The sequence below is a fragment of the Panthera leo genome, chromosome A2 (genome assembly GCF_018350215.1).
Source record: "Panthera leo isolate Ple1 chromosome A2, P.leo_Ple1_pat1.1, whole genome shotgun sequence".
Lineage (NCBI taxonomy): Eukaryota > Metazoa > Chordata > Mammalia > Carnivora > Felidae > Panthera > Panthera leo.
Window position 1 is genome coordinate 55,811,695 of NC_056680.1, and position 140,677 is coordinate 55,952,371.

Consider the following 140,677-nt stretch of genomic DNA (forward strand, 5'->3'; position numbering starts at 1 on the left):
CGGCTGGGCAGTGTGGAGGCTGAAGTGGGAGGAAGCACCCAGACAGCTCTCAGTGCTTCAGCAGGTCGCTGCCCCTTGTGGAACCCGGGTCCCTCTTCTGGAAAGCACAGACCGGGGTGAAGTGCACCTCGGCACTCCGCTTCCCCAGATTTCCGGGGTGCCTGACCCTTTGCGTGTCGACGGTCAGCCTCCCCGACCGAGTTCACGGTTACGGCCTCGTTTGAGCCGCGTCCAGGCCCGGCTCAATTGCCAGAGGCGAACAGAGCTGAATGAGTGGCTGCGGGCAAGGCCGCAAGGCTCCACACTGGCGCCCAGTACAGCTGGAGAGTTTGAAACCTCGGGGTTTGAGCGCGGAGACCAGAAAACCGGGCAGCGGATCCCGCGTGGTAGAGGGGTGGCCCGCAGGCGCACGCGTTCAGGCTGACCCCACGTGGGCGCGCGCCCTAGCCTCTCATTCCCCGCCTTACGGTGGCTCGGGCACGGGCCCCAACCCCCACCGTGTCCCGGGGCGCGTGTCCCACATTACCCACCCTCTCCCCGCCCGCACTGCGCGGCCAAGGGCGCGCGCGCTCTAGATGCTCCCTCCGCCCCGCGTGGTCGGGGGCGCGCGGGCCGGGGCCGGGGGTGGGGTCGCCACGGGCTCGGCCCCTTCAGTTCCCGCGCTCGGGCCCCGCCGAGGCCCAGGAAGTGGCCCTAGGCCGCGGCCCTCGCCCCGCCTCCTCCCGCCCGCGCTTATCACCTGCTGGCCCGGCGCACGCGGGCGGGGAAGGAGGGCGACAGGGGGAGCGCGCGGGCGGCCAGGAGCCGGGTCGCCGGAGGTGAAGCGCGGCGAGGATGGCGGCGCGGGGCCCGGGGCTACCGCCGCTGCTGCTCGCGCTCTCGGTGCTGCTGGCGCTGGGTCCCACCGCCGCGGCGGCCAAGCTCAACATCCCCAAAGTGCTGCTGCCCTTCACGCGGGCCACGCGCGTGAACTTCACGCTGGAGGCCTCGGAGGGCTGCTACCGCTGGTGAGGCGCGCGGCCCACGGCCGGAGGAGGGAGGGCCCCGGGGCCGGGCGGGCCGGCAGGCGGGCGCGCGCTGCAGGTGCGCCGGCGCGGGGAGAGCGCGGCCGCGGCTCGCCGGGCCGGGCCGCGCGGGGCCGGCGGGAGCGCGCGGCTTCCGGGGCCGGGGCGGGCGCCCGGGGGCCGGCGGGGCGGCCGGGCGCGCCCCCAGCGGGCCCGCGCGCAGCAGGTGCGCCGGCGCGCGCTTTCTGGGCACCCGGGCCGCTGCCAGGCCGCCCAGGCACGCCGGAGAGGCCGGCCGCGCGGAGCTCGGCGGCTTGCGCGCGGGTCGCCGTCACTGCGCATGGCGCCGCCTGGGCCTCCGCGCGCCTCCGGCTGGAAGGGAGCGGGGCCCGGGCCGCAGCTAGCTGTTTGTGCGGGAGGAGGGAGCCCGAGAGTCGGCCTGACTTGAGGAAGGGCTCCGGGAAGGCCCTACCAGGGAAAGGGGTCTTCAGGACTTCCCCTGTGGGGAGAGGAGTGCCCTGGAGCTCCTGGGCCGGGGATGGGGGTCCGCGTGGTCTTACTCTTCCCCTTCATGTCCAGGACTCTGGGGAGGGGATGCTCAAGGCCCTACAAAGCCCTAGCCCGGAGACGCAGGTTTCTTGGTTTTGGCCGGTGATGGGGGACTCATCCCTGGCGCCGGACTGGTGTGGGAGTTGGGTTTGTGGGGAAGTATGAAAGGCGTGCGTGGGAAGAATCATACCCGTTCGGCATCGTTGGGAGGAACATAAACCTTTGATGAAAGGTCTTGCGAAGGAAACCCTAGGGACCCATTTTACAGATGAGAAATGAAACGCAAGGACTGGTTGGTGATTCACCTCCGGTTGTCCAGAGTGGGGTTAAGCCTTTATGCTCAAAACTCAGGCTTTTTTTTTTCTGTCCCCTCCGCGCTTCCTGGGGCATCAGGAATTCTACATTCATTGTGGAGGGGTGGGATCTCGGAAACCCCAGAAAAGAATGAAACTAGAGGCCTCCGTTTGTTCCCTCTTACCCCCTAGACCGAGAGGCCTGGCTGGGCAGGGTAATGTGGCTCAGACCGTCCATCTAACCCGCCAGAGAATTCAGCTTCTGCCAGGGTGTGACTGAGGCCCCACCTTGCTAGAGATGAAAAAAGGCGGTTCTCTGCCCGCTGGCTTCCATGAGGCGCTTTTGCCTGTCCCTTCCTTTTCCTGTTTGATGCCTGGGCCGGTGCTGAGGCTCAACAAGGTGTGATCACGTTTCAGAGAACAGGTGTGCGTATGTATATTTTGAGTCTGTCTGGATATCAGTGTGTGCCTATCAGGCAGACATGCTTGACCCCCCACCCTGGCCCAGAGCAGCGGTCTTCCTCCTCAAGGATGCTGTTTGCAGCTATGTGTTTTCTGAAAGCGGCCTTGTGAAATAAAGCCATGCTGAGTCAGCCAATTGCATTTGGGGCTTAGTGCCTTATGCCCCGGGAGGGTCTTGTTTCTGGCTTGGTACCAGAGGCTGGCCTTTGGCTCAAAAGTTTTCTATATACCTGACTAGGGCCTTGTCTTGTGTGGGAAGATGAACTGCTAGTCCATGCTTTCCAGGAGATACATGCTTTTTCTCTGGTGGAGGTTGTCTGTTCTCTTGATATATGCGCAAGAAAGAGGAAGCTGATTGTTAAAAACAGCTGGCTTCAAATGAATCCCTTTGGATGTATTTGTGTGCTGCTTCCTTTGAGATTCTATAGCTACACTTTTTTCCCCCCTAAGTACATTTTCTTTTCTGAGAGGGGCTGGTGATTTTTAATTTACTTGTAAAGCTTCTTAGGAGGAAGGGGGAAAAAAAACCACATTCCTAATCTCCTATGCATCAGAGAAGTGCTAAGTACCTTATGACTTGTTTTGCATCTGATCCATCATTTTCATCGCAAATGTGTGACTGCTTAGCTTATGTGTCTCTTCAGAGGTATTTGGTGGTGGTGATTTTCCCCTTAATTTCACAGGAAAATCTTCCATCAATCAAGCATTGAAAATATTTATTTTTAGTAGTGCTGTTTTAGTAGTGTTTAGTTCTCTGTTGCTTTAGTTTTTGAAGAATTTCCTCTGGAGGTTTTAAGAGTTGGCATGCAGATGAGCTGTACGTCCGCAGGTATCTAAACCTGGGAGGAAACTATCCCCTTCATCCAGGAAGTTAAGTCTGCTATTGAAGAACAAAAGAATTAAAACTCTCCTGGACCTTGGGGGAACTTTTGCTCAATCGTTTGAATTTGGAGCCAGGTTCCACGTTTACCCTGAAACCACTGCATGCCTCAGCCAGTGCCTTAAAGTTGACACTTTTCCTCTTTCTTGATTTTATAGCATCAGATAGTCGGACAGTGTTTGGCCCGGGGAGCCCTAGAGATCGTAATGCAAATTGTCCTCGGGGCCTCAGAGAAGGAAGGGCTCTGTGATGTGGCATAAACACAGGTGGTCCCCGACCAGCGATGGTTCTACTTAGATTGTTCAGCTTTATGATGGTGCAAAAGCGATAGGCATTCAGCAGAAACTGTACTTGGGACTTTGAGACTGTACTTGGGACTTTAGATCACTTCCTGGGCTAGCGGCATGCAGTCTGACGCTCCCTCCGCGAAGCTGGGCAGCAGGCAGCAGCTACAGGTCAGTCATGCGATCACGTGGGTCAACACTCAATACCCTTACAAGCATTGTTATTCACTTCCAGGTACAGTATTCAACAGTTATAGGACACACTCAACATTTCATTATCAGATGGGTCTCTGTTAGAGGATTTTGCCCAACCGGAGGCTAATATAAGTGTTCCCAGCACGGTTAAGGTAGGCCAGGCCAAACTATGATGTTTGGTACATTTGGTGTATTAAATGCACTTTCAACTTGTAATACATATGTTTTTGAAGTTTATTTTGGAGGGAGGGAGAGAGAGAGAGGGAGAGAGAGAGAGAGAGAGAGAGAGAGAATACAAGTGGGGGAGGGGCAGAGAGAGAGAGGGAGAGAGAGAATCCCAAGCAGGCTCCCCTCTGATAGCCTGATGTGGGCCTTGAACTCACACACCATGAGATCATGACCTGAGCCAAAATCAAGAGTCAGACGCTTCACCGACTGAGTCACCCAGGCGCCCCGATAGTTTCAATTTGAGATGCGTTTATCGGGGCCTGACCCCATCGTAAGTCGAGGGAGATCTGTGGCAATAGTCTCTGAGTTGAGTGGGAGCTCACGGGATGCCACCATTCCCACCTCCTTCCGGGACTTGCGGCCTCCGGCTAATTGGCCAGCCACTGATTGACTCACAACCCTGAGATTAAGAGTTGCACAGTCCACCGACTGAGCCAGCCAGGAGCCTCAGGTCTTTTTTTTTTTTTTTTTTAAGGTATCCTTTTATATACAAAATGGCATTACATAGACAATTGGGAAAATATAGAAAAAGAGAAATAGGCCCTAATCCTTCAGCGTAACACGGCCAGTCACTATTTGAGCTTCCTTTTAGTCACTAATTCCCCCCCTGGAGCTCCTTTCTAACATTGCCTCATGCTTGGTACTTGGGTCATTTGGTATCTTTTTCTCTGCTAACCACCAGCTCACATTAAGGCTCAAGTATTTTTCTTTTCTTTTTATTTTTTTTAAGTTTATTTATTTATTTTGAGACAGAGAGAGAGAGGGAGAGAGAGAGAATGTGAGCGACAGAGGGGCAGGGAGAGAAAGAGTCCCAAGCAGGCTCTGCAATCTCAGCATGGAACCTGACACGGGGCTTGATCTCATGAATCAAACGGTGAGATCATGACCTGAGCCAAAATTAAGAGTCAGACACTTAACTGACTGGGCCACCCGGGTGCCCCAGGTCTCAAGTATTTCTTTAGGGTGTTTCATTATCTTCCAAAATTCTGAGTGTCTGAGCACCATTCTGGTGTTCCATCGTCTGCTCACACTTTCCCCTGTGATTGAAGTCCCAGGTTCTGCTTTCTCCCCTGGGCTTGTCTTGGAGAAAGTGAGTTTCTTAGGTCAGCTTCCCAGTGCAGCCTGAGACGAGGACTTGGTTGCCTGTGGTTTATTGGAGAGTGTGCTCTCCTGGGAGGCAGGATAGGGAAGAGGAAGGACATGAGCAAGGATGTGGTCCCAGAGAAAGTTTGTGTGACTCTTGTGACCTTGTGTAGTTGAAACGCACTTCACGGCCATCTCCCTTGAGGTATAGGTGAAGCCGAGCTTTTGAGCTCGCACCCGCAGTCAGCCAGTGGCTGCCGCTGGGGAAGGGGGTGTTGTGCAACCTTCTGGGGCTCTGGGTAAAGCAGCCCTATTGGCCAGGGGTGTTTGAGTGGGTAAGGTTATGCGTGCACACCATGAGAGGCAGCCTGCCCCCCGCTGAGAGGGGGGGGTCGGCCTGGTAAAGGGCATCTAGGCAGGGCATCCTAGAGCCCCCACTAAGCTGCTGTACCCAGACTTCTCCTCCTTCCCTGTGCCCGAAGAAGCCTTCCCAGGGCACCCCGAAGCTGCCTGGCGTGTTGGCCAGGCTGGGTCCTGAACCAGCGTGCACTTCTCGGCCATGGGTGTTAGGGTTCTTGGGAGGCAGATGGGAGCCCTTCCTGCTGTGGCGGTCCCCACACAGTGGCCCTTGTCCTTGGCGTGTGTTGCATCTCATGCACCTCAGATGACCCTTGGCGAATCGGGGCACGTAAGAGCCGACAGTCCCTCTGCCCTTGCTGACCCGCGGCTGTGTGAAGTCCAAGGCCAGCAGCGCACCTCCCAGGGCCTCTCGGCCAGTCCCGCTGCAGCCTGGGGAAAGTGGAAGAGAAAGAGGAGGGGCGGGGTTTCCTCTGGCTCTTCCGGGGCCCCTTCTGCACACCGAGCCAAGGAGGAAAGTCAGCCAGCCAGCTGCCTTCTGCCGAGCTCACGGACTCGGCCTGAAGGACGGAGGCTGTTCACGTGCTTGAAGCTGGACAGGTGAGGCAGTAGAACCCAGGGGAAACTGGAGAATCAGGCCCTGAAATCGAAATAAAAAATTGACAATGTGGAAGCTTAACCACAAAAGTGGGCTTGATTCAGCGGGAGGCCCATCAGTGCTCACTGTGAAGGGCCATCCTGCCCAAGTGCACTGGTCAGCAACACACATTTCACAGATGAGGCCTAGGGGTCTACTTAGCAGGGGATGAATGTCTGTGACTTCTACCCGAGCCAGGCGCCACTCCTGGGCCTGGGGCCTGGGATCGTGAACAGGCAGATGTGTTGGTGCCCTGCTGTCCTGGAGCTTGTAGCTGGCTGGGAGAGTTAAATGATGAACCGAGATGAAATGAATGGCTGCATTTCCTATGGTAAGAAGTCTGTGAAGGACATAAAACAACACGTTGTGACAAGGGCCGCAGAAGACGGTATGCGATGTTGGGCAGGGTGGTCAGGAGAAGCCTTCTTGAAGCTGACCTGGGACCTGAACGGGTACCAGCCAGAGGGAGAAGCAAGTGCAAAGGCCCTGGGGGAGGGGCCGAGCTTGCCGGAGGAGCACAGACAAGGCATGTTTGGTGAGGGGAAGGGCGACGTTAGAGAGGGTGACAGGGCCCGGGCCATGTGGGACCTTGTGGGCTGTGGTTAGGAGACAGGAAGCGGGTTGCCAGGGTCAGGACTTGGGGCGTGTTAGCCTGGGACCAGTTCATTCTTAGGGCCTTGCTCTCTGCTCTGCACCCGCCTCGAGGTCGGCCTGCAGCTCGGGGCTGCCGGGGCCTCGTGCAGTTCCCTTCGACGACTCACAGAGGGAGGTGCCGGGAAATGTGTGTTGACTTGAGTTGACCTGGTGCTGGGTTGTTTTCTTCCTGCCTCCTTTGCGGTCTGCTCTGCCCTGCTCTGCCCTGCTCTGCCCCCACAGTTGGGTGGCTTCCTCCCTGCAGGCCCTGCCTCTGCCCCAGAGGGGCCGGAGCCTGCAGGTGGAGGGGAGGCGGGCTGTGCTTCCCTCCACTCCCACCCACCCCCTGCTCGTGTGCATCTCTCACTTCTCGTTTTTGGACTCTCTTTCTGGCCTGGCCTTGGGTTCCCCTGCCCAGCTCCTGTTCCTGTGTTCTGAGGAGTCGTGAGTGGTTCCCCCAAGGCCGTGGGGCCCCAGAGCGCCTGACGCAGTGTGTGTGAGCTGGCCTTCTGTCCCGCGGAATGGGAAAGACTGACTGACCCTTCCAGAAGCCACTGTCAGCCCGTTAGGTTTCCTCAAAATAAAAGTGGATTTCTGGTGCCAATATGCACCATTTTTGTTTGTTTGTTTCTTAAATTGTGGAAAGATACGCATCTTGCAAAATTTACCATCTTAATCCTGTTTAGGTGCACAGTTCAGTGGCTTGAATCACATTCATACTGTTGTGCAGCCATCCCCACCGTCCATGTGCAGAACTTTTTGATAATCCTCAACTGAAACTCTGCCCCATCAGACAGAAACTCCCCCCCTCCTCCCCCCACAGCCCCTGGAAACCACCATTCTGCTTTCCTTAACACCTTTAAATAGTTGCGTGTCTCCTGAGAGCAGACATGCCCCCCCCCCCCCCCCAGAGTCTGGTAACATTGTTTTGATACATTTGTTTTTATGGTTACCAGAGATGTAGGGCAAACGGTATGGGCTTTTCGGTTTCACTAGTGATACAAGGTTTCCTTTAAGAAAATTATTTTTGGGGGTGCCTGGGTGACTTAGTTGGTTAAGTGTCCCAACTTTGGCTCAAGTCATGATCTTGCGGTTTGTGGGTTCGAGCCCCGCATTGGGCTCTGTGCTGACAGCTCGGAGCCTGGAGCCTGCTTCGGATTCTTTGTCTCCCTCTCTCTCTGCCCCTCCTCTGCTTGCTCTCTGTCTCTCTCTCTCTAAATAAATAAAACATTAAAAAAATTTTTTTAAATTATTATTTTTTAACATGTTTTATTTACATATTTTGAGAGAGAGGAGGGGCAGAGAGAGGGAGAGAGAGAATCCCAAGCAGGCTCCACGCTGTCAGCAGAGAGCCTGATGTGGGGCTTAAACCCACGAACGGTGAGATCACAACCTGAGCCCAAGAGTCGGACGCTTAACCGACAGAGCCACCCCACAGGGTTTCCTTTTAAAGTGCTTTTTCTTTAAAGAAGAATCCATCTAGAAGAAAAAAATAAGAAAACGATGCAAGGGTTACCTGGACGTGACTGGACCCCTGGAGGGCAGCATACAGAGAGGGGGCCTGGAGGTGGGGAAGGGGCTGGCAGACCGCAGCTGTGCAGGCAGCTGCCCGGGAAGCCGGACATGCACATCCAGAGGCTTCAGATATCGAAGGGTGTGTGTGGCAGAGGGAGCCAAGATAGCAGAACCAGTTTTTTGTTTTTTTTTTTCTGCGAATCCCTTTATATTATTCCCCACTTAATCCTAAAAAAAAAAAAAAAAAAAAAAACAACAAAAACAAAAAACCCTTTTTGGTAAGAAGGGCTACTCCCTGTGCAAATTGGTAGCCGGAGATGAGCTGGTTACTGGAAGAACCAGGTCGCCGTCCCCAGAGCCAGCTCGCTCCCGGGACCACACGGGATGGTGCCAGCGCTTCTCAGCCAGTGGGTGGTTCACCCGGGTCCCTTCAATAGGCCTTAATAAGATCAAGGACACTTTTCAGAAGCAGGATAAAGGATACACGTGGGGTTGTGATTCAGGAGGGGGCTGAGGCCTCTTCTGCTAGAGTCTGGAAGCCCGGGCCCTCCCCTCGGGCAGCCCCAGGGCGGGTGGGAGGCCTTTGGCCCTGTTTTGAATAACAGCGCCTCCAGCAGGAGGGAGTAGGGCCCTGTCTGGACTGGGACCGGACCGGACCGGGTCCAGAGCCAGGCTGGGCTGAGCCTTTTTTTTTTCCTAGGAATGTGACCTTGGGCTGGTGACTTAACATCTCTGTGGAGATCTCAGGTGTCAAAAGGGGCTCTTACCAGGATGCTGGGAGCAAATGAAACAGTTGTGTTGTGTTTCACTCTGTGCCTGGCAGAGTAAACACATAATGAATACAAGGGTTTTTTTTGGGTTTTGCTTAAAAAGAGAAAAAAATACCAGTACTTTGAATGAAATAAAGCAATAAGCCTTGAAGAATTCAGTCAGGGGTGTTTCTTTCGTCCAGATTCTTCTGCCTATAGGCAACAGGAAGCTCAAGCCAGAATAGTTTAAATAAAACCAAGGAATGTTGTTTTGGCTTCTGGAACTGAACTGAACGCCCTCGCTTCTGTGCTGCAGGGGTTCGTGTGACGTCAGCAGGACCTGGCTTCTCGGTCCTTGGGTCTTGGCTTTGGCCAGGTACCCTCCTGGGGTGTCAAGGTCACAGTTCCAGCCGTACAGCCCCCAGAGTCCAGCCTAGGGGGGCACAGGCCACAGCACCCATTCGGGCTGACTCACCTGGGCACGTGCCTGGGTCTGAACCCCTCTCCAGGCAGGTGAACACAGAGAGCCGATTGGCCAGGCCCCAGCTACTTGTCTCCTAGAGTCTGGAGCAGGGTGAACTCTCTGCAGCCTTATGGTCTGAGAGTGTGAGGAGAGGCAGCACCCACAGAAAAGCTGGGTACTGTTACTGAGAGAGGTGGATGGGGGCTGGCCAGCCAAAATCCAACATGGGCCACCAATGGGAATGACATCCTCCTTGCCTTCCATTCAGTTAGGACATTTGGTGAAATTAGGTTTCTAATTAAAAACCTTCTCACAGGGGCGCCTGGGTGGCTCAGTCGGTTAAGCGTCCGACTTCGGTTCGGGTCGTGATCTCACAGTCCGTGAGTTCAAGCCCCGTGTCGGGCTCTGTGCTGACAGCTCAGAGCCTGGAGCCTGTTTCAGATTCTGTGTCTCCCTCTCTCTGACCCTTTCCTGTTCATGCTCTGTCTCTCTCTGTCTCAAAAATAAATAAAGGTTAAAAAAAAAATTAAAAAAAGAAAAAAACCTTCTCACAAAGAAAAGTCCAAGCCCAGGGGTACCTGGGTGACTCAGTCGGTTGAGTGTCCGACTTCGGCTTAGGTCACAATCTCGCAGGTTGTGTGTTTGAGCCCCACGTCGGGCTCTGTGCTGATAAGCATGGAGCCTGGAGCCTGCTTGGGATTCTGTCTCTCTCTCTCTCTCTCTCTCTGTCCCTCCCCACTCATGCTCTGTCTTTCTCTCTCAAAAATAAATAAACATTAAAGAAAGAAAGAAAGAAAGAAAGAAAGAAAGAAAGAAAGAAAGAAAGAAAAAGAAAGAAAGAAAAAGAAAGAAAGAAAGAAAATTCCAAGCCCAGATGGCCTGTGTGTAAATCCCACAAAACACTTAAGGGATGGATAGTACATGTTTTGTATAAAGTCAAGAAAGAAAAAGGAGTGATGATACCCTAGGTCATTTTTATGAGGTCAACACTCCACTTATTGCCAACCAGACAAAAACATTACAAGAATAAGAAATCCACAGGAGAAAAGCACAAATTCTTTAACGAAATAGTAGCAAGTCAGATCCAGAAAACTATAAAAAGGATGATGAGTCACCATGACCCACTGGGATAAATCCCAGAAATGCAAGGTTGGTTTAACATTCACAATCACGGTAAGTCACCGTATCAATGGAATGAAGAAGAAAAGCCATATAATTGTCTCCATAGGTGCAGTGCATTCAACACCCATTCACGGTTCAACATTTGTAGTAAACTAGGCATAGAAGAGAATGTATAACCTGATACAGGGCACCTGCCAAACCTTGTACCAGAGTCTTGTGCTAAAGGTATTGGGGGCAAGAAGTCCCCAAGGAGTCCACAAGCCGCGGACTCGGTCTTCACATTGTCTCTGAGGGAAGTTGGACAGGAAAAGGTCATTGCCAAGCCGCTGCCTGGAGATATCTGTGCTTGCTGAGCTGTTTGCCTTGAATGCTCTTCCCTCAGATATTCAAAGGGCCAACGTCTGCCTCTCCTTCAGAGACATTTCAGTCTGTGCTCGTGTCACCCTCTCTGTTAAGGCTTCCTCTGACCATCCTCCCAAAAATCGCAACCTTTCCCGTCCCTGCTTTATGTTTGTCCACAGCCCTATTGTGTAAGATCCTGCATTCACTTACTTGTTTTTATTCTTCGCACTGAAATGTAAGCTCCATGAAGATGGGGATTAATGCATATCTTGTCCCTTGGTGTATCCCCAGCACTTAGAGCAGCAGATAACCTGGAGTACAGCATATAACGCAGCAAATGTGGATTCGGTGCATGAATGCATGAGGACCAGTGGGGCTGTGGGGGCTGAGAGGAGGGGGTGAGGAGGCTTGGGGATGGGGCCGTGCAAGAGCTGCCATTTACCGCGAGCCACGAAGCCATGAAGGCCGGTAGCCTGAGAGCTGGGAGAAGGAAGGGCATGTGAGGTGGCAGGAACGGCAGAAGCAAAGGAATGGAGGTATGAAAGCTGGGGGGGAGGGTGGGAGGGAATTCCGGGCAGAGGCTAGACTTGAAGTCTGATGGGTCGGGATCTTGCTGGCGGTGTGGTTTTGGGCCAGTTACCCTGCCTTGGCTCCACCGTTGACGGTGGGGGTCCCTGATGAAGCTGCTATGGGGGCCTGACAACAGGGACCAGGGTCCGGCTTCGCTCAGGGAAAGGGATGGACACGGTGAGGCATAAATGGTCATGATCTAGAAGGACCTGCATTGTCTTCCTTCCCTTAAAAAGCTAAGTTCTCGTGGTCAGCACTGCACGAAAGGCCTCTCATTTGAGAACCTTGTGTTTCCTGAACTTGAGAGCTTGCTATGTTCAAGGCCCATAATGAGAGCTTTATATCTTCTAGCCCATCTAATCCACCCCGATCCTTTGCGGCAGGAACTATTTTTATTCCACTGTGCAAATGAAGAGACAGAGGCCTGGAGAGATTAGATTGTTTGGTTAAGGCCACACAGCAGGTGAGTGGCAGCACCCTGCTGTCTTAGGACGACACCTTGTAGCAGAGACCAACAGAGAACAGAGGGAGGCCTGTCACCATCACCAAGTGCTGCTTACCACGCTGCGCCAGGGGCCCGGGGGAGCCCTGGGAGCCTGTCCTGTGGGCCCTGGGGCGTGCCGGTCAGTGGGAAGACGGGGCCCACCAACCACCGGCTGAGATGTATGGAAGGACCGTGCACGTGCGAGCTGGGGCATCATGAATCCTGTCAGTGGACTGACAGTTAATTTAAACTGGGGTCAGAGGAAGGCTCTTCAGCAGAAAAGCCGTAGGAGCCAGGACTTGTCTCTTTGGTGGAACACGGTGTTATGTGCAAATGAATTGGGCTGTGCAAATTCATTCATTCATTCATTCATATGTGCAAATGAATTGGGCTGTGGCCGCAGAGAGCTGGCTTCCGTGGGTGGCAGGTTGCCTAGAGGGCGTCTCAGCTGTCTGGGCTGCACGCGGACCTGCCTCCTAGGCTGTTAGTGCTTGTCTGTCTCTGAGCCCCGTCCCCCGGGGTCTGTCCCGAGGATCCCGTGCACTGTTGCCTGGGATGTGTGCGGCCGCCACGTTCGGTCTTGTGGCATGGGACACATCTTTCATCGCCTCCTCCGCTCCTCGCCGTGGGACCTGCCCAACCAGAGAGGGGACTTGCTGGTCTCCAGAGCCCCTGACGTCAGTGTGTGAGGCTGCTCTGTCCTTGTTTTTCTGGAAGCATGGGGAAATGGCAGCTGATAGAGTAGTGCCAGAGAGAAGGTGTAGCTGGCGTGGTGGGACCAGGTCGCTCTCCCTCTGCCCCTTGTCTCCCACGCCGTGAAGCTGCAGATGCTTCGGGCCACTGTCAGAGTTTGGCTTTGTCTTACTCATGACCTGCATTGGAATTTGCTTACTGTTTCCTACAAAATGACTCACTTTTTTGGGAAATTGATACTGTCTTTAGTATAAACATTTATGAACTCATGAGTTTGATACATTTGTTTTTCGTAACACACTTTACCATGAAAGAATAACAATTGAGGGGCACCTAGGTGGCTCAGTCGGTTAAGCATCCAACCTCCACTCAGGTCATGATCTCGTGCTTCGCGAGTTCAAGCCCTGCATCAGGCTCCGTGCTGGCATTGTGGGGCCTGCCTGGGATTCTCTCTCTCTCTCTCTCTCTCTCTCTCAAAACAAATAAACCTTTTAAAAATTTTTAAAAAATAAAGTGAAAGAATAAGAATTGAAATACATAAAGAGTTCATTTAAAAAATAGTTCGTCTGTAAATGACTCCTCTTTGCTGTTGTGTGTATCATACCCCGGTGAAAATACTTATGAAGAGGGAGAAGTATCTGACCTGGAGTTGCACAGACCTTGCTGTGATCCCTGGCCCTGCCACTGACAGCTGTGGGGCTTGGGGAAAATTACTTGACCTCTCTGAGCCTCAGTTTTGTTTTCCCAGAAGGCCAGCTGGAGGATAAGTAATCTGATGGATGTAAGTATTCAACCCTGGTTTAACATGTGGTGCACAATCCCCTTTCTTATCTTCTAGCCCCTCCCTGTGTTAGTAAGGATTCTCTAGAGAAACAGGACCAATAGCATATAATTTTATTATATACGAAGGGATTTATTACAAGGAATTGGCCCATATGATTATGGAGGTTCACAGGTCCCAAGATCTGCAGGGTGAGTTGGCGAGCTGGAGACCCAGGGAAGCCAATGATGTAATTCCCATCCAAAGGCTGGCAGACTGGAGACCCAAGAAAAGCTGATGTTTCAGTTTGAGTCTGAAGGCAAGAATAAGCCAATGTCCCAATTCAGAGGCAGTCAGCAAGAGAAATTCTTTTTTTCTTGGAGGAGGATCAGCCCTTTTGGGCTCTCCAAGCCTTCAACTGATTGGGTAAGGCCCACCGACATTAGGGCAATCTGCTTTACTCGGTCTACTGGTGTAAATGTTAATCTCATCCAAAAATACCCTTGCAGAAACACCCAGAATAATGTTTGCCCAGTTAACCTCGTGGCCCAGTCAAGCTGACCCCTAAGATTAATTACCATATTCCCCCAGCACGCGCGCGCACACACACATACACACACACACACACATACACATTTAAAAAAAATTTTTTTTTAAGTTTATTTTTTGACAGAGACAGAGTGTGAGCATGAGCTGGGGAGGGGCAGAGAGAGAGACAGAGGGAGACACAGAATCCGAAGCAGGCTCCAGGCTCCGAGCTGACAGCACAGAGCCCAACGTGGGGCTCGAACTCATGAACTGTGAAATCATGACCTGGGCCGAAGTTGGACGCTTAACCGACTGAGCCACCCAGGCGTCCCCCCCCCCTTTTTTTTTAAGTTTTATGTAAGTAATCTCTATACCCAACATGGGACTCGAACTCACGACCCTGAGATCAAGAGTCATATGCTCTTCCAACTAAGCCAACCAGGTGCCCACCGCTTTTATACTTTAATCGAAACATGGTCCCTGGATGTCTCAGCACTAGCCAGATGTGAGGTACACCTGCCCATCATCACCTCTGTTATCTCCTCTGGCACTCCCTGTCTCTGCCTGCCTCGGCGTGATTAGCCACTGTGTCTCCAGAATTGCCCGTCCTCCCCCTTTGGAAAAGCGAGTCTTCTCTTGCTGGATCCTAGACGCAGAAACATTCCAGAATTGCATATGTGTGGCCAACTCTTCCATTCCCAGCCCTGGGAGGAGCCAGCCTGAGTCTCCAGGGCATCTGTGGGGTTTTATGAGCCCACCCTAGAGAGCTGTGAGATGCAGACACAGCCCTTCTGTGTAGTTGGGAGGGGACTCGAGTAGCAAAACACACCCAGACCCAGCCTTGATCACGTGTATCCTGGCCCTGGCATGACCTTTAACTAGGTCCCCTTGTCTTTCTGAGCCTCAGTGTGCTTCCCTGTACAAAGAGGGCACAGCAGTAGTTTTCTAAGTTGCGTCCAGTGTTAGGGGGAAGTATGCATTTCAAAGCTGAAATAGTTCTGGGGCACATTGGTGGCTCGGTTGGCTGAGTGTCTGACTCTTGATTTCGGCTCAGGTCGTGATCTCATGTTTGTGGGTTTGAGCCCCGCGTCAGGCTCTGTGCTGACGGTGCGGATCTTGCTTGGGATTCTCTCTGTTTCCCTCTCTGCCCCTCCCTCTTGCATGTGCGCTCGCTCTCTGTCTCTCTCCCTCAAAATAAAGGAAGAAAGAACAAAGTTGAAATAGTATAGAAAATAACGAAGAATAACATAATGCATACCCACAATGTTACCATTGGAATTAGCCATGGGTTACAATTTATGTATTTGTTTCCAGTCTGTTTCTTTTGGGTGAGAAATCCAACACTGCCAGTAACGCTCAAGTTCCCTTTGCCGCCACCCCATGTTTCACCCCTTACCCCTGGCAGTCTCTGTTCGGAGCTCGAGTCCTGAGGGTACCTTTCCCTTTGTAATTCCCAACACTTTGAGTGTGCTGTTTCATCCAGAATCCACTTGGACTTCACCATGACAGGGGCACATAATTCCTTTGTGCCTCATAAAAGTATAGCTGAGGGGCACCTGGGTGGTGGCTCAGTGGGTTAAGCATCTGACTTCGGCTCAGGTCACGATCTCACAGTTCGTGAGTTCGAGCCCCGCATCAGGCTCTACACTGACAGTGCAGAGCCTACTTGCGATTCTCTCTGCCCCTACCCCACTTGTGCTCTCTCTCCGTCTCTCTCAAAATAAATAAACTTAAAAAAAAAAGAAAAGTATGGCTGAAGCAGTCAGGCCTCAGGACGCCCCAGAAAGACTCAGATAACTGAAAAGAACCCTTTTGCTGGTAACAGAAACACCACTGGAATGACTGTCTTAAGCCCTCCTGTAGGGGGGTGGCGTGAGCCCTACCAGCTTCACATGCAGCCCCCTGGTGCTGAGAGAAGATTCGCGGGTGAAACGGGCGGGCAGGGGAACGTGGTGCGGTCTGTCCCAATCCTGGCTGTCTGCCACATCTGTTGATGTTCTTTGTCACTTTATGAGGTGCCTTCTGGCCCTCCCAGCTGCTCCGTGAGGAGGGAGCCTGGCTCCCATTGTCCCAGCTTAGCCGAGGCGAGCAGGTGCAGGGCTCACATCCCACCACATGCCCACGCTGGAGGCTGCCCTCCCCTGCCTGCGCGGATCGCGCTGTCTTCTGGCTGGGACCCTGGACAGCCCGCTCACTGCAGGCCCGAGGGTGGGTGGGGTGGGCACCTCCTTCCAGGCAGCGGAGGCCAGGCACGCTGCTTTTCCTATCTGGAGGCTGCACTTCGTGCCCTTGTATCAGCCCTAAGTGTGAAGACGGGGAACTTTCTCAAGAGGGTCAAGAGCTCTCAGCACCCACCAACTCCAGAGCTGGTCCTCGGTGGGGGATTAGAGGATATCCCCAGGACAAGTGGTGAGCTGGGAGTAGTGTTTGCCTGCCTGGCTCTCAGTCCTCTGAGCTGGCCGTCGCATGCCTTCACCACTCACCTCGTGTGACAGTGGCAGCTTGGGATGCAGCTGGTCTGCATGTTGGAATGATGAGGCCTGGGGTATGTTGGGTTACATCATAGGTATAATTAAGGTTAATTCAGCCGTTGCTTGAATAGGGCTTTTTAATAGGAACTTCAAAACATAGGCATGAATCGGCCGAGCACAGCATTTTTAGGGCAGTCGACTGCTCCGTGTGATGTTACAGATGGTGGATACGTGTCCTCATACACAGACTGTACAACCCCAGGAGTGAACCCCCCGCAAACGATGGGCTCTGGGTAATGATGCTGTGTCCGTGTAGGCGCCCCAGTTGTCACAAGTGTGCCTTCTGTCCAGGGGTGTTGACAGCGGGGGAGGCAGTGCGTGTGCGGGGGTAGAGAGTATGGAACTTTCCACACTTAGCACTCAGTTGTGTGCAAACTTAAAACTGCTCTAAACAGTCTATTAGGGCGCCCGGGTGGCTCAGTCGGTTAAGCGTCTGACTCTTGGTTTTGGCTCAGGTCACGATCTCACGGTTCGTGGGTTCGAGCCCCGCATCAGGCTCTTTGCTGACAGCTCAGAGCCTGGAGCCTGCTTCGGATTCTGTGTCCTCGGGGGCTTGGATTCCCTCCCTTGACGGTAGGTGAGGTTTGTGTTCTGAGTACTTCCGGTGGCGGTGTTGGTCCATCTCCAGGCATCCTGCCAGCAGCTCAGCGTGGGCTTGTGATGTCTGTGCCACACAAGCATCCCTAGGTGTGTGTGGAGGTGCCACTGTGCCTGCCTGGCCCCGGGAGAGGCACTTGGTGACAAGTGGAGATAGATGTCTTTTGGGCTGTGGTTTCACACCATTGCTTTTTAGCCCCAGGCATTTTTGGTTTCTTACAAGTTTCTTTCTGAATACCCCAGATCAATGGAGTTCCAGTGAGTTTAAGCCAAGGGCTGGGAGGGGAGCTAAGACTGGTAGAACCTGCTCTGTGCAGAGTGCAGCTCCTAGGACAGTGCTGGGTGGGCACCCCTCCCCTGGGTCCTGCACGCTCCCTGAGCGCAACACCTTGTTCTCTGCTCTGCAGAGTGAATCAGAGGAGATCGTGCACCTGCTGACGATCCCCTGCTGGCTTGTCATGGCTCCCAGAATAAATCTGAGCTCTTTACTTGTGGCCCCCCGAGCCTCCCTGACCTCAGTTCCTGCCATCTCTTTGACCTCAACCCCCACCATCTCCTTCAAAGATTTTTTTTCCGGTTTTATTGAGCTATATTTGACACAGAACATTGCATTAGTTTAAGGTGGACAACAGAATGAGTTGATACAGGTGTATGTTGCCAAATGATCACCGCAGTACATCTAGCGAACATCCATCACCATACATAGTTACAATTTCCTTCTTGTGTTGACAACTTTTGAGATCTATTCCCTTAGCAACTTTCAAACGTGCAATACAGGATTGTTAACTGTAGTACCCATGCTGTACCTTACATCACCAGGATTTATTTATTTTATAGCCAGAAGTTTGTGCCTCTTGATTCCCTTCACCCATTTCCTTCATCCCCCTGCCTCTGGCAACCACCAGTGTATTCTCTGTTTCTGTGAGTTTGGTTGCTTTTAGAATCCACGTGTAAGTGAAATCATACAGTATTTGTCTTTCTCTTTCTGACTTACTCCACTTAGCATAACACCCTGAAGGTCCATCCATGTTGTCACCCAACGGCAGGGTTTCCTTCTCTTTTATGGCTCAGTAATATTCGTGTGTGTGGGGGGGGGGGTGGTGGGAGGGTGTGTGTGTGGGTGTGTGTGTGTTCCACATGTTCTTTATCCACTTGACCACTGATGGTCACTGAGGTTGTTCCAGTGTGTTGGCTGCTGTGAATAGTGCTGCAGTACTCACGGGGGTGCAGATAGCTTCTCAAGTCAGTGATTTCATTTCCTCTGGTTATATTCCCAGAAGTAGAATTGATGAATCTTATGAGACTTGTATTTTTAGTTTTTTTGAGGAACCTCCATACGTTTTTCCACGGTGGCTGCCCCAATTTGTATTCCCACCGATGGTGCACGAAGGCTCCCTTTTCCCCACATCCTCGCCTTGTCTTTTTGATAATAGCCATTCTAGCGGGCGTGAGGTGATAAGATAATCTCGTTGTGGCTCTGATTTACGTTTTCCTGATGATGCGACTCCAGATTTTGAAAACTGCTCAAGAAAGGCCATTAGCGGCTTGGGGTGGTGGTTAGGAGCACAGGCTTTGGCCAACGCCTCTGGTCTCCTGGAATGGCGTCCCAGGCCTCAGATCACACTAGTCTTTCTGTTCCTGGAGCCCTCCTGGCTGCTGCCCACCTCTGGGCCTTGCCTGAACCCCCCGATCTTTGTGTGGTCTTCACCGAGACGCCTTCCCCGGAAGCTTCCATGAGCACCCTGTCTGCAGAGAGCTGTAATGGCACATGCTCACCCAGCACTTTCTGTGGAGTCTCCTCTCTGCTCACCCCCACTACTTCTCATCCCACCTTGGCCCAGAAACTGTCGTCAGCCTGTCATAGGTGGGGAGCCGTGGCACCGGCCTTGGGTCACTCCCCCAATCACGCTGTCCCTTCATCCTGTCGTGGGGCCCCGTCTCTCCATGGGAAGCCATCTCCTAGATTTTGCTGGTTTATTTGAGCTTATCTGCCTTTCTTCTCGTGTTTCCCCTAATGGCACCTCTGTGTGCACTGGGACTTTACGATTGTGGTTGTCTTCACAGCTGGTGGTCTCCAGGTTTCGTAGGACCTGTTGGGGGTGGCTAATGCTTGGCTGCTCTGTGCCAGGCCAGGCCCAGAGGTCAGCACAGATCCACGGTGTTTCCTCCTCACCTGACAGCAAAGGCAGTTTTCCCACTGATAGAGGATTATTTCCTTTTTCCCCCCAATGCTTATTTATTTTAATTTTTTAATGTTTATTTATTTTTGAGAGAGAGAGAGAAAGACAGAGCGTGAGCGGGGGAGGGACACAGAGAGAAAGACACAGAATCCGAAGCACGTTCCAGGCTCCGAGCTGTCAGCACAGAGCCTGATGCGGGGCTCGAACTCACGAACTGTGAGATCATGACCTGAGTTGAACTCGGACACTTAACCGACTGAGCCACCTAGGTGGCCCTCTTAGTGTTTATTTTTGAGAGGGAGGGAGAGAGAGAGAAAGAGAATGAGAGGGCAAAGAGAGAGGGGGACAGAGGATCTGAAGTGAGCTCTGAGCTGTCAGCACAGACCCCGACGTGGGGCTCAAACTCATGAACCGCAAGATCATGACTTGAGCTGAAGTCAGATGCTTAACCAACTGAGCCACCCAGGCGCCCTGAGAATTATTTCTTGTTCCATAGAGAAGTCTTATAAGGCTTGTAAGGTGTTCCCATGTGTTTGGTCCCCTGTTTGATTTGCTCAGTGTGTGTGTGTTCGGGAGGGGAGGTCCCATGTCCTTTGGTGGTCATGCTTGCATTAGAGGGGCCTCAGCCGGGCCCCCTTTCTCCCCTGGGTGTGAAACCCCCTGGACACTGCCCACCTCTACTCTGTGTTGGCGTCTGGGACGGGGCCCCGGATAGGGACCTGCAGCTCTGGCTTCTGGTCCCAGCTGTGCCTCTCGGGGTAGCCCCACCCCAGAGAGTGAAGTCTCATCTTCCTGCTGTAGGTCATCAACCCGGCCGGAGGTGGCCAGTATAGAGCCGCTGGGCGTGGACGAAGCGCAGTGCTCCCAGAAGGCAGTGGTGCAGGCCCGCCTATCCCAGCCCGCCCGCCTGACCAGCATCATCTTCGCCGAGGACATCAGTAAGAGCTCAGTGCCCTGGGACCCGTGGCGGGGCAAGAGGCGGGAAGCACCCCACTGAGACCTTGGCCACACAGCCTGCCCAGGCCTGTGGCAGCGCTTCCTCTCTCTTTTGTTGGGTCAGAGGATGCTCAGGCAGGAGGAGAGGCCATGCAGGCAACACCCCCCCCCCCACCCCCCGTCCCTCCCCCTGGTGCTGTGTCCTGTTTTCCCCCTCACGGAGGGAGGCTGGCTTTCCTTTCTTTTAAAAAAATTTTTTTTAATGTTTTTATTTATTTTTGAGACAGAGAGAGACAGAGCATGAGCCAGGGATGGGCAGAGAGAGAGGGAGACAGAATCCGAAGCAGGCTCCAGGCTCTGAGCTGTCAGCACAGAGCCTGACGTGGGGCTCAAACTCACGGACTGTGAGATCATGACCTGAGCCGAAGTCAGATGCTTGACCAACTGAGCCATCCAGGCGCCCCTGGCTTTCCTTTCTAAATTATTATTTGTTACCCAAATAACTCTTCAGTGGGGGTTGAATCAAAACGAAGAAAATTGTTGTGATTCTTTTTGTGATTCTCTTACTGCCCCATACTTAATTGACCACATCATAGTTGTAAAATGCTTAGAAGACAATGCTATTTTCTGTCATGCTTTCTTCCATTTAACGTGATATGAAAAGTTTTCATTTTGATAGTCATTTTTAACAGCTGAATAACACTTCCCACGGGGGGTTGTCCTGTAAGGATCCCCTTATATTGGACATTTAGATTGTTTTCAGCTGCTTGTTTCAGTGTTATATTTATACAGAGAACAATTAAGAAAAAAATTTGTTTTAAATAGGCCCCATGCCCAGCATGGAGCCCAATGCAGGGCTTGAACTTAAGACTCTGAGATCAAGACCTGAGTTGAGATCAAGAGTCAGATGCTTAACCAACTGAGCTGCCCAGGTGCCCCACTTTTGGGTTGTTTTAAGTTATTTACTACCAAGGATAGAGTCCCAGTTTTACATATGAATTATCTGTAAGGATTTTGATGACTGCTTTCTAACAAGGTACCATTAACAGCACACAAAGGGTTTTATATGGTGCCTGGAGAATGGTCAGAATGATTTTGTGTCACATGCTGTGATTTTTACACTGGAGAATTCTCCAGGCAATGCCATTTGTGTATCTTCTTTATGGGGCACGTAAAAAAGTCTGTGTGCTTGCTCACATAACCCATGTATTCGATAGTGCAGTTGATAGTCTGTGTAAAAGCACCCGTGTAAACGCACAGACAGACTCAGGGCGCAGTTCCTGATTTCAGCGTGGGGACGAGCATTCAGAACAGCCTCAGCTTTCTGGATGCTAACTCCTCATAAAGTACCCTGGTCATTTAACTTAGTGGTCACACCCTAAATAAAACTAGATTTTCTCGGAGGAGTTTTCTCGCACACCGCTTTAAATGCTGGTGCTCACGTTGGAGGAGTACGAGATGGGCACCCGAAATATCTCTGAGCCCTTTCTGTGCACAGGTCCGTGCTGCCTTTTAGGAGGCCCGTGTGCTGGTCAGCGGCTTGGCTTCTGAGGGTTAGTGTGGTTCTCCCGGCCCCATTTCGGGGTGCTGGTTTTGTTGATTGCTCTCATCTTTGCCAAAATGCAAGAGCACCTGACCGGCGAGACCCTGGCGGTCAGGGCGCCGCCTTCTGTGCTGACCGGTCCGTTCCCGTCCCTCCAGCCACGGGCCAGGTCCTGCGCTGCGATGCCATCGTCGACCTCATCCACGGCATTCAGATCGTCTCCACCACCCGCGAGCTATACCTGGAGGACTCGCCCCTGGAACTGAAGATCCAGGCCCTGGACTCTGAAGGTGAGGAGGTGCCCCTGCTTCTCTGTCCCCTCTCGTCTGACCCTGCTGTCCCCCAGGGAGGGCTGCCCCAGCCAGGATGGTGAAGCTGGCGCTGGGAAGACACCGAAGAGGTCGGGATCGCTCTGAGTGGCCCCCAGGCGCTCGGGGGCAGCAGGGCCATGGCCGTGCCTGGCACACCCCGGCCTCTGCAGCAGTGCCTGTGAGATGAGAGCTTTGGCGTTTCCTGGAGGGGGACTCTGCGCCTGTGCACAGGGTCATGCTGGGTAGAACGCGTCTTTGGGAAGCTGACGTCCGGCGTCGTGGAGCTGTGGGACGGTGGGAGAGGGTCACGGGGTCAGTACGCTCTAAACAGTGGCAGTGTTCTCCCTGCCTGGCTTTGAGGGCCGGAGTTGGCTTCCTGGTCCAGACTGTGGGGCGCACGTGTGTGTGTGTGCGTGCGTGCGTGTGTGCACGCCAGGAAACGTCCCTGTGCCGGCGTCTGCACCATCCTTCACTTTGTGTCACTGGAGTCTGATACTGGATTGTCCTGGGATTCTTAGAAGATCTGTTCTTGGTACCAGGTGGGCTGTGTTGGCTGCAGCCCGACCTCGTGGCCGAGGAGCAGAGGGAAACCTGCCAGTTGAGATTCCTGTTGGAGAAACTAAGTCAGGCAATAGATGTCTTTCAGGCCGAGGGATCTCCCAAAAAACCTCAGCCCAGACCTTGGCACACCTTGCCTTTGAAATCTTCCCTGACCATCTCAGCTGCCTCTGCTTTAAAACAAAACAAAACAAAACAAAACAAAGAATTCTCTAGATTGGAATTTCCCAGCCCGGGTACTATCCATACTTGGGGCTAGATAATGATTTGTGGTCGGGGCTCCAGTACGTCGTAGGAAGTTCAGGAGCATCCCTGGTCTCCACCCACCAGAGGGAAGGAGAACTCCCCAAAGCTTCATAACCAAAAGTATCTCCAGCCATTGCCAAATGCCCCCTGGGGGTGAAATCACTGCTCTAGAGCATCTGACAGTTCCCTTGTTCCTATTTATTTATCGGGTAAGCCGCCTCACTTCTCCGAGCTGTTGTCTGGTCTGTGAAACTGAGATAGTGGTGTTTATCGGGGGGGTTGCAAGGATTTGGTGGGAAGTGTGTGTGGGGCTTAGTGCCGGGCGGCAGGTAGTGGTTCTCAGTGAGCCGGCGGCTGAGCGTTTCCATCTGCTGGGCGTCCTGCCAGGTGCTTCTGCCCCCGCAGCTCAGGCTGTGGGGGAGGGGGGAGGGGCACATGCATCTCAGCAGGTGCTGCTTCTCATCACCTTGGATGCAGGTGTGAAAGCGCTGCACAGCTGGGGGAACCGACCCTAGGGAAGGTTGGAGGCTGGTGCGTGGGGGACAGAAGTCAGGACAGTTTCTTAGGGACGTGATGTTTGACCGAGCCGTCGTTCTGAAGCAGTCATAGAGGATGCTTCGCGGGCTGTGTTCTAATAAAGCTTTATTTACAAAAACTGACAGTGTGCCATAGTTTGCCAAGCCCTGCTCTAGCCCATTCCGTTTTATTTCCTGTCTTATGTTGCTTAAAACAAAAAAAAGATTTATTTATTTTTGAGATTCCAATACCATGAAATTCATCCATTTAAATTTAAATTCATCCAGTTCATTTTATATGCTTTTAATATATTCACAGAGTTGTGCAACCGTCCCCACTCGCTAATTTTAGAACATTTTCGTCACTACAGAAATGAAACCCAGGACCCAAGAACGGTTGCTTCCCATTCTTTCCTCTCTCCAGCCCCTGGCAACCGCTGCTTTCCGTGTATAGATTTCTCTGTTGTGAACGTTTCGTATAAATAGAATCGTACGATGTATGGCCTTTTGTGTCTGACTTCTTAGCATAATGTTTATCTATGTAGTTGCATGGATTTCCTTCCTTTTTATGGGTGAATAATATCCTGCTGTATGAATGGACCACGTTTGTTTATCCATTCATTTGTTGATGGACATTCAGGTTGTTTCCACTTTTTGGCTGTTGTGAATAATACTGCTGGGGCGATTCGTGTGCAAGTCTTCATGTGGACATAGTTTCTCGTTTCCCCTGAGTGTGTATACCCAGGGGTGGAATTGCTGGGTCACAGAGTACTTCTGTGTTGCCCTAAAAGTGATGGCAAAGGCGGCCCCGTTTTCTGGAGCTTTTGCTGAGCACTGTTTCATCTGGCTTCTAAAATCACATGGGTGGGGAGGGGCGGGACCCCTCTGACTCTAAATGCCTTACCCTTTGCTCTGTAGAAAGAGCTTTCCTAGACCTCCGATGTTCTATTTGGGAGCTGGCAAGACAGGGAATGTAGATGAGGACTACAGAGTGGGGGTGGGACAACAGAGCATGGTGGGGAGTGTGGCAAACCGGAGACTGTGATCCCTTCTAGTGAGGCTGGGCCAGCCACTGGTTGGTCACCAGAGGGACGAGGGCCCAGGAGGCTGGATCTGCAGACTCTTCAAGAGAACACGGAAGTTGGTTTTATAGGTTGCATTTCTTAACTTGAAACGGTGGGAAATACCTCAAAAATGCAAAAGAAGCATTGACTGGGTAACAGCAAAGCCACAGCTCCTAGGAGATCAGGCCTCAGAGTGACCAGTTTCCACCCTCTGCCCTGTTGCAGGGTTTCCAGGCGGGACCAGATCTTGTACTTAGACTAAGAAGGTCTTTATGGCGTGTTAGGACCCACACTGGGTCCTGTCTCCAAAAACCATTGCCTGGTCGCTCTGGCTGGGCTCCAATCGTCCTGACGTCCTATCAGAAGGCTCACAGGCAGCAAGCTGGCACTTCAGAGCTCGGGCCAGCTGGGTGGCTTGCCACCTCCTCCATGCTGGGACCCTGGGAGTCTCAGCGCCTAGGTGGAGAGACCAGACGCTGCCCCTCATCCCCAGCTTCTTTCCCCGCAGAGGGAGGGTGAGGAGAAACCAATGGCTCAGGTCTCAGAGGCTGCGTCTAAACTGTAAAGTGCTTCCAGACGTGAGGGGTGATGGTGTCACGCACTTCACCGCACCTGTCGTGAGCAGTCAGAGGCTGGAGGTACAGTGGGAAGAACACAGATGCTCACCTGAGACAGATTTGGTTCACATCCCAGCTTAGTCCCTCACAGTCACACGACCCTGGCCCTTTATGCCTCAGTTTCCCTTTCCTGAAATGGAGGTGTGACGCCTGCTTTGCAGAAGGGTGGTGCTGAGTGCCTTTGCCCCTTCCCCTGGCAGCAGGGAGTTAGGTCTGATGCATTTTTTGCTCCCCCACCACCTGCTCTTACAGGGAACACGTTCAGCACCCTCGCTGGGCTCGTCTTTGACTGGACAATCGTGAAGGACACGGAGGCCAATGGGTTCTCAGACTCCCACAACGCCCTGCGGTAAGAGGCGCCCCACCTTTGCAGGGAAGCAGGAGGGGGGCCGTCGGTTGGCTGCATGCAGCTGGGGGCTTTATCGTCGCCGTCACCATCCCACCTTCAGCAAGGAGCCCAGGAAAGTTCCCGGGATGCTGGCCAGCATTCCCCATGACTGACTGAGGCAGGGCGTTTTGGCTCACACAGCCGTGCCAGAAGCTTACAGCCTCTGCAGCCTGCTGGGGCGCTCTCCGTGGGAAGTGGTCGAGGGGGCTGGGGTGCCCGGCTGTGAAACAGAAAACTTGTCCCAGGTAATGGAAGGCTGTCACGGGGCGCAGGGAACAGTGGCACATGGCCTCAGAGGGCAGCCCTCCCATGGGGATACGTTAAAGGGGAGACAGTTTTCGGCCAGGAGGACATTCCGGCAGTGACAGCCAGCCCTTCACAGGCGCAAGAGGCTGCGTCCCTCAGCGCTGGGGGATGCAGACGGGCTCCTTATGCGATGGGCTCGTTCAGGATCCCGCCTCACTCAGTCCCCCCACCAGCCACGTGGGCTCACATCCCACTGTTTTTTTGCGATTCTTCAGACCTAGAAACAAAGGTGTAAGCCACTTGTCTGGTTGATAAGTGGCTGGACCTAGAATTTGCACTCGGATCTACGCACATCTGCACTATCCAATATGGTAGCCGCTAACCCAAGCCAACCCTGGCTCTTTAAATTTAGATTCATAAAATGAAAACTCTCGCTCCTCAGCTGTACTAGCTGTGTTTCAAGCGCTTGTTAGCTATGTGGCTAGTGGCTCCTACCCATTGGACAGAGCAGGTGTGGACCAGGAAGTCCTGTTGGCCAGAGAGGTGGTGGTGCAGACCCAGGGTCGGGGTTCATATCCCCTACTATATACTGCTTTGCCTCATGCCTTATTAAGTAAAATTTCAAAGTCCCTCTTGGAGGGGGAAGACTTAATTTTTTATTGTGACTAGCCAGTTATAACCTTTATTTTTTTTTTACTTTGTTTTATTTTGATTCCGGCACAGTTAACGTACAACGTTGTGTTAGTGTCGGGTGCACATGTAGCGATTCAGCGCTTCCGTGCCTCGCCAGGTTCTCCTCATGACAAGTGGCTTCCTGAATCCCCATCACCTGTTTCACCCGTCCCCCCGCACCCACCTCCCCTCTGGTAACCATCGGTTTGTTCTGTGTAGTCAGGAGTCTGTTTCCTGCTTTGCCTCTGTCTCCCTCTTCTTTTTCCCTTCCTTGGTTGTTTCTTAAATTCCACATATGAGTGAAGTCATACGGTATTTGTATTTCTCTGGCTGACGTGTGTCACTTAGCGTCATGCTCTCGAGCTCTGAGGAAGACTTAATTAAAAAAGAAAACAAAAACTTGCCGTTATTTTCAGCCTACGGAAAAGTTGCAAGTACGGTACACAGAGTGGTGGCCCTGAGCCATTTGAGAGCAAGTTGTCGACCTCATGTCCCTAATTATGGACCGTGCACTGACAACCGCTAAGGACATTTTCCTGCGCATCTACAGGATGGTCATCAAAGTGAGGAGATTGACACCGTCTGCAGGCATCGGATGCCGGTCAAACCTTGGCGGTCTATCCCGATTCTATCCTTCGTGTGAAGCAAAGACCCCAGCCAGAGCCACCTGCTGTATACTGTCCGGTCTCTTAGTTTCTATCAGCCCAGGACAGTTTCTTGGTCTTTGTTTGGCTTTTGGGACCTTGGTGCTTGTGAAGATTATAGTCCAGTTATTTTGCAGAATGTCCCTCATTTCGGGATTATCTGATATTCCCTCCTGGTTAGACTCAGAGCTTTGCGTCTTGGGCGGGAATGTCACCGAGGCGAGATTCTGTATTCTCCCGAGTGCATCTTGTCATGACTTTGTGGGTCTGTCACCAACGATGTTCCCTGTCGTCACTTGGGCGAGATGGTGTCTGCCTGGCTGCCCCACTGTGAAGTCACTTTCTTACCACTTTGCAGTTAGTATTTTGTGGGGAGTTAAGGGTCTGGTCTTTGCTTTATACTTTTAGAAGTGCAGCTCTGGGCTTTAGGGAACATCTTGGCTTTGCTCACGCTTGTCCCCATGGCACACATCCTCCTGCCCTGACGCTGTGCAAGCTGGGCTTCCCTCTTGGGTCTGAGGTCTTTTGGGAAATGGGGCCCTCAGGCTCTGTCTTCTGAATGAGCTCTGGAATTTCTGGTGTCTCATAAAGCCGGGCACATGGGCTGTGCATCAAAGAGACCTGGATTCCAGTCCTGGCCCGAATCCTGGCCCGGTCACTTCCTGCCTGTGGCCTTAGTCAAGGAACGCAACCCATCTGGGCCGCGGCAGCTCTGTGGGTTAGCATGCTGACTGGTATTCAGAGCCCCTCTCTGGGCCTGACGCCCCAGATGCTCAGAGAACACTGGTTCCCTGCCCCGTTCTGTGCCGCCAGGTGCATTTCCCGTCAAGCCCCCCGAACTTCCAGGCACGTTGTGACCAGAGTGTCCTGGGTTTTCATTACATTCAGGATGTGGGGTGCCTGGGTGACTCAGTCGGTTGAGCGTCCGACTTCAGCTCAGGTCACGATCTCACAGTCCGTGAGTTCGAGCCCCGCGTCAGGCTTTGTGCTGACCGCTCAGAGCCTGGAGCCCGCGTCGAGGTCTGTGTCTCCCTCTCTCTCTGCCCCTCCCTCGCTCATGCTCTGTCTCTCTCTCTCTCTCTCTCTCTCTCAAAAATAAATAAACATTAAAAAAAAATTTTTTTTTTAAATTCAGGATGTGACACCTAGTGAAACCAGGCAAGGAAATACATCACAGTGTAGTGCAGCGCCCGGTGGGTCTTGGGAGAATGAAAGCATTTCCAGGGGATGCTCTTGTTCAAGTGGAAAGGCAGGCTGACTTGTAGATCGCAGGCTGCAAGAGAGAGACTGTATGGAAAGGGTCCCTCAAGCCCTGCTTCCAGCCTACACTGCAGGGAGGGTCACCGCATCCTGACTTCTCTCCCGACCTGGGGCTTCTCCCCACAGCCCAACCCCCAGAACAATAAGATGGGTGTGATCCCCTCGTCCTGACACCTGAGGGAGGGGTCATTGAGAATCATTTCCCAGCGATAGGAGCTGGACCAGAGGGGTGGATAGAATGGAGCAGGGAGCCCTGGGAGGCTGGTGGCTTGGCTGGCACCACCCCGGCTGGCTCTGTGGTTGTGGGCCCGCTTGTCAGTTTCCATGGACCTCACCTGCCACATCTGTGAGAGAAGCATTTCGACTAAGCAGGCGGTCCTCCTAATTTGGTGTTTCCCATAACCACATGCACATTTTGACACAAGGCAGATCGCCAGGCTTCGTGTAGACAAAGACCTGGGCCAGGGACCAAGAGTCTGCATTTTTTTCCAAGGAGGTTGGCAGTTCCGATGTAGGAGGTTCAGGGACACATTTGTAAGCAACGCCACTCCCTGTTAGCTCCTGGCCCTCCTAGAGGCGCCGATAGATGGTGAATATGTTAGGGTCTTTGGTTCCACGTACCGGGTCTGATGACACATATTCCCTTTCCAGAATCCTCACATTCCTGGAGTCCACATACATCCCTCCTTCCTACATCTCCGAGATGGAGAAAGTGGCCAAGCAGGGGGACACCATCCTGGTGTCCGGGATGAAGACTGGAAGCTCCAAGCTCAAGGCGTGCATCCAGGAGGCCGTCTACAAGGTGGGGCCCTGGGGCTGGGGAGGTGCCGGGCTTCCTGGGGGGACACCAGGCCGGCCATGCCGCTCACACCCATGCACACATTTAGGAGTGGGAATGAGTTGCTCTACTGTGAAGGCTTCATCGTTGGTGCCATGGGAACTTCAGGCTGTAGTTCTATATTTCTGTTTCTTTGGTCTGGTTTTTTGGGGGCCACAGCTTTTGAGAGAGGTAGTTGGGGGAACTGGAGTACACCGTCCCCAGAGTCACAAAGTAGTCGGGCCGTTGTCATTTTTTTTTTTAAGTTTATTTATTTATTTTGAGAGAGACAGAGACAGCACGAGTGGGGGAGGGGAACAGAAAGAAGGCAGAGAATCCCAAGCAGGCTCTGCACTGTCAGCACAGAGCCTGACGTGGGACTCGAACCCGTGAACTGTGAGATCGTGACCTGAGCCAAAACCAAGAGTCGGACGCTTAACCGACTGAGCCACCAGGCGCCCTGGTCCATTGTCAGTTTTGAGGGAGACCAGGAGCGGCAGGATTTTCATTAACTAGCAGATTTTCAACAAATACCCACCTGTCCCAGTAGAGGGATGCGTCCAAGCATTTGGGGCTCTGAAAAGACTGGGGGCTTCCTGGTGTCCCGCATGCTGTTTCTTCTTGGGTCCCACTTTGAGCCCCGGGACTGGTGGTCCCATCTGTGGAGGGCTCCCCACCCCACCCCACCCCACCCCACCCCATGTCTCTCTTTACTTTCTAAAGTGGCAGGTGAGAGAACTCCTCCTGATTCACTCTTTTTCATGGTTTAGCCAGTAGGCTGGGGGTCCTGGGGGGGTTTAGAAGCACGGGACATGCCATATCCCAGGCGTTATCCTGTAGCACCCTGCAATTAGTATTTGGAGACAGTTTGCCTCCGTTTCTCGGAGCCCCGGCCCAGCCCACCCCACTGCTGAGCTGGAAAGGCACCCTTGTCCTGCCTGCTGTCTGTAAGTGACTTCTCTGCCTGTCGTGCTAGAAAGTACCGCCACCAAGCCCAGCCCAAGGCCTGTTTTTTTTTTCTTTTTTGATGAGTCAAAGATACTATTTCAGCTAGCATTAAGTGACGAAACCTTTAAGATGTTACAAATGGGTCAAAGGAGAATCCCAAGAATTTAGAAATGGAAGCAGAACTTGTCAATATCCACGATATCCACGGGACGATGGGGCGCCTGGGTGGCTCAGTCGGTTAAGTGTCCGACTTGGGCTCAGGTCATGATCTCGCGGTTTGTGGGTTCGAGCCTCGCGTCAGGCTCTGTGCTGACAGCTCGGAGCCTGGAGCCTGCTTGGGATTCTGTGTCTCCCTCTCTCTCTGCCCCTCCCTGGCTCACGCTCTGTCTCTGTCTCTCTCTCAAAATCAATAAATAAACATAAAAAAAATATCCACGGGATGAAAATCAGCCACATCTCCACCTGAGACAATGTATTTGCATTTCTGTGGATGAGAATTGTTTCCTTTGCCAAGTTTTCTCCGACTGGAAGAGTTGCCAGCAGATCAAAGGCAGTGGAAGGTGCAGGCCCCCGCAGACTGGTAACCGGAGGGGTGCGCTGGACTCGAGATGGGGTCTTTCTCCCGTTTCAAGTCTCTCGTGCCTTTTCCTGGTGAGGAGGTCGCAGCGTGGGGTGAGAGGTGGGCAGGATGGGCCGAGCACTCATCAGAGACATGCATCTCTGCCCCTTTTCAGGTTTGCCAGTGGCCTCCCAAACTCCCTGGCCTTTGGGTTTTTGCGGGGGGAGCCCCCGAGCTCCTGTTGGCCACAGTGTCCGTGGATCTCACTCCTCACTTTTCTTTCCATTTAATTAAGATTGTACCCAGAGCTGCAGCGTGCGTAATGTGAGGCGACTTGCTCGGTCCATGTGGCAATGGCCACTGAATACGTGCCTGCTGTTCACACCGGTTCCCCTGGGGTTTCGGGGGACTGAAGGTGTGGGGCTGGGAGCATTGCCTTGTTTCTGTCTCCCTAACTTCTCAGTCCGCACACGAGCATCCTGAAAAGTTCTAGATTCTCTTTCTCTTGCCCACACTGCTCTCCGTTCCCCAACCTCACCTCACCTTCCCTGCCCTCCTCCGTCTTCCAAGCACGTGCACCCTGCGGAGGTCAGGCTGCTGATTTTGGAGAACATCCTCCTGAACCCAGCGTACGACGTCTACCTGATGGTGGGGACCTCCATTGGCTATAAGGTGCAGAAAATCAGACAAGGAAAGATTACAGGTGGGTCGCTGACTCTGCGGGGGAATCACGGCAGAGGCTCCCTTTTTTATTATTGTGGTAAAATACACATGGCATAAAATTTCCCATTTTGATGCTTTTTAAGCGTTCAGTGGCATGGAGTACACACGTGTTGTCATGCAACCATCACGACTATCCGGCTCTGGAACTTTTTTCATCTTCCCAAGTTGAGACTCTGTTTTCATTCAACACCAACTCCCCATCCCTCCCGCCTCCCTCAGTCCCTGGCACCCACTGTCCTCCTTTCTGTCTCTGTGGATCTGACTTCTCTAGAGACTTCCAGGAAGTGGAATCCTACCATATTTGTCCCTTTGTGACCGGCTTATTTCACTTAGCCATGACGTCCTCAAGGCTCGTCCTTGTTGTAGCCAGTGTCCGAATTTCCTTCCTTTTTTAAGGCTGAAGGGTAGTCCACTGCATGGGTGTTCACGTCTGTTGAATGTTTATCTCCATTCACCTACTGATGGGCACTTACTGCTTCCTTGCCTTGGCTACTGTTAGTAAAGTTGCTATGAGCACAGGAGTGCAAATATCTTTGCGAGATGCTGCTTTCAGTCCTCTTGGGTGTGTGTCCGTCCCTTTGTTTTCAGAACGTCAGAAGCTGTGAACCTCACATGGGAGTGAGTCTTGCCCTCGGCCTGCCACTGAGTGCCGGGCAGCCTTGGCAGACCACTGTCCCCCCTTGGGGCTCAGTTTCTCCATCAGAGCCCTTGAGGCCTTTCTGTCTGTGCTGTGAGGGCAAAACTACTTAACGGATGTGCATTTGTTCTGGAAGTTCTAGACGGCCGTGGACCTGGGATGCATTTTATGTGATGAGCATTCTTCATGCAGCACCAGTCCTCCTAAGAATTATTACTGTTATTATCCTTTTTTAAAAACATTTACCCATGTTTCATGGTCAGAGCACAGGATGTTAAGATCTTGGGCACAGGAGTGTCACCTGTCCATCCGAGGGCTTTGATGTGTGTCTGGGTAGGTGCCTCCCCTAGATTGGAGGGTCACTCTGTGATGCGGGGTGCATAGATGCTTCAGTATCCAAGAAATTTGGGTTTTTGTGGCATAGATGGGGTCCTCAAAGAGACTGCCTCACCTCAGAGCAGTGGATCCAATCAGAAGCCACTGTGTGGCTCTCTGCCCTCAGACCACAGAAGCTGAGAAACCAACCCCTTCTGCATAGGACGCAGGGTGGGGCCTGAGGGCTGAGCCCCAACCAGGGAGGGCAGTGAGCATGGTTAAGGGTGGATTATTTTTTAAAAAAATTTTTTTATGTTTATCTAATTTTGAGAGAGAGAGGGACAGAGACAGAGCATGAGCAGGAGAGGGCAGAGAGAGAAGGAGGCACAGAATCCGAAGCAGGCTCCAGGCTCTGAGCTGTCAGCACAGGGCCCGACGTGGGGCTCGAACCTACAGACCGCGAGATCATGACCTGAGCCGAAGTCGGACACTTAACCGACTGAGCCACCCAGGCACTCCAATATTTACTCATTTTTTGAGAGAGAGACAGAGTGTGAGCAGGGGAGGGAAGAGACAGAGGGAGACACAGAATCCAAAGCAGGCTCCAGGCTCCCAGCTGTCAGCACAGAGCCTGATGCGGGGCTCGAACCCACGGACCGCGAGATCATGACCTGAGACGAAGTCGGACGCTTAACTGACTGAGCCACCCAGGCTCCCCAAGGGTGGGTGATTTAATTAAGACGTCTGAAGAGCTCACCCTGAATGAGTTCAGGGGCCATAGTTCAGGGGAACGGCACATCCCAAGTACCCAGGAAGCTTGTGGGTTTAGTGACTACTATAGACATCAGAGAATTGGAACACACAAGAGATACCCCAGGACTGGAAATAGTCATGTTGCCTCCCTTTCATCAGTGAGGTAATGAGATGGAAAATTCCTCCAAAGATAAACACACCTGTGTGATTGAGGGTTGTGGTTGGCACAGCTCTGGAGAGGATTCCAGACAGATGCCTTGAGAACTGAGCCAGCAAAGGCCTACCGTGAACGAGTCATATAAACGGAAACTCTGTCCATTCATTTTAGATGAATTTGTTGTTTTTTTTTTTAATTGAGATATAATTCACATCACTGTCATCCGAAACAAGTTGACTAGACAGGAAAGCCAGGACTGATGGTGTTACAGGGGACATGAATTTCAGCCACTGTCTGTCTTGCATGACATCCTGCTTTGGCTCGGAGAATTATAGGTTAGAGGACAGTCATGTGGATTTATTAGCATGTAGATCATTGTAACCCCAAGTTTATTCTTTCTGGGTTTTTTTTTTTTTTTGCGGTTTTCCTTCCTTAAAAATATAATTATTTTTTCTTCCATGTTTCCCTATGTCCCGCCTCTCTTTATTTGGGGACTTGCTGTCTTGCAAGCCCATTTATTGAGCACCTACTGTGTGCCGCAGCCTGCTGGGTGCTGTGTATGCGGCCCAGGTCCCTGCCCTCCTGGAGCGCACAGCCCAGCAGTCAATCCAATGATTACCCTGCAAACATGTTACAAGCGGGGGCCGGTGAGGGAGGAGAGGGGCTCTTGGAGCTCATGACAGGAGCCTCGGTGTTGCCTGCAGACCAGTGGGGGCCACAGGCCTCTCCCCTCGGTTCTCCACCCTGTTGGTGTTTGTGTTGCTTGCAGACCTGGCTGGCACAGTAACCACACCATCAGACAGAAGAAACCCTAGAAAGGACAATGCTGACTGAGGGCAGTGGAATAGTGGAAATGACTGAGCTAAAATGCACTGAAGCTGGGAAAACCAACCGCATAGATGGGTGTCTGTGTCCCAGGTGGCGAAGGACTTGGAACCCAGCACACCCTTGAGCTGTGCTTCCCAGCACTGAGTCACACGGGCTATGTGAGCAGGTGCTGGAGTTGGAGGCAGGGGAGTGAGCCCCCCACGGTCATGGGCTCAGGCCCACTTCCCCAGGAGCTCCGTGAGCCTACACGGGGTGGGTGGATTAGGAGCATGTCTGGAGCATTAGACGGGGTCCGGAGGGGTCACAGAGCCTGTCTCCTAGAAGCATGTGGGCCTCTTGGCTTACAGAGGGGCAGCCTTTGGGGATGGCCCTTTCCCCTCTGCAGACGGTAGACGGGCTGGTCTCGTGTCCCAAGAACAACCTTCCTATGTTTCCAGACAGATAGTGACCCTTAGTATTCAGTGCCTCTTAGAAGCAGCTGGTTCTGCGTTTGTAAGAGGTGTTTAAGGAGTCAGACAAGCCCCTTATTTTCGTTGTCTTAGGCTTTTGTAAATACGTCGTCGTGCAAGATCTTGTGAGAATCAGTATATTCCCTTCCCAAAATGGCCTATTCGTTTGGAGAACTTTAAATAAAGGAGGGAGCTAGTGCTTCATAAAACAACATAAAGTAATACTGCTCTATTGAGCAGCGGCATTATTTTATCATGGCATGGATCCTTGACGTGCTGCTGCTATTTTCTGAACATACGGTCTGCAAGCATCACAGCCCAGCTTGGCTGGGCTTCCCCCAGTTAGAGACAAGAAATGGGCTGTGTGTTCGCTAAGGGATTCTCAGTTCTAGTGTGCACTGGAATCCCCTGGAGAGCCTGTTCAAACTCTGAGCACTGGGCCCCCAGAGTTTGATCCAGAAGCTCTGGGCTGGGGCCAGTCATTTGTAGTTGGCAGGTGACGCAGATGGTCCAGGGACCACGCTTTGAGAGTCTCTGCTTGAGAGCAAGTTCTTGGGGGCTTACTAGAACACACAGAAGATACCCTAAGACCGGAAATAGACCAGTTGCCTCCCTTTTAGAGTTCCCATTGGAATCCTTGGGAATTCTGAAGGATGCTCGAGCTGCAATTCCTCCTGGTCCTTGTCCTGGACGCCTCCCGGGGCAAGGCCCTGAGCCGGGGCCCAGAGATGAACAACAAGCAGGGATGCTGTCAGCGGTTCTCCGCTTTCTTTTCTCTCTTGCCGGAGGGCGGGGACGTGGCAGCACCTACAGGCTCCACGAGTGGGTTGCTGGGTAGGAAATTTGATGGGCCAGGAAGAAGTCATGGGAAAGTGCTTGTGGTCTCTTTGGTTTGAATCCCAGCTCTGCCGCTGCCTGCTGTGGGACCTCCGGCGGGCTTCTTGTCCTGACTTCTGCAGCACCACCACCTTGAGGGTGTGGGCATCAGTAGTGCCTGTTTCAAGGGTTGTTGTGGGATAAAATGGGGTAATGTGCACATCAAACACCAGGCGCAGTCCTGCCACATCTCAATTTCGTGGTCAGTGGCAGCCACTTGTATCAAAAGTGCTCGTGGTCACTACCGTAGTGTGGAAAATGGATGCAGGGGTGGTGGATTTTGTGGAACCCCTTATGTCCTTGGGGAAATTGGTTTTCATCCTGGTCCAGAATGAGCGAGTTCTCTTCTACAACATGACACAGAGAGGGGAAGCATTGATGGATGGGCAGGATGGCAACAGAGAGAATTCTAGACTGAGCTCCCAAAACCCGGTGGGAAACCACGGATTGGTGCCTTTTTGGAAACTCCCAGAGGACGCACAGATCCAGTGAGCCCCATGCTGGACCCTTAGTGCAGTAATAGAGTTCATTTAACTCCTGTATGCTGTAAGCAGTCTGCAATTGGAGTCGGAAGCCGTGCTTAATTTAAAAAAAAAAAAAAAGACAGTTTACAGCAGTCACTGAAAAACTGATTGTCTCTGAAAATTCATGGAGAGTGTCAGCTTTCTCCACAGGCATTGAGCATAATGTTAAAATTAAAAGGGTTGATAAGATATAACACTGTATGTTAACTATACTGGAATTAAAAAAAAAGTATTGAGAAAGCTAAGCAAAAGAAAGAAATAGGAAGGAAGGAAAGAAGGAGGGAGGGAAGGAAGAAAGGGAGGGAGAGGGAAGGGAGGGAATGGAGGGAGGGAAGGAAGGGGGGGCAGAGAGGGAAGGAGGGAGGGCAGGAAGGAAGGAAAGAAGAAAGGAAGGAAGAAACAAGGAAAGTCCGTCCGTTAAGCAGCAGCCCTGGGAGACGCTTCCAGGGATTTGGGGCGGGACTGCTACATTGGCTACTAACGTTTCCTGTCTTTGCTCTTGTCTCCCCTTTTTGACTCCGGGTGGTCAGAGCTCTCAATGCCTTCCGAGCAGTATGAGCTGCAGCTTCAGAACAGCATCCCGAGCCCCGAGGGAGACCCGAGCAGGCCCGTGGCTGTCTTGGACCAGGACACGTCGATGGTCACTGCAGTGCAGCTGGGACAGAGCAACCTGGTTCTCAGCCACAGGAGTACCCTTTTCCCTGGCCAGTCTGCAAGTGCATATGTGTGCCTCACGCGGGATATCTGCTGTTGGGAAGCCCTTTTTCTCCCTGAAAGCTTGGCTAGGCTAAAAATAACCCTGTTTTCCCTCAAGGTCTGACAATCAGAAGGAACCGAAATAGCAACACGGCCGTGTAGAATTGCTCACCTCGGTGGGTGACTCACCGGAGAGGCTCCCCGGATGGGAGGTGGTGGCAGGAGCTGAGCCGTGCTCCTCGCCTCCGGAACCGTCTTGGGCGTGGGTAGCCTCATCCGAGGGGCCTGGCCGCGGCTGTTTCCACACTGGCACATGGGTTGTCCCTGTCCTAGACCTGCTCCCGTGGTCTCCAGTGTCTCTTGCAGAGATCTACCTTTGCTCATATAGGAAGTGTGGGCCCTTGGGTTCTGGAAAACGGCCTTGTTCTATTTGGCCTCAGGCGAGCAAGCTTTCATCCCCTCTCCTTTGCCTGTGATGTCTAGATGGTAATCAAGTCATCCAAGCCAGCTGAATCCTGCCAGCCAGTCTGTTTTCCTTCCTATGTTTTGTTCCTTAATTAAGAATTCAGGTATCCGCATGCAGGGTGCTTCTAGGTTACCCAACAGCACCATCTACGTGGTTGAACCTGGATACCTGGGTGAGTTGGGTCATCGTGGGTCCCCCTGGATGTTGTTTATTTATAGGAGTTAAAAAATACAAGTAAAGGGAACGGCTCCCTAGAAAGTGCTTCAGTCTGGCCAGCTCTGCCAGTCCTTGTCCGGCTGCTCCCTAGTCCTTCCCCCACTGATGCACAGACAAGCAGAGGGTAGGCCAAGGTCAGGGTAGGCGACCGGCTCAACAGAGACAGAAATATTTCGGTCGAGTCAGTAGGGCTTTGTCCCTTCCTGGGTTTTATTCCAGCCTCTGTCCAGACCTGACCGTGGCTGTGGCCATTTGGAGGTTGGGGGCCCCAGTGGGCAGCACAGTTGCAAAGGAGCCCCTAAAGCAGTGTGGCACTTGGTAAAAGTCTCAGTGGGGAGGAAGGGGAGGTGTTTGACTGAGGGAGGAAGGGAGGAATCTGCACTTATGGAGGACCTATAGGGGCAGAGCCGGGGCCCAGGGGCTGCCATAACTGACTGCGGCTTGGCAGATGTCCGCGACACGTGTCACCCCTGGTCACAGTGACGGTGCTTCCTTTGTGTTTCCTCGGAGTTGACTCCTTGTTGAGCGTACCGAACTGGTTCAGGCCAGACAGCACTTGACTGACACGCGGCAACCCCTTAGGTCCTCTTGTTAGCTACCACATGAGCTTGCTGCTTGGTGCGGACCCCAGCTGACCGTGCAGTGACACCTGGCAGGGGAGCCCTGTGTGTCTCAGGGACTTCATTTATTCAGAAAGGTTTTCTTGGTACCTTCCCTCAGTCTGGCCTCTGCTGGGCATCGGGGCTCTGGAGGGAGGAAGCTTAGGTCCTCGCGCAGGAGAGACCAGTGTGAACGGATGGTGACAGGACAGGGGTCCAGAGCCAGTGGATGTGAGTGCAGAGGAAAGGCCTCTGGGAGATGATGTTCGAGGCAGGCGTTTCAGAGGGGCTCCTTCCGAGGCAGGTCAGCCCGGCCGAAGTAACAGCTCGGGCGCAGGTGTGGTGAGAAAGCGCGTGGCCTCTTGGGGGTCAGCCAGCAGCTGCTGTGGCCCCGAGTGGGAACACAGCCGGAGGCCTGGGAGGGAGGGCCGCTCACCCGGGTAGAATGCTCAGTGCCAGGCCTCAGAGGGAAACCCTGTGGATTCAGAGCATTACTCACTGGGGATACAGTGGGTAGAAGTCCTGCGGATTAACAGCATAGACTCACAGTGGATTCAGAGGTAGACTCACTTTGGATTTGGATCATAGACTCACTGCGGGTTCAGACTGTAGACCTCCTGTGGATTCAGTGTAGACTCCCTGCGGATTCACAGTGTAGACCTCCTGTGGGTTCAGTATAGACTCACTGCAGGTTCAGAGTGTAGACCTCCTGTGGATTCAGATGTAGACTCCCTGCGGATTCACAGTGTAGACCTCCTGTGGATTCAGTGTAGACTCGCTGCGGGTTCAGAGTGTAGACCTCCTGTGGATTCAGTGTAGACTCCCTGCGGATTCACAGTGTAGACCTCCTGTGGGTTCAGTATAGACTCACTGCGGGTTCAGAGTGTAGACCTACTGTGGATTCAGTGTAGACTCGTGGAGTCACAGTGTAGACCTACTGTGGATTCAGTGTAGACTTGCTGTGGGTTCAGAGTGTAGACCTACTGTGGATTCAGATGTGGATTCAGATTCAGATTCAGACCTACTCAGATTCACAGTGTAGACCTCCTGTGGATTCAGTGTAGACTCGTGGAGTCACAGTGTAGACCTCCTGTGGATTCAGATGTAGACTCCCTGCGGGTTCAGAGTATAGACCTACTGTGGATTCAGTGTAGACTCACTGCGGGTTCAGAGTGTAGACCTACTGTGGATTCAGATGTGGATTCAGATTCAGATTCAGACCTACTCAGATTCACAGTGTAGACCTACTGTGGATTCAGTGTAGAGCATCCGTGGACTGTCCGATCAAGTGTGAGTGAGCCCTTGAGCAGCCAGTGAGGGATGTGCTCAGGTTGGTCCTGGGCATCTGAGAGATCACCTCAGGTTCTGAGGGCTCAGGTTGGTGGTGGGCGTCAGATCTCACCATGATCAGCAGCTCTTCTTTCTCCTCGGAGGGGAGCAGGTTGTGAGCGGCTGCGGGGCCCTGGGGCTGATGGTGCCTGGTACCATCCCCTTCCTCAGCTGCACGCCCCTGTGGTCCGGGTGGTCAGGCTTTGTTGCTTGCCTGCTTTGTAGGGTTCGCCGTCCAGCCTGGTGACAGGTGGGTGCTGGAGACGGGCCGCCTGTATGAAATTACCATTGAAGTGCTTGACAAGTCCGGCAACAAGGTCTACCTGTCCGACGTGAGTGCCTGCCTCGGGGCCCGGCGGGGTGTGGGACGCGTCTCCCAGAGCAGCGCCTGAAGCAGCAGGGCCCCCACGCGGGCAAGCTGAGTCCGGTGATTCCTGGTGGTGCTGCCGGGTCCACGGGAGACAGCACCGTGGGATCCCGGGGGCCTCTCAGGACGTTGTGAGCCTGGGAGTCTGCACCCCTGGCCCTCTCCCTGTAGGGCTGGAGCGGGGAGAGGAAGCCACAGGCAGCACAGTCCAAGGAGGCGGTGACGGGAAGCAAGCGTTGTCTGCCAGCTGCCTTCCTGCTCCCTTGTCATTAGCCTGAGACTTTACCTCACTCTGCTGAGGATGCATCTTTTCCTGCAGGGCCAGGAATACCTATAACTCTGTCTGGAAGTCCCAGGTGACCAAGGCCAACATCCCTTAGCTTTCTGGCTCTAGAAAGGAACGGCAGACATAGGTGGGGGGAGAGGAGTCTCGGCACGTTTTGTTCCTTCAGGAGAGGTTTCCAGGATCCTCAGTTGGACCATCTGGGACCTTCCTGGCGGCTTCTGAGGTTTGAGAAGAAGGAGGCAAGGTTCCCCCTTAGGCAGCTTTGCAGGTTATTGCTTTCTTTGTGTTATTGAGCAAGGACCCTGACGATCATCCTTTTTTAGGGGTGAGGGGGGGTCAGGCTCTCGTGGATATTCACGACCTTTTTTGTGGTTTGGTGTTTAGTGGTTTCTTTGCTGGGACCTCAGGGTCTGAGAAAACTGACATGGGCTTGAGCACCACTGGGTGATCACAGCAGGAGCGCTGGGTCCCGGGCCCTGCGGGGAGGGTGGCCTGGGAGGGCTCCAAGGCCAGAGTGGTCAGAGCTCAGTTCTGGGGCCTCGCCCAGCTCCTCTGCTGGTTTTGAGGCCCCTGGGCCTCAGGCGGCCCTGTGGCCTGACCTCGCTCCTTTCCTGCATTCTGACTTCCGGACTCGTCCCAGAAGCGCCTCTCTCACCCATCCTGCCCCCCTTCCAGAATCTCCGCATCGACACCGTGTTACCTCCTGAGTTCTTTGAGGTGCTCGCTTCTTCCCAGAATGGCTCGTACCATCACGTCAGGGCGACAAAGAAGGGCCAGACGGCTATCGAGGCAGCCCTCACCTCCGTGGTGGACCAGGTGAGTTGGCACCTCCCTCTGTGTTCACCCCCCGCGCCCTCCCAGGCCGGACATGAGCTCTGGGAGGCCGGGGACCCCCGGATCAGCCTGGTGTGCTGCTCTCATGGGTACCGTGAGGGTCGCCTCCGTCTGGGCTCTCGAGGGCTGTCTGGTGGTGGGGCTTGGGGCTTTCCCTGTCCCCCGTCCCCATACTGGGTGCCCCTCTTCCCCTGCCCTTTGCCAGCCCCTGTGAAGGTGAGTCTGCCCTTCTGGGATTGGGGCAGAAACCCTGTTGGGGAAACCACACTGGGCCCGTGTGTCTAGCTGTGGTACAGCCAGGAGCCAGGAGCATCCCTTTGGCCGTTTGGCTGCTTGGGTCCTTCCAAGTCCTTTCATTTAAAAGGCCGGTCAGTTTTAGGTGTGAGCAGGTTTTTACTGATTGGGAAATTGGCATGGGTGACGGGTGATCTCTTCCTACCCTGCACAAACCTGCCCCGGACCTGGAGGAGGCAGCTAGAGGCAGCAGAGAGAACGGCCTGGGGGTTAGACAGCGATTCCTACCAGTCTCACTTCAGCTCTGGGGGTTTTGGGCAAGTTGCTTTCGTGCCCCATGTCTCAGTTTTTCTGCCTGTAAAGTGGGATAACCACATCGTCCCACCTGGGGTGCCGTGAAGATGAAGTCAGGCAGCATTTACTTGAGTGGCTGTTACAGAGCCGTGGAAAGCTGTCTCCATGGAGACAGAGGAGGGTGGAGGGTATCCGGCATCATCCTTCCTGCTCCCCGACAATCACAAAATCTCCTTGTGACCTGATCTCCGGGGAGGGGTGGGGGTCTGCTTGGGTGCAAAAACTTCTGATGACCTGGTTGTCATGGTGACGTGCAGCTCCCTCACCCCCTTGTAGGATGGAGGGGTCCACACGTTGCGGGTACCTGTGTGGAACCAGCAGGAGGTAGAAATTCACGTCCCCATCACCCTCTATCCGAGCATCTTGACGTTTCCGTGGCAACCAAAGACGGGCGCCTATCAGTACACAATAAAGGTAACTGACACCCCACATCTGGGTTCGCTCCTTTGGGGGTTTCCATGGGATTAGGGCTTTTTGTCTATTCTGTGTCTTTTACTGTTACCTTCTAGTGGTTGGAGAGAATTTAAAATCGGGGAGTTTTTATGCTTTTTCTACTTTCTGGGGTGTCCGTCACAGCGTCATATTTTGGCAATCAGAAAAAAAAAAACAAACGCAGATCAACAGACAAGGAAGCATAATAAAGAAAGCCTCGAGGGCACATTCAACTTCAGCATTAGTTTTTGTTAAAAAATAAAATAATAATGATAAAAAAAGGTTGTTTTCCAAAAGCAGTGTAAATATCCTTGGAGAAGAATTTGAAATTCAAGGCGAGAACATCTCTAACTGTCACCTATCAAGTGTTCTCGGTCTTTGATATGCACGCGCCCACCTGGCCTCAGTCAGCGGGCACTGACCGACTCCCATGGGGGCTCGAGCCCCGGTGGCCAGCACTGTCCCTGCTGTCTCCCTGGCCGTGACGACTGTCACCGGCACCTGCTGCCTGTTCACTCAGGTGTGTCCCCGTCCAGGGCTTGGGGTGCTGGCCTCCGATGTGGGGAGCCACTGGACTGCCTGTACTTCAGGGGAGACGGCTAGCAGCAGGAGGGGTGTGTGCCGGGAGGGAGCCTGTGCCTGGTCGGGGAAGCAGCTTCCTGGACCTTGCCGTGTGGCCCAGGGTCCTCCCACTCGGGTCTGCGGGTGCCGCCAGGTCTGGGGCCAGTGTCACGGGCGTGTGCGTATGTGTGTGTCGGCCACAAGGCCCCCACAGCATGAGGACCGGAAATGAGACCCGGTAGAGAGAGCGAGGTGGGGAGGCGGCCTCCAGCCGGGGGTCGGCTGATGCTGCAGGTGGTGAGAGGCTGCTGACCGTGAGAGTCAGAGAGCGAGCGTGAGTGTGCGGCAGGAAGAGACAGACAGAGGGAGAGAGAGAGAGCGCGGGCAGGCAGGCGGGCCGATGCACTGGTTTTCCTCCCCAGGCCCACGGCGGGAGTGGGAACTTCAGCTGGTCTTCGTCAAGCCACATGGTGGCCATGGTCACCGTCAAGGGCGTCATGACCACAGGCAGTAACACTGGACTCAGTGTGATCCAGGCGCATGACGTGCAGAACCCGCTCCACTTTGGGGAGATGAAGGTGAGACCTCGGGGCCCCGGACAGCTTGGGGGCGGGGTTGGGGGTGGGGAGAGGCGCAGGACTGAGGTCTCCAGCCCGCCTCCTGACATGCAGCCTTCAGGCTTATTCAGAAGCACTTCGGCCCTCAGTCTTGGACTGGGTTTTGGTGGCCGGCAGGGGGATGGGGGTCAGGCCCCAGCCCCGCCCTTGAGGAGCTCAGGTCACAGCAGGGGGATGGGTGTGACATCCCCCACCAGGCAGGGGATGAGACCAGAAGGGGCAGGGTCAGCATAGTGAGAGTTTCTGGAAGGGGGACCAGGGAACACAGAAGACATGAGGTAACCAAGGGGCCATTCTAGAAAAGTCCTCAAACCTGAAAGGAATGAAACCTCCAAGTCAGAAGTGATGCTGAGCGTTGGCAAATTCATGGTCAAAGGGAGGCCCCAGACTCCGTGAGATCTGGCTCTGACTCATTTCCTTCTCTGTACTGGAGCCCTGCACCTGGCTGTTGACCCCAGGTGGTGCAGGACCAGCTCACGTGGCGAAGGCCGTGGGTGGTGGGTGTGAGTCACTGCCACCCACCTTGGCCTCCTGACTTCCTGACCCTGACCCCGACCTCCACCTACCTCTATGACTTCACTTAGGCAGAAGTCAAAGCTCCTTACACAGCGTGTCCAGTCTCAACCTGCTCGTATATTATTTGGGACGTGGATGGACAGGTTGTCCTGGTCTTTATATCTGGATCCACATAGATACACACACACACACACACACACACACACACACACACACACACTCCTGTCTAAGGATCGATCTCATTCTCATGTAAAAAGGGTCGTAGCCAAGACCCTTTAGCTACAGCATGATTGTCAAATTATGGATTAACTGTGACCACTGTCCTCCTCCCCCTGAGTTTCTTTAATCTCAGTACACGTGCTACCTTTCATCCAGTTGCTCAGCAGCCTGGGGACAGTTCCTCGAGAGACTGTGTAATGGCCCCAGAGGCCAGGCTGCCCGGCCCAGACCCACCGTCCAGGTTTTCTCAAGTAGAGGTGGCTAATAAAATCTTAACAAAGAGCCTGAGAGCACTGAATGAATTAGCAGTGTTTTTAGAACAGAACCTGGAGCATGACAAGTTTTGTTTTATAGAAGTGTCATCTGTGGGTGATGATGCCTCTCTCACCCTGTATTGTGGCCTTCTTTATATTCCTCCAGCAAGCTGAGCTGGTACGTGGCTCAGGACCTTTGCACCGACTGTCTCTGCTTCCCGGAATGTTTTCCCCCTACACTTCTGTCTGGCTGCGTCTGACATGGCTCTCAGGTCTGAGCTCCTGGGTCACCTTATCAGAGCGGCCTTCCCTGACAGCTCTGTCCCCCAATTCACTGCACACACCTGTCCTCCCAGCTCAGTCTCTTCACTGACGTGTCCTCAGTGCCCAGTGCACGGCAGCTCTTAGGAAACACTAGCACATGCCCTTCCTCTCCCGCGGAACCCGATGACCTCAGTCCACACCACTGTCCCACAGGTGTACGTGATCGAGCCCAGCAGCATGGAGTTCGCACCATGCCAGGTGGAGGCACGCGTGGGCCAGACCTTGGAGCTGCCGCTGAGGATCAACGGCCTCATTCCTGGTGGGGCCGACGAGGTGGTCACCCTGAGCGACTGCTCCCATTTCGACTTGGCGATCGAGGTGGAGAACCAGGGCGTGTTCCAGCCACTCCCAGGTGAGCCAGCACTGATGAGGGGGCACCAGACAGAATGCCTAAGTTCTCAACAGGGGCTGTCCCCGATTGCCCACTGGAGGGCTTGAGACATCGGGGCGGGGGGGGGGGGGCGGGTCATAGCACGAGGAATGACATGTGTCCCCTTGTCCACCATCAGCAGTGGTCTGGTCCGGCTCCTGCCCATCGTGTGACCCACCCTGTCATTGGGCTTTGGGAGCCCTCAGTTGCCACATCTCTAAAATGGGTGTCATCTTAAATAGAATCACATGTCCTCGTGACCATTGCAGTGCCTGGATTTGCAGTAGGTACTCGGGATACCTGTCGGTAGGGATTTTGGCTGGTGACAGAATCCTGACACCTTGGTGGCATGAAGCGTGTCCACCCCTCAATGCACATTGACCTTTCCTCTTTGGCTTGCCCCGCGGGGCTTCGGTTGTGATGTCGGTGGTAATGGTGGCGGTGGCAGTCAGTTTAAAGAACGTCAACCCCACCAGGTGCAGAGTAAGCACTCAGTATGTGTGTGTGACTCATCAGACTTCGTGGGAGGGCGGGCTATGGTTGGCCCACGTGTCAGATGAAGAGACAGGGAACTGCTCTTCACTAGCTAGCTGCTCAGGGTCACACAAGGGCACAGGTGAGGGTGGGATACAGACCTGGGTGTGTCTGACACTGACCGTGGAGCCATCATCCCCTGAGAGGTGGAGACGGGGCAGTGAGGGGATTCCTGTGGATGAAGAAAGCCAAGGACTGACAATCCAGTGAGGGAGGAAGGTTTGGGGAGGGGTTGGAAGTAACAGGTGGGCAGGGCCTCGGTGGTCAGCCGCCCGGGGTAAAGACCTCTGCGTGAGGGAGAGAGAGGCCCGCTGAGGCAGGAGAGGAGCTGCCCCCCTGCGCTGCCCCTGACGTGTGTCTACCCGCTCCTCACTAGCTGTGAGGGTTATGAACGAATGTCCCTCAGCCCAGCGCAAGAAGCATGTTTCAAGGAGATTGGTTCTGAAGGTAGCAGCCGAGACCAACACCCATGGTGTCAAAATTTCCCTCAGAAAGCTCCTGGAATGTCCCTTGGTGTAGAGTACACATGTGGCTTGGTGAAGCCTCGCTTATAGGGTCCAGGCTATATGAGAAATACATACCTTCTAACCTGGAGCCTAGCCTGGCCACAGAGATGCAGGCGTCCAGAGGATCTGTGGGGCCAGTGACCAGGTGGGGCCAGCGGGTTGAGTGACATCTGTCTGGGGCCCAGGAGGCTCATGGGACAGGTGCTTGGGGCAGATGTATCCCCACGCTAGGCTTCCTTCTCTGTCTGTCTGTCTCAGGTGAGATTGCCTGGTTGAGAGGACACGTGATGGGTCCCTCAGTGGCTGCAGCCCCAGGCCCCAAGACTCCCTCTCGGTGAGTTTGGGGCTCCACTTTCTTCCTGCTGGAGTTGGCAGCTGGGGTCCCATTTCCTCCTTGTCCTCATCGCTGAAGCCCCCTTGGAAGCTGTTTGGCCGTGGGCACCATTGCAAGCCTTTGATGGAGCCCCAGGGCTCTGGGCTTGGCGGGGTGCTGTGACACCTGGGCTCCTGCTCTGCCCTGGCCCTTGCTCTGCTCCCAGCCTCGGCTGGTTTTCAGCAGCCTGTTCGCTGAGCACCTAGTAAGTGCTGTGCTCTGGGGGTTCCTGGTGAACACGAGACGTGTGGTGTCTCCTTCATGGCCCACTAAGAACCAAGACAGGTGGCTCCACAGGCATTTACGGTGCCTGGGACGGAGTGGGCCGGTGGGCGAGCACAGGGACCGTGAGTTCTGTCCCACCCCTGGGCGTGCACTCGGCAGGAAAACCTGAACATATTCCTCGGCAGAAGTTGGGTGCCTGAGCCAGTTTGGGGATGTCTGGGAAGGCTGCTTAAATGAAGTGAGAGCTGAACCTGAAGGATGGGAGGGGGAAAATTGGGAGAAGAGTGTTCTGAGAAGCAGGAAGAGTAGGTCAGGAGCCAGAGACCGCAGAGGGAGTGACACGTTCCAAGTTCGGCCCCAGGTCAGGGCGGAGGTCGTGGGACGGGAGAGCCTGGCACTCGGGGAGTGCTGAGTCTCTACACCAGGCAGGCTGGGGCAGGGGGCAGAGGGCATCACGCTCAGGCCGCCCCGCCCCCACTCCCCAGCACCCACTTCCCAGCTCTGCAGAGGACCCGGCGTCCTGTCTCACATTCAGGGCCGAGTCCAGGAGAGCATTCGCCCAGCCTCTCTGAACCCGACCGGAAGCCAGCAGGGTCCACACTCAGACCTAGCATTGCCCTATTCGCTGTGTGTGATTGTGGACACAGGCCCACTGGGCAGAGCTGCAGTTTTCCGGGGCTCGTGGGCTCTGCCCGTGGACTCTATAGCCCACCCTTCCTGGCGGTGCGGGGACTTCTGCCCTGGCCACAGTGGTGGCCACTGACACAACAGCGTGCTCTGTCCCAACCTGGAAACATCGCCAGTGCTCCTCAGCTGGTGAATGGATGAGCAGACTGACTGTGGGGCACCCTCGCAGCACAGTATTCCGCAATAAAAAGGAACCGGCTTACTGATCATGGGACAGCATAGATGAATTTCAAAAACATGCTGCGTGACAGCCGCCAGACCCAAAGAATGCGCTTCATTGGCGTGCAGTGGGGGGCACACCGATCTCCATGGAGAGAGAGACGGAAAGTACAGCAGTGGCTGCCGGGGACTGGAGAGGGGAGGGCGCCACTGGCCATGGGTGCAGGTTTCGTTTTGGGAGATGAGATGTTCTAGAATTAGTGGTGGTAGTTGCCCAACTCTGTGAATGTGTTAAAAAACCACTGAATTGTGTGTGCACTCGAAATGGGTGATTCTGGGGGGCCTGGGTAGCTCAGTCGGTTAAGCGTCAGACTTCGGCCTGGGTCATGATCTCGTGGTTCATCAGTTCGAGCCCCGCACCGGGCTCTGTGCTGACAGCTCGGAGCCTGGAGCCTGCTGCGGATTCTGTGTCTCCCTCTCTCTCTCTGCCCCACTCCTGCTCATGCTCTCTCTCTCTCTCTCTCAAAAATAAACAAACATTAAAAAAAAAAGCTAAAAAAAAAATAAATGGGTGATTCTGTGACATGTGAGTTATAGTTCAATAAAATTATTATTTAATAAAACCCCAAAACCCTTAAACCATGATGTAAAACGAATGCCATAGTGCTTGCTTCCAGGGAAAGGGGTGAGCAGGGATTGCCTGAGAAGGAGCAGGAGGGAACCATGGGGATAGGTCGTGTCCCGCATCTTGGTAGAGGTTAGGGCTTCACAGGTAGACGCGTCTGTCAGAACTCATGGCATGGTCCACTTAAGATCTGTACTATTTCACTATGTGTAAATTTGACCTTCGGGAAAGAGAACCATGAAGAAATATCGGACTGTGGATAATTATATGTATGCTAAAGCATTTGGAATGAAGTGTACTGATGCCTACAACTTACTTTTAAATGCATAAAAAAAATAAGATCAGTGGGTAGATGGGTAGGGGGATGGATGGATATGCGGTAGGAGAAATATAGCGAAATATTCATTGTAGAATCTAGGGGATGGGTATGTGGGGTTTCACAGATTTTTTTTCTAAATGTTTGGAAACAAAACAATAAAATACCGTTACACTCCCACTAGAATGCCTTTTTTAAAAATTGTGGAAAATACCAAGTATTGGCAGGGATGCTGTGCAGCAACTAAGAACAGTATAGCTTGATGTAACCATTTTAGGGAACATATTTGGCAGTGATGGTGATATACAAACATACCCGTGCTCCTGGGGAATAAGGACTAGGGGTGAAGATACCGGACTCTTAGGGATACGCCCAGCAGAAATGCCGAAATGCGTCCACCCCAGAAAACACGCATACGTGTTCACAGCAGCACCCTGCTTCAAAGCCCCACTCTGCAAACAACCCAGATGTTTGCAGTAGCATGGGGAAATCGGTCGCTACATATTCATACAGTGAAGTCATATTTACAAATGCGGATAAAAGATGTACATTGTGCAAAGTGTAAGGAGAGCTCTCACCACCAGTGTTGAGCTTAAGAGGATAGACGCACAGGAGCTTATGCTCAGTGACTCCCTTCATGTAAAATATAGAAGTCAGCAAAATTAAGCTGTTAGAAGTCAGGTGGCAGTGGTTTTCCTCTGGGGAGGGCTAGTGACCAGAAAGATCTATGGGAGATTCAGGGATACAGGTCGTAGTGTTTCTCTAGATACAGGGTGTGTTCAGTTGGTGGGGGAAAAAATCATTATGAATGGTATGCTCATGATAAGTGTATTTTGGTATGGGAATTATACTTCAGATTTTTAAAAACATTTTTTTTAATGTTTATTATTTTTGAGACAGAGAGACAGAGCGCGAGTGGGGGAGGGACAGAGAGAGAGGGAGACACAGGATCCAAAGCAGGCTCCAGGCTCTGAGCTGTCAGCACGGAGCCCGATGCGGGGCTCGAACCCACGAACCGCGAGATCATGACCTGAGCCGAAGTCGGACGCTTAACCGACTGAGCCACCCAGGCGCCCCACTTCAGATTTTTTAGTTAAAAAAGTTAGATTGTGTATCAAGCCCAGGATGAAGGAGGGGCTGTCAGCCCGTCATGTTTTTCTTGGCAAAGGCAAGTTCACAGGGATCGTTTGGTTCTCTTCTTACAGGGAGGCTGCAGCCAGGGTCTGAGCACTGCAGCGGGGTCAAGGTGAGAGCGGAGGCCCAGGGCTACACCACACTCCTCGTGAGCTACAAACATGGCCACATCCACCTGAGTGCCCGGATCACCATCGCTGCCTACCTGCCCCTCAAGGTAAGCCCACCTCTTCCCCTTGATGCGAATAATTCAGTTGCTCTGGCAAATTTTTATTAAAACCCGATTGGTGGGGCGCCTGGGTGGCTCAGTCGGTTGAGCGTCTGACTCCAGCTCAGGTCATGATCTCACTGTTCGTGAGTTTGAGTCCCGCGTCGGGCTCTGTGCTGACAGCTCGGAGCCTGGAGCCTGCTTCCGATTCTGTCTCTCTCTGCCCCTTCCCTGCTCACACTCTGTTTCTTTCTCTCTGAAGTATACAATGGAACATAAAAAAAATTTTTTTTTAAACCCTGATTGGTCAGAATAGCTTTTGGAATAGCTCCTGCTCCCTCTCGTCATCAAGCTGAAATCAGGAAGTGTGTAGAAAGAGCAGGGCCTCCCTGATGGCGGAAGGTGATCGTTGACATCTGTGGGGATGAAATGCTGTCTGCAGAGGATTCTGGTGCCTGCCTGACATCAGGTACCCAGCTGGTGTGTGAGTCCCCCTTCATCTCTCTGTGGCGAGAGGCCTTCAGAGCTCAGAACTCACTGCCTCGGCTTTGACACTGACTGCCGAGTTTGAATCCAGGTCTGACACCAACTCGGTGGCATTGACTAGTTTAATTTTCTGGGCCTCTGTTTCCCTGCCTGTAAAATGGGGCTAATACAGCACCTAAATCATAGGGTTATGGTGTGGATTAGCGGGGCTAGTGAATGAGAGAGGCTTAGAACAGTGCCTGGGAGGTAGTGAGTGCTCCGTAAGGGTTGGTTTAAAATACAGATGAAAGAGAACCAGACCTTCCTCCAAGGGTGGATGGGAAGGCTTCACGCAGGCCCCGCCGCAGGAAGTGGACCTAATGCAAAGCCTGCCTCTCACACAGGAGGTCCAGAGAGGGTGTGTCAGCTCCCCCTTCAGGGGGCAAAAGGGTTGTCCCGGGGCGCCTCCCAGGGGCCTCCCGGGCTGGGACAGTCAGGGCTTACATTTCCCTGACCCCCAGCTCCAGCCTGCAGGACAGTTCTGGTCCCCTTGGTTTTTGGCAACATGTTTTCTTCCCCCATGTTTCTCTCACCCATTAGAAGCAGGGTCCGTGAGATTAGAGCCTTTCACCTCTGAAACCCTAGCCTGGAGCATGGTGTTTGATACAGAGCAGATAACCACCAACAGGTTTTTTTTTTCCTTTTTTTTTTTTTCAATTGAGGTATAATTGACATATAACATTATATTAGTTTCAGGTGTATGACATAATGATTCAATATTTGTGTATATTGTGAAATGATCGCCACAGTAAGTCTGGTTAATATCCAGCACCAAAGGTACACATCTTTTTCTTGTGGTGACAACTTTTGAGATCTACTCTTAGCAACTTTCAAATATACAATACGGTATTGTTAACTGCAGGCTTCATGCTGTGCATTACATCGCCGTGAGTTATTTATTTTATAACTGGAAGTTTCTACCTTTTGACTCCCTTCACCCATTTCTTGCCCCACACCCCTCCGCAGCAACCACCAATCTGTTCTCTATATCTATGACTTTTCTTTTTTTTTTTTTTTTTAGATTACACACATCAGTGAGATCATACAGTGCTTGTCTTACTCTGTCTGACTTAATTCACTTAGCATAATGCCCTCAAGGTCCATCCACGGTGTTGCAAATAGATTTCCTTCTTTTTTATGGTTAAATAATATTCCTCTCTGTGTATGTGTGTCATCTTTATTCATCCATCAATGAACACTTAAGTTATTTCCATATCTTGGCTATTGTAAATAATGCTATAATGAACACGGGAGTGCAAATATCTTTTTGAGTTAGTGTTTTCCTTTCCTGCGGTTAAATACCCAGAAGTGGGTATTATCTGAGAAGGGTTGTTTTGTTTAGAATGAATGAGTGGGCAAATGTGTCCAGGCTTACCAGCCAGGACTGGAGCCAGGTCTCCTGACCCCCCCACACCAAAATTTATATGAATACCTACTACACCAGTCCCGGCTCTACACCTTAGGAATACAACAGAGCAAAAAACACACAGAAATCCCTGCCCTCAGGAACTGGCATTCTAGCAGAGACAGCGGTGGAGACAGTAATAAGCCAATGCATACCATGGAAAAAGTAAGGAAGGAGAGGGTGATAGGGAGGGTAGTAGAAGGGAGGGTGGCAATGTAAAATTAGGAAGTCAGGGTCCCCTCACTGATCAGGAAGCACTGAGGGCTCAGAGAACAGGTTTCAAGAGGATCGACCTCCCTAAGATGGATGGCGTCAGTCACTCTTGAGGAACCCCTGCCGGAGCCTTCCATGAGGTGCGGTTTCCCTAGGACCCTGAGGAGAGATTCTTCAGGGCTCTTCCTGGGTGCTTGCTTCATGACCAGACATCCCAATTATCTGGGGTGTGTGGCTGAAGCATCAGAGGGCACCGAATGAGCTCACTGTTCTGAGGTGGGATTAAGGGTGAAGATAATGTAGACGTGTCCCCAGTCAAGGCTTCCTGACTAGATAAGCTGTAGGAGAAAGATATGACTTTCTTTTTTTATCTTTCTTCTGTCTTGATAACAGTTAAGATCAGGTTTATTTACATGTAACAAAATCTAAAACAGTGTCTTAGCCAAAAGAGAGTTTATTTCTCTTTCATGTGAGAGGTCTTGCCTGGGGCTAGTGTGGCAGTTCCATAGTATCAGGGACCTAGGTTTCTGTCTTTCCTCATTCTAGTATGTGGCTTTCATCCTCACGTTTGCCTCGCAGTCTAAAATAGCTGCTGGAGCTCCAGCTATCACATCTGTATCCCACATAGCTAAAAGAGGAAAGAGCTTTCCTTTCAGCTAAGTTAGCTTCTTGTAGTAGCCTTGTCAGGAGTTTAAAAGAACAGTTTCTACCTGCATCTCACTGGCCAGAACTAAATCCATTGGCCATACCTAGCTTCAACAGAGACCAGGAAATATTTTAGCTAGATACTTTTCTACCCTGACAAAATGAGGGTTCTTTTCTTTAAGGAAGAGGGGAGCATAGAAACTAGGAAAGCAACTATCAGTGACTGTTTGCTTGTCCATCCGTCAATTTACCCTGCAGATTGTCCCTGGGCACTTTGTTGGTACAGTCCAGGCTGGGGAGACAGAGATCCCAGGTGAAGTCCCATACTGTGCCCTGGGTGGCCACTGGTCTGTGGGGGAGGCAGCTGCTCAGACAACTGCAATGAGCATGACAGAGATAAGGAAGAGTCCCGAGGGGGACAGGTCACCAGCGAACACAGAAGGAGAAGGAGGGCATGGAGGCAGGAAGCTTGGCTGCTGAGGGCACTAGAAATAGTATATCTCGGGTGAGATAAGAGGCTGGGAAGTCTCCCTGGGTCAGATCAAGGAGGGTTTTGAATGCTGGGCTAGGGGCTAGATATTTATTCTGTTCTCACCCAGCAGTGGGCAGCTGGTGAAGGTCAGAGGAGGACAAAATCAGGTCCACACATAAGATGGGCACCGCTCAGCTCTGGCCCCCACCCCCGACTTACATGTACCTTCCTCCGTCTGTTTGGACTATGGAGGCCTTGTTCTTGCTGGCTACCTAATTCCCTCCGCGGTCCGCACCCCAGGTACTCTTCAGCTTTTGTCTGCTGCATGGATCTGGAGACCCTTGACCCCCATGCAGGTTACTCTCTGGGAGCCCCCAGTGCCCGGGTGTGAGGACCCCCCCTGGCTCCCCGTTCCCACAATGGAGCTGTTCAGTACGGCTGAACACGATGACCCCAGAGCCGCTGGGATAGCCAGGGGAAGTGGGGCCTTCACTTCCAACCACCCCACCCCTCTCCTGCTGTCTTTTGGTCCTAGACCAAGCGTGAGTATCCTGTGAAGGGGTGCGTGCATTCCATCTGCTAGAAATGTAAACCGTCTGCGCTAAGGGCCTCTGGATGTTTAGACTCACCCTCTTGGTTCTGCAAATCAGGAGACCGAGGCCCAGAGTAGACGTCTGGTCTGACGTGCACAGACCCTCTCCTCTCTGGTTTGCCCCTTCAAGTATCTGTGCTCTGACATCCACTGAGGAGCCCTTATGATTTATGAGCGTCCTTCGTTAGCAGTGGTGATTATTAACCTTTCTCCCTGGCACAGAATTCTCTGGCCCGTTTATGCCTGAATGGGAGGAGAATTACACACGAAGGTGGTAATTCATAGTTTGGCAGCTGTTAATTATAGGACGTGTGGTGCCTTTACACAGTCTTTCCCTTTGGGCTGGTGGTGGAAAAAAAAATCCTTTGGCAGGGTTTACAGTGACCTGTTTTGCCCGCAGTGAAGTTTTGCTGGTTGTAGCATTGACACACGGGGAAGAACAGGGGATCTGCAGTCGAAACAGACTGGATACACTTGGACACGTTGCTTCACTTTGCTGGGATTCATGTTTTCCATCTGTAAAATGGGGATGATAAGGATAGTTGATAATAGCACGGGCCATTTTTTTTTTTTAATGTTCACTTATGTTTGACAGGATGCGAGTGGGAGAGGGGCAGAGACCGGACAGAGGATCCGAAGCAGGCTCTGAGCTGTCAGTGCAGAGCCGGATGCAGGGCTCAAACTCATGAACCGAGAGAGCACAACCTGAGGTGAAGTCTGACACTCAAATGACTGAGCCACCCGGGTGCCCTAGCTCAGGTCCTTTACTGAGCCTGTGTTGCTGGACATGTATTTGGGGCTTTCATTCACATTCCCTTGAATCTCTTTTTTAAAAAATTTATTTACTTATTTTGAGACAGAGAGGGAAAGAGAGAATCCCAAGCAGGCTCTGCACTGTCAGCACAGAGCACGATGTGGGTCTCCAACTCACATACCATGAGATCATGACCTGAGCCAAAGTCAAGATCAGAGGCTTAACCGACTGAGCCACCCAGGCACCCCCTGCCCCCAACTCCTTGAATCTCTGTGGTAAAATCCCACGAGGTGCAAGTTCTTGTTATACCCATTTTACAGAATGCAGAGACTGAGCCTCCTAGAGGTTAACCTGCTTGCGGTCACACAGCTAGCCAGTAACAGCTTCATTCTAGTTGTGGCGACAGAAACAAATGACTACATACAAAGTGATGGCAGGTAGTAATAAGGGCAGTTGAGCGGGAAAGGAGGTAGCAGGTGACAAGAGGTTCTGCCTTACAGGATCAGAGAAGGCCTCTTGGAGGAGGTGATGTTTGAGCAAAGAGGCCTGAGTGGAGTAGGAGGGCCAGGGAGGAAAAGTCAAAGGCCCTGGTCATGCTTGGCCATTCACATGCAGAAAAAGGGCTATCTTGATGGTTTCAAAATCTGGGCATGCAACAAGGCAGAGTCTGCGGGTGGGGGCGCCCCAGGTTTTTTGAAATTGCCTGCGTCTACACATGTGCATATGTGTGCAGGGAGGGATTCCTGGAGAGTTGATAACCAATAGCAAATTCAGAAAAATATTGGGAAAAAAAAGTTAAAAGGACAGAATTCTCATTGACAAGTGATTCCCTTTCTTTGCTAAGGGTTTAATGTAAGTCCACAGCCAAGAGAAGCTGTGCCCCGTAGGCCTCAGCAGATCGTCACCCTGTGCCCCTCGAGGGCGTGTGCATCTTAAAGCTGTCACTCCGGTGACTCCCCTCCATAGCGAGGTGGCAACTGGCTGGGGCACTGCTCTGGGTCCAGGACTATGGGTGACAGCCAGGTGGTTGTCTGAATCTGTGAGGACGTCAGGTTCTTGGCAGTTGAGGAATTACACAGCCGCCGTGGGGGTGAGGGCATGGAGGGAGCTAGGTGAAGGGTCAGGGGGCCCTGAGGGGTGGGTCCGTCACCCCAGTCCTGGCAGGTGACTACAGAAATAGACTAACACCCTACAGTGAGTGGAGTTCACACATGCGGGTCCAAAATGGAAGGGGCTGGCACTGTCTGAGCGCTGGGATGCTTTGGTTCAGCCCAGGCTTTATGACATCCCAGCAATACATTCTGGTCTCTACCCGCAGAGGGGTGGGAGACTGGATGTTCTGCCTCAAGCAGCACCAACACTCAGGGCTCCAAGGATTCTTGGAGAGGAGAGCTTGGGAGAACCGGACCTGGACATAGCTGTCAAGTACACTACGTTATAGGCATTAAACTAAGGACTCCCTCGATCTGTGTTAGCGGTAGCCTCCATACTCCCAGCATGCTGGCCATTCTGAACCAGAAGCGGCCCCTGCCCAGGTGGACTCCGGGCTAATGCAGGCACGGCACCTGTGTGCATCTGTGCTGTGCCCACAGCAGACATAGCTGATGGATCCTGGCGCCCTTTACTGCCTGGTGCTGATTCCACCTTGGGAACCGGCTCCGTGGACCCCCACCCTCGCCAGCTGTTGAAAGGCAGTCAGAGGAACAGGTGTTTGTAACTCTTGTTCTAAAAGACATTGGGAATCATGAGAGGTTAAGGTATCGTTTAGGCCAAGAGTAGGGGACAGGCACACACTTAGTCACTGCAGCTTTGTAATGACCCATCTGTCAGACACATTGGTCTGTTTCCAGGTGTCAGTTTTAGGGTTTGGTTTTTGTTTTTACTATTATGTATATGTAAGTTATATAGTTCCAGAGTTAAAGCTATATCAGAAAGATACTTAGGGGTGCCTGGTGGCCCAGTTAAGCATCCAATTCTTGGTTTCAGCTTGGGTCGTGGTCTCATGGTTCCTGAATTTGAGCCCCGCATCGAGCTCTGAGCTGACAGTGCAGAGGTTGCTTCAGATTCTCTCTCCCCCTCTCTCTCTGCCCTTCTCTCTCAAAATAAATAAATAAAACTTAAAAAAAAAGATAGATACTTAGAAATCTCACCTCCATTCCTTTTTGGGGGAGTCAAGAGTCACATGTAGACTTTTGACGTGCTGGGTGGGTCAGCACCCCTAACCCCTGGTAGTTCAAAGGTCAACTCTCTATACAAATATCAAATTGTTATGCTATACATCTGAAGCCAATGCTATGTTATATGTCAATTATATCTCAATAAAAAGTTAAGTAAAAAGGTAACTAAATTCTTTAAAAAGAGTGCACATTTCCCTGCATACTCACCAGCAGAGTGTGTGCTCAAACTTTTAGATTCTTGCTAATCATATGGCTACGAAATAGTATCACGGGGTCACCTAGGTGGCTCAGTTGGTTGAGCATCAGACTTTGGCTCAGGTCATGATCTCATGGTTCATGGGTTCAAGCCCCACATTGGGCTGTGTGCTGACAGCTCAGAGCCTGGAGCCTGCTTCGGATTCTTTATCTCCCTCTCTCTCTGACCCATCCTCTGCTCATGTTCTGTCTCTCTCTCTCTCTCTCTCTCTCTCTCTCAAAAAATATATACGCATTAAAAAAAATTAAAAAAAAAAAAAGAATCTAGGGGCAGTGTGCCTGGGTGGCTCAGTTGGTTAAGCATCAGACTTCAGCTCAGGTCATGATCTCACAGTTTGTGAGTTTGAGTCCCACATCGGGCTCTGTGCTAACAGCTCAGAGCCTGGAGCCTGCTTCGGATTCTGTGTCTCCCTCTCTCTCTGCCCCTCCCTGCTCACGTTCTGTCTGTCTCTCTCAAAAATAAATAAACATTAAAAAAAAAAAAAAGAAATAGTACCACAGAGTCATTGTAATTTCCCGTCTTTTTTTAAAAAAATATTCTTGTTTTCTCTACATTTTTTATTTCTCATACAGTTTGATTGCTGTGGTTATAGAAGAAAGCAGGCCTTACCTTTAATGAACCCTTAGGCTGATCAGGGAGGTAGGTCCCCAGACCAATCATTTCCTTGCAGTATGCTGACACGAGGCAAAGCAGGGACCAGAGAATGAGCTGTCTGCCCTGGCAGGCTGGACGTCATCGGGTGAGGGAGGAAGTGGGGGCTTCTTGGAGAAAGGAGTAGGTAAGGGGACAGGGTCAGTGGGGTGGCTTCTGTGAGGGCTAGTCTAAAGGTGGGACTAGGAGAGATGAGGCAAGGGCTACCCTGGAAGAGCCCGAATCCTGGGCTAAGGCTTTCTTCCGAGGACAGCAGGTGCTACAGAATGGTTTAGTGCAGGAGTGACGGGGTCAGATCTGTGCTTTCAGAAGGGACATCTGGAAGTTCTTAGAGGGTAGAGTGGGGTCCAACAGGGAAGCCCGCTGGTAAGTAAGTAGTTGGGGCAACCTCAGCGAGACCCTCTGGAGCAGAGCAGGTAAGCCCCAGCAGGGAGCCAGGGAGCAAGGCTGCAGGACCCCTCAAAGAGACCCCAGCTGTGTCTGTGGAGGGAGGTGTCCTTGGGCAGAGCAAACCACGTCTTCCTGGCGGAGCTGGCCCTCTCCCTGATGTTGGATGGGAATGGCACCCTTTCTTATAGACTCTAAGCTCTGCCCTTGTCTGTGCAGGGAGGCCCTGGGACCCTCAGCACAAAGACTGTGAAAGCAGATGAGGGCTTTTATAAAAAAAAATTTTTATTTTGTTTTATTTTAAAGCTTATTTATTTTTGAGAGAGAGAGAAAGCACGTGCTCAAGTGAGTGAGGAAGGGGCAGATAGAGAGGGAGACATAGAATCCCAAGCAGGCTCCAGGATCTGAGCTGTCAGCACACAGCCTGATGTGGGGCTCAAACCCACGAACCGCGAGTTCATGACCTGAGCTGAATTCGGACGCTTAACCGACTAAGCCACCCAGGCGCTCCTAAAAAATTATTTTACTTTGTCCTTATTTGTTGAGTACTTGTAGGACTTAACGTTCACTCTTTCCTTCAGCAAATAATGATTGAGCACTGACTATGGGCCAGGCACTGTTCTAAGTGCTGGGGACAAAGCAGGCAAAAAAGTCTTGCCCCCTCTGCTTCCCCCCAAAGCTTATCCGTACGTTGTAGAAAGTGTGGGAGAGTCTGCGGAGGAAAAAGGAAACAAACCGCCAGCAAGGACAGGCTGCCTGTGTTTCCCTCCGTCTTCTGGTGTGTTTCTTTGTAGGATGGCTTTATGCTTTTTAAAGCCACGCGGCTGTGATCAAACTGGAGTCAGTTTTGTATCCGGCTCTTTGTACATGCTGCCTCGGGGACCCGTGGAACCTCCCATTGTGTGGATGTACCACGTTTATTTACCCAGCCCCGCACTGTGGATTTCAGATTGTTGCCTATGATTTGCTATTATAGGTAATAGTGTGACGAACGTCTCTTTGTGGGTGAATCTGTTTCTGTCCTTCCTGTTCTGTTTAGGTTAGGTTCCAGGTGAGGAGTTCCTGGGTTCCAGGGCAAGTGCTGTGGGTATTTTCAAGGCTTTTATTGATTATTTCACAGAAAAAGCAAGTCTGTTTAGCCCTCCCCTCAGCGGCATATCAGAGAGTGAGGACACAGTTCTTCCCAGAGCCTTCCTATGCCTTTGGATCTTGACAACAGTCCTGGTAGTGTTGCTGATGAGCAGACTGAGTTCCAGAGAGGACTTGGGGCTTGCCTGACCTCTGCAGGGGCGAGTCGGCAGCAGGGTGAGCCCTGCACAGGCCTCCCAGAGGAATGCTGCCTCTCCTTTCCCCCTCACCCCCCCCCCCCCCCACAGGCTGTTGACCCCTCCTCCGTCGCCTTGGTGACCCTTGGCTCCTCAAAGGAGATGCTGTTCGAAGGAGGTCCCAGACCCTGGGTCCTCGAGCCTTCCAAATTCTTCCGGAACATCACTTCTGAAGACACAGACAGCATCAGTCTGGCTCTCTTTGGGCCCTCTACCTCTCGGAATTACCAGCAACACTGGATCCTCGTGACCTGCCAGGCCTTGGGCGAGCAGGTAAGAACATGGCTGTCCCTAGACCCACCTTGCCCAGAGGGAGGGGTGCAAAGTCGTGTTGCCTGAGTACCCTGCTGTGCTCACAGCACCATTTCACAGACAGGCAAACTGAGGATCAGTGAGGTGGAATGACTGAGTAGACACAGGCAGGTTGGTCTGGGGGCAGCAGCTGGGACCCTCCTGACACATGGCGGCTTTGCTAGAGCCAGTCAGTCTCAGCTCCCTCTCCACTAGTGGGGGGACCTGTTGTCTCTCTGGACTGCGTTTCCTGCCACCAGATCAGAGGATGGGACGAGATCGGGGGTCACAGTCAGAGGCCTCCGGGGTTCAGGCGGATATCATAAACGAGTGAGGCTTCAGCCCAGATTTGGGAGATTGTTTTTGGTGTTTCAGGATAAGCCAGGAATCCCCGTAGTTTTTCTTTCTTTTTTTTTTTTCTGTGAAATCTCTTGATTTTTGTTTTCCACAATGCTGAATGAAAACCAAAAAAATTAGGAGACTGGGTAGACCAAACACAACACGTCTGTGGCCGAACTCTCATGGGGCTAGAGCCACACCAGAGCCCCTGTGTGAAGGACTGGGCTGGACGGGGTGGCAGCTTGCCCATCCGGTCCCTGTGCCTGGTCCTCCGGAGGCTCAGGGCCGCCCACTAATTTGCTTCTAGCAGGGATGTAGCCCTGCTATCCATTGCTATCTAGGATGTAGCCCTGTGTATCCATTCACAGGGTGCCCCGGAGCCGGGAAACAGAAAGAGGGTGGGAGGCCAGCGTGACCCAAGAAAGAAGGAGAGGGGTGCCTGGGTGGCTCAGTCGGTTGAGCATCCAACTCTTGATTTCGGCTCAGGTCATGATCCCAGGTTTGTGGGTCGAGCCCCGTGTCAGGCTCTGCACAGATCATGGAGCCTGCTTAGATTCTCTTTCTCCCTCTGCCCCTCTCCCCCACTCTGTGTCCTCTCTCTCTAAAATAAAATTTAAAAAACATTAAAAAAAAAAAAAAAAAAGAAAGAGAACACGTCTTCAGGGAAGTGGAGAATCCCTTTGCATGTCTAATAGTGCCAGCTGGTGTTAAAACACACATGCACACCCCCCCCCCCCAAGGTACCCTTATGAAGCTTGCCACACTGAGACTCCCTTGGTGTGAGCAGAAAAGATGCACAGTGAAAGACCCTGATTCCCGCTGGCTTTGTCTTTTTTAACTAATAAGTAAAAGAAATGTAAGTAATACCATGAGGATAAACCCAGTCCAGAACTAAGCTAGAGAACTTTCTTCTCCCTGACTCGGCTTGCTCATCCGCATCCCCCACTGGGCTATAGGGGTTGGGCCTCTGAACAGAGGCGCCTCCGGGACCCTTCCACTCCCGTGCCGTGTGCCTCAGTTCCTTGGGACGTCGGGGTGGAGGCCGAGAGCCTGCAGGGCAGCATGGAAACCGCCCTCCGTCCTGTCTTGGGATCAGGAAGTCTGAGGGACTCTGGGCCGGACCACGTGTCCTAAAGAAAGTGCGTGTCATTTCAGGGGCCTGGGGCACTCTCTGGGGATGGACCGTTAGCTGCGGTCATAAAACTCGGGCCTGGGCTTGATTTCTGATGCCCCAGCTCTCAAAGCAGACTCAAGCTTCCCTCTTTTCTGGCACCTTTAATTTTGGCCTCTGCAGCGGCCAGCCGAGCTTCTCTCAAGAAGGAAGGTGTGCAGGCCGAGGCCCCCCACGGCCCTTCTCCCTTCCGGCTGCCATGCGGGCCTCTGTCCGTCGGCACACGCCCTCCCACACCTGCGCCTTACTGTGATGAATCCTCCAAAGTCAGTGTGGGCTCCTCCTTTAGAAAATCCACAGGCTTGTGAATTTGCTCAGTCAACTATGAGGTGTTCGCAGGGTCCTGCGCAGCCGCGAGGCATCACCAATCCTCCTCCTCCCTGGCTCACGGAGCAGGAGGCGTTCGGCCGGCATTCGTAGAGGGCATCAGAGCCCCTGCGGAAGGCCTCTCGCATGTTGAAAGAGCACGCTGCCACACGTATGTCACTGGACCTTTGTAACCCCCTGGTGGGGTAGCTCTCACCTTCCCATTCTACGGAGCAGCAAACCGAGTCCAAGGTTGCTGGGTGAGGAGGCCAGGCTCACGGTGGAGCAGGCACTCGGACCCTGAGTGCTCCTGTGCCCCGCCAGGTCATCGCCCTCTCGGTGGGGAACAAGCCCAGTGTCACCAACCCCTTCCCCGCACTGGAGCCCGCCGTGGTGAAGTTCGTCTGCGCCCCGCCCTCCAGGCTCACCCTGACGCCCGTCTACTCCAGCCCCCAGCTGGACCTATCGTGCCCGCTGCTGCAGCAGAACAAGCAGGTGGTGAGTGGGCAGTTCTCGCGGGGGGCGGCGGGGGTGTGGTGATGAGGACGGGTCAGCACTGTGCCACCTCCCCTCCGTGCACGGGGCCTGCTTTTGTCCGGCTTTTACGTATCGGGGGGCTGTGTTTCAAACGTAAATGTGGGAGGGGGAAGAAAGTCACTCGGGGGTTCTTCTGACGAGTGGGGCTGGAAGGTGAACCCACGGGCCTGGAGCACCTGGGCTTCTGGCCAGTCTAGCCCTCCACGCCAGGACACCCAGAGATCGGGCGATAGATGTGGAGGACTTAGAAGCCCTGCTGTTCAGGTCAGGGGTACGGACACCCTCCCGGCCAGCCCCAGCCCCCAGCCCCTTCACAGAGGCGGAGACTAGGCAGGTTTCTTTCCCTTCATTCCTTCACTGTGTATTTGTTGAGCACCTTCTCAGTGTGAGGCACAGAACTCGGGGTTCTAGAATACAGGAGTACTCCGGTTGGTGAGACATCTGCCCCACGGAAGTGACAGCAAGAGCAGGAGGCCCGCAAACAGTAGGCAAGATGGACAGAAGGTGGGAAGCGCCGTGGAGCAAGTGAGGCAGGGTGCGGGACGGCTGCCATGGGAGGCCGCTTCAGATGGAGCCAGGAAAGGCCTCCGTGAGGAGGGCACATACCGTGTCAGGAGATGCCAGCCGAGAAGAGCAGAAGGAAGGGTGTTCCGGGCAGGTAGAACAGCAAGTGCAAAGGCCCTGAGGTTAGCCTGGGGTCTCTGCATCCCTGCTGCCCACGCAGCAGTCAGAACCATTGTGTGTTCTCTCACACAGCTCTCACCTGTGTGCCTTATTCCCCATCGTCGGACCATCTGTGAGGCCAGGCTCATTGCATCCCCTTCACGAGTTTGTCCACGAGGCCCGGAGGTGGGCAGGGTCCCAGAGGCCCTACATCCGCCCGGCTCCCAAGTTCAGTGCCCCCTCTTTGGTCCTCGCAGCTGCTTCTCTTCTCCCGGCCCCAGCCCTGTGATCAGCTCCCCCCGCTCCAAGGCATGTCCAGCTGCCCCCTGCCTTGGTGGCTCCTGAGGGCCCCGTTCTGGGGATGGGAGCCCCTCACCTCTTTGCCGCTTGCCCTGAGAGCGCTCAGTGCATCTCCTCTGTGCACCTGATGGAAGCTTTCTGAGGCTGTTTCTGTGGGCAGCCTCTCCCACCACCCGCAGAGAGATTTGGGATTTGGCTCCCCGTGGGTGAAGCAGGAGGATGGCTTTGTGTTTTGTTGAAGTGCATTTCTTTGATGCTCTGCGGGAGGTCCCAGACTCCAGTGTCTAAGACTTGGGACCACTCCTGCCTGTCTGGCATGTGACTCTTGGCCTCCATGTCCCCTGTGAGTTTAGTTGGCTTTTCTTCCTGCTGTTCTGGTGGGCTTCTGTCTTCTCTCAGGCTTTCCTGATTGCTCAGCTCGGAGACACATGGGTGTGTGAGCCCCTCTGCTGCCCCCAATGCCGGTCCCTTACGGGTCAGTGCCTCAACAGCATCAGTTACAAATGAGGACACTTTGCGCCCAGCATCGGGGCATTCTCCCACCTACCCCGTGGGGGCCGGGCACCCATGTTCCCTCGTGACAGGTGAGGAGAACTGGCCCCGAGCCTAGAGCCCCTCTGGAGGCTTGTCACCATGACGCCTCATTTACCCCTAGCTCAGGCCTGGGTGTTACTGGAAGGGAGCAGGTGGCTGTCATTCCCAAGCTGAAAATCTGTGTGTTCAGGACTTTTCTGCCTCCTGACTTTGGGGGCTGTTGAGGCGAATGTCCTGAAAGGGTCACATTTTAAAACACTTTTATGTATTTAAAAAAAAATTTTTTTTTAAATGTTTATTTATTTTTGAGAGAGAGAGAGAGACAGAGCATGAGCAGGGGAGGGGCAGAGAGAGAGGGAGACACAGAATCCAAAGCAGGCTCCAGGCTCTGAGCCGTCAGCACAGAGCCCGATGCCGGGCTTGAACCCACAAGCTGCGAGATCATGACCTGAGCTGAAGTCGGACACTTAACCGACTGAGCCACCCAGGCACCCCAACACTTTTGTGTATTAACAAATTACCTCTTTATAAAGAGTATAGTCCTGCTAAGTCTGGACTCTTCTGGAAAAGCCGCTCTGCTGGTCCACCGAGTGTGAGGTCACAAGCCAGACAGCAGCTGACATCAGTAGGCACTGACAGCTGGGCCTGAATTCCTCCTTGAATGACAATGGGTGACAGTGGTCCCCTGGGGTTGTAGGGGAGAAGCGTGAGTGGTAAATGTTACACTTTAACCTTATCCTCTGCTTAGACCCAGCCAACAGCTTCCCGCTCCCCCAGAGCAAAAGCCAAGCCCCTTCTGTAACCCGCAGTCTCTGAGCTCCGGTCCCCATTAATCCACCACCCTGCTCTTCCTGTCCTTGGACACCCTGTCATATCCTGAGCATACCAGAACGTGCCCTGCATGCATCCCGAACTTACTGTCCCTCTGGCTTCTCTCTACTCCTGTGTCCCCAAGCCTCCCTCCCTGCCTCCTTCAGTTTTTTATTCAAATGTTACCCCTTGCAGGTAGAGAGTCCTCAGCCTTTAGACCTTACCTAAAGTTTCTCCCTTCCCTCAACATTTCATATTCCAGTTCCCTGTTCCCCTGCCCCCAAGCTCTGCACATCATCTAATGCTGTAGAATTTACATATTTATCTTATTCTCTGCGAGTCTCTAGAAAAGACCTCAGCTCATGGTAGGAGCTCAGTAAATGTGATGGATGAATGAACACAGAAACATGCACACCATGCCAGTGTCCCTGTGTCTTCTGGCCCTGACTCTTGCAGGCTCAAACGTCTGGAGAAGCCAAGCGGGGCACTGCTGAAGAAAGGGGGCTGGGGGTAGGGGGGTGGGTGGTGCAGACCTGGAGAGCAGGTGCCCCTCCATAGTGACGGTCTGCCCAGCTCGACTCTAGCCCATTCAACCCCAGGCTGGTCAAACCTTCTTATTTTCAAAGAAAAAACCAGGCAGATCTATATGTATCTTCCCTGTCTTTGCACGTCGGGCATTTGCCAAGTGAGCCGTGTCTGGCCATCTGTTGGCTGTGACCTCTGGGTCAGCGCGGGGTTGTCTCTCTTGACGGAAAGACGACAGTCAAGGCAGCAGAGCACGGATCTGAATTGGCTTGCGTGTGTCGTAGATCCCGCTTGCCAGGAAATAATGGACTTCAAACACAGAATTGCCGTGTGATCCATCAGCCCTAGAGTTCCAGAGCTGTGAGCCGATCGGGCACGGCCCCTGCGATTTATGATCTCACTAGGGGACCTTGAGAAAGCTGTATCCCTGCCATGCATCCTGGGTACAGTATCAATTTAATTTTATACCTCTCCAAAGCCAGAGGCCACCCGAGACGTGTTTGCTGAGTAAATTATTGGCGAGGCCACATACCAGAATGGAGCTGACCAGTCAGAGTGACAAAGTGGAACCAGACTCTGGCCTGACCCCAGCCCTCTGCACGGGTCGTCCTGTGTTCAGCTCACTATGGCTGAGCACCCGTCGTGTGCCAGGAGACTGATTAGTGGGAGCTCGGATGGAGCCTGACTGGTGTACCGGGGAGAGGCCTCACGGTCAGGGGAGGCTGCACAGTCACAGGGGAGGCCTGTGCGCTTTAAAACCAGACCAACAGTGTTCCACCCCTAACCCTGTGTGACCTCGGGCAACTTGCTTAATGTCTCTGAGCCTCCGCCTTCCCATTTGTAGAATGGGGATGATGCTGTTCCCTCAGATGCCCATTGGAAGGATCCAAGCATGCTTGGAGCAGACTGTTAACATCCTTCCCTGGGAGCACAGGGGGAGGGAAGGGCATCGGCTTCCCACCCAGGACGCATCTCGGGGAAAGAGTGGGGCCACTCCCATCCCTGTCTGTGGTTGTAGCTCCTGACCGAAGCCAGCATCCCCAATTGATTGGGCTGTGACCTGCAGTGAAAATCTGCAGCGTGCTTGGGCTCAGTGTTCTCTGGGGGCAAGAGAGCTAGAAGGACTTGTGGCGGAGCCCTCACGGTGCCAGTCGGTAGTTCGGTGACAGCATCGGTCTGGACAGGCGAGGCGAGGCTGCGGGAACAGACAAGCACAGATCGCGGTGGGTTCACACAGCACGGTTCACTTCTTGCTCGTCCTGCGTGTGCACCGTGGTGGCGGGGGGACCCTGCTTCATGTCGCTGTTCCCATCCTTCCAGGGCGTGTTGAATGTGGTTGGGTGCCACTGCAGAGAGAAGGAGGCGGCACTCCCTGGCGGGTTGTGTTCTGGCCGTTAAGGCTTCCCCCCGGAATTGTTGTCAAGTCCCGTTTCACCTTTCACGGGTCAAAGCAAGTGATACGGTCACTCCTAACTTGCAAAGGCCAAAACAGTGTGGTCCTCGCTCCTGGCCCCGTGCGTGCATCAGTGGGTACGCCTGGGGACACTGCGCACGACCGCCCGTGTCCCTGCCTGCACGTTTGTTACAGTGAGCCGACCTCTTGCAAATGGTCTCATACGACCCTTGGTTAAAACAGAGTCCTGGGAGGTGGGCCCTGTTGTGACTTCCACTGGCTTGCCTGGGGTGGTGACAGGCCGAGCTTCCAGGCCAGGCAGGGGGACGCAGATGCCTATGTACCTAGGGTCCCTGCTTCACTACCTGCCCCACCTGCCCCCTTGCCAGGAGGCGGGGAAGGTGGGGGATGAAGCAGCATCTGGGAGGAAGGAGGGCGACTTGGCTTGGGTTGCCCAGGGCGGGTTTGCCTGGGGAACAAGAGGTAATGGTAGAGTGGTTAGTAATTCAGGGTTTGGAGCCGAACCCCGAAGGGTGTGCCACTCATTCTCGGAGTTGCCTTTTATTTGTTCCTTTTCTTCCCTGGGACTCTGCTTCCTCACCCTTTATATAGGGACGACAGCTCCCATCTCATTGGGATATTTAAGGATCAGGTGAGAACTTGGCTCTGCAAGGAGCCTTGCAAGCCGAATGGCTCTGGAACATTTTGGAGGTTGTAACTGGCGTTCCTATGAAACCCAGGTGGGGGCAGCCTTCCTCTTGGAGGGGCTCGGTGGGGCAGGGAGGAGGTAGCAAGGATTTGGAAAGGTGAGGCCAAGAGAGGAAGGAGAGAGCAGCCTGGCTGGGGGAGGGCTCTAGGGCGGGGTGTCTTGACCTTGGCACTCCTGACCTTTGGGGCCAGATCCTTACTTCTTGAGGGCTGTCCTGTGCATTAGAGGGTGTTAGGCAGCATCCCTGACCTCTACCCACTAGATGCTTGTTGCACCCCCACCCAGCTATAAAAATCAAAAATGCTTTCAGATATCGCCAAGGCCTCCTTGAAAGGGCAAACCGGTCCCCCCTAAAGGACCACGGGGTGGACTAAGACACCAGGTTGGACGAGCCTATGAAGCATCTTGACCGCTGCACAGCAGTAGTTAGTGACTTGCCCCCCTCCATCGCCAGGATGCCGGGAGCCCTTCCGAAGGCAGTCAGCCAGGTTCAGGGTGCACCGCATGGTCAAGAGTGGCTGTGTCCAGGCCTGGGCTTGGCCACGACGTCTGACTTTTGCTTCTCGCAGGTTCCAGTCTCCAGCCACCGCAACCCCCTGCTGGACCTGGCCGCCTACGACCAGCAGGGCCGCAGATTCGACAACTTCAGCTCTCTGAACATCCAGTGGGAGTCTACCAGGCCGTCGCTGGCCAGCATCAACCTTGACCTGCCCATGCAGCTGGTGGCCCGGGATGATGGGAGCGGCCAGAAGAAGTTGCACGGTGAGCTGGGTGGTGAGCCCGACGACCCAGGTCAGAAGGACAGGGTGTTGTGAAACCCCAGACAGACGAGAGGGGTGCTGAGGAGGGCTGGCGGCTGCTGGGGGCTTTCATCGGGGACTCCCCTTTATCCAGAACGGAAAGGAAGCAAGTTCACTCCTCTGCTTTGATCCTGCACAGACGTTCCGTGAGGCAGGAACTGGAATCTCTATTTCAGGGATGGGGACACGGGCTCAGGGTGCACAGCAGGTGTGTCTCCCATCCCCGGTTGTACGGATCAGCCAGCCTCTGGGACCCGTGCTGCTCTGAGTCATGCTGCCTTCACAGACCCCTCGGCAGCCACACATGGAGTCCCGTGCAGCTCCCCGAAGCTGCACCATGGGCCTTTTGCTCAGGGCCCGCTAACTCTTATGGTGCATGCAGTTTAAACAGACTCAGTGATGTATGTTTAGGACTATGGAGATTTAAGACTGCAAATCACAGGGAGGCAGGGGGCAAAACCCGACACCCGTTTTCCTCTCCCTGGACTCAGGTTTGCAGGCCATCTCGGTGCACGAGGCGTCGGGAACCACAGCCATCTCCGCCACCGCGACTGGCTACCAGCAGTCCCACCTCAGCACGGCCAGAGTGGTGCAGCCGGTACGTCCCCAGGCCCGCCGGTGGCAGGGAGGCCCCCGCGTCTGCCTGCATCCTGTCCGGCCTCCCAGTGTCCTGAGTCCCTTTGCTGGGTCGCACCCTCTGTTCACTAACCCATCCCTGAATCGAGCGCCTTCCCTCTGGCTTCTGGCCGCCAGTACCCCTGCCCCACACGCCTGGCATTCAGGCAGTCTGGCCCTGTCACCTCGAGGCCCCGGCGCACAGCTTTGGGAGCCCTCAGCCTTGTCTGTCCAGCCTGTTTCCCCCCGCCCCCTCACCCGTGGCCCTGACCTCAGACCCTGCCCGAGGTTGTGCCCAGGTGGCTCGGGCTTCTGTGCCTTTGCAGCTCCAGTCCCCGCTGCCTGGAATGCTGTCCCCTCACTCCCTTACTTCCTGTTTGTTAGGCTCAGCCACAGTGTCAGCCTCTGGGAAGCAGTCCCTGAACCCTGGGCACACAGTAGCTGCCCAAGGCCTCAGATCCCCCTGTGCGCCCCCTGGTATGGTACAGACATCCCTGCACATACAGACTGTTGCCATCGTCTGCATACGTTTGGGTCAAGGCCCACTGACCCAAGCCTCCCCACCCCGGCATCTCATGGGCCCCCCGCAGAGGCACTGCTCCTGGGTGGCAAATGGGTGCATGGAAGGGCTCCCCAAGAGCGGTCCTGCTGAATGATACCCACACCAACGTGGGTTTTGAGTAGGGTGAAGGCAGCAGATAATGGCTGGAAGGAGAGGGTGGGATGGGGTTCCAAGGGACCCTAAGTTCCAGCAGACGGGGCTTGAAATTGTCTCCCGGGTGGGGGGGGGAGCAAGGGGGTGGAGACCCCAGTGGGAGCGGCACTGAGGCTGGCCCTGAAGGAGCACACCTGTACGCCCCTGGTGGCTTCAGCCCGAGGTCGTCTGTCCCCACCTGCACAGGGAGTCCCTTGGCTGTGGGTGGCCTCGCGGGCCTCCCCCTCCAGGGCATCTGCACTTAGCCTCGTTGGCCTGTGGGCTTTTCTCTAGCAGTACTGCTCACGCCTTCACTTCTGGGTGTCTGCTCATTTGAGAGTCCCCCCCCTTCCCCCCTCGCGACTACCTGGCCCTTCGTCGCCTTCACAACCTGTCCTACGCGCTGACACAGGCCATTCGTTTACTGTCCCTTATAATGTAATCCTGACATTGGATTAAATCTGCATCATTGCCTGAGGACCGCTGTCGAACCCCCAGGGCTAGCACAGGGCTGGGCGGGGACGGGTGCTGAAGCAGGTGAGTCCAGGGCCGGGTTGGGTCCAGCAGTCTCCCTGGAAGGACAGGCAGCAGCTTCGCATATGGATACGGGCAGCACCCAGGGGAGTGAGGGCTGTGCTGCATCCCCCATGAGCCCCCCGTGAGGACGCCTCTACGCCCCCTCCTCTCAGCACCTATATGCTGTTTGCCCGTGTCCCCGTCCCTCACACAGGGCACTGCAGCAGGTCATCTGCTGTGCACCCCCACTTTCCTGGAGTGCGTGGGAATCACCACTCTCATGGGGCCGAGCCACCTGGGGTGGGGCACCGGCCTTGGCAGAATTCTGGTTGCCTCAAAGGAATGTGTCCTCTAAGCTGGGCTTGAAACATGATGGTTTTACTGGGGCTTATGTCCCCAACATAATGAGTACCCTGGGGTGACGCCAGGACCTGGGGTTTCTATGCTCCTTCAGGGCAGGGGTCGGTGGGAGGGGCGACCCACAGACTGGCCAGGGTTGGGCCGTTGCCTTTGGATCTAATAGCACTGCCTCACCCCTTCAGCACGACCCTCTCACGCCTGTGTCGGCCTCCATAGAACTCATCCTGGTGGAGGACGTGAGGGTGAGCCCAGAAGAGGTGACCATCTACAACCACCCCGATGTGCAGGTACGGTCCCTTCCACCTGCCACCTGGGCGTGGCCCACGGGGAGGCCTCGCCTTCGACACCCAGGCCCACCCTTCCTTGCAGGCTGAGCTGCACATCAGAGAAGGCTCTGGCTACTTCTTCCTCAACACCAGCACCACAGACATCATCAAGGTGACCTACCAGGAGGCCAGGGGCGTGGCCACGGTGAGTACGGGCCCATCTCCACCGTCCTTGTCATCCCTCGTCCGGTGGCCTTGTGGTTATCAGATTGGTTGTGTCAGAAGCAGGTGCTCAATCGCAGCAGATGCGACTTGTAACGTCTTTAGAGTCTCTGATTCATTGTTCGCGTAACTTCCATCATTTGTGACTTTTGTTCCTTCTCTGCAAACTACCCACACTCTTAGTTAGCTAATGGTTTCCTGTCAATCAGTCTGTGAATTAAAACATTATCATATAAACACAAGTCTGACGACCGTAAGGAAGATTGCTTTTTTTAAAACAAAGTTTACTGATTTATTTTGAAAGAGGGAGAGAGAAGAGAGAGTGGGAAACAGGCTCTGTACTGTTAGCACAGAGGCCAACATGGGGCTCGATCCCACGAACTGTGAGATCGTGACCTGAGCCGAAATTAAGAGTTGGACGCTGAACCGACTGAGCTGCCCCAGGCCCCCCAGGAAGATTGCTTTTGAAAGATGTATCTGCTTTTCGTGTTTTTCCATATTCCTTTCTTGACCTTCTTCCTATTCTTGCAAATATTGACTTAGCTGTGCCTGTGATATGGAAGAATTTAGTATTCTGCTTTGGTCACTGGTTACACCCTTAGTTTTTTTCCCCCCCCCCGTGTTGCTCTGTAGGCTGGCTGATTATTTCTATGCTATCATTTGTACTTAGCCATTCTCTCTTTGTAGAGCATTTCGGTTGTTTAAATCTCTCTCTCTCTCTCTTTTTGAATAGCCGTATAGTTGTAGCAAAGGGTAAAAGCAAACACCAGTATCCTAAATGTCTGCATATCTGCACAATGAGTTATTTTTGCAGTTATGAAAACCGAACTTCCTTTAAAATAAACTCACTACGGAATGTGTCAGAGAACATATCAGACCACTACCAGAAGTCATAAATGTAGGCGGCCAAGAACAAAGACATGACACCTAAGTCGTGTCATTAAATTGCCACTGTGCTGTTGCCTTTGGGCAGCTCCAGAGGTCCTTTTCTCGGTTTGCATTCACTGACCATCTTGACACGGGTGTCACGAAATTATTTGCCTCTGGAGTGGGATAGGTGGAAAGTAAATGAGGGACATGAGCAGAGTTTCCCATGAGGAACGTACCTGGAAGTGTGGGAGAGGCTTAGTTTCAGTGTCAGAGAGTAGTAGGGGGTGGTGGGGACTGTGGCAGAGTGGAAAGCAGAGACTGTGTCTAAGGGACAGCTGCGGTGTGCCTCTAGTGGCCTTTTGTTATTTTTAAAAAGGTTTTTATTTTTGTTTTTGAGAGAGAGAGAAAGCACACAAGGGGGGGTGAGGGGCAGAGGAGGAGAGAGAGAGAGAATGAATGAATGAATGAATGAATGAATCCCAAGCAGGCTCCATGATCAGTGCAGAGCCCAGGGCAGGGCTCCATCCCACAACCCCGGGATTATGAGCTGAGCTGAAATCAAGAGTCCAACGCTCAACCGCCTGAGCCACCCAGGCATCCCTTTCTGTTGGTTTTTAACAACAGCTTAATATTGTGGTATAATTCCTATGCCATACCGTCCACCTATTTAAAGTGTGCGATTCAGTGGTGTCTAATACATTCCTAGGCAGGTGCAGCCATGACCACAGTCAGTTCTGGGGCGTTTTCATCACCTCAAACAGAAACTCCGGACGGTTGAGCCATCTCCTCCCTGCTTTTACACACACACACACACACACACACACACACACACACAAACACACACACACACAAACACACACACACACACACACACAAGAGTGTTGGACTTTGTCAAATGCTCTGTGTCTCTTGAAATATTGATGTGGTTTTTTGTTTTTTATTCTGTTGATATGATGAATGGTGTTAGTTGCCTTTCAGATGTTAAACCAACCTTGCATTCTTGGGACAAGCGCTACTTGATCGTGACATATAGTTCTTTTTATATGGAACTGGGTTCCGCGTGCTAATATTTTGGCGGGTTTGTGTCGTTAAGAGTCGTAAGAGATGCTGGTCCGTGCTTTTCTCTTCTGTGATTTCTTTGTCCGGTTTGGGTATCAGGGTAACATTGGCCTCACAGAATGGCTTAGAAGTGTTTCTTCTTATTTTTGGAACAGTTTATGTAGACTTGGTAATAATTACTCTTTTAAAAAAAAATAAATGTTTATTCATTTTAGAAAGAGAGAGCAGGGGAGGCGCAGAGCAAGAGAGGGACAGGGGATCTGAAGCGGGCTCTGAGCTGACAGCAAGTGAGCCCGATATGGGACTCAAACTCATGAACTGTGAAGTCATGACCTGAGCCAAAGTGGGACGCTCAGCTGACTGAACCACCCAGGCGCCCAGCTAATAATTACTCTTAAATGTCTGGTAGGATTAACCGGTGAAGCCCCTGGGCCATCATCTTTCCTTCGTGGGTAGTTTTTTGATTATAAATCCAGTATCTTCGTTTGTTATCGGCCTATTCACATTGTTTCTTTCTGAGTCAGTTTTGGTGGCTTGGGTCTTTTGAGGACAGTTGAGGTTTTTCTTTGTTTTTGTTATTTGTTTTTACATTTTTTTACATTCTTCCAGTGGTCGGCCTTGGTCTTTACCTGTCTGTGGAAAGGACGCTTTTCCCTGGTATGGCCCTTCAGTGAAGGGTGAGGAAACACGTCATAATGTTCCTGTTCCTCTCAGAGGCACAGTCTCACATGGCAGGACCTGTGAGGTGTGTGGCCGTAAATCAGAACAAGAAAACACGATCTCTCAGCACCTGGGAATAAATGTGTGCTGCTAGAAGCCCGAAATCATAGGAAGCTGTCCCCTGGGCATTTTTGTTCCCTTTATGAAAGAAAGAATAATTCCCTGGCCATCCCTCCTGCCATGTAAATGAGTGTTTGCTGTCACATCCTTCATATTAAAAGGAAAAGCTCAAATCGTAAATAATTCTGACTGCTTGAGATATGCCTTGCTTTGCTTTACTTCTGGAAATTAAAAATAACTCCCCTGTTATCAGGAAGAGGGAAGTTTCAGGGCCCCTGGGTGGCTCAGTCAGTTGAGTGTCCAACTTTGGCTCAAGTCTCGTAGTTCACTAGTTCGAGCCCCACGTCGGGCTCTGTGCTGGCAGTTCAGAGCCTGGAGCCTGCTTCAGATTCTGTGTCTCCCTCTTTATCTCTGCCCCTCCCCCACTCGTGCTTGCTCGCTCTCTCTCTTTCTCAAAAATAAACATTAAAAAAAATAAAGAAGAGGGAAGTTGCAGTTCAGAAAAATGTGCACAGTGCCAACAATACTTGGGGATCCCTTTACTCATATTTACCTCGCACCATACGTTTTGAGTAAGCCCTGAGGATAAACCTACAGCCAGAGAGAGAACTTTCCTCCAAGAACAAATGCTTTGAAGAGCCCGTGTTTGGACTAGGCTGCCTCTGTAGATAGTGAGTGCCCCATCTCTGGAGGCAACCAAATGGGAGCTGGGACCCTTGTCTGGAAGACTAGAGATGGGATTTCAGCATCAGAGGCAAGTTTCCCCAGGCGACCTGTGAGCCCCTGTTCAGTCCTACAATTCTGCAGTTCCCTGTGCAGTCCCCCTCAGCAACAGATGCTAGGATTCTCCAATCAAGACAAATATTAATGTCCCCATTTTACAGATGGTTCTAGTAGAGCTATAGCCCTTCTCTCTTGCCTGTGGACTGGCCCTTTGCTCGCATGTCTCATTGCTTCGTGGCCCTTATGGAATGGGACACGGTGCCCAGTGCAGACATCCCACAGGACAAGCCTAGCACACTATGGACGTACCAGCAGCAGCCCGTGTGACAGGCCCTACAAGAGTCGCTTTTGCCCCAGAAGGTGTCCTGAAGGCACCTTGAGCCCTGGTGTCTCTGCTTCCCATCACCTGTGCAGAGACCTCTGCACCTCGAGGTGGAGATTGGGATCCGGTTCCCCCTTGCCTCTTCTGTAACCTGCCAGGGAAGTTTTTCATGGAGCGTTGACAATCTGTGACAGATCCTAGCAGCTTCTCTCAGACGGTTGTTTCTGAAGGACGTTTACACATTTCTTTGGCATTTTCCAGCTGCTAATTAGCAACATTCTCATTTCCCTTAATCACAGAGACAAGAAAGCCCACAGGAGTTTTTCAATTAGCTCATAGAAAATGTTTCTTTCTTTCCTATTGATACACATTCGGGATGCAAGAATGGCTTCTGGGTGTTTCGGCTTCTGAGCGTCTGTCTCTGGAAGGCAGCCGCGGAGCTCACGCACCGGGCCCATTGTGGAGGCTATTATGTCCACACAATGCATGGAGGGCTGTGCGGAATTCTGCTCACACCCCCTAAAACTCTGCAAGGGGCCTTCGTTTCAGTTTTAGCTGGGTTGCCCCTAGGAGTGTTTACCCGAGTTAAACTTAGGGTTTCTTTCTTCTCACCGATTCTTTATATTTCAAACCAAGTCATTCCAACAGAAGGATCTTATAATCATGCGATTATAAGAGCAGCGGGGAAGGCCCTACTGTGCGCCAAGCACTTTGTACCTGTAACTAACGCATTCATCTCGCAAAGATTGGTGCCTGTCATGTGCCTGGTCCCGGTCCAGGCACTGGGAGTCCGTGGGGAACACCTCATGAGCTACAGTGTTTCTGCCCATTTCCTTGGTCCCGTGATGCATAGCCGATCATGGTGACATTGTACATCTGTGGAAGCGCGTTAGGAAGGAAGATGAGGCGGGTAGCAGGTGCGAGCCTCAGGGTTTGAACTTGGGTGTGTCCTGCTTTCCCCCTGAGTGTGACCCGTGGACAGAGGTACCCGTCCCAGTCCTGGCCCTGCAGGAAGGCATAGGGCTGGCTGGGGTCCCTGGCTGGATTTCCACCCAGCATCCAAGCCAGGGTTCTTCTCGGTGTCTGTGATCTTCATGGGCTCGTGGTCACCCCCTCGGGGTCTCGATGGCATCCAGTCGGGGGCACAGACCCCAGTGCTTGCGTGGCACGGCCTGACCCACCGCACAACATTGACAAGCACGCTATATAATAGGAAGCGGGAGCTGATGGCTCCTGTGACGTGTGGAAATATTTATACGGTCCTTACTCTTCTATGAATGCTACCTATCAAGGGACAAGTCTGAAGTGTGTGGGGGCCCAGGGAAGCGAGGAACCGGGATGATGCGGGCAGACCCTCGGGGCCTGATGGGGGCCAGTAGACATCATGGCTCCAGCCCACTCACGAGCTGCCTCCGGTGCCACTGACAGTGTCTTAATGAGCAGTAATGCATTCATCGCCTCTGAAGAGATGACAGGACTTTCCTCTGGGCTCAGTGTTCGCTGAAGTTTTCAGGTGGCACCTTCAACACTTGGAAATTAGAATTCGCTCTGGGCTTGGATTTTTCTCCTCCTCCTCTCCTTCATACTCGTGCCTCAATGTCGGTCAAGAAGCAAGTGGACCCGGAATGCCTGCAGAAACAGACGTGCACAGTCTAGAGTTTGCAGTGAGGCAGGCCCCCACTCTGCCTCCAGCTGCCTGGCAGGTCCCCCCGCTTCCCCCAGAGCAGCTTCTTCGTCTCCCAAGGGGCCTGGTGAACTCTCTCCCTTAGAGCTTTGTTCAGGGGGGGTGAGGCGAGCTGATGGGTGCCAGCAGGCAGGCCGGCCGGCCAGGCCACGCAGCGTCTCCGCGTCTGTCACCCGGAAGGTGGCCGGACCTCCAGCCTCTGGGAAATCAAGCGGAAGACGAATTGATTTCCCCTCGCCACTTTCCGTCTTTGTTTAAAATGAGCAAAATGGTCCTTTTGAAGGAGAGAAAAAAAGAAAACGAGAAAGCTTTCCGTGCATTCCCCTGTGCGGGTCTTTCAGCAGCCAGTGCAACGTGTAATTTCTTCGCGCTGTGAAGGACACGCCAGGTCCTGACAGCAATAACTTCTGCAGGAGGATTAGATCGGAGCTTCGCGTTAGGCTTTCAAAGAAAGCTCTCATTTCTCTCTCAAGTTTTTAAATGAGTTTCCGTTGAGGGAAAGAGAATAAGCCAGGATGAATCGTCCTCGGCAAAACTGGAAGCCCCTGGTTTCCAGACCCCACTCCTCGGCCTGTATTTAATTCCGGACTCGTGTGGCAATGGCTCAAATTGCACAGGCATCGCTTTGGAAGGCGAGTGTGATTTCCGCCACGGGATCTTTGTTAATCGACTCTAAGTCATCGTGTGGAATAACTCAGGCACACCTCATCCGGGTTGATGTGCCCTTGAGCTCAATGACACTGACAGGGTTTCCAGCTTGGCCGAGCTTGCTAATGGGGCTGGGGCCTGCCTCAGCTCTGGCCTTTTCCGGCCGGCCCCGCCCTCCTCCCCTGCCCACAGTTCCATTCTGGTTGCTCTGGCAGAGTGTGGCAGAAGGAGCCCTGAACTGGGAGCTTGGGCACCTGGGTTCTCTCCCCAGTGCTGCCCCTCAAGGCTGGGTTCCCGTCCTGAGTGGGCCTCAGTTTCCCCATATGTGCATTGAAGGAGTTGGATCACAGCACTTCCCAAAGAGATGAGGGTACATGGGGTTTGCAGACTTTTTTTTTTTTTCCCTAGAATTTCTAGGTTTTAGCAAAGCTAAAAGTAAAGCTAAGGAAGCAAGCTGGAAAGTCAGGTTTCTTTGCCGTAACTGCAGTGACCTAGAGCTATGATCCTGGATCTTGACCTGATTGGTACATGTTTATTGGTACTGTGCTGGGTGCCAGGCTCAGCCCTGAGGCTACAGCTGGCGAGAAGACAGCCTGAGGGAGGATGGACACTAGACCACGGTCTCCATCATGGCCAAATTATATGCAGTAAAGCTGCACTAGGAGAAGTGAACAGAGGTACCTCTTAGCTGTCTGGTCAGGGAAGACTTTTCTGAGGAAGGATGCTTGAACAGGGGCCTGAAGGATGAGCAGGAGCCAGCAGGTGAAGACAGGGTGCAGGGGAAGAACCCCAGATCATTAAGATGGACTGTGTGGTCTGCAGGCAGGCAGGCAGGCAGGCAGGTGCTAGCTGGCTTTGGAGAACAGAGCAGAACTGTGGCTGGAGCCTGACAGTGGTGAGGGATCATGGTTTACAGTGACATTAGAGCCATGGGCAAGGGCCAGCTCGTGCCAGGTTCTTCCAGGATGGGCTAAGGATTTGGACTCACTCTTTGGGCAGTCTTTGAAGGATTTAGAAAAAAAAAAAATTGAGTGCTTATTTATTTTTGAGAGAGACAGAGAGAGACAGAGTGTGAGCAGGGGAGGGGCAGAGAGAGAGGAAGACACAGAATCCGAAACAGGCTCCAGGCTCCGATCTGTCAGCACAGAGCCTGACGTGGGGCTCAACCCCACAAACCGTGAGATCATGACCTGAGCTGAAGTCAGACACGTAACCAGCTGAGCCTCCCAGGTGCCCCATTTTTTGAAGGATTTTAACCTGGATATGATGTGATCATTTTTGGCTCTCTCATTAGGGTCAGAAATCTGCTTTTTATTTCCCCCACTGGTTCTTGATATTGAAATCCTAGCTTTGCAAACACTGAACCATTCACTGTAAACATCCCCTGCCCCCCATGACTGTAACACCACAAGCTGCAGGCAGCAAAGCCAGGGTTAGAGACAGGAAGCGCCGCTCTGGATTCACCCACCAGCTCTGTGGCGTACCCCACTTGCCCAGCCCCCAGACCACGTAGTTGAGATACATGCCTTAACAATACAACACGTCACTACAAGTGCATCTACAGCGTGGGAGAGTGATTATGGTGCAGTTTATTTGGGGAGAGATGCTTCTGAACGTGTGGTCCCAGGAAGCAGATAGGGAAAGGAGGAGGTTTAAAATTGGGGGTGGGGGGGTTTTTGCAGTGAAGACCGGAACACAGTAACCCGGGTGTGTCCATCTCCTCGGAATGTTCACAAGGTCTCTACGTCAAGCATGGCTGAGGCAGAGATGAATGAGACTCACAGAGCTAAACCTTGAGACTGTGGTGGCCTCTATGGTCTCTTTGCAGGTTCTGAGATTCTGCAAGGTCAGGTTAGGACTTCTGAGTGAGAGGTTTGTTTGGAAAGGAGCTATGTCATGCATGACACTCTTCCGTCACCAGAGCTGCAGAGGCAGGTGGCCTGCACAGAAGCTGGGAAATCCCGGGTTGGAATCCTCATTCTACCTCCAAATTGCTCTGTGCCCCGTGGCCATCAACTGCCCTGCTTTAAGCAGCTTCCGTTTTCTCCTTCTCATAAATTGGAGTAAATGCTCTCGGAGATCCATCCCAGTTCTACCATTTTACATTTCAAGCACTTCCCCTGGTTGGCAGTGGGGGCTCATGGCGAGGGTGGGCAGGGCAATGCTTGGGTTAGGATCTTCCTCTGAGCCCTGGCCCAGCTGTCTCCTGGAGATGGTGTCCCATGGGCAATGGGCCGATGCCATGAGCAGCTGCAGGACTGAGCCCCACTCCAACCTTCCAGGTGTTCCCTTTGCTCCCGGGCGTGTCGACAATCATGATCCATGACCTGTGCCTGGCCTTCCCAGCCCCGGCGAAGGCTGATGTCTACGTCTCGGACATTCAGGAGCTGTACGTCCGTGTGGTTGACAAGGTCAGTAGCCACTCCCTAAAAGGCCCCTCGCTGCTGATTCACAGAGGCTGGGAGAGCGGTGTTTCTGTGGGAGTTATCTTCCTCATGCCCTGTTTCTGAGTCCCTGTACCCAGCTCCGCCTGCCCCCCCACCCCCACCCCGCCAAGTTGCTTTGAGCTTATGATGTTGTCTCTCCTCTGTCACTCCGCGTGTGTGATGTCAAGCAACCTCTGAGGTTATACTTCTTCCTGCCAGTCGACATCGGTAAAGCTCAATTGCGAATCCCGCCCGACGTCGTCTCCTCGTGAGCCCCGACTTGGGGATTCTCGGTCTCTAGCTGGTGTAGTTACTAACTGGCCAGGCATACCCCTTGCTGATGGTGAATTTTCTCCCTAGTGTGAGGGTTTTTGGAATCTCATCAGCAAATGAGTAAAATGAGCTATGCCAAGTGCTTTTGCAAAAGGAATGCGTAATAGGTCTAGGATTTTCTTTAATGCAAACAGGGAATTTTTATTACTGCAAATACCTGAAGGAGCTGCAGCCAGGCTTATAGAGGGTTGCTGTCAGGTTCCTATCTTCCTGACTGGAGAGAATGGTTAGTAATTAAAAGGGGAATGTTCAAGCAGCTTAGAGTGCTTGAAAAGCCAATATTCTCTCACACCGCCTCAAATGTTCCTTCTGTGGTTTTACTTCCACTGGTAATTTGCTGATCAGAGTTCTACTTCTTCACTAAGCATTTCTGACTCTTGGTATCTTAAAGTTCTTACTGTACATATTATATGGTGCCAGATGTGAGCTGTTCAGTCAGTGAGCACTTATGGAACTCCTACTGTATGCCATTCTGGCTGTGTCTTTTCACTCTAACTAGATTCTTAATTCTTTAAGAGCGGAGAGCGTCATTTTTGCATTTAAGGATCCCCAAAGCTCTTTGTGTGCAGTAGGCACTTGATTAATTTTCATCTGTTGATTGGCTGATTGTCTGGAGTTCAAGCTAGGTCTGTGGGTTTAAGGTTGATGACGCTTTCACAGAAAGCCTTAGGGTACAGTAGGTGATGAAACTGGTCATTCAAAGGCTACCCTGAGTTTCTGTCCCCTATGATGCAGGTGGAGATTGGAAAGACGGTCAAGGCATATGTCCGGGTGCTGGACTTTCACAAGAAGCCTTTCCTGGCCAAATACTTCGCCTTCATGGACCTGAAGCTCCGAGCAGCCTCCCAGATCATTACATTGGTGTGAGTCCTCCTAGGGGTCAGAGGAAGGCATCACAGGGACAGGACTGGCAGGTCCAGGGGAGAAGTCCCAGCCCTTCCCTCTGTTCCAGGGCCCTCGATGAAGCCCTTGATAACTATACCGCCACGTTCCGCGTCCACGGTGTGGCCATTGGCCAGACCAGCCTCACCGCAACCGTGAGTGATAAAGCTGGACAGCGAATCAACTCAGCCCCGCAGCAGATTGAGGTAAAGCTGTTTCCCTTCCCACCTTCCTGTGTGGGATCAGTCCTGCCCTTACTGCATGCGTGCACGGGGTGGGAAGTGTGTCATTTCTGTGGCGGGCCAGGGAATTATGGGGGTAGCCCAGGAAGCTGCCGTGGAGAAACCAGGTTAAAATCTATACCCTGCAATGTCCCCTGATTAAAAGGGAGCCATCACCAGTCCCAGGGATCTGGGGAGGCAGCTCCAGAGGGAGGGACCTGAGTGACTTTTACCTCCCTCTGGGACAGAGTGGGCAGGATGTGGCTCAGAGAAAGGGAGCCGCTCGTCACACAGCCGGGGAGTGGAAGAACACTCTTGAAACCCTTCGGTGCCAGAAGGGAGCGGCTGGGTAGAAGCCGTGGGCAGATTTAGGCTCCTGTGTGGAAGCCCATCTTGACAGTCGGTCTGCACCCGCCCTTAGAAGCAGTGGACTTTTGTCGTGAGCTCCTGGAGCAAGCAGGTCCTGAGTGAGGGAGCTCTGGGGCACCCCGCAGTCATCTCAGTGTGTGACTTGGGACTCGTCTTGTGGCATTAGGTGTTCACACAAGCCTCCCAGTCCCCGCTGGCCAGAATTTCCCGGCCAAGTTTCTCCATCAGCTGCTTGTCTCCTGCCAGCGTCCTCCACGGGTCTCATCCACCCAGGGGCGGATAGACTTTATATTAAACTGTGCCGGAGCTGGTGGTTCTGGTTCGTGCCTCTAGAAGGAAGGGCTCCTTTCTTCTGGTGAAGAAGAATTCATTTCTGCCATAAATAGCTCAGCCCTGCGGAGACTAATCCTGATGCACAAAGCAGCCCCTTGGCCACCAGGCTCTTCCTGTGCTCCTGCCGGGCGGGCACTGCGGGGGGGTTGCAGGACGATGGTGTTGGGCTTCTTTGTGCTGCAGAGACCAGGACATCCTTGTCCTTGACCCCCCACACCCCTCTTTCTTCATCTGAGAAGTTTTGAGGGCATCGAAGTAGAGCACTATTCTCAGGCAATTTATCAGTAGAAATTGGAGAAGTTCAGTGAAATGGAACATCTTGAAGGCACTGGAATGTAAACCTTGACGTGCATTGGAATCCCCTGGAGGACTTGTTAACATATAGATTTCAGGACTCCCCCCCCCCCCCCCCCCCCCCCCCCACCGCCCTGCCTCATTCTGGTTTCATAGACCGGGGTGGGCTGGAGAATGTGTATTTCTAACGATTGCCCGGTGACCCTGGTGCTGCTGGTCAGGGGACCGTGCCGTGAGAACCACTGCTCTACGCAGGGGTCTCACATGAATAAAATTGTCTTTCTTTTCATGGGGTTTCACATCTGGTGAAATGAAGCATCGTTGTAAACAACAGAACATGCCCCTGAGAACCACAGATCCTCAGGCCCATGGGCGGGCTGAAATCCTGGGCGGGGGGGGGCGCTCAGCCCCCCCCCACCAGAGCTGGTCAGGACCCCAGGCCCTCGCCAGTCCCTTCTAACAGAGGAGGGATGTCCAGGCACCGTGCCTCCCTGAAAATATTCAGGGGTGAATTCTGCCCAGCTGCGCGAGCTTGGAACACGATGGCCCCCTTCTCTCTTGTGTCTCCACATGCAGGTCTTTCCCCCGTTTAGGTTGATACCCAGGAAGGTGACGCTGATCATCGGGGCTATGATGCAGGTAGGAACCAAAGGCCGCGTGCTCGCCCACCCCTACCCGTGGCCCCTGCCTAGCTCCAGGCTGGCCTGCCCTCCTGGGCGCCAGAGGGCTAAGATGGGGCGCTCCGGGCCCTGAGCTCTGAGGATGAGGCGGGGGCTGATGGGCACTGCTATTTCTCCCTACGCCAGATCACCTCGGAGGGTGGCCCCCAGCCCCAGTCCAACATCCTCTTCTCCATCAGCAATGAGACCGTTGCCGTGGTAAACAGTGCCGGGCTGGTGCGGGGGCTGGCCGTCGGCAATGGCACCGTGTCTGGGGTCGTGCAGGCCGTGGACGCTGAGACCGGCAAGCTTGTCATCGTGTCTCAGGTAACGAGCGTGGGCTCCACTGGACGTGGGTGCTTCCGAAGCCTCCCTGGGCATGAGCCCTCTAAGTGCTGGGGTGCACTGCGCCCCTCAAGAGCTGGGGTGCTGGTCAGCTGGGATGGGGAGGAAGTCTGTTAACTGGGTTCTGGCTCTGCTCGTGAGGACCACCCCTCTCTGAGGGTCCTGCTTCTGCCCTCTGAGTCCACAGCCCCTGTCTGCCACCTGACCACCCACCAGGGCCAGCCTAGCCAACTTGGGGGCCCCTAAGATCGCTCAGAATTCTCCAGACTGAGTCTCCCCAAGTGCTCTTTTTTTTTTAATGTTTGTTTTTGAGAGAGAGAGCACATAAGTGGTGGAGGGGGAGAGAGAGAGAGAGAGAGAGGATCCAAAGCAGGCTCTGTGCTGACAGCATAGAGCCCAACATGGGATTTGAACTCACAAACCGTGAGACCATAACCTGAGCTGAAGTCGGACGCTTAACTGACTGAGCCACCCAGGCGCCCCTCCCCAGCTGCTCCTTAAGGGACAGAGCCTGGTCTTCAACCCCGTCCCTGCCCTGGGGACATTCCAGTGCACGATGGTCACGCAGCCTGCAGCCCTCTAGTCCTCTCAGCACCCCTGCCCCAGGGCGTCTACGGCTACCCTGTTTCCAGACGATGGTCCTGAGGCACAGCTAGTGGACCAGGGCTTGGGGACATTCTGATGGAAAAGGGGTTACTGTTAGTTCCGACACGCTTCGTGGATCGCAGTGTGTGTTTTCAGGGGCGTGCGTAGCCAGACTGCTCTAAGCATGTGGACGATCGGACATCAGTAGTGTTTCAGACCCAGAGTTCTATTTCCAGGAGAAAAGGAGACCCTGAATCACGTACCAACGAACTTAAGTTATCCCCCAAGCCTCTCGGCTGGACTCGGGGACTTTTGCTAAGCGCTTTTCTGGATCAGCGGAGACAATGGAAGGCCGAGCTAGGGGAGTCCTCCCCCCAGGAGGGTCTTCCTGCCCCTCATTAGTAGCATTGACACTAGGCGGGTGAAAGTCGGTTTCTAAGTCCGATAGTTTCCCTTGTTTCCCAGGGGGTAGAGACCTCACCGGGGTCCGGAAGGGAGACGGGAGATGGTTTCCACCTCCTGAGCAGGGCTCAGAGTGCTCAGATTCTCCCTGACGGTGCCCTGTGGAAGCATCTCAGGGGAGACTGCAGCGTGGACATGACCGTGCCAGAAATCTGGGCTCTAAGAAGAGCATTGTTCTGTGTAACGTGACTGTGGACAGCCTTTTCAGAACCCTGTCACCCTGCTCCTTGTCCAGCCTGCAGGGCCCCCTGGAAGGAGTCCATGAGCTCCCATGAGCTCATAGCATCTGAACACAGGGCACCCACGGGAGCTGGCTCTGTGCACTGCCCTGGAGATGTGCCCTTCTTCCCTGCGGCTGACTTTGATCTGACATTGGGTTCATTGATTTACTCCTGTTTGCCCTAGTTTCAGTGTCTCTGCAAGTAACCGGTTAAGCCACAAAGTCCTTTTGCATCGTGGAGGTAGATGCCCTGATTGTACCTATTGATTTTTATAAAGACAAAGTGTCGGGAACGTGAAATCTGCCCTGTGGCATACAGCAGGATTCAGATAGACGTCTTGGAGGAGAAGATGAAGGACCAACGAGGCCTTGCCTTTTTTTTTTTTTTTCTCTTCTTCTGAAGAAAGGATTAGGGCTTCGGGAACCAGCCTATTTTTCTCCCCCTGGGGGCCCAGGTGGCTGAAATGGCAGCTGGCTGGAACTATGGCCAGAGGAGCTGACGGCCATGCATTTCCCTCCCAGCCACTTCTCTCTCTCTTTTCTTTAAATAATTGTTTTTTTTTTTTTTTGAGAGATAAAGTGTACAATGAGGGGAGGAGCAGAGGGAGAGAGAGAGAGAGAGAGAGAGAGACCCAAGCAGGCTCCCCACTGTCTGTATGGAGCCCAATGTGGGGCTTGAACCCATCAACCGTGAGATCATGACCTGAGCCGAAACCAAGAGTCGGACGCTCAATTGACTGAGCCACCCAGGCATCCCACTTCTCTTTGTGGTCTGACCTCGCTGGGCCACCTCTCTCCGTGTGTCTCTCATCGGGTGGGGTGGGAGAGGAACTCGGGGAGGGTCTGGCACCCCTGGGCAGGTGGAGTGACTTTGCCAGCAGTTCCATCTGAAATCCATCTCCTAGAGCCCAGGCAGGCAGTGGTTCAGCCTGAGGCCCACGTGTCCACAAAGTGTAGGGGGTTCTGCTCAGAAGCTCCCAGTTCATCTTTCTAAACCAGATCATAGAATCAGCACCCATGGCCAAAGCATGGGCCTGGACTGGCAGAAGGAGACTGGGCAGTGAAAGGGACAAAGGCAAGGAAGAGAAGGAAGAGAATGGGTGTTTATTGAGTACCTACTATATGCCAGGCATTAGCCCGGATCACAAGACACAGGGTGGGCTCAGTATATAAAAAAGGCTTAAGGGTTTTAGTAGCCTGGGTTCAACAGAGTCAATAGCACTATAAAGAAGCCTGATAAGGTTAATCTTTGACCAGATTAGCAAGAGTATAGACTTCAGAATGAAGGAGAATATACAGTCTGCTCTAACGAGACTCTATCTGTATCCCACATTTGTCCCAACACCCTGATCATTGACGGAGAGTAACACATTAGATTTAGGGTCGGGAACATCTGGACTCCTGTCTTGTGAGGGCCACCCAACCTAGAGAAGAACAGTGTCCGGTCACTGCCCCCTAGTCTCTCTGGTGCTGACCCGGAACGACTCCATCTAATAGGTCTGCAGGCTCAGAGGACAAGGCTGGGAGCCCCAAGGGAACGGGAGGAACAGTGGCCAGATCTGTGTGGGGTGAGCCACCCACAAAACCAGGCTGCCTTGGGAAGAGGAGGGTGGTGCTGGACATCCGTGAGCACCTTCCAGCCATGCAGCTCCCAAGCTGGCCTTGGCAAGAGCCTCCCTGTTTGGAGGGGTCCCTTGGTGAAACACCTGTTGTTGGCTGATAGTACCCCCCTGCCCCAGCCAGCCTGAGCCCAAAGCCCTTTCCCTAGGACCTCGTGGAGGTGGAGGTGCTGCTTCTCCAGGCGGTGAGGATCCGTGCCCCCATCACTCGGATGAGGACGGGAACCCAGGTGAGACAGGGACCCCTCCAGCACCTGCTGCCGGTGTCGCTGTCTGGGCAGCCCCCTGGCGGGTCTCAGGCTCCGAGTTCTGGTTCAGGCTGAGCTTGCGGGGAGTGGAAGTTGCTACTAGGTCGCTGTTTCCTCTCCTGCTCAACCCCCGCTTATCTCTGGGGTCAGACTGAGCTTTAGGACGGAGCCCTACCATTTCCTGCTCTAGGCCTCACAGGCATTCTGTGTGTTCTCGCTCCCAGTGCAAAGCCCTCGTGGGCATAGCATTTACCCCTCTCCAGTTCTGGGTCCCCCTCCCTCAGCACAGTTATTGAGTGATGCCTGTGTCACCCTTCCACACCTGGAACAGCACCTGGCAGGGAACAGGCGCCAACGCTTGGATAGCAGGACCTCAGGGCTTTCTGTGCGGTGACTCATTTGACACTCATCAACAAGCTGTGAGGTGGCTCCCGGTGTCAGTCTCTATGTTACGGGTGGGGAAATGAAAGCCTAGAAAGCTTATGGCCTCTGCCCAAGGTCGCATGGCTAGTAAGTGCCAGAACTGGAAGTTGACCCAGGCGGCCTGGCATGGAGTCCATTCTTCCCGTTAGCGGTATTGCCTCCCCTGGTGGGCACTCAGGAAGCACGGGTTGAGGGAGCCCGTGAACCCCACCTGTGCCCATTCCACGTGAGCAGGGAGCCCCTGCTAGATTGAGAGAGGAGCAGAGGCACGGATGGCAGGGTGGCCTGGGCTGGGCTGCCCGGGGGGCTGCAGGCCCCCTGGAGCTGTAGGGGGCCACGTCACCAAGGGGGTCTGTCAGCCAAGGTGAGACGCCGTGCACAGCTCAAGAAGGACCGCGTGCGGAGGGGCTGGCTCTGTCTCTTGTTTGCTCATTTGCAATTTCACCAGAGCTTCTCGCCCCTGTGCCAGGCCCTTCTCTGGTTAGGGAAGAAGGGCCCCCCTTGCACAAAGGAGACAGGAAAGCGCCCGGGCTGCTGGAGGTTCCCCAGGGCTTGGGGGGGCACTCTTGGCGGTGGGACTCTGCTGGTCACGGGCCTGGCTTCTCTCCTGCAGATGCCTGTTTACATCACTGGGATCACCAACAGCCAGAACCCTTTCTCCTTTGGCAATGCCGTGCCGGGCCTGACCTTCCACTGGTCTGTCACCAAGCGGGACATCCTGGACATCCGGGGGCGGCACCAGGAGGTAACCCCCCCCCCCCCGGGTCCCCTGCCCCCTGCATGCACCGGCGTCCGGAGCCGGGAGGGTTCTCCCCACGTTTCTGCACGTGAGCTCTGCCCCCTCCCTCCCAGGCTGGTCCTGGCCCTGTCCTGCTCTCTCTCAGGGCTCGTTGGGACACCTTCTCCCAGATCCTGCCACTGCACTGTCCACCCCCCACCCCCAGTGACCTGCCTCTGTTCCCAGTCCTCTCGTGACCAGGAATATGGGCTCCTAGCTCTCCCTCCTTCCCGGTCCCGGACTGCCTGCAACCCTTTCCACTTTAAGCACATTCTTGCTAAGCGCCAGAGAGGGGCGTCGCGGGTAACCCGCTTCAGAAGGCAGCCTTGTGGGGAAGTCACAAAAGTTCCAGGCCGTCACAGGGTCTTGGTCAGGGCCCCTACTCTGTACTTCTGACCTTCTTTCTGAGGCCATGCCTCACAGCCCTGGGGCTTTTTCCAGATTTACCCCAGAGGGCAACCACCCCCCCCTCCCCTTAGCCCTTCTTAGAGGGACCCTGGCCTCTCCTCAGACCTCAGAGCTGGACGAGTAGTTATAACCCCCTCGTTGTGTTTACAAGCCCATACGGAAGGGACATGCCTGTCTGGCCCAGGGAGCCAGTGGGGAAATGGGACAGTGGGACCAGGTTCCAGCCCTGGTGACTCTAGTCTGCCCTCCCTGGGTCATACAGGACTCGAGTGTGGGGTGGTTTTGAGAGGTTTCTTCTTGCCTTGTCTGTGCATGGTGGGGAGGGTCCTGTCTCCAGTGCCAGGGGCTTCCTCAGACTGTTCCCATAACACGGACATCCCAGAATAGAGGGTCCCTTCGCGGAAAACTGCCAGGTCTAGCAAATACCTCTCGGTTCATCACCCACCCCACACACTAAGGGCTCTGAGAAGCTCCGCCTGCCTGGGTTGGCCCAACATCCCCCACATGCACCCATGAACCTCGTGAAACTCTGCCTCCCACACCCGTGACGGGTTAGCGGGCCCTGGCCGGAGCGGTGAGGCGACGGCCTTTGAGAACAGGCAGGTGGATGTCGGGGGAACTGGAGCCCCTGGCCCTCCCTGAGAACCTGTTTGGTGTCCATCCCAGGCTTCGCTCCGGCTCCCGTCACAGTACAACTTTGCCATGAACGTGCACGGCCGGGTGAAAGGCCGGACCGGGCTGAGGGTGGTGGTCAAGGCTCTGGACCCCGCTGCTGGACAGCTGCACGGCCTCGCCAAAGAGCTCACTGACGAGATCCAAATCCAGGTAAAGGACACGTGGGCAGAAGCCGCCGTCAGAGGGAGAGGAGGTGCCAACCCAGTAGCCTCTCCCCCCGGGGACCATTCGGGGGCACATCAGCCCTTCTGCCACCCCATACCTGAGGAGTTCTCGGGCTGCGGGGGAGCCCGAAGATGGGGCTGCCTGAGGGCATAGGGTGGGGGCGGGTGGCTGGCAGTCCAGGAGGTCTGAAATAGCTTGATGTATTCCCTAAAGAGCGGGTAATCCTGAGCTAGGAGTCTGAGGCACCTTCATGGTAGAAAGAAGCCAGAGAACTGTCTGAATGGGGCATTAATTGAATTGTCTGTGTTTATTTCGCAAACACTCACAGACCACTTACCAGAGGCGGACTTGCCATTCCCCAGTCCCCAGTGTTGCCTCACCCGTGAAGTGCCTCCCAAAGCCTGTGGGGCAGGCGCTGTGGGCGTTGCTGCTTGATGATGAGCCCGAGGCCTCACACTCACACTCTGAAGAGTGTGCCCCCAGGTTGCAGTGAGTGGGTGGTGGGTCCTGAAAGGCCTGGAGGGCTGTGCTGTGTGTACGGCCTGGGAGACGGTGTGACCCATCGATTCACAGATGGAAACCGAGCCTCAGAGAGGGAGGGGGCCTGCTCCAAGCCCCCAGAGGAGCCCCACTGAGTCAGGACCAGGAGCTCAGCAGTTTTTCTCCCACCCAGGCCTCAGTACCTGTGTCTTTCTCTCCAGTCTGCCCTCCTTCCTCCCCTGACTATCGGAGCCCCTCAGTGAAACTAAGGATCTGGGACCCAATAACCTCTGGGATGCCTTAAATGGCAAAGAAAAATTGGGGGTACTTGGGTGGCTCAGTCAGTTAAGCGTCCGACTTCAGCTCAGGTCATGATCTCACGGTTTGTGGGTTCAAGCCCTGCGTCAGGCTCTGAGCTAACAGCCCAGAGCCTGGAGCCTGCTTCGTATTCTGTGTCTCCCGCTCTGTCTGCCCCTCTCCCACTCATGCTCTGTCTCTCTCTCTCTCTCAAAAATAAACGTTAAAAAAAATTGCAAGAAAAAATTGAAAGCAGCTCCTGAACGTGAGAAAAGAAACAGATCAGGTCCCCTCTTCAAGAAGAAATAAAGCATTTTCTAACCTAGGCGCCTACCTAGTCAGGGGTAAAGATTCTCAAAGAAAGAAACTGTCATTTACCAACCCCCCTCACCTCGGGCTGCACATGTGTGCATGCACACACACAGACACAAACACACACAGACACGTAACATACATACGCATGCAGAGACACAGACACGTATGTATACACAGATAAATACAAACACAGACACATGCAAATAGATGTTCTTCCCAGTTAAAAATGAAAGCATGTCTGGCACCTCCTCATTGGATAAAGATGGGGCTTTGCAGCCTTCGAATTCTGTGACCTTGCATGAGTCACTGAGCATCTTTGTGCCTCAGTTTCCCTAGCTGATAGCAGTTGGAGGTTTGGGTATGTCAGAGACTTAGCGATGCTGGATCCAGCCCACAGATGTATTTGATTTGGCTCATTCTGTGCTCTGAAACCATTTTTATTTGTTGCGAACATTTAAAAATAGGAAGATGTATAAAAATCCAATAGGCAGCTTGTCCTGAAGATACATGGCATTTTTCCACATGTGCCAAAATCAGCAGGAGATGGGAAGCAGCCCCTCCTGGCCCCATTGCCCCCCGCTTCTCCCCGATGGTGAGACCACCTGTCAGTTGCCATTGACCCTGGTGCTTGCATTATTCCTTTTCTTAAACTTGAGTTAACAGGAAAGTAATATCTCTCTTGCACCTTAATTTACCTCTAAAGAGGGACAATAGGGGCGCCTGGGTGGCTCAGTCACTTAAGCATCTGACTTCGGCTCAGGTCGCGATCTTGCAGTTCGTGAGTTCAAGCCCTGCGTCGGGCTCTGTGCCGACAGCTTGGAGCCTGGAGCCTGCTTCGGATTCTGTCTCCCTCTCTCTCTGCCCCTCCCCTGCTCATGCTTTGTCCCTCTCTGTCTTTCCCTGAAAAATAAACATTAAAAAAATAAAATAAAGAGGGACAATAAAGAATATGCATTTAAGACAAATAGGAAGTAGGAGGAGACATTTTTGCATGTACTTCCTGTGCAGTGCATGCATCCGAGTCAAAATCAGGCTGCTCCACTCTGGGTGCCACCTGCCTAGTGGAAGGACTCCCCTGATGCCAGAACCTCATCTAGCTCCCAAGGTCATTTATCATTCACCATTTCGGAAGTGCTGCCACACACATTGCTACTAGAATCCTGCGGCTCTTTGAGACAGACATGGCAAGGATTATTAGTTTTAGACCCATTTTACAGATGAAGAAATCTAGACTTACATATACGATCAGAACATAGCAGTGCTGGGAGGGAGGGAGTTTTCTTGGAAAACCAAGCCCTTGGGATCCAGCCAGTCTGATCATATCAGAAGCCAGTGGGGAGCTCAGAGCTGTGCTCGGCATCCAGACCCAGATGCCAAGGAAGGTCCTTCCAAGGGTTCCTAGAGAAAGGGACTTGGAAGGGTGGTGGGCAGTTAGGGTGCATGTAGGGAGGGGTCTCGAGTTACCATAAGTGCAGCAACCATGGGCTGGGGAGCCGTCGAGGGCCCCGGGGTTCCTGGGGAGCGATGATCAGATTCACTCGGACATTACCAGGTTTATCATCTGCCCTGGTTCGCCAACATGCCCCATACCCACACTGTGCGGATCCCGCGGGAGCGTGGCAGGAGGGAGTGAGATGGGGGTTATTCTGAGATGGTCACATTGAGGAGCAGCTGAGCAAGACCCTGGGTCCTGTAACTCTCTACGCTGCCTTCCGTGCCCAGAGAGATGTCCCCACCACCGGGAATCTGGGGAGGAGCCCGTGCTTCCTGGCTCCATGAAGCAGATGCCGTCGGGGCCTCTCTTAAAAGTCAGCCCTCCCCGTCCCATCCCCAGCCACCTGACAGGTGCTGGCAACAGTGATCCTCCTGTCTCCACCCTGTTGGTCTCCCTCCCTGGAGGGGAGCTGGTGCCTGGCCGTGACTCCAGTCGCATGACAGGAAACAAAACTCCCTCCATTCTAGGTATTCGAAAAGCTGCTGCTGCTGAGCCCTGAAATAGAAGCAGAGCAAATATTAATGTCGCCCAACTCGTTTATAAAGCTTCAGACAAACAGGTACGTGACTCAGCGCTTGTTTGCAGCTGGGCTGAGACGCTGCGCTCGGCACCCGACGGCTCATTTGTCAAAGTTGTCAGGAGCCGCGGGTGCTTCAAGCGAACGGCATCTTCCTGGGCTTGAAGTGGGTGCGGCTTCTGCATTTCCCCCTCTCTCCGCCATGGATGTCGTCTTCTGCTGTTCCGCATCACGTGTTCCCAAGGGTCCTTCTTATCTTCCCCGTAGCCTCGAAAGGTTTGAATGCCCACTGCTCAAACCCGCTACCTTAAAGGGAAAGAAGTGCTACCTTGGAAGAGTTAAATTTTCAAATGCCCCTTTGTCTTCAAGGCTTGCTGTTCAGTGTGAATAATTCCTGACCCAGCAGCATGGGCATCACCTGGGAACCGGTTAAAATGCAGACCCCGGGCCCCACCCCAGACCTGCACGTAACAAGACCCCCACTCGATGGGGATGCACATCGTTGTCTACAAGGCACAGGTGTAAAACACGTCTGCAAATGTCATTCCCACCTTGCATTCAAATGGGGCGCCTTTGGTGGCAATGACTTGCACGTGACCTACAGTTGCACGGTGGGGGAGGGGCTGTAAGGACCACAGGAGTGCTCGCGTGTTCTGTGGAGCGCACACATGTGGTGGTCATTCGTGCACATGTCTAGATGCCAGGCTGTGTGCTAGGCTCTTGGAACAGGTGCATGACGTGCTGGTGGGGAAGCGAGAAGTACGGCACGAGAAGGGGACAACGAAACAAGGTATAACGGTTAAGCCAAGGCCCAAAGAAGGGCCTTCTGTGCAAGGATTTAGGGGAGGCCTGTCTGAGATAGTGAGGCTTGAGCTATTAAAGGATGAAGAGGAATTCTGCAGGTTCCAGGCAAGGGGTTACTGATGGGGGAGAAAGTTGAAGCAGAAGCAGTAACATTTACTTTAAGGTCATCTGAGGAGGGTCTGTCGGGCTGCATGCAAAGAGCACGGGGAGGGGGACAGGCCCTGGGGGCTGAACACCTTTGCTCCCTGGTGTTTCTTTGTTCTGTAATAAGCCTGAAAGAGAGTATGAAACACTGAGATGTGTCTCCCACCCAGCCCAAACCACCTTCTGAGCCAGCAGCCCATTTGCATCCCGTTCCCTGCCCTTGGAAACAGGACAGGGCAACACCATTGCTTCCCTTTCACAGCTGGGGAGACCGAGGCCAAGAGAGGAGGCACGCAGCTGTTTGCGGGGCATTGGGACTGCACTCAGCTTCTGCCTGACGATGGTCTTTCACTGTGCCAGGCTGCCTTATGGCAGCAAATGGGGAAGTTTGCCCCAGAAACGATCTTTGACAGCATATGTCCCATGCAGCTGATGAGAGGAGCTCAGGCCTCAGCCTCTTCTCCCAGAAGCAGCGCCCTCTTTGGAACCATCAGTTTTGCAAATTAAGTTTCCCGTGGGTGACTGATGAGGCTGAAGTTGAGCTGAGCACCCAGGTCCTAATGCACAGTGGGGCTAAGATCAGGCCTTTTCCTTCTCCCAGGAGCCATCGGGAAGCCCAGATGGCTGGATCTCAGGGCAGGGATTTCGGGCCCCTTGCTGTGACCCGCTCCCACACTCTGAAAAACCGAGTCTGTTTTTTTTCCAAAGGGACGGAGCAGCATCTCTGAGCTACCGCGTCCTGGACGGGCCGGAGAAGGTTCCTGTCGTGCATGTTGACGAGAAAGGCTGCCTGACGTCAGGGTCCGTGATTGGGATGTCCACAATCCAAGTGACTGCCCAAGAGCCTTTTGGGGCCAACCAGACCATCCTCTTTGCTGTAAAGGTAGGTTCATGCTTTCCTGCTTTTTGGAGTAATAAAAGCAATCGTGTCGAGGTAAAAAAAAAAAAAAAAATCTCCCCTCGCAGGTATAAAATAGATCTATCACCTTCCAGCTGAGAAATTGTAGGTAAGAATTTATTGAAGAATAACTTGGGAGCAGAGGTCCTAGCTGAAAAGTTCTAGCATCTTCTAGATGTCAGAGCAGAAGATCCTTGGAGATTGATTGTAGTGGCCTCATTTCATAGATGGGGAAACTGAGGCCCAGCGAGGCCCGTGATTTGCTGGGACCAGCACCCATGTCCTGACTGGGCAGCCGGCACCTGGAACGTGATAGGTGCCTATGCACATTGACTGCATGTGCTGGGCACCTGACACAGAAATGGTTGCATTATACATGTGGCAGCATGTGCAGTTCAGTGACCCATTTTACAGGCAAGGACAATGGGACTCACCATGGAAATGACTCACTCAGTGAGTCACTTCAGTGGTGGAGAGTCAGGGTCTGGTCATCCGGCCGCATCACGGCGCTTCCCATGTCCCTCTGCCCTCTGTGCTCCGTGGTGACGGGGACTTTCTCCTCCTCGAGCATCCTCGGGTCGGGTCCCCGGAATTTCCTTCCACTATCTTGTCATAGCCACTTTCTGAATCCTGGGTGACAGACAAGATACATGACTTCACGTTCGAGATTTTGCCGTGGTCACAGATCTGTTTCCTTAATTAATGTCTTTTTGTTTCCGTAATTAATGCCTGGCAGGGAACCTTCAGCCTGGTTTTTGAGTCGGTGAAAGCAGCTTCCTGCTCATCCTACCTCAGCAAGTATGTACTGAGCACCAGCTGAGTAGAGGTCGCTGCACCCGCCGATCTTTATCCAAGAAATTGGGTCTTCTGAGCGGAGCTAACTTTCTGGCCAGGATAGATTTTACCCGGAGTTGGAGGGCCAGGGCTGCTCTCCCTGGAGCTTGGGTTTCTGGGCTCTGGGATTCTTTCCCTGGAGCACCTGTCGGCACGTCGTGGCTCCTGGTTAATACTTCCTCTGCCGTCCAAGTGGGCATTACTTCCACTTTAAACACCCAGAGAGCCAGGTTTTCGAAGGAAACTGAACATCGAAAGCCCAGGGGAAATTTTTGCCAATGTGAATAATGATCTAATTTTTCAAAGTCATGGGTTTTGAGTCTTGTAGATTGGGGAGTTTTCTTCTAGTGAGGCCAGCCCACTGTGTGGGAAGGTGGGATTCTTGTCGCTAGGTTGGGACGCTTAGCGGACCAAGGCCTTTTCTCTTTCCATGACCCCTGAGTCGATCAGCCTCCCGATCCCTCCCGAGGCGGGCCCCACTGGGGGCAAGTGACTCCTCCCTGGGAGGCTGGTCCCCAGGGCAGTCATCACCACACCTGCTCACTGTCCCCAGGTATCTCCTGTGTCTTACCTGAGGCTCTCCATGAGCCCCACCCTGCACACCCAGAACAAGGAGGCTCTGGCAGCCCTGCCTTTGGGAATGACCGTGACCTTCACCGTCCACTTCCACGACAACTCCGGAGATAGCTTCCATGCTCACAATTCGGTCCTCAGCTTTGCGACCAACAGGTAGGGTGCGGGTGATGCTCATCTCCCCCGTGAAGATGTGTGTCAGTTGTACTTGGATTTGATGTATGGGGGTGGCTGAGTCCACTAGACCCTCCGTGCCACTGGAAGGAGAGCTTCGTTCCCTGCAGTCTTGAGGAGGGAGCGTGTCGTGCTTGCAGGACCCCAGGGGGAGCACTGGGCTTGGGCAGGAGGCAGCGGTGAGGGGAAGGCAGGGCACAGAGCCTGTACTACCGCGTGGCGGGAAGCTGTTGGCGATGTCCCGTGGCGGGCCGGAGGTGAGACACAGGTGTTGGGGTTTGTGATAAACTTTGGTGTACCCGTGAAAGCCGACTGCAGGGGAGACGTAGCCACCCTGGCCATTGCACTGGCCCTGTGATCAGCGGATGCAAATCAGTGATCACAGACTTTATAAAAGTTGGTCAGAGCAAGGCACACACATTCCAATGCTCTGGTGCCGGGGAGGAAGGGGTCTGACCTTCACTGCATCCCCTTGTGGGTGTACAGGCCTTTCCACGTGACATCTCGCTGACTCCTCACTGCCGCCTGTTTGTAGAGGCCCAGAGAGGTCAAGCCACTTGCTCAGGGTCACGCGGGCTTTGAACACCAGGCTCCACATGAGGTTCATTTTGGCTGGCCCTGTAAATACCCCAACAACCTGGGGTTTCTTTTTAATGTTCATTTTTGAGAGACAGAGCGTGAGTGCGGAGGGGCAGAGAGAGGGGGACACAGAATCCGAAGCAGGCTCCAGGCTCCGAGCTGTCAGCACAGAGCCCGATGCGGGGCTTGAACTCACAAACCGGGAGATCATGACCTGAGCTGAAGTGGGACGCTTAACCCACTGAGCCACCCAGGGGCCCCACCATCAGTCTGTTTTAATTAGACCTCCAGGCAATTCTAAAGGTTGAGAACTACTGCCCCAGGGGCATGCAGACTAGCTCAGAGGAGGAGAGAGAAGCATCAGGCATAGGAAGAAGGATGGCTTGGGCAGGGGTTCTAGGGCCTATGGGGGGCAGACGATTGTATCCAGGTGTGGGTGACCATTGCAACTTGGCCTCCTCACAGGCCTGCTTAGCGCGCCCAGGGCCAGGTGTAGGGGGGCTTAGCATGGTGGGGGAACTGGGGCTTGGAGTTGGAGCCCGTTCAAGCCCTAGCTCTGGCCTTTGTGGCACCTTCCCAAACAAGGTGGCTTACCTCTCCAGGCCTCTGTTTCCACACCTGTCATGCGGGGAACATGCCTAGTCCTCGGGGCCGGCAGCTGAAGCCATAGTCGTGAAGGCGTCTGGCAAAGTGTGGAGCTCTTTGCACATTGTATGGGCCATCCATGAGTCTGGGATCTTGGCCACCCTGGAGGAAATGGAGCCAGCTCCTCCCAGCCCCTCAGCTACCCCACAGAAGTCCCGCCAGCCCTTGAGCCTCTCTCTTAGAGACCAGCGGGAGCTCCGAAGAGAGACAGCGTGGCGGAGGAGACGAAGCCAGAGACCCTACCCCTCAGAGCTGCCAGTCTGGGCCTTTCCACCAGAGCGACATTGGCTGGTGTTGACCAAGCACTCACTGTGCCAGGCACTGGTCTCGGTGCTTTATAGCTACTGACCTGGTTTAGCGCTTACATCCAGCCCTGGACGTGGGTACATATTATCCCCGTTTTACCCATGAGGAAGTGGGCAGAGGCCATGCCTCCTGAGAATGTCTTTATTCCCTGTTGGGAAGGGACCAGCAAGCATCTCGAAGCTCGCCTTGCCCTCTGACCTCAGCTTTCCCTCCTGGGACGTGGGGCATGTGCTGTGGGCCATGGGCTCCTCCCCGGAGGAGATGAGATGAGACCAGGTTTGGGCAGCTGCTTGGTAAACTTAAGCTGGAGGGACGCCCTGGAGCCACCGTTAGCAAGAAGCTTCGCCCAGCAGAGGACTCAACTACGTTTCTCCCTCCGGAGTTGGGGGCTCTTTCCTGAGACTGAGAGCCCGCATCCCCCTCCTGTGCCTAGAGACGAGTTCGTGCAGATTGGGAAGGGCGTCGCCAACAACACCTGCATCGTCCGGACCATCAGCGTGGGCCTGACGCTGCTCAGCGTGCGGGACACGGAGCACGTGGGCCTGTCCGACTTCGTCCCGTTGCCCGTCCTACAGGCCATCTCCCCGGAGCTGTCCGGAGCGGTGGTGGTGGGGGACGTCCTCTGTCTGGCCACAGTTCTTGTCGGCCTGGAAGGTGAGAGAGAGAGAGAGAGATACTGGCCGGGGTCGGGGTGAGGGGCTTCCTTTTGAGTCCGGGGCAGCCCCAAAGATGGGAGCGGGCTCCTGTCGTGGGGGTGAGACAAGCAGGGCTGGCATGACGTTCAAGAGCAGGAGTCAGAAAACCACAGGCCAAATCCAGCATGCTGTCTCTTTTTGCAAACACAAGTGCCTGGGAACTCTGGCACACCCTCATTTACATGTTGTCAGGGGCCGTTTTTACCCTCCAACTGCTGGGTTTGAGCGCTGGCATCAGAGACCTCTGGGCCCGCACGGCCCAACAGATGTGCCATCTGGCCCTTTGTGGAGGAGGCTGGCCAACCCGTGCGCTCGTATAGCCCTGTCCGCTAGAAGTTTCTAGCACTGTGGAAACATCCCATATCTACACTGTCTGACACGGGGCACTCACGATCCAGTACTCTAAATGTGGCTAATGCAACCGAGGAGCTATGTGTTTCATTTTAATTCATCTGGTGGCTAGTGGTTACCATGTATCGCCAACAGCCTACATCTAGAAGGAAATGTAAGGAGAGAACAGCTATCGGGCCTGTTCCCATGCCACCTGTAGATTCACCACCTATGTTACTCAACTTCTTTTTTCAATTTGACTCCCTGTTTTTTTTTTTTTTTACCTAATTAAATTCATTTCAAAAAGACGTTCAACACTGCCCTTAAAAGAAAGCAAATACAATTTGCCAGAAATAGAACGTGGCTGTTGAGTTATTTTGTTGTATCTGTTATATAATGCAATTGGCTTTTAACTGAGAAACGCTCTTGAACCTGACACTTGCTTTGTTTGCACAAAGGGGTTGATAAACAGTCAGGGGTGGGCAGGGGTGGTGCGTGGGGAGGTTCAGCACCCGGGTCATCCCAGGACAAGGAAGTGATCAAGAGATTCCAAGCAGGGAAGCACTGGAGTGAACATAGGGCCAGAGGTTCACTCTGGGCAGGGTCACAGCCGGGCAGAGAGCCGGTGTGCTCTGGGTGGCCGCAGCCAGGAGCCAGGGGAGGTGGGGGGCGGGGGCGAGAGCCAGGGTGCAGAGGCCAGTGGCGTGGATTCTACCCTGAGGGTGATGAGTGAGCTCCCCCGGGAGCAGGGTGGAGCATGGTGGTGGGGCAGTGTCACCCAGGCGACAGGGCTGGGCGGGAATGGCCGACGTGGGAAAGATGAGTGACAGCCAGGGTTTTCTCTCCCAGGCCTCTCCGGAACCTGGAGCTCTTCAGCTCACAGCATCCTCCGCATCGACCCCAGGACGGGCGTGGCTGTGGCCCAAGAGGCGGGATCTGTGACGGTTTACTACGAGATTGCTGGGCACCTGAGAACCTACAAGGAGGTAGGGCTTCGGGGCATACGTGGCTCACCCTCTTGGGGTAAAAGCCTCGGCTTTCTATCCTGAATGGCACCCTTCCCTTTAAAAAAAAAGAAGCACCAGCACCCTGCTAGGCAGTCAGGATCCGGAGTCGTGAGTCTGGGGTCTGCTCCCCACTTCCTCCGGGATTGGAACAGGTGCCCTTTCCTTCCCAGGCCCCTGCCTCCCACGCTCAAAATGGTGTCATGACAAGGGCTGACCTCCTGGGGCCGCCCCCCCAGCTCCCACGCACGCTGGCGTAAGGGCACGGGTGTCCCCTGTGGGCGCTTCCCCAGGAGTCTCGGGGCGGGCGGGCCGGCGTGGCCATTTGGCATCACCGGCCAAGTTAAGCCTCCCCGGCAAGTCACTTTTTGAGTCTTTCTGGAGGTGAACAAAACCGTTCTCTCTTCTATTTATCTCCAGCCGAGAATGAATCAATGAGCAGCGTCTGGCTGCGTTCCAAACGTGTCTCATTTAGAGCCAGCGTGCACGTGATCGAATCCAGCAGTTTAACCTAATAGCTTGCATATTTAGTGCCGGGGCTCTGCAGTGGGTGAGCGGGTTGCAGATAGAGGCACCTTGTGACTAATAAAGCTGTGCTCTCCCAGGAGGAGCCGCGGAGAGTGGGCAGGGGCGGGTGGGAGGGGGGCTGGAGGAGAGGGCACAGCGTAGGCAAAAGTGTGCAGGGCTCAAGAGTCGAGCCCCGGTGGCTGGAACATAGGCAGTGGGGGGAGTGTGGAGGCTGGCGTTGCAGTCAGATCGTGTGATGCACATTGTGTTCTGGGTAGTTCCTGGTTAAGCACGTGAGCTCTGGGGCCAGGCTGCCTGGGTTCAAATCCCAGCCAGGCCACTGAGAGGCTGTGTGGCATTGGATAAGTTATTTCACCTCTCTGTGTCTGTAAAATGGAGGTAAGAGGGCTAAGAGGATTAAGAGTTAACCTGTGTGAAGCACTTAGAATGGTACTCAGCACCCAGCAAATGTTCAGTTGGTATTAGCTGCACCTGTTACTATTCTGGAGCAAAGAGGAGAAGCTTATGCCAGACCCAGTAGGGATTTATCAGGGTTTTTGGGGTTTTTTTATTTTATTTTATTTTATTTTATTTTATTTTATTTTATTTTTAATTTTGTAAAAAAATTTTTAATGTTTATTTATTTGGAAGGAGGGACAGAGAGAGGGGGTGACACAGAATCTGAAACAGGCTCTAGGCTCTGAGCTGTTAGCACAGGGCCCGATGCAGGGCTTGAACCCAGGAACTGTGAGATCATGACCTGAGCCAAAGTCGGACGCTTAACTGACCGAGCCACCCAGGCATCCCTATCAGAATTTTTTTTTTTTTAAGTAAAGAGTGATCACAATCAGAGGTAATGTTTGGAATGAGTATCCAGTTCCTGGTGGAGTCTAAGAGCCCAAGAGATGGGGAGTAGCTGCAGGGGTAGTGAGCCAGGAGACAGGATGGGCACTCTGCTGGCCCTGTTGGGTGGGCAGAAACTAAGGGAGGGTCATCAGAGCTTGGTGACCATTTGGAAGTAGGGGTTGAGGGAGAACCCTTTGGGGGATGACCTCCCCGGCGTCCGGACTGAGTGACAAGGTGGATGTCGGTCCTTTGCCCTGATGGCAGTAGGGGGTTGCAGAAGGAGGGGCCGGCGCTGGGGAAAGATGATGAGTGGATGGAGGCGTGGCCAGTTGGAGGCGTTTGCAGCTCCTCTAGGTGAGGCCGGTGATGAGGCAGCAGGTGTTTCTGGAACTCCAAGACAGCAAGCTGGAGATGGGGTGGGAGTCCACAGCACAGACGTGGTTCTGGAAGACCTGAGAGTGGATGGGTGCACATACATGCAGCACATACCACAGCAAGGCCTTGGGCCCCCTCTGCCAGGTGTGGGGGGAGGAGGCAGAGGAAGCAGGGACAAGATGGCAGGCAGCCAGGAGTACAGGAGAAGGTGGGAAGAACCAGGGCCCGGATGTGGGTGCCCACCGGTGAGCGTGGAGGTGATGGGGCCAGCCTGATGGCCTGCCTGTGCTCTTGTGTCAGCCACAGGAGCTCCCTGGGCTTTGGGGAGGAGTGAGACCCCATCCCTGCTCTTTACGAGATCACGTTCCGCTAGAAATCCTGTGGGAGGCAGGAAGTGCTCAGCGCCTGCCCAGAGGTGGGAGGACAGCCTGCCGGCTGCAGGGGACCATGCTGGAGCTGGGCCTGCGAGGGTTGATGGGGTCAGGCTCTGCGGGGGGAGGGGGGAGGGTGATCCCAGCTTAAGAGGGGCACACGACTGGGGTGTTTGGGTGCAGCCAGTGCAGGCTGGGCCAAGGGGGGTGAGCAGGGGAAAGTCTGGGAAGACTGGAGTCTGGAGGGGCGTTCAATACCCAGGCTATGTGAGTTGCCTTTTGGTCAGGTTGATTTATTTTGAATAAATGACAGTAAAGTAAAATGGCTCCTTCTCTCATTGCTGAAAGACTAATTAAGCAAAGTGATGAACAGAGAAGTGATCTGCCGCTGTCCCAGGAGCCAAACCCCACAGCCCACCCCGGACTGAATGCATTCAGACCTGCTGTTCAGCACCGCACTCTGCTGTTAGGAAAAGCAGCTCGTTCAGAGGGAGGCAGAGTCTGACCGGCCTGGGGTCTAAGCCCAGATCTGCCACATCTGGCCAAGTCTCAAAAAGACGTGGAGCCTCAGTTTTGTCCCCTGTGCAATGGGCAGTGCCTGCATCCCAGGCAACGGAGTGAGGTCACAAAAATGCCCGTCACTGAGCCCACACGTGGTCGGTGCTCAGTGCAGCTGCCTCGGCTCCCTCCCCAGATAGCGATCGGTGTCCCTCAAAGGATCGTGGCCCATTCCGTCCGCCCAGGCCAGACCAGCTTCCAGGAGGCCTCCAAAGTGACCGTCACCTTGGGAGACAGAGGCTCTAACCTGAGAGGTAAAGAGTGAGGGGCTTGCTTGGTCTGGGGAGGGGCCCCGCCAGTCGCAGGAGCAGGGAGGAGGCTCCCCGTGGCCCTGCTTAAACTCACGCCAAAGGCAGAGAGAGCATTTAACCCCTGCTGGCCCATTCCTTCCAGCTTTTTCGAAATCCGAGTGTTCTTTCTAAAAGAGCCCAGCACCCAGAAGCTGCCTGTGTCTGAGCTGGAAGTGCCACTTCAGCCCCAGGGCAGCCGAGTAAAGAAAGCCCCAGTTGACTGCTGGTAATCCCAAGAAAGTAATGATTTAGCAGGCCTTGCGGCTGATTTTGGTTTTTGTAATTACCTTTTCCAAGTCATGCATAGAACATCCGACCCTGGCCCTGCCCGTGACAGCCCTGGACAGCAACTTCCAGAAGTAAATACACCGATGTGGGCTGGTTTGGTTTTTTTTGTTTTTGTTTTTGTTTTAAACCACGTACCCAGTGGAATTAAATACCACTGTTCTTGTTCTGATTGATGAGGTAGCTTTTCTGCATCATATAACCTCTCTTTTCCTACTTCAGGGCACAGGGCCAATACTGCACAATTGCCGAGATGATACTCAGTGTATTAGTGGGAAACTGTTGCCCTCCTGAAGTCCAGAAATAAATTGCCCATTTTCCCCCTGCCGACAGGAACAGACGATGTGCATTAGTGGGCCCAACCCATCTGCTGTGCTGCGGGACACAGGCTCTGTAGCCCAAATGCTGAAATTCTGATCTGAAATTGCCCACGATTCGGAATGACCCTCCTCCCCCCTAGAATTCTCCCTAGCTCTTATAAACTGTGGTGCTGTCACGAAGCTTTGGGCAGCCCTCAGGGGGCCCTGTGTGGAAGGAACGTGGGGCGTTTCACGGCCCGGCTAGCCTGCACCTGGCCTGCTCTTGCTCCCTCGTTTTGGGGCTCTAACAGATGGATGCAGAAGCCTGTGCAGGGGGGCCGGGGTGGGGCGCCTAGTAGGTCTGGCCCATGCCCTTCTCACCCCTTCCCCTCTCCAGGTGAGTGCTCTCCCTCCCAGATGGAAACCATTGAGACTCTGCACCCAGAATCCCTCATTAGCTGCCACCTCCAGTTCAAGCAAGATGTCTTCGATTTCCCAGCGCGTGACGTTTTCACGGCAGAACCAGGATTTGACGCCACCCTGGGTACGTTTGCAGGGGTTTGCATGGGACGACTGGCTTGCATGGAAGGTTCCTGTTGGTGTGCCGGGCTCACGGCAGCCATCTGTCCGGAAGGGCCATGTCTGTCAGGAGCCCAGCCTGACGGTCGATGCCACCACTCTGGCCTGTCATTCATTTTGGCCGCCGGGCGGGGTTGGCGGTCCAATGCTGGGCGCTGGCTGTCCTCGGCACCCACCTACATGCAGCAGGCAGGACACATTTCAGAGTTGGAAAGCCCGGGTTTAGGTCCCTTTCTGCTCTTCCTACCTCAGGGCCAGCGGGTGTTAAGGCTGCCTCCCTCTGTGAAATGGGAAGGATGATGCCTTAGAGCTGAGCGGTGCAAGTGAGAGCTGGGCAGAAGGGCCCTTGTTAACTAGCCAAGGGCCCCACAGTGTGTCCAAACAGAACTTTCACTGCCCCTGATGCCCGCGCCACGGGCTGGAGTGACTGCCTGGCCCCGGGCATGCTGGCCACGTGGTGCGGAGTGTCTGAGAAGGGGGGTGCCCACGTGGGGTGCTTCGAGGGTTCAGTAGGATAGTTCCTGCCATATGCTGAGCACAGTGCCCAGCATATACTATCGAGTCCTCGACAGTAGCTGCCCAGTGTCATTATGATAATGAGTGTCGATGAGCATTTGGACCATTCTTCAGTTCCTTCCAAGAACATGCAGCCCGGTCTTAATTAGGAAGAGTTAGCGAGGGCACAACACCAGACCATAATAAGCCCAGCCTGCAGCTTGCCATGGCCCGGGGTCAGCACCCAGGCCGCTGCCTAAGATGCAGGAGGTATGTCCTCAGGGCACCTGTGTGGGGCCCAAGTGCAGGGACAGAACAGGTATTTGATGGTCCCGTGCCCTGTTTATTGGCTAATGCAGCCCCATGAGGGGGTGTGAAGTTATTCCCACTTGATCCAAGAAAACCAGGCCAGCAAGGAGGCTGACTCACCCAGGGGCACTTGGCTGGCAAGGGCACGGAGGGGACTCCAGCCCAGGCATCCGGGTTCCAGGTACTTTCCAGGGCATTGCTCAACAGTGTGCACTGAGCTCATTTATCTACCCAGGGTCAGGCGTGGAGGGTCCAACAAACACCAAGGTAGCCCCAATCCACACCTTCACAGGACTTCCTGCTGTTATCTGGGGCCACAGGCCATCCTGGGAGTCTGCTCCAGCTCAGCCTGTAGCTCAGCATCGGGTCACGGTATCCGTTCATTATTTACTTACCCCCATCCTGAGAGCCAGGATGGCTAGGCCCTGAAGTGCAGAGCTGGCCCAGACGTTCCTTCCCCAGGCAACGTCAATGCAGCAGGGATCTGGCGAGCAGAGGATTCTGAGGAGTGAGCGAGAGTGCTGGTCACAGAAAGGGTGTCCAAGCTGGATCAGGGGTGCTGAAGAGGGACGTCCCTGGAGGTCCCTAGAGGAGGTGACGCCTCACCTGGGCTCTGAAGGATGCGTAGGAGTTTTGCAGTTAGAAGAGCAAGGAGAGAGTGCAGCGTCCGGGCGTGGGTGGGAGAGGGGACAACTCAGAGCTTGCTTGTCTCCACAGGCCGGTACCTCTGCTCAGTCACGATGCACAGGCTGACGGACAAGCAGCTGAAACACCTCAGCATGAAGAAGACAGCGCTGCTGGTCACCGCCTCCATCCCCGGCAGCCACATCTCTGGCGAGCACGTTGGTGCCGAGGTGCCCTTCAGCCCAGGGCTTTACACTGACCAGGCTGAAATCCTTTTGAGCAACCACTTCACCAGCTCTGAGGTCAAGGTCTTTGGTACCGTGGAGATTCTCGAGAACCTGGAGGTGAGTGGCGTCCATGCATGAGCCGGGGGCCTTGGAAAGGACCGGAAGGCAGTGAAGACGAGGTGAAACGTGGAAGTCATGGACCACCTCTCTTTAAAAGTGAAAAAAAGATTTTTTAAACGTAAATACCCTTAACCTTTTCTTTTCCCCCATACCATTATCTGTGAGCTTGTATCATTGAATTAGTTACTGGGAATGCTGCCGGACTTCCACAACCAGGAGCTCGGTATGCGAGGGCAGTACTTAGCACAGAGCGTACCTAGCACATAGTATGTGCTCAGTGAACACTTAGTATGTTCAGTGAATGAAGTCAGTGCAGGAACGTACACTGACATGGGGGAGGAAGAAACGCTATAATCCCTAACTTATCACCGACGCCCGCGCAACTGGGGACGAGTCCCTAGCCCTGGGCCTCAGTGTCCCCATCTGGTGAATGCCAGGTGAACGATGTCCTAGGTCCCGCAGCCCAGCAGGCCGGTAAGAGATCTGGGGTGATGTGACAAAGGGGTTTTTGGCTCCTCCGTTTGCCGTATCCCTGGTCTCACTGCAGCAAACGTGGACGTGGATGAACGTTCTTGGAGCGAGACGGCGATGAATTCATTGCTGCTGATGGAGGGTCTGCCAGTCCAGGGGTTGAGCTGCTGGCGATCGGCCATTAACAGAGCTCCAGGCTGCTGCCTTGGAAAGTTGGCGTTTGGTGGTAGTTCGTGTTGGTTTAGCATTTTTTTAAAGAGCACTTGATTAGAATTCAATGATATTGATTTGTCCTTTCCTTAAAAACACTCCCAAGTATAGACAGTATGCTCCTTCCCTGACTTTGCAGATTTCACGCTGTCACTTAGAAGTACCCAGGCGTCATCGCCTACCTAGGAAGGTGGACCAGGGAAGGGTCCCCACCCCTACCGTCTGGGCCCCAGAGGGAAGCACAGCATGTCAGGCGGAAGTGGGGGTGGGGGTGCCGCTCTCCAGCTGCATTGTCTCTCCCAGGTGAAATCAGGGTCCCCGGCTGTGCTGGCCTTTGAGAAGGAAAAGTCTTTGGGGCTCCCCAGCTTCATCACATACACAGTCGGCATCTCGGATCCCACAGCTGGCAGTCAGGGGCCTCTGTCCACCGCCCTGACCTTCTCCAGCCCCATGACTAACCAAGCCCTCACCATTCCGGTCACCGTGGCCTTTGTGATGGATCGCCGAGGGCCTGGTCCTCGTGAGTCATGGGATGGGACACCGCTGGGATGGACCTGGGCAAGGAGGGCCGGTCCGGGTGGTCTTGACTGTGGGTGGAAATCTGGGCAGGAGAGCAGGAGGGGGGCGGGTCAAGACCTGGAGGACTCAGAAATGCAGATTGTCCCACAAAGTGGATTTGGCCCATTCGGGTAGCTAGAGGGATCCTGTTGAAATGTGACTGGATTGTACCCCCTCCTCTGCTCAACACTGCTTTGGCGCCCACCTCCCCTGGGGGGTAAAGCCCAAGCCTCTCCAGTGTCTTGAAAGGCTGGCCCCACATAATCTGCCTCCCCAAACCATTGATGACTTGTCTCCCCGCTTGGGCACCTTGCTACAGCCACGCTGGCCTTCTTCCTACTTTGGGAACACGTGCAACTCCCAGCTAAGCCCTTGGCATACACTGTTCCCTCTGCCTGGGACGCCTCTCCCCCCGATAGCCCCTTGGCCACGTCCCCACCTCAGTCAAACCCACCTTTCCTCACACATTCCCTGCTCAGATATTAGGAAATTCTGAACCTTACTCCCACGTAAATCCTTCTCCTTCTTCCATAGCCCTATTCCCCACCGTCAGCCTAGGGAATAATTAATACAACTAATTATAATTTCCGCTGGTCTTCCCCAACTGGGAGCTGAGTACTGCATGTGGGGACAGCACTTAGAACAGGGCCTACCTAGCATATACAGTAGGTGCTCAGTAACGGATGCCTCATTTATCCCGCAGTCGTGTACGAGCACCTGTTGCACAGCAGCGCATGTGCTGGGCAGATGCCTGAGAAGCCCCCACCTCAAACAGGGCATGGAATATCACAGATGCAGCGAGAAAGGAATGATCCTAAACATGGGGCTCAAGAAGTAGGGGGCACACGGAGCGGGTGATTTTACATTTGCTGGCCTGAGGGTGTGGTTCAAAGGGACTGCTTCCTTCAGGTCTGGAAGGATGAGTAGCCAGGGGGAGGGCCGAGCAGTCAGAAGGGCCCTGGGGTGAGGTGCAGGGTGAGGGGGCGGGCCACGAGGAGCCTTGAACCCCTGGCCAGGGGCTTGGGCTTTTTCTTGAGAGCAGGGAAGTGGCCTGGTCAGGTCTGGAGAGGAACAGCCTGAGGGGTTAAGGCCCATGTCAGGGGCACTTGAAGAGGCCACCTCCTTCCTCCCATCAAGCAGGGATGTGTCCTGACTCAGGACAGCCCATTTAGGGGAGGAGGAGGGGCCCAGGTTGAGGCAGAGGGAGATGCAAGAGGAAGCCACAGTCTGGGCCACCCCGAGGCAGGGCCCCAAAGGAGGAGTGGCTTTGGGACAGCTGATGCCGGGCTCCCGTGGTGCATGGGGCTCAGTTCTGAGGGCGGCAACATCCCTGTCCAGAGCCTTTGCCCAACCCTGACCTCCGTTTTCATGACAGCAGCTCCTGGCTTGACATCTTCCACACTGCCTTGCCTTTCCGGGCATGTGGCTGACTCCCGGGCCACCCTTACCCTCCGAACTCCCCCAGACAGCTCTGCTCTTCCCCGGAATGGGTATGGAAACTGAACCCTCCTCCCAGCAGGGCCTCAGGTGGACGTGGGTTGGTTCAAGTGGCCCAAGATGGAATAGGACGGACCGCTGGAGTGACAGCCCTACAGGACCGGCTGCTGCCCCAGGCCTCAGGCAGGCCGCCTCACCCTCCGGCCACGCACAGACACAAGGGGACTCCGTGTGGCCGTTTGGTAACTTGTCTTTCCATTGACTACAGATGGAGCCAGCCTTTTCCAGCACTTCCTGGATTCCTACCAGGTCATGTTCTTCACACTTTTTGCCCTGCTGGCTGGGACTGCTGTCATGATCATAGGTGAGGCGGGCTGCATTGTGTCCCCTGGGCTGCCCCCCACCCCTGACCCCAACTCTAACCAGCCATGTTGTCTTGCAGCCTACCACACGGTCTGCACACCCCGGGAGCTCACTGCACCCCCAGGCCTCTCCCCCGGAGCCAGCCCTCGCCACAGCCCCCACTGTGAGTCACCACCCTGTGGATGCAGCCAGGCAGAGCCGGGGCTACGAGGGAGGGTTGTGGGGATCAAGGCCCTGAACCCCAGGTCTCAGAAGCTCTGGCCCCACACAAAAGTGGCAGCTGGGGTGTGAGGCCCAGAAGGCAGATCTGGGAGCTGGTCCTGGGCAAGGAGAGCTTTCCCCCGGCAGAACCGTGGAGGGTGGAGGGCTGGTAGCAGGGGCCGTCTCTGCAGGGGTGCATGTTGGGACTGGTTCTTACCTGCTGGGGCTGCTGCAGAGGGCTCTAAGCTGGGTTGAACTGACTGACTCAGACGTGAGGATTTTGGACAGTCCCGCTGATGGATCTCCCAGATGGGGGAGAATCACAGGAGCCATTCCTCTTCGAGTCCAGTTGTCTCTGGTGACCCTGAGGCCCTGGTGATCCTACACAACTCCAGGGGACACTTCTCTCTGGGAGCGGTGTCCCTTGAACCTTGTGTAGTGCCCAACCTTCACAGCTGCACGTGGTGGCCTTTATATCTTTTCCGTTTGAGGGTTCTCTCCCCTATAGGAGGAATCCTTGAATGGTGTCTGCTGACCCAAAAGAGGCATGGCCAGGCTTCAAAGAGTCTGAAACTTTTTGGAAAAGGATGCAGTTATGTATATAGATACATTTTCCTGGGTAACCAGATCCCACGTGCACCCTGGACCCCTGGAATCATAGTCTTCCACAAATGTCATTCAGCCATCCTTACGACGGGCACTCGCCTTTTCTAATCCCATCTTCCAACCCCTCCCTCTGTGTGTCGGAGCCATAGTGGAGTAGTTGCGTTACCTCCTGAACGCTCCAGGCCCTGGAGTCTTTGTTCATGCGGCTTTCTCTGCCCAAGAGGCTGTTCCTGCCCAGATGGACAGGCCCCGCTCCCTGCGTGCCCCACGGACCCACAGACGTGCCCATGTGGTTTTAAGACCCACTGCTTGTTCTCACTCTGCAGCTGCGGGAGGTCAGGGCTCATGCTCCAAGCCTCTCGGCACGTCCAGCTGTCACCCCTTCCCTGGGTGACCTCACATCACTGGCCCAGGGCTGCCTGGGGGCACGGTCAGGGGGATGGCCGAGCTGGGCAGCGGATGCGTCCTCAGCGGCTGTTCCGGTGCAGGCACGGAGGGCTCCCTGTGGGAGCACCGAGCTCTCCCATATGCTCTGTTGGTCACCTCATCTCTTCTCTCCCTAGATTTTGCTGCCTCATCGCCGACGCCTTTCAACGCACTGCCTCCCATCCGCAGAGCCAGCCCTCCGTCGGGGCTGTGGAGCCCCGCGTACCCCTCCCACTAGTCCGTGGGCCGGGCCCTGACGCCCCTGCACCCCCACGGTGGGCCCGGCCTGGAGCACCCCTGGGCCCCGAGCCCTGGCCCAGGCCCGTGTCGCTGCCTGCTGTGTTCTTGTAGACCTGTAGTTTAGGCTGTGCCCGCTAGCTCACCCTTCCGTGTAGGGCTTTCTGTTGGCTCTTGTTTTCTGTTCTGTTCTTACTTCAGAATCTTACAAAGGCTAAGACTCTCGCTCATTCCTCTGTGCCCGGTTGTCTAGGGTTTCTGGACAACGTGCACTTACGCTTTTCCTTCCCCGCAGTCTCTGGAACCACTCCCTTCTCGAGACTTTGAGCAGGTGAAGCTCCCTTCACTAGTGGTCTGTAAGGGATGTTCCTGAAGTGGCCTCAGGGAAAGGACTTTTTGATTTTTTCTTAACATTTGTGGGGTTTTTTTTCCCCTCCTTGGAAACTTTACTTTTCCCCTACTCCGGCCCCTGCCAGGAAATGAGGGGAGCGAGCAGACACGATGTCCAAAGCTGGCCCCGTGACTGCACGGAGGCCTCAGGTAGGCGCCAACGGGGCCCAACCCCACACTGGCTCAGCCTCACCGGGAGATGCCGACGGGCCACAGGAGCCACGAGCCGGGCTGCTCTTTGCCTCCGTGGGGGCCACTGTGAATATAGACGGCGTCCTCTGTGGTTGCTTCCTGCACGTGGAAGCGTCTCCTGGACTTGGCCGCAGCTCCATCGAGGTGCTCTTTGGGGTCCGGCTCCTCCTCCCTATCCCAGCTTCTCTACCCACACAGGGACTTCGGAGTCGTAGTTAGGAAAACATCCCTGAGCCAGAGACCAGGACCTTTTCTTCTGGTTTGTTTGTTTGTTTGTTTGTTTTGAGAAGCCACTGTGTTCCGCCCGAGCACCAGACCAAAACCCAGTGTTCTCCCTTCCTCCTTTTGTACCACGGTCGTGCACCTCAGCAGCCCTGAGCCTCTGGCCTGCCCCGTGTGGGCACCAGTCTCCCCGCGGCAGCCCCCCAGCAGGCCACGGAGCCAGACCCGGCCAGTGAGGAGGGTGGGCCTGCCCTCCAGGAAGGGGCCGGGAAGGAGAAGATGTCTAGAAGATGCCCCCTCGTTCATTCAGCACCCGAGGCCTCCAGAACGCGGCCTCTCCGCCCTGGGCCGAGAGCTGTGCCGCTCTCAGGAAGAACTGGAGGCGCACCCCGAGCCCGGCCCACGGGGTCGCTGTGTGGGGGGAGTCGTCCCCTTGGACTCTGAGCCGCAAGCGTGAACCTACTGCAGGCCTTTTGGTCCGGGCCGTGCGATTTATTTTTCTAAAGCTGGAGACAGGAAGAATTGTGCCTTGCCTATCACTTGAGCTCAAACTGACGACTTGGATGTAAATAGCCGCGTTTCTACTTGGTTTATTTAATAAAGCTCTATCTAATTTCTTAAGAGGGGCGTGATCACTGCCGGATCCGCGTGCGTCCTGCCTGGACGTGACCCAGGCTCCGGTGACTTGGCTTCCTTCCGGTTACAGAGATTTGGGGAGCGGGTCTGTTCCGCTGCCCTTCTGTGCCACACCCCCCTCCCACGGGGCCCCCACGGGTTCCTGGGATGCCGCAGCCCCGCCCACACATCACCAGGTATCACCACGTGTCCCACCCCTATCTCTCTCTCTCTCTCTCTCTCTCTCTCTCTCTCTCTTGGGCGCCTCTCACTCTGCAGCTGTCCTTTCCTCGTGTCACTCTGGTCTCTGCACCCACTCTCCGCACCGGCTGACCTCCCTGGTGTCACTGATCCTCTCACTGACTCTGCAGCCTGGACCTCGCCCCACTGCTCGCTGGCAGCCGCTCCTGCCTCCCCAGCCCCTCACCCTCCGCCTTCCCCATTCCCGCTCCCCTCGGGGTGGTCCTCTGCCCACCCTCCACAGCCCCCTCGTGCCCTGGCTTCCGCCATCGCGGAGCTCTCACACAGGCTCACCCCAAGTGCCTGAGGCAGGTTCTCCTGTCCCACGTCGCAGGCAGATGCCTAGAGAGACCAGGTGGCCACCCAAGGCAGCAGGCTATTGGAAGGCGCCTCTGGCGGAGACCCCCTGTCGCCCACATCATCCACCTTCTTCCTGACTCAGAGCTGGGCAGACAGCGGCCAGAATCCATACGAGGAGTCCCAGCCGTTTTGGCTGCTGGAAGCCAACATGTGACTATGTTTTGGGGACAGAATGTGAGCAGTGGTGTCCCGGGCAGCTCAGGAACTGGACTGACGGGAGGCAGTGCCCTCCGCACCACGTTGTCCCAACCCTGGCTGAGCTGGCTGGGAGGAGGCCACCAGAATGGCTCGGCCATTGTCCTTGGAGCCTGTGCCCCGCCCAGGACGGCCTCCCTTGACAGGAAGGAAGGACACTCCCAGCGGCTTCCAGTGAGTCTTCTGCCACAGCCGAACTGAATCCCAGCCAATTCAATGGCAGTGCCCCAACACGAGCCTGGCAGGCCCCCTCTTGTAGCCACGCCCCCACATCTGGCCACCACCAGAGCTCTCCCCCCTGCCCCCTCCCCCCGCTGTGGACACACTTGCTCCTGTACAACTCGGGTCCCCCCCTCAGACCTTCCTCTCCCATACCCTTCGTGTGGCCAGTCTCCAAGTTCCCATGAATCTGCCCTCCCCACGACCCTCTTCTTGGCCCAGGGAGCCTCCCCTGGGATGAGGTGCCAGCCTCCGTGTCCCCTGCACCAACCCGCTGCTCACAGATCTGACCGCTCACACCCTCCTGCTTAAACTCTGCTGCAGCCAGCTTGCCCTTGGGGTGGGTACGGTCCCTTTGTTCACACCAGCTCCCCCCCCCCACCACCTCTTCACCTCTTGTAGAAGCAGCCAACCAGGCCACCCCCACCCCCGGGCCCTGGGGCTTTGACACCAGCCAGGGTTGGGGTGGTCCTGCACCCACCCTCTCCCACCTGTGTGCTCCTGCTCTGCTCTCCCCCACTCTGGGCTTCAGTTTTCTCCTCTGCAAAGTGGGCACGGCGGTGCCATCAGTTACTGTAAACGTAAACCAGAAGCCATGTGTGGGGCCTTCTCTTTGGGCAGCGGGTTGGTGACTAGGGGTGCCTTCCTCTCCCATAGGGAATGGCAGATCTGACTGTCAGAGGGGACGGCAGGGGAGGGAGAAGCCGAGGGGGAGGGCCCAGCTCCCCGAGGAACGAGGAACGTTCTGTGTGGCAGATCCGGTCCTGAGGGCCCTGGGCAGTGGGGGTGACTGGGCACAGAAGCGCTTGGGGGACAAGTGACAACTCCAGGGCACCAAAGCCCTTGTGGCCCGCCCACACTGAGAAGTTAATGCCGAAGCTAAAAGCCTAAAAGCGTCGTCACCTCCCTGGGCCTGGTTTCCCTGACTGGAAAATGGGGAGGACGCTTTCCTCATGAGGATCCTGGGAGGACAAAATGAACTGATAGGAGGTGCTAATCCACATATGCTGCTGTCACTGTTGTTGGGGAAAGCTGGCACGGGGCCCATGAGGAGCCCAGATGGTGGGAGAACATTTGTTTACAGAATGGCGAGATGCAGAGGCAGCAGGTGAGCAGCAGGGAGGGTGCTCCCCCAGCCCCCTGGACCTCTGTTGTCATTCCCTGTGCTGTGTTGCCATTGTCTGACCCTGTTATCCCTCCCCAGCTGGGACCTCTTTGAGGCCTGTTCTTCTGTGTCCTCAGGACCTGGCACCAAAGAAGATCTAGAAAGCATTCAATCCATGTCCTACGTTCAGCACAGGGCCTGCCTGGCATGCAGCGCACAATAATGACAGTATTGCCCCCAGGTAGGTCCCCCTCAGTGATGCAAGATGGCTGCCAAGATCCAGGCATCACAGCATGTCCAGACATGGCAGCATCCAGAAGAAGAAGAGAAGCAGAGGGATAATCTCTTCCTGTCTCCTTCTAAGGACTAAAGATTTCTTTCCTGGAAGGATCCTCAGCGGATGGTTCCCGTCATGTCTATAGCCAGAGTTGGCTCTTCTGGCCATTCCTGCCCCATGGCTAGTGAGGGCAACAGGATGATCACGTCCATGTATGGCAATCCTTCACAGTTGAGTGGAGGTCAGTGTATCAACACGCTCAACTTCTTTCAGATCAAAATAGAAAGGTCTCAGCATCTGCTGGTTTTCTCTGTGATGATGGCATTTTCTTCCCTTTACTCATCTCAGATACTCTAGAGAGAGAGCCAGATACAGGTGAGAGGCCCGGGCTTTCTTCTCCCCAGAGGCGACCACCATTTTAATGCACATACAAAGGACCGTGAATGCACGGGCTGCCAGAAGCAGGCCCACCTTGCCAGAAGGGAGTGCTTTGACAAAACCAGGGGACGCACAGCACATTCAGCTTTCCGCTCCCAAACGAACCGCCCAAAGGGTGCCAAAAAATGCTTTTAGCACCATTTAGCGCTAAAAATATAGTATTGCGTATAGGTTTTTTTTTTTTCCTCCAGAATTCCTAAGTTTGGGCAAAAATTAACTCTCTGTGTCTGCATCTTCCTGTTCTCTGTGCAGTCTGGAAATGTTACATTTCAAGGTCTGATGGACTGGCTAGAAGAAAGCCTAGGACCCGGGACATCCAGGATGGGCGGGAAAGGTCTAGGTGAGTGGGGAATGCGTGAAGCTTAGAGATCAGGTGACCAGGAGTGTAGGCCTACCTTCTGGGGCTGAAGAGAAATCATTTTACCTTTCTGGGCCACAGCAGTCCCCTGTTCTACGAAATGGCCATGCTGGCATCTGTCCTGCCCATCACCCCAAATAGCTGCCAGCAGGAAGCAGGTGCATTATTATTCCAGGCTCCTCCCTCTCTGCATGCACACCCTTTGGCATGTAACTGCAGAACCTCCCACGAGAGGCTAAGTATATCCCCTCCCTGTGGAAGTTGGCCATGGTACTGTGACTTGCTTTGGCTGGAAGGATGTGGTGGGAGGGACCTGAAGCCTCAGAGCCTGGGACCTGAAGTTTCCACACACCCTTCTTGTGCTTCTGCCATTGACGTAATAATAAGGAAGCCCAGGTAGCTGCTGGTGCAAGGAGGGAAAAAGACACCTAAAGGGGGACCTGATATGGATCTGCTCATCTTGGAACAACTGACCTGCAAATCCATGACTTGGAAAAAATGACAGGTGTGAAAACCCACTGACTTTGGGGACGGTTTGTTAGGCAGCATTACTGTAGCAGTAGGTGGCTGATACAAAGCATGATATGATTCCCTTCTGGCTGAACCATCGAAGGCAAGTTTCCTGCCACTTGTCACGGAGTCTGAATGACATGGCTGAACCCTGAGGTGGGCCCCCTCGGCCCTTCCTGCTGGCACAGGGTTTTCTGGGTGGCTCTGGCAAATGGCTGCAAGGGTACCAGACCAAGCACCAGGGCCAAGGAAAGATAGCTTGGCAGGTAGCCACCACTTCCTATAGCCAGCCATGGCTCCCTGTGGCCAGCGTGAGTGACGGAAGAGGCCTGGGGCTGCACAGGCGAGCAAAGCTGCTGACATTTACTGCACCCCTCCCCCACTGCAACCAGGCACATGCGAAGCCCTTTCTAATCTCTAGTTCGCTTCATCCTCACCTCAGCTATTGACAGGTGGGGAAACCGAGGCACACAAGGTTAAGCCACCCTTCTGGCGTCCCACGACTGGCAAGTGGCAGAACCAGAATCCGAATCCACTCAGACTGGCGGCAGGGTTCGCTGTCCCACACCAGTTCCTGTCCCTGCCCACCTGGAGCGGGCAGTGGGGGATCCATCCCAGAGGGGCAGGCTGTTGTGCGCAGGGAGCCAGGGCCGGCACCCACACCCCTCCGAGCAGCTCTGCTTCAGGCTGTCTCATGGGTCATTTGATTTTTCACAAGGAAAAAAATTGAATATGGTGGTGGTGTTTAAAAACACAGAAGAGCAAAAAACTAATATGACTTGAATTTCATTTACCTTCTGCCTTCTCCCCCTTCTCTCCCCTCTCAGAGGCAGCTACCTTTATAAATTTGCAGCATGTCCTTCCAAAGCAACATTTATTGTTAATAATAAGCATCGGTAAAAAATATATATACGTATTGCTGTTTTGTGTGTATTTTTATACATTTGCATGACCTTGGTCATACTTTGTCTCATTCAACTCTTGTTTTTTCCCCTCCTTGTATTATTCTATCATATAGCTTCATTTCAATTGAATTCTTTCTTCCCCTATTGTTGGACAGAAGCTTATTTCCGAGTTTTGCTATACTGAACAGTGCTGCAGTGAATGTTCCTGTACAAGCCTCCATGGGTCCAGGGGCTGGGGTTTCCCAAGGCAAAGGGTGTGCCCATTATGAGTTTGCCTCGATGCTACTAAATTGATTTCCAAAGCATTGCACAATTCTCACACCTGCCAGCTGGATATGAGAGATTCGATTTCCCCTATCCTTGTCAGCACATCACATTGTCATATCTATGTATATTTAGTTTTACTGGTTTGATGGGTGACTTTGAATTTGATAAGTTGAATTCAAATTCTCGGATGGCTACGGAAGGTGAACTTTTTTTGTTTATCGGCCATTTATATTTTTCTCTGTCCTCCACCCAAATGTTGACTTTTTTAAAGCTTACTTGTCACTCCAAAAGAGAGATACTATAAGAAACCTATTCATATGCCCAATTTTGTCATCAATGTATCAGTTAGCTATTGCTGTGTAACAAACTTACCCCCCCCCCCCATTCTCAATGATTTACATCAGCTAACATTAATTATTTCTCATGAATCCAGGGTCAGCTAATCCAGGCTGGGCTCAGCTGGGAGTGACTGTGTCTCTCACCCTCCTTCCAGGACCCACAGGCCAGGTGAGACATGTCCCTCTCAGGGTGACAACCTTGATGTAAGAGAGCAGGTGGAATTGCCATACAGCTACTTGAGGGCTAGGCTGGGACTGGCATGCTATCATCTGTGCTTCATTGTATTGGACCAAACAAGTCACATGTCTGATTCTAAAATCAGGGTTTGGGGAATAGACTCTCCCTTTGATGGGAGGACCTACAAAGCCACAAGGGATAGGGTGTGAATGGAGGGGTGAAGAATCAAGATCATCAATGCAAATTTGTCATGGTTGTCTTTTTTTTGACTCATCGGCAGTAGCCCTCTATTCAAGGTGCACATTGATAGTTTGTATTTTGATATTTTGTCTGAGATCTTCTGCTTCTGAAATAAAATTTTGAAACCCGTGTGATTCCCTCATCGTACAGATGGGAAAACTGAGGCTGAGACACGGGAAGGGACTCGCCCAGGGTCACACCTGAGTAACACACCATGTTCTAGCCCCTTCCCCTGACATTTAAGGCCCCCACCTGACCATGCTGGCCACCGCAACTAAGACAGTTCATGCGGATGTTTCGATAGATCGTTGTGAGCGTTTTAGCCTATGATGAATCCTCGAGGAGTTGGTTTAGAGCCACAATTTTTACATCCAATAAAGTGAGCAATTCCAAGAGTGAGAAAAAGGAGGAAAACAAAACCCAAGACCACGGGTTTGCTGATCCTCTATTATTTTGTTAAGTTTTATGTTGTATGTAATTAGCAGATAAAATTCTGTGGAGGGTTTCATTAGCAGCCTCATCAGGTGACCACTTTCATGTGGGGAGTATTTACTGAAAGCAAATAAAGACCATTTATAAGCACCAGGAAAATGGAATCCGAAAGACCTATTGCTTCACTGCATTAAGGCACAATCACCCCAGGGCAGCAGGGCTCCGTCCCTCCTCCCCCAGAGAGAAGCTGGGGAGCCTGGTGGACAGGGCCCAGACGCTCCTGCCTTTGCCTCTCACCAGACAGATGACCTTGACCTTGTCTCTCTGAGCCTCAGTTTCTCTGTCTGTAAAATGGGGATTGTCATATGACTTCATCCAGCGGTTTGCTCTGTGGGCTTAACGAGCTCCTGCATAGAAACCCCCAGCACGTGGGAGCAAATAGTTCGTGCTCAAAAACATGAACTTTTCTTCCTTCCTCTCTCCCTGGGTGGTCCGGGACAGCCACCCTCACTCTCTCAGGGGCCACAACACATACCCTCTGGGAGTCTTTACAGCTGTCCCCTCTGCCACTTGCCAGCTGAGCAAATTGGTGATCAACCCGGGCTTACAAACATGAGCGTGACAGGCCAGGTAGATGACACCCCTGAGGAGCTGGCGGTGGGGGCAGTGACCTGGAGTGCATGGCCTCACCCACTTGCTCTAGCTGCCACGTGAGAATAAAGGCCCATGGAGCTATTTTTTGTGGTTTTCTAGAGATTTCCCCAAATCCAATTTTGTGTGTGTGTGTGTGGGGGGGGAGGTTGGGGGTAAAACCTTCCACTTTATAAGTAGTGGTAACAAAATTCAAGTTTAAAAAGTAGAAAACACAGGGGTGCTTGGGTGGCTCAGTCGGTTAAGCGTCTGACTCTTGATTTTGGCTCACGTCATGATGTCACGGTTCATGGGTTCGAGCCCCGTGTCAGGTTCTCAGCTGACAGCTGGGAACCTACTTAGGATTCACTCTCCCTCTATCTCTGCCCCTCCCCTGCTCGTTCTCTCTCTCTCTCTCTCTCTCCTCAAAAAAAAAAAAAAAAATTTAAATAGGAAAAACAACTTGTGTGGGCCAAAGAAACCTGCCCTCAGACCACCGTTTTTCGATCTTCTCTGAATTTCATCAATGGCAACGTTCAGTGTGTGTATCTCCACATTCCCTTCCGATCACCCTGGCAGACATTGCTAACTGCTCCTAGCACTCCTTCCCCTCCTTCCCACTCCACTCCAGCAGGACTTCATCCAGTGTTCTGGGAAGCCACAGCCAGTCATCTGGTGTTGACAGAGGAGCCGTTCGTTTTAGAGGTGGAGAAAGACTGGTTTTAGCTCACCCGTAGCCAAAGATGTGAACGTGTTAGCTTTTCTCTGGCCACTTGCCCGGGATGGACACAGATAGAAGCTAAAAGCTGCTGTGTATGCTTGGAGGTTTTTTACCCTCGTTCAAAATTATAGGTTTGGAGCTGAAGCATCTTAAAATGCGGAAGGCACAGGCAATGGCTGCAGCCCCAGCAGCCCGCCCCTACTCCCCACAGGCCCCAGAGGCAGTGGGCAAAGGGACTGCATGGGGGTGGGGGGGCAGGGTGTGCAAATGTATGTAAATGTAATCATTTTGCTGTTTTCAGGAACCACTGAAATGACATTTCCTATTCGTGGAGGTGGGGGGGGGGCAGTGCGCGGGGAGAGGGCAGATGGGAGCTCATGATCTAAATCAAAGGACAATTATCAAGGGCTGTTTCTTAGACACCCAGGTTGGAGGCAGATTCATGTTGGTTGCCAAGTCACTAATTTTGTTCCCTAAGCCAGGAAGGTTGAGTTGCTGTTATCACCTCCAAGGGACGTTGGCACCCTTTATCAATGCCCTGCTTGCCCATGTATTTATTCTCTAAACATTTATTAGCTCAAGTTATGTGTTGGCAGCTTCCCAAGGAGCCAGCGGGGATGAGGGGGAGAGGAACAGAGTGTGAGTCAGATGGGGCTTCTTTAGGGAGGGACAGGGAGGGAGACAGATATGCACCTTCTATGGTATGGAAAGTGCTGGAACCTCAGGGAAGGGACTGTTCCAGGTTGGTAGGTCAGAGGAGGGTCCCAGGAAGAGGTAAGTCAGAATCTGGGCTGGGACAATGGACATCTCAGCATAGGAGCCAGTTTGAGCCCAAGGTCAGAAACTCAGGTAGGGACAGCATTGAGCAGTAGGGAGGAACACGTAGTGGCCTGGGTTTGAATCCTCACCTGTTTGGAATGCAGCTGTGGTATGTTGTGCTGGGTATAAAAAGCTCCTGGCCCCCAGACTCGGGGATGATGGTGCTGGTTTGGGATGATTGAGATCACTATGTTCAAACTGCAGGCTCCCTGTCTCTTCCAGTCTTGTAATATCCACTCCTGGGTACATGTGGCCTGGGTGAACATGTTCTGAATTCAGGGCAGCCAAAGAGAAGTCAGCAAAAATGATTCTTTCCAATTTCCCCAGACTCTTTTTGAGGTTTCCTGCATTTTATCCATTTTGAGTTACAAAATGGATAAAACCCATCCAATAAAAATTTTGCCTAATTTCAGATCCTGAGGAAGGTATTTAATTTGATTAAAATCTATTTTCTCAAGTCATATCATAAAGTATTCTAACTATGGTAGATCCTCATCACATTTCATCCTATGAAATGTTTCATACGTTCTATTTCCTATTAATGAAAGTATATCTTTAAACATGAGAAGTCATAGATGCTAACTTAGAAAGGTTGGGGGGATGGGGTTCTGTGAAAATTCTGTGAGAGTCAACAAAAAAGTTGTAAAACCTCTCCCACAGGCAATGGGGAGCCATGGATGGTGCTTGAGCAGGAGCCTGATATGTTTGGGCTAATAAGGGTATCCTAGGGGTGAATGTGAGGGTTGAATCGCTTCGGTGGTAGCTGGCGGGATGACTGGTGAATCAAGGGAGTGGACGGGCTGTATCTGGGGAAAACACTGTCTCGCCTGTGCCCCTTTCTCTTCCCCAGGCTTCTACTTCTGGTCCTTTCTGTCTAGTCCCCTCCTCTGTCCAGGCCTCAGTGTCCCCCTCAGTTCTGATCAGGTGCTCCAAGCTCTGCAGTGCTGAGGGTCCAGTGAAGGAGTAGCCCCAGTGCCCAGGCCCCAGGCTGCCTTCTGAGCCAGGTCCTCAGGCGGCACATTTGCTGTCCTCAAGGGGCTGCCCTGTCCTCCGCAGCAGAGAGGTTAGACGGCAGAGGGATAGCTGAGCTGGGCTGGACAGGCCAGCAGGCCAGCTCACCGCCAAACCCCGGCCCCATTTACCCAATAATGACCACTGTGAGGGGCTGAAGCCCCTGGCTCTCCCTGCCTGATTCCGGACATCTGAGAGAGAGAGAGAGAGAGAGAGAGAGAGAGAGACTAGCCCTTAGATTGAGAGCATGGGCGTCACCTGGAGCCCCGCCCCAGACCTGCTGGATCAGAACCTGTGCTTCAACGAGACCCCCCGGGGACTCGTGTGCACTTTTCTAATTACCGAGTAATCTGAGCTAGTTGAAGCAGAAACTATAGATAAGCAAGAAGAAAAGAAACATCCCCTCACAGCCCCTCTGCTGATTGCATTTCGATTTCCTGTTCTTCCTTCCAAGATTTTTTTCTTTTATATAAATGCCTACAGAAAAATTGTGTTTCTTGCAAAAGCATCAGCAAGCAGTAGAGATTTTGTAACCTATGTTCTTCATGCATGTAAATATATCACAGGCATCTTGCCACGTCGGCAAGTGTGGGTCTGTATCCATTAGTGATTCATTAATGTAAACATCCTTTCAACAAATATTGAGCACCCACTGTGTGCCAGGCGCTGCGCTAGATGGGGAAGTGAAACAGATCAGTTCCTACCTTTGTGGAGCTTACGGTCCAATCGGGGAAAAAGATAAACCAAGAATCACACCAATCCAGGGACCATGGCGCGTATGACGGGTTCCTGGGAGGCCCACGTTATTGCGGGATGTGATCTGGGCAGGGAGGGCCCCCACAAGGAAGTGAGGACTGGGTTGGGATTTGAGGAGTGAGTGGTAGTGACCCAGGCAAGGAAGGGAGGGAAGAGTGATCCGGGCAGGGGGAACAGCGTGAGGAAAGGCTCTAGCTGGAGGGGATGTGGCTATTGTGGCTGACGGAGAACAGGACAAAAACGGCACAAGAGAAACAGCTGATGCAGGCAGAGCCAGTGGCCTGGCATAGATGCAGCACAAGTCAGAAAACCAGTCCCTGGGGAGTGGGCAGCAGCTGGTCTCTGATGTTTTATTTATCATTATAAAAAAAAATTTCTTAATGTTCATTTTTGAGGGAGTGAGTGGGGGAGGGGCAGAGAGTGAGGGAGACACAGAATCCGAAGCAGGCTCCAGGCTCCGAGCTGTCAGCACAGAGCCCGGTGTGGGGCTCGAACCCACGAACCGCGAGATCACGACCTGAGCAGAAGTCGGACACTTAACTGACTGAGCCACCCGGCTGCCCCTATACCATTTTATTGTTATAAATGTTTCCACTGTTTTGCTGGTCCCCGAAATGTACATCCTCATTCGTCTCTGTGCACTTGTCTGATTATTTCCCTAGGATAACTTTCTTTTAAAAAAAATGTTTTAATGTTTGTCTTTCAGAGCGAGGGCATGCAAGCAGGAGAGGGGCAGAGAGAGGGAGGCAGAGGATCTAAAGCGGGCTCCACACTGACAGCAGAGAACCCGACGTGGGGCTCGAACTCAACAAACAGTGAGATCATGACCTGAGCCGAAGGCAGATGCTTAACCAACTGAGCCACCCAGGTGCCCCTCCCTAGGATACCTTTCTAAATATGGGCATGGGCTTTCCTCTGGGTGGGTGTTGAGAGTTGTTGAGCCAAAGTCCCAACCTGGATGTAATTTCTGGAAGCCCCTCCATGAAACAGCTGCCCCAACTCAGTGGCTGTCCCTGTTCCAGTTCGACCGGGGGAGTCAGCTCCAGGTGGCCAGGGACAGCCCGAGATGTGAACCAAAGTCCTGCTGAGGACAGAAGGGACAGAAGCAACTGAGGTTCCCTGCTGATGGGAGGGGTAGTGCTCACAGTCCTGAACTTCTATTACCCTCTCAGCCCGGTCTGCACTGGGTGCTGGGGCCCTGGGAGGCCTCCAGCCCACTTGTGCCCTTCCAGAGCTCATGGTCTAGCACGGAGAGAGCCCAGGCTTGGACCAGGGCCAGAGTGGGAGAAGTCCTGAGGAAGCCCTGGAGGAGGCCCCAGCCTAGTGCTGGGAGGGAGGGGATGGTCAGGGAGGGCTGTCTGGAAGAGGGGACGCTTGTCAGACATCTCGATGAAATAGTAAAATGTTTTCTGGTAAACAAGAGAAAGAAGGGTCCCCAAGAAGAAGGGCGGCAGTTGCTAAGTTGACGGGGACAAGACAGGGGATTGTGTGGGCGCTGGGTGGGCGATGGTGGGGGAAGAGAAGTATCTGGCTGAGGTCGGGAGGGTGTTGAGGTTGGGCGGCAGGGGGCGGGGCTTCTGGGAGTCTGCTGTAAACACGTCAGAGAATGAGGCGAGGGGCTGGGCCGGGCCGCTGTTTTCCATGTGCAGGCTCTGGAATCAGGAGGCCTGGCTTTAGATTCTGACTCCACTTCTCCTGAGCTCTGTGACTATGAGCAAGCGGCTGAATCTCTCTGTGTCTCTGTTGCCTCCCCTGGGAAATAGAAGCAGTAGTGGTGCCTCCGTCACCTGGGCTGATTTGAGGTTAAATGAGTCAACCAATGGAAAGTACTGGGCGGAATTGCTGGCCTACAAAGGGCCAGCTGGAGGCCAAGGACATATCAGTCACCCCCCTACTCGGGTTTCTGGTGCTACAGTGTAGACAAAACGAAAGCTCCTTGCAAGGGGGGGTAACTTGTACATATTGAACAACATCCAAGATGCAGGCACGTGCCCGGCCCCCTGCTGGGCAGACTCACTTCTCCCGTGGAGCTGACGCCGTGGGGGGAGAGACAGAAAAACACAGACATGTAAGATCACCTCAGAGATCACGCTGAACGCTCCAAGAGGCGTAAGACCAGATCGCGAAAGAGAGGACGATGGCAGTGACGGTGGGATAGTGCTCCAGTCTGGTGGTCAGGGAGGATTTCTGCAGCAGTGACGTTTGAGTTGAGGAATCTGCAAAGATGGGGCAGGAAGAGTGTTCCGGACTGAAGGAACAGCATGTGCAAAGGCCCTGAGGCGGGAATGCTAGCGGGTGTGATCGTGGAATAGCACGGGGACAGTGTGGCTGGAATAGGGCTGCCAGATTTAGCAAATACAAACATAGAGCCCCCAGTTACATTTCTGAAATGAGAATTTCAGATAAACGGCAAAGGAGCTTTTAGTATAAGTATGTCCCCAAATGTGGCACAGGGCATCCTTATACTAAAAAATCATTTGGTCTTCTTGGGAGATCCCAATGTAGCTGGGCGCCCTGTATTTCCTCTGGCAATCCTAGGCTGGGGGGGAGGGGCAGGAGGGAGAGTTGGAAGAGAGAAGTCAGCAGCAGAGGCTTGGCGGGCCTGGGGAGGCGGCTGGGTTTTATTCTTAGGGTCATGGTTAACAGGGACCGTGGCCTCCAGCCCCCAGCCTGGCCCAGGTGCTAACTGGGTGGGCGTTCTTCACTTAATGGAGGACGCATCCGTCGGGGACCCCAGAACAAGGGATTCGAGTCGCCCACGTTACCAAGAGCCCTCCAGAAGATGATTCATCCCAAGTACCAGACAAGAGAGCTAGGGCCACACGTGGTCTCTGGAGGCGAAAACATCCCTTGTAGAAGTGACAGGGAGGGTCAGAGGTAGTACGGGACTGATGTTAAAATTAGAACAGCCGTGTTCTCTTAATTAGAAATGCAGGCGGTGCCACATGAATCTGTAATGGGCTTCCTCGCAGACTTCTGGAAGGAGGGGAGGCTGGATGGGGTCAGCCGCGTACATATTCATGAGGATCCAGGAGAGGGTCCCTGGGGGACGTAGGCCTGCCTGCTTGCAGGAGAGGCACAGCGGGGAGGCGTGGGTGCTAATCCCTGCTCTGCCACCGACGGGGTGAGCCTCCGTGACCTCATGCCTGCCTTGCTCTCTCCGAGCCTCCGTTTCCCCATGTGTACAGGAGGGACCCTGCACTGGGGGGAGATGGAGGGAGGAATCGAGTTCAGGATGAGATACTAAGAGATGAGCACTGGAGGGAGGCAGTGACTCTGAGCGACCACCCAGCAGAATCAGGGACTGTCATGTGGGCTCTGCTGAGTTCGCAGACTCTCAGCTTGCTGGGCGAATGAATGAATGGGTGAATGAATGAATGCAAGTGGACTCCTTGACAAACCTCTTCCTTTGTGTGGGCAGGCCTATCTTAAGGCTTCTGCCAGGTCCTGTTTGGCCCATCCACACCACATCACGTCAAACGTATTAAAAGGCACCCACATGCCTCATTAAATAGAATTTATATATAACTGTATCAGAGCTGAGTTGAAATGCCATTGACTAGTTGACTAATGTTACGTTCTCTGGACATTTAATTAAACATTCATTCATTTTGACGTGTTTGTCAGTGTGTTTCTTTCCTCCCTTCCCCACTCCCCTTCTCAAACATATTCATGGGCCCCTGAGAGGCTCCTGGCTGAAGACGCCTAGGGGAGAAGGCCTTGTCTCAGGGCCTCAGGCTTCCTGTCTGTAAAAGGGGAGAGATACGCATGCCTCCCATGGTGGGTGTTGTTAAAGCTGTTCCCCCTCAGATTTATTGCAGCAATGGCAACTCTAAGTCCCTCCCAGGGCAACACTGTGCTGGGCAACTCACGTGTTCCTTCCTTCCTTCCTTCCTTCCTTCCTTCCTTCTCCCCTCCCCCCTCTCTCTTTGTTGTTTATTTATTTTGAGAGAGAAAGAGAAAGAGCACATGAGAGCACAAGTCGGGGAAGGGCAGAGAGAGAGAATCCCAAGCAGGCCTCTCACTGTCAGCCCAGAGCCCAACGTGGGGCTTGATCCCATGAACCATGAGATCATGACCTGGGCCGAAGTCAAGAGTCAGATGCTCAACTGACTGAGCCACTTGAGCGCCCCTATTTCCTCATTCGATTGTATGGCCTCCACCAGCTCTCAGAAGTAGATATTCTTATGTCCATTTTACAGATGAAAGACGGAGACTTGGGGTGGGGTTAGGACCAGCCCTGCGGGGCCCTCATACACCTGAGACCAAGTCCCCAAGGTCGTTTGAGATGTGGACAAAAGCACACCAAACAGCATAGGGTCATAGGGAGAGAAAGGTCTCTCTTCTTCAGTCCCTCTGATTATATGAAGGGAAGGGTTCAGCTATGTGCTACTGGGCCTTTAACACCTCTCTAGCCCTTGTTAATCTAGAAAGAACAGCCATCAACTCACAGTGTAGAATGACAACACTTTCTATCCAGATACTAACATTTTTTCCATCCTGTTTTATTATATAGATAAACTTCTAATTATGGCAAGTGCTACAAAGCTTTATTTCAAAAAGTTTCTCAATGTTTATTTATTTTTGAGAGAGAGCATGAGTGGGGGAAGGGCAGAGAGAGAGGGAGACACAGACTCTGAAGCAGGCTCCAGGGTCTGAGCTGTCAGCACAGAGCCCGACGCGGGGCTCGAACTCACAGCCCGTGAGACCACAGCCTCAGCCAAAGTTGGACACTTAACCAACTGAGCCACCCACGTGCCCCAACAAAGCTTTATTGCAGACTAAATATGTTTTGGTAACAAAACTTTTAAATTAAAGGTATTTTGTTAAGAAAAGTAAATCAAAGAAAAAAATCAAGAATGCATTTAGGAGTATCTGGTGACGGCAAAATTCACAAAGGCAGCATTAATGACCAAATTTGGGGTTACGTTGAGGGTGGGCTGTGCGTCCTCGGACAAGCCACACCCCCTCTCTGGGCCTCTTCATTTGTCATAAAGGGATTGTTTGCCTAGACAGGTGTCAGTGCTAACAATGTAATTCTGAAGATTCCTTTTTCTGAAGGGAAGATCAAAGGCTTCCATTTAGGCCCAGCAGACAGTGGACCAGGGGCACTTAGAACAGGCCTGAGTCCTGATACTATGCTCTGTGCTCACACACTCCAGGAGCTTGGCACTGGGGGTGTCAGACCTCGGGAGGGTCTTCAATCCTACTTGTGGGCAGCTGCTCCCAGGGGCCCTGAAAGCAGTTACCTGTTTGTGAAAGGCGGGACAGCTGAGGGATAAGCATCCTTCTGATTTGCAGAAAAATGATGACTGACAAGGTGACTGCATCCACCAGCGGGCCCTCATCTGGGCTGACCACAAAGTGCTCCCCAGCCCCCCACTGGGCAGGGCCAAATGGCCAAGTTTGAGGATTGGAGGTCTGGAACATCAGCACAGGTGAGGTGGGGGGGGGGGGCAGGAGGCGGGAGCTCCAACCTGGAGGGGGTCTTGCGATGCCTTTCCTCTTGTAAATACAGGCAGCTGGGCATCGGGACAGTCCTGAGAGTCTCAGCCTTTTAATAAGGGAGTTGAAAACATTAATGTTTATTGCACTTGTTGATCTGTTTGGACTCATTTGGCCACCTTAGTTTATGTTTTTAATTATAATTTCATTGTTTCATTTGTAAACCGATCAAACTGGTTTTGTTCCATTTCTCCCCCCTACTGCTTTGAAAATCATGCCTTCTCTCTCTATTTTTCTAATGGCTACTTTGATATTTTTAACATACGTACTTAGTTTCCTAATCATGCTTACTGTTTAGTGGTGTCTCTATTCCAACTCCATCGTGGTGACACTGACAAATCAGAGTGTGGAGTGCGGAGATCAGAGTGTGGAGCAGGGGACAATGTTACAACATCTACCATGTGCCAGGTTCTTTCTAAGCGTTTCCATACGTGACCCCATTTTGCCGTCAGAGCAGCCTGGAAAGGGGGCTTAGTCTGCCCATTTACAGATGAGGAACGTAAAGTTTAAAGAGACAGTTGAGAGAAGAGAGTTACCCTGGGTTAAATAGCAAGTTGGTGGCCAGACGGAATTTCTGAGTCCTGATCCACCACTTTTTGTTTGTCTGCCTGTCTGTACTTTCTCCTACTTGTCTGTACTTAATAAAGGGTCAGGCAAAGCAGAGAGTGAAGACAGAAATGCCAGGGGTAGGGATGAGGATGTGCAGGGGGAGGATGGAGCTTCCTCCCTGATCGTCTGGCCCTTAATTCCTGCCAGCAAGGGTTCAGGGAACCAGGGAGCCCAGCAGAGCTCTGGGAAGGATCCATGTGTGGATTCAGGTCTGAACTAGGAGCTCAGGGACTGCCCCCGCCTCGTAACACTGCAGGCTTCTCGGTCACTTATTCCCTCCCCCATGCATTCGTTCATTCGTTTGTTCATTGATTCGTTCTTTATTCATCACATATCTCCTGAGCCCTTCTTTGTGGCAGGATGTGGGAGTGGAGGTACAGGGATTCATCATACATGGTTCCAGCCTGCAGAATGTGGTGGAAAGGACAGACAGATGTGCATAGAGAATGTAATGCCCTGAGATTTTTTGTTTTCTGTCAGTTAATTATTATGGCTGTGTTTTGAAAAGGCAATACATGTGTGAATGGAAAACGATATCCGACCTCTACGAAAGTCTATAGGGTCAGTCTTCTTCCTGCTGCTAGGCTCTCAACACTTTGTAAAATGGTAAAATATACATGAGGAAGTAGAAGAATTCAGAGGCATCACTTTCAGCACTATCTGGAGTGTATCCTTCTGGAAATAGTCTATACATATTCAAGCACTCAATCTGCATATCCCTTCATATCGTCACACTGTTAGAAACATCCGTGTCTACCGTTCCTGTGCCCAACTTTTGTTACTCCCTCTATCCTGAGGTCACTCTCGTCAATCCATAGGGAGCCACCCAATGTCCTCTAAGGCCGCAGCAGGTCCTCAGAGCAGACTCTCCATGATTCCTTTGAGCACGCGAGTGAGTTTATCATGGGCTAGGCTTCTAATACTGGAGCTTTCGGGTCAAAGGGTGCATGCATTTGACATCTGGAGGACAGTTCGATTCTCCAGTTGTCCCTCAAGGAGCTTGTGCCAATTGTCACTCCAGCAGTGACTAAGAGTTAGTGCTTGTTTCTCTACAGCCCCATCAAACTGGTATAGACCATCTTTTAAATATCACAAAGAACCAAAAGGAGGCTTCAAGTGGGCCAGGGAAGAAGTCTGAGAGGGCTTCTGGAGGGAGGTGTCACTTGGATTGGGTCTTGTAGGATGGGTAGGAATTTGCCAGTCTGGGGAGTACGGGAAAGGGAAAGGAGTATCTGGGAGAAGGAACAGCATGTGCAAAAAAGCAAAGGCATTAGAGCATGTGACGTGTCTAATGTGAGGAAATGCAGAATGGTAGAGTGGAGAGGAGGGAATGTGGGTGTCCAGTAATGGGGGGGGGGCACTGGTAGCTGTACCTTGACCCCTTTTCTCTGTCCCCTCTATGATAGAGTATGAAAGAAGGCTTCACTTCAAGGTGAGGTCTTGTGAAATAATAAACCACTGGAAATGGTGCAGGGTGGGGGGAAACCATGTATATAGAGCCTGGAGTTCAAGGACAAAACCCTCTGCCTCTAGCCTGCTGGGTGGCCTTGGGCAAGTGACTCTTGCCTTGGGTTTCAACCTCGTCATCCATACCCAGGAATCCATGCTGGGCTTGTTGACACGGCCCCAACTCGGGGTGAAGGGAAGGTGGCTGGAGGCGGAGTTTAGCAGGCAGTTGCTGTCCTGGCATGCGGGGACTTCAGCTCTCCTCAGGCTCCACTCATCTTGCCTCCACCTCCAGAGCCCTCTGCGCTCTTCCCATGGCCTTCTACAGTGAGACTCAACTTACCAAGCAGACACTGCATGTTTCAGCAGGTCCGCTAGCTCCTCACGCTTGCCGGGAGTGGGAAGATGGGAAGGGAGCCCCATGACACAGTGTCCCCCCAGGTAGGCAGACGGCCGCAGTAGCACCTAACATCATCGTCACCGACATCAATGGAGGGCATGTGATGGCACATGGAAGGCGACAGCTACAACAGAGCTTGGTCCTGCCGAGGAGGGGCCGGTTTACGATGCCATCAAGGGGCCCTGGCTGCTGGGGTGTCCTGAGAAAAAGCCCCTTCCCTCATCCCACCACAGTCCTGGCTTCAAGCTGCAGGAAGCGATGGATGTGCTCTTGAAATGAAATGTGAGCCTCACTTACGGAGCCTCTGTTGCGCACCTGGTGCCACGTAAGCCACGATTACACCAACGGCCTGATGCTGCCCCCTTCCTGTCTCCACACCCTTGGCGGTGCACGGCGTCTCCCATCCAGGGGCTTCCTTTGAACCTGGCTGGACTCAGGACTTTGGCCAACAGAATGTGTCCAAGTGACAGGCCAGCGATGCTATTTCTTCAACAGGAACACAATGATCTGCGGCTTCTCTGGGCCAGGCCTCTGGCGGGAGGTTGCAGATGTGCACTGGGGTCAGGCAGGCCGGGTCTCCCCCATGGTCACATCGATGTCCCCAACTGGGCAGGAGTTCTGGGAGGGATTCATGCTGAGCCTGGAGAAACTGGTTACCCACCCCTGGCTCCCCACCCCACCACCCTGCACCACATGGGGACTCTGGAAGAATGGTCAGTCTTCTTAACTAAAGCCATTCTAGTAAATAATCATTTTTTTTTTCCTTTTAGCAGCTTCGTCGAGGTTCAATTAACATACCACACAGTTCACCCTTTAAAAGTATACAACTCAACAACTTTCAGTACAGTCAGGGAGTTTTACAAACACCATCACAGTCCATTTCAGGACATTTTCTTTACCCCATAAAGAATTCTTCACCTACCCACTACCCCCAGCCCAGCCCTAAGTGACCACAGATCTGCTTTCTGTTTCTGTGGATTTACCTGTTCTGGGAATTGTGCATAAACGGAATCATACAATACATAGTCTTTTGTGCATGACTCCTTCCACTTAGCATAACGTTTGGAAGATTTATCCATATTAGAGCACATGTCAGTATTCTATTCCATTTTATTACCAAATAATACTCATGGTATGGATATACCATTGTTATGTATCCATTGTTCAATTGACGGACCTTTGGATTTATGTACAAGATTTTGTGTGAATGTATGTTTTCAGTTCTCCCGGCTGTATACCTAGGAGTGGAATTTCGGGGTCATACGGCTTAAATGTTTGAGGAACTGCCAGATTATTTTCCAAAGCAGCCATACCATATTACATTCCCACCAGCAGTGTCTGAGTGTTCAATTTCTCTACATCCTTGCCAACACTTATTATTTTTTGTATTATTGTTAGCCAACCTACGGGCTAAATTAATTTTAGCCACACCCACGAGGTGTGAAGGGATATCTTAGTGGTTTCGATTTGCGTTTTCCTGAGGGCTACTGAAGGTGAGCATCTTTTCATGTGCTTATTATATCTGCTTGGGGAGAAATGTCTATTCAGATCCTTTACCCATTTTACATCGGGGTTACCCCGCCTTTTTAGTTATTGAGCTATAAAAGCTCCTTAGATATTCTAGATACAAGTCTCTCATCAAATATATGATCAGCAAAAACTCTTTTTCCCTGTTCTGTAGGTTGTCAATTCCAGTTTCTTGACTGGTGTCCTTTGAAGCACAAACGTTTTTGATTTCGGTGATATTCAACTGATCTGCTTTTCCTTTGGTTGCTTACGGTTTGGGTGTCATTTATAAGTCACCGTGGTGTTGATTTGCATTTCTCTAATGACTAATGATGTTGAGTATCTTTTTTTTTAAGGTTTATTTTTGAGGGGGGGGAGAAGGAGAGAGAGGGAGAGGGAGAGGGAGAGAGGGAGGAAGGAAGGGAGGGAGAGAGAGAGAGAGAGAGAGAGAGAGAATGATCGGGGTAGAGATCAGAGAGAGAATTATCTCTCTCCAGGCAGAGAGAGAGGGAGACACAGAATCTGAAGCAGGCTCCAGGCTCTGAGCTGTCAGCACAGAGCCCTACATGGGGCTCGAACTCATGAACTGTGAGATCATGACCTGAGCTGAAGTCAGATGCTTAACCACTTGAGCCACCCAGGTGCCCCTTGGGCATCTTTTTGTGGGCTTATTTGCCACTTGTTTGTCTTCTTTGGTAAAATGTCTGTTTAAATCTTATGATGCATTTTATATTGGGTTCTTTGTCTTGTTATTATTACATTTTAAGAGCTCGTCATATATTCTATACACAAGTCCTTCATTGAATACACATGTTGCCAAATATTTTCTCCCATACTTAGCTTGCCTCTTCTTCTTCTTAACAGTGTGTATGGAAAAACAAGGTTTTGGGGCACCTGGGTGGCTGTCATTAAACATCTGACTTCAGCTCAAGTCATGATCTCACAGTTCATGAGTTTGAGTCCCACACAGGATAAACTTGAGCCCCGCTTCAGGTAAGCCCCACTTCTGTCTTTCTCTCTGCCCCTCACTCACTTGTGCCCTCTCTTGCTCTCAAAAAAAAAATAAGTTAATTTTTTTTTTTTTTACTGTTTGTTCATGAGAGAGAGAGAGAGAGAGAGAGAGGCAGAGAGAGAGGGAGACACAGAATCAGAAGCAGACTCCAGGCTCTGAGTTGTCAGCACAGAGCCTGATGTGGGACTTGAACTCATGAACCATGAGATCATGACTTGAGCTGAAGTCGGATGCTTAACCAACTGAGCCACCCAGATGGCCCCCAAAATAAGTTTTTTATTGCAATGAAGTCCAATTTATTGATTTTATTTTCTTCTGAAGTTCATGCTTTTGGTACCATAGACTTAAGAAATCTTTGCCAAAATGAAGGCCATTAAGATTTTTCCCTTCCACCCTCCAGAAGTTATATGCATTTAACTCTCACATTTAGGTCTACTTTCTTTTCCAAGTTAATTTTCATAGATGCTCTATAGAGGCATGGGTCAAAGGGTCACTCTTTTGCTTGTGAATATCCTATTTTCCAATCACATTTGTTAAAAAACTATCCTTTTCCTCATCAAGGTGCCTTATTAGTATCTTTGTTGATCTTTATGCCTGTCTTGATGCCGGTACCACTTGTTTTGATGACCCTTGCTTTACAATAAGTCTTGAAATCAGTAGCATGAGTCCTCTGACTTTGTTTCTCTTTTTGACAATTTGAGTGGGACAGTTTGGGTTGAGTGGGACTACTTTGCACAGTGTATCCCAGGCCCCTGCCCATTAAGACCAGAGTGTTCACAATCATTGTGATGATCAAAAATTTCCCTCATCATAGTTCCACATGTCCTGATTAGGGTCAGTACCATCTCCACCTCCCAAAGATAATCTCTTATTCAAGGGAACAATAATCAGATGAACATTAGTAATGCTACATGATAGAGGAAAACAGAGCAAACCCTTCCAGGTTCTGAGGAAATTGATTTTTAGTCTCGAAATCTATACCCAGCTAAACTGTCAGTCAAGTGGGAGGGCAAAATAAATACATTTAGACACCCAAAGACTCAGAGACCTTCTGATAGGCTATCACTGGGAGAATTGTTAGAGGATGTACCTGGCAAAATAAAAAAATGATTCCAAGAAAGAGAATACATAGGATCCAAGAAACCATGGACCCAATCCAGAAGTGTAATGCCAAGAACTCTCCAATGATAGCCATGTAGCAGGCCAAGGAAGCAGCCAGCCCAAATTACAACAGTGAATCAGAGAGCTCTCAGAGGAACGTTTTTAAGAAGAAAAATGAATATGCTGCAACTGATGGTAATATTTAAAAAGATAGATGACCTTACTGAGAAGCTGAATGTGGATAATAGTGAAAATGAATAAATAATCATAATAGGCTTATTCCTGTTTCCTCCTCCAAATTTTTGTTACCTGTATTTTCTTTTAAATGCATAGCTACATCTTTTTCTGTGAAGTTCATTGTAAACTATTTGGCCCTGTATTTATATAATTACAATATTGGAAAAGCCAATTATTGGCTTTTCAGAGTTTAGAATAGATACGTATACAAAGCATGGAGACCTTAACTAGAATTATGGAACAGCATGTAAACCCCACAAATCATAACCAGGTAAAAGTAATGGTGTACAGACAAAGTCAGTGTTCTTACCTGGGAAGATCATAAGAGACACCTGGACAGCTAAGTGTCTTACCCAGAAGAGAGGTCAGTTTTCTCACAACACTGGGGTCTAGTAGTGGGGATCCAAGCCGGGGATACCCTAGCATGTGGCAACAGACCTTATCGTAAGGCAGGTCTTGCTGGACCATCTTCCAAGGTCGAGCCTACATGACCTTGTATGTAAGCATTTCAGTCCCCCCAGCCATTTAAGGAATGTGGGGGTGCGGGACACTCTCTAGCTTGGAGCAGGGTGGAGGTGTCCATGGAGACTTCTGTGGTGGGAATCTTTGCTCTCAGCTCTCAAGTCCTTTGACCCAAAGGCGAAACTCTTCTGCTGGCACCTTATTATTACTATTAGGTTTCTGCTGAATCTCAAATAGGCCAAGCACTTGTTACAGCTTCTGCAATGCCTTGTACCTCGTCTGCACTGCCATGCATGCCTCCCCCTAGCTCCACGTTCACTGCAGTCTGGTGGAATTGGCCGTGGTAGGAGCATTTACACGACAAAGATCAGCAAATGCCACAGACAGTGCTTTCTTCTGATTGTCCCATGCTCATCCAGCACGCCACTGTACTCCTCCAGGACTGGCCTCATGATTCAGGGGGCTCAGTGCAAAATTAAAACGCTCGGCCTCTTGTCCAAAAATTAAGACCATTAAGATGGTGACACGGGAGCGGGCCCTGCCTGACTGCCCAGAGCACACACCCGCCCACCCTACTCGTCAGGGTCTGTTTTCACAGGGGCGCTCCAGGAGAGCAGGGCTTGTCTGTCATGCACAGGGTCCCGAGAGCCTGGCCCGAGTCATTGCTCAGTGACATTAGCAAACTGAGCGACCAGGTGATGTGCTCTGAGGAAGAGGCCTTTTGGGGAGGGGGCAGCCTTTGTTGTGGGTGTGAACCTGTGTGTGAACTGGGAGGGCTGGTGTACATGGCCTCATTGCTCGTGACAGACTCTCTTGTAACCACCCGTGTCAGGGATTTGGCACTGACTGGAACGCCCCAGAGTGCCAAGAATGGAGGTCAAGGAAAATGAGTAAGACCGAAGGCAGATGGCAAGTCAGCGATGCCTCACTCCCTTCACCTCTCCCATTGCCTGAGGCCGAGGAGCTCAGTGATAGCAGCTGGGAGGAGCAGAGAAATGCATCGGAAAACTCGCCATCATTCCTGCCACCCATGGGTGTTCTCTTTATGCTCCGTGGACATCTCTGTTTGGTTCGGGGGGCTGGGGGTGGCAGGTCCAGAAGGAAAGGGTCCTGCCTAGTCCCGGGGTATAGGTGCAGGTCCCCTGAGGCCCCCATGGTTGCAGGATGGCCTGGCCTGGCAGCGCCTGGGAGGCACGGATGGAGCCTCATCTGCTCAGGGTTTCCAGCACCCACGAGGGCCTGGCACTGTGGAGTGGAGAGGGGGCAGGTTTCGGAGAGCAGGGAGTCAGTGTGGAAATGGAGAGGAGAGGTCAGCTTCCTCCTGGAACCGCTAGGAGGAGCCTCTGGGTTGGGGCTGGGAGAGGGGTCCACCACTCCATCTCCTCACTGCCATCCTCACTGCCATGCGCCAGGATTTAGAATTGAATTTCCTTCCCTCCCCAATACTGGCAGAGGCCCCACGCCTGACTCTGGGGTCAGGTATCCCCCCCCAGAAAGTCAGGAGAGGCTGGGGGCACCTCCCTTTTTGGGAGGCTCTTGGCATATTTCTAAAATGTAGAAATATTAAAATAGGATTGCAAAGACGTTGGTATATTGGAAATGTGTAGACTGAAGTGACGAACACTTTTTACACATACACACACAAGTAGAGTGTAATATTGTGTTCTTCAGAGGATAATTACAGGATTTAGAAAAATAATATTAATTTCTAGTCCACTGCAAGTGCAGGACATTTTAAAAAGAGTATTAATTTCTAGAGGACTATTACTGGTCTAGTAACAAGAGCCAAGTTTAAAGTTAAGTGTTGGGAGTTTTCATTCACCATGGTGTGGGTATAAAACCTTATCCTGATGTAATAGTTCTTGAATTTGAGGACCCAAATAAATGGGGCCCTTCTATTCTCTCCCTCTCCATAGGCCGTGTCCAGGGGATACCCACGGAGGGCTTAGGACCTTGGAACTCCATGCAGGGACCATCCTCTCCTGGAGTTAGAGAGATATCAACAAACATGGGTATAGAATATCAAGAGTCAGCAAAGCCAGTGCAGTGCGACCCTTAACAAAGAAAAAAAACCATCAAATGTACATTATAACAGAGTTTTAGAGACTTACGAGATGTAGCTAAAGCTTCACCCAGAGGTAAATGTATAGCCTTAAAGGCATTTGCTGCAAAACAACAATGGAAAGAACCTAACTCCTCAAGCCAAAAAGATCGAAAAATAGGTTTAGCTCCAAGGAAATCTGGAGTATGAAAATAATAAAGATTACAAAAAGTAAAGAACTAGAAAACAGTGCTGAGGAAACAGCAGCTGGGAGGCAAAACAAGTTGCCCAAGGTCTCAACGCCAGTGTCTGGGTGGGTGTTTGCCCTACAGTCCCATGGGCTCCCAGAACTCGAGGTGCCTTTGGAATGACCATGCCTGAATCTTGGTGGCTCGTCCACGTTGACATCTTGGAGGCATCAGGGCCACCAACCCGTTAGAACGCAGAATGGATGGTCTAGGAAACTTGTAGAGGTCTGCAACCAAACAAACCCGGCTCGATGTTTTTAAAAATTCAAAGTTCTTCTGAATTTATTAACTATTTTTCTACTCACCCCGAAAATCGTTTGCTGATGGCAATATGAAGATATATTTTGCCGAATTTCTTTTTAAATTAAATGTATACATCAGAGCGGCTGGGAGGGGGCGGGTGATGAGGCGGTAGTGTTTCGCGCGGGGCGCGGGGCGCGGGGCGCGGGGCGCGGGGCGCGGGGCGCGGGGCGCGGGGCGCGGGGCGCGGGGCGCGGGGCGCGGGGCCCGGCAGGCGGCGCCCTCCCTCCCTCCCTCCCTCCCGCCTCCTCCCGCGCCGGCCGCTCCGGCTCCCTCTCCCCCTCGCGTCGCAGCCGGCACTTTGCAAAACTCCTCGCTTGCCCGCGGCGGCCGCAGCTCCGCGCCCTGCCCGCCCCGGCGCGTCCGTGGGGCAGCGGGCGGCGGCGGAGCGCGGCGGCGCGGGGAGCGCGAGGCGCGGAAGCGCCGGGGGCGGGCGCCGGCGGAGGCGGGAGCCGAGGCGGGGCCGCGCCAGCCCCGCGCCGCCGCGCCCCCCGGGCCGAGCCCCGCGCCGCGCCGCGCCGAGCCGCCGTCCCCGCCGCGCAGCCATGGCCGCCCCGCCGCCGCCGCCGCCGCCGCCCCGCCGCCCGCTGGCCTGAGGCGCTGCCGGCCGCCGGGCGGGGGCCATGGCCAGCGCCGCCGAGCCCCCCGGCAAGGCGGCCGAGTACCTGCAGGAGCTGACCCGGATCGTCGCGGCGCAGCAGGAGCTGCTGGCGCGCCGGCGGCGGCGCATCGAGGAGCTGGAGCGCCAAGTGGCGCGGCTGAGCCGCGAGAACGCCGGCCTGCTGGAGCGGCACCGGCGACACCTGGCCGCGTGCGCCCGCCGCCCGGACCCCAGCCCCGGCGCCGGCCCGCAGCCGCTCGGCGTCATCCCGGAGCTCGGCTGCCGCCGCGACAAGTAAGCAGGCACCGGGGGCGGCGGGCGTGTCGAGGGTGCGCGAACTTCTTGGGGAGGGGGGCCCGCTCCCCTCGGGGCTGGGCGGGGAGTTGGGCGGAGGCGGGGAGAAGCCCGTCCAGAGGGCGCGCCGGGGGACCCCCGACCCGGGGCTGGAGCTCGGGCGGGGACCGGGTTCCCTGGGAAAGAGGTTCTGGGGCGCTGCCTGGCGCTTCCACCGGCCGGCTCTCCGAAGACGGACGGCTCCGGACTCGGGCTCCAGCGACCCCCGAGGCTCGGTGGCGGGATCCGCCTCGCTACGGGGTGCTTGCTGTCCGCGCGCAGAACTGGGGCTCTGGGTAGTGGGGCCAGAACTCCTGACCCGGAGAGCCCGAGACCCAGTGGGAAGGGGGTGCGGGAGGCGCAGATCCCGCCCCCGAGCGGGCCTGGGTCACTCGCGGGTCACTGTCCCTCCGGGAGGGACCTTATACTCCCTCTAGCCGGAGATGAGCGAGCCTCTTCCCTCTGGACGCCTCCGTCTCCTCCTTCGCCGCCCGGGGGTTATACCCCGCCCGCCTCACCCTGGGATTACCCCTGGCTATTTCGGACCAAGGATTAAGCGGGGGACAGAATGGGGGCGGGATTGCCCGGCCGCATTGGCCCCAGGCGTCCTGGGGTGAGCTCGCAGCTTGCGTGCAGCAGCCCGTTCGCTTTCCAGGGTTGCCCAAGTCGGGTGCGGGGCTCCTCTCCGCAGAAGTCCGGGTGCCTTTCTGGGGAGAGACAGGGGGCACGGGGGTTTCAGGTGACTCCAGGGTTGGATTCCGGGGTGCTGTGAGCCTGTCTGCCCTCTCCGTCCTTCTGTCTTTGGGACCACCTGGCCACACTCCATGGTTTGGACCCAGGGCAGAGGAGAAAAACACTGTTGGGCGAGGGGGGGGGGGGGGGGACGGAGGGAGGAAGGAGGATGGTGATCAGCAGCTTCAGGAAAGGTTTCCTGGGAGGCTGGGGGTAGGCAGGGATGATGGGGGAGGAGTTGACCCTGACTCCCAAATCCTGCTGGGGGTGGTGGGGAAGGGGCTCCTGATTCCCAGAGTCCAGGTACAGCCATCTCAGACCTGGTATCTCCCCCACCAGGAGCAGCTGTGCCAGGCTGTGGTGGTGGGACAGAGGACCCCTGCCTGTCACCCTGCTTCCTGCACCGGTTCTGGGCAGTGCTTCTGGGCTCTTGTGGGCTCTGAAGAAGGAGGGTTGTGAGGGTGAGGTCAGGGCGTGGGTCAGCCTCATGGCTCTGGGGTGGCAGGCCCACTAGCAAACTCCTGCTTTCTCTTTATCCTGGGAAGGTTTCGCGAGGCCTGTGGATAGCTCCTAGCTGGTGTCAGCGAGAGAAAGCAGAGACCCTGCTCCCTCCGTGCGCCCCACCCCTGGCTCTCTGGTGTCACTCAGGGGTCACTCAGTCCCTCCCACAGTGGCTGTGGATTACTTGGTGCTATTGCAGGAGACGGAGCCCCGCGCCCTCATGCAGGGACTGAAAGAAAAGCTGGGGATGGCCCAGGTGAGGTCCTCAGCAGCTCAGGGAGACGACACACAAGGGCAGGGACGCACGGTCCACTTTCACAGGCAACAGTGACACACGCTGTTGGCAAATGCCTCCCAGCACCGTCCTGGGGAATGCATTCCTTTCTTCTCTTCAAAGTCACCTCTGGTGACCAAGAGGGAGGATGGAGACTGTGAGTCCTGCTTGCTGTGGGGAATCCCCAGTGTTGCATCTGGGCGGTGGCCTTGGAGGGGGGAGCTGGGGATGTGGGTGTGGGGTTTATTTCACAAGTCCCCAGCTCTGTCACACTGGCTTCCCTCCACTGAGATACAGCCAGAGCCTGTGATGGCATCCCCTTTCAGAGGAACCGCAACCAGTCAAGTTCTAAGTCAACTTGAATGTGCACACCAAGTGCCTGGGGATCCTGCTAAAATCCAGATTCTGACCAGTAGGCCCAGGGCAGGCACACAAGCTCCCAGAAGCTGTAGATGCTGCTGGCCCCCAGAACGCACCGTGACAAACGAGACTGTGTGGCACCAGCATATTAACAGAACAGTTTGGTCCCTCGAGATGGAGCGCGCCGGCCCATTTCTAGCATCCACTGCATGTCCCAGCCTTTTGGGAGGCCGCCTCCCTCCCTTCATAGGAGGCTCTTGGGGGGCCGTGGTATCATACGTGCCTTCTCGCACCCTTGGGATTCTGGGTCACTGGACCGTGTAGGGGGAGTGAGCTGAGGGCTGCTTTTCCACACCTGGTTTTGACGTGCCCACCCACTGTCCATCTATGTAGCAAAATGATCTGTGCCTGAGGAGCATGGTTTAACCAACCCCCTTGAGAGCAGCCAACTTTTATGAAGTGTCTACTGTGTGCAGAACTGTTAGTGATGTGCTTGGAGACACAAAGGCAAGGGCAGAGAACAGAGGAAGAGGAGAAGGGGACACGTGCAGACTTGGGACCGATGGCCGGCTCTCAGCCAGTGACCATGGGACAAGTCATGCCTCCTCATTTAGCCTCAGGGTTTTTTTGTTTTTTGTTTTTGTTTTTAATGCACACAAAGCAGGGACGATCACAGCTGCCTCCCATACTTTTTCTGAGGGTTAAGGGAGGGTAATGGGCATGGAGGAAACTGGTATACAGTAGGTGCCTAATGCATTTCAGATTCTTCCTTTGTCCATCGGTTTCTCCGTTCTTTGGGGCCCACGGTGCCCTGGCAGGAGGTGAGTGAACTTCCTGACAACCTGCCTGAGACCCCCTGGGGCCCGGTGCAGGGGGTGTGGGGCTAGAACGGCTGTCCAGAACTCGGGGGCAACTTGGGGTTGGCCACCTGGGATGGAGCAGGGAATACCTGCGCGTGAGCTTCCTGAGGCAACGGGCAGTGCAAGACCACGGCATCGGGATGACTTCCTGCTGGGGCACTTGGCTCCACCTTCTCCCAGTGCTGGTGCACCCACCAGTGGGCACTGCCCGTGCCGGCTCCCAGGCCCTCCTGCCTGCAGACAGGGGTCCTTGTAGGCAAGGGTGCACAGAGCGTGTCAGGCTAAGGCACGCCTGGCTACCCATTTCTTCAGCAGCCGCCAGCTGCTCTGGCTGGAGTCAGGAGCCCTTTGGCCCCCGCCACCACGTGGACAGGCTGCACCTGCGTATCCAGAAGGGAGAACAGATAGATGCAGGGGAGAGACCACTGAAAAGGCTCATCCTGGGACAACAGTGATCTCGTACCACCTCCCCCGAGCATGGTAGATACTCTCAAACCCCAAACTTGAAACCCTTCCTCGGAAGTCCTCTGCTGGAAGATACCATCGTGAGTTTCTCAAGTTTGGGGACAACAGGAAGATAACAGGAAAAAAAGAGGATAACTTTGTTTCTGTTGGATTATTTAGTTGACTTTTTTCTGACATCAGAATTCATATCCACTGTTTAGCGGGCTACGTTCTCATGATGTTTCTAGGACTGTTCCCTCCCACTAGAGATTGGGGTACATAATAGACACTCAATAGATACCTGTTGAGTGGTTGAAGGTAGGCAGGATTGATTGGAACTGCTGTGTTTTCCTTTCCAAAGTCAGCTTGAACTTGAGCCGGCCCCACTGACACAGAGCCAGATCTCTGGTCAGCAGGGATGAGTGCATTATGGCTACATGCACTGAAGGCCTCCCATGTGCCCCGCACTGCTGCGGGCATGTGCATGTGTCAGTGCGCTGCATGGGCACAGCGCTACCACGAGGCAGGAACGGCTGCTGCTCCCATTTTATGGATGCAGAGACTGAAGCTCAGAGGTCATGTGACTTACTCAGGTTCTCCCACCCCCTAGTAACGGAGCTGGGATTGGGGCTCAGGTGGCCTGGCTCTAGCCCCCTGCTCTCACCCACCCCCCAACAGCCCTCCCTGCTGCAGAATGATCAGGCGACCCTCCCCCTGCCGGGATCCTGCGTGACTCCCAGCCTCCAGTGCCAGAGGAAGCCCAGCATACGTGGCTTTTGTCCTGCCGTGTGGGATCCCATCACCGAGTCCGGGCCTCAGCATCACCCGAGGTGGCAGTGAGTGGGGCAAGGGTTGAGCGTGGTGACCCCTCCCAGCCTCCGATCTTCCAGAGTCTCCCGGCAGAAGTAAACACCAGCCTGCAGAGGTTGGAGAGAGGGCCCTGTGAAGCGGCCTCCCTCGCTTTCCCGTCCCCTCCGGCCCTCAAGAGCTGTCACATCACTCCAAGAGGACGTTTTGCTGAAGCTCTGAGTTGGTGACTCACTCTGGAGGAGGCTTCCAGTGGCATTCAGTCTCTGTTGACTTACCAAACGAGCACTCTCCCCGGGTCTGTGGTGACATTCGTGGTGATGGTGGTGTAGCAGTTCAGAGGGAAGCTTAAGGGTGGCCAGCGGAGAGAGGGGGTGGCAGGCAAGAAGTCACTGACGCAAGAAGCTGTACTCGGGAGGGTCCTGGCAAGACGCCTCTGAAAGCATGCCGTTCTGTTCTTCAGGGTAGCTGGAAGTACCAGACCTGAGCTTCAGGGTCTGAAGCCCCGAGAACCTTCTGTCCCTGTCTCCTTTCCCCCCTCTTAGCAGAGAGTGGGAACTGCGTACGGGCTGAGAGAGGCCTCAAGGGTTTTCCTGATCTGAGAGGGCGGCGGAGAAGGTGGCAGAGGGAGATACTGTGTTCACGGCTTCGTGAAAGAATGTTCTTGTTCTCTCGGCCAAGATAAAGCCAAGTACCCAGTGCCGGGGAGGATGTCCCCCGGCCAGAACGAGCTAGAACATGCTCAGAGAAGCTTGTCCTGGTTGGGCAAAATGCATTCAGCTCTGAGGGCGCGGGGTGAGGCGCTCTGATTTTTCCAGCAGATGGTAGAATCCGCAGAAAGATGAGGAAGAGTGTTTCTCTGAAGTTCTCCCCCAGCTGTCTGACAAGCTAAGCAAATTATTATTTTACAACCTGGAAAATAAATCGTGAAAAGCTTCTTTATCTGGCTAGGCTTGGGAAAAAACAGGGAGCAGTACCGTGCGTGTTCTCGTTCCCATGTCTGTTTCCCCCTCGGCTCTCTGGGTTCAGGCCTCCCGGAGCCTGTAGAGATCTCGGGGCTGTGCCGTGGTGGGGGGGGGGGGTGGTTTGAGCATCGGGAACTTGGGGGCATCAGCATTTTTTGTCAGCTGGGTGGCTACTAGTCAGCTGTTTTGTCTGTGACAGTGTTTTGACAGCTGATCGTGGTTTTTGTTCTTTGCTCGCTGTTTGTGTAAGAAAGAGCGACGCTTTGCCTAACTTGGGAAGGGCACCATTCTGAGCTTGTCAGGGTAAGTGTCATCTGAATAATTGCCACAGAGCAGCAGAAAAAAAAAAAAAAACAAACAAACACAGACAAGCTGGGTGTTCAGCAAGAACTGGGGTGGGGAAAGTGCACTGACCTAATTGAAGCAGAACAGAAGCGGCGGATGAGGCCGAGAGGCGGTCCGGGGTCACACTCGTGGCCTGGAAGTAACTTGGGCCTCGATCTTGCCACTCCCCACCCGGTGCAGACCCAGGCCAGGCCGTGGCTGACACGGGCCCGGCTGTGAACCAGACTTTGCTGAGTGGCAACATCAGTGAGTGGCCTTTGGAGTCTGAATCCTGAGCCTCCGTAGGGTTTATATTTCCAGGAGGATATGCCAGACCAGTTATTGTAAACGCCGAGTGCTTCTGTTTTAAAAGGTGAGGAGCTGCAGCCTTGAGTTTTTCAAATGTGTCCCCAACCCCAGCTGCCCTGGCCTTGCTCTCAGGACCCTCTAGGCCGCCCAGTGACCAACACCTGAGCAGTTAAGCCCTGCTCCAGTAGCCAGTGTGCAGGAACCCCGTCCTGCCTCAGCCACCTCCCAGCAGCGCGGGCTTTCCAAGT

General features: G+C 53.5%; 1 protein-coding gene across 6 annotated transcripts; it reads left to right on the forward strand.

Moving 5' to 3' along the window:
• Window positions 1-780: 780 nt before the first annotated feature.
• Window positions 781-109,059, forward strand: NUP210 (nucleoporin 210). 6 transcript variants are annotated; one of them, XM_042911850.1, is made up of 40 exons: window positions 781-1,007; window positions 19,941-20,077; window positions 21,777-21,908; window positions 25,182-25,278; window positions 28,791-28,941; window positions 31,034-31,166; window positions 36,256-36,414; window positions 36,991-37,059; window positions 39,257-39,363; window positions 40,360-40,500; window positions 41,383-41,520; window positions 42,522-42,677; window positions 44,183-44,381; window positions 49,030-49,175; window positions 58,620-58,841; window positions 61,000-61,173; window positions 66,716-66,908; window positions 67,438-67,544; window positions 69,314-69,418; window positions 69,501-69,602; window positions 77,988-78,116; window positions 79,200-79,327; window positions 79,417-79,552; window positions 81,140-81,202; window positions 81,370-81,549; window positions 84,603-84,683; window positions 85,738-85,869; window positions 86,977-87,135; window positions 90,205-90,296; window positions 91,911-92,085; window positions 93,488-93,663; window positions 95,645-95,865; window positions 97,086-97,222; window positions 100,034-100,151; window positions 101,169-101,315; window positions 102,872-103,122; window positions 104,110-104,326; window positions 106,070-106,165; window positions 106,244-106,327; window positions 107,535-109,059. In XM_042911850.1, the coding sequence occupies exons 1-40, from the start codon at window positions 835-837 to the stop codon at window positions 107,633-107,635; spliced, it is 5,664 nt and encodes a 1,887-aa protein (XP_042767784.1). In that variant the 5' UTR covers window positions 781-834; the 3' UTR covers window positions 107,636-109,059. The 6 variants fall into 6 exon arrangements, 5 of the variants coding, with proteins under 5 accessions (XP_042767784.1, XP_042767808.1, XP_042767768.1 ...); XM_042911834.1 differs by lacking the exon at window positions 781-1,007 and adding an exon at window positions 4,807-5,935; XM_042911842.1 differs by lacking the exon at window positions 781-1,007 and adding an exon at window positions 4,807-5,935 and having other exon boundaries at window positions 61,000-61,170.
• Window positions 109,060-140,677: the final 31,618 nt, after the last annotated feature.

Bases quoted from the DNA above. Each gene is read 5' to 3' on its own strand.
- NUP210 (XM_042911834.1), top strand. From the start codon at position 5,538: ATGGGTGTTAGGGTTCTTGGGAGGCAGATGGGAGCCCTTCCTGCTGTG. The intron at 25,279-28,790 runs GTAAGAGGCGCC...TTCCCTTTCCAG, and splicing joins GACTCCCACAACGCCCTGCG to AATCCTCACATTCCTGGAGT. The intron at 42,678-44,182 runs GTGAGACCTCGG...ACTGTCCCACAG, and splicing joins TCCACTTTGGGGAGATGAAG to GTGTACGTGATCGAGCCCAG.